Source organism: Spermophilus citellus, assembly GCF_964194105.1.
Source record: "Spermophilus citellus genome assembly, chromosome: 4".
In the NCBI taxonomy this organism is placed as follows: domain Eukaryota; kingdom Metazoa; phylum Chordata; class Mammalia; order Rodentia; family Sciuridae; genus Spermophilus; species Spermophilus citellus.
Window position 1 is genome coordinate 171,721,681 of NC_138185.1, and position 144,179 is coordinate 171,865,859.

The 144,179-nt window shown below is 35.8% G+C and overlaps 2 protein-coding genes across 2 annotated transcripts in view; one reads left to right on the forward strand and one right to left on the reverse strand.

Annotated features, from left to right (window-relative positions):
- Positions 1–47,187: 47,187 nt before the first annotated feature.
- On the forward strand, positions 47,188–83,949 carry MIS18BP1 (MIS18 binding protein 1). The gene is made up of 17 exons (XM_081291840.1): positions 47,188–47,719; positions 54,205–54,838; positions 58,498–58,602; positions 58,875–59,356; positions 61,625–61,698; positions 64,104–64,234; positions 67,304–67,391; positions 68,105–68,262; positions 68,449–68,588; positions 69,498–69,594; positions 71,957–72,827; positions 75,643–75,815; positions 76,496–76,656; positions 79,767–79,915; positions 81,265–81,352; positions 83,063–83,114; positions 83,234–83,949. The coding sequence occupies exons 2-17, from the start codon at positions 54,298–54,300 to the stop codon at positions 83,335–83,337; spliced, it is 3,414 nt and encodes a 1,137-aa protein (XP_081147966.1). The 5' UTR covers positions 47,188–47,719; positions 54,205–54,297; the 3' UTR covers positions 83,338–83,949.
- A 1,894-nt stretch (positions 83,950–85,843) lies between these two features.
- The window catches only part of FANCM (FA complementation group M), a 71,635-nt gene continuing 13,299 nt past the window's right edge, over positions 85,844–144,179 (reverse strand). The window contains exons 6-25 of the mRNA XM_081292173.1: positions 135,838–135,970; positions 135,039–135,164; positions 134,255–134,341; positions 131,329–131,513; positions 124,721–124,927; positions 121,353–121,566; positions 117,408–117,562; positions 116,253–116,405; positions 113,181–115,074; positions 110,514–110,605; positions 110,341–110,403; positions 108,757–108,885; positions 108,045–108,201; positions 105,584–105,690; positions 103,941–104,498; positions 90,026–90,395; positions 88,086–88,377; positions 86,481–86,686; positions 86,244–86,300; positions 85,844–86,039 (exon numbers count right to left, since the gene is read on the reverse strand). Coding sequence (XP_081148299.1) covers positions 86,551–86,686; positions 88,086–88,377; positions 90,026–90,395; positions 103,941–104,498; positions 105,584–105,690; positions 108,045–108,201; positions 108,757–108,885; positions 110,341–110,403; positions 110,514–110,605; positions 113,181–115,074; positions 116,253–116,405; positions 117,408–117,562; positions 121,353–121,566; positions 124,721–124,927; positions 131,329–131,513; positions 134,255–134,341; positions 135,039–135,164; positions 135,838–135,970 — 5,058 coding nt within the window. The 3' untranslated portion in view covers positions 85,844–86,039; positions 86,244–86,300; positions 86,481–86,550. The remainder of the gene's footprint in view (positions 86,040–86,243; positions 86,301–86,480; positions 86,687–88,085; positions 88,378–90,025; positions 90,396–103,940; positions 104,499–105,583; positions 105,691–108,044; positions 108,202–108,756; positions 108,886–110,340; positions 110,404–110,513; positions 110,606–113,180; positions 115,075–116,252; positions 116,406–117,407; positions 117,563–121,352; positions 121,567–124,720; positions 124,928–131,328; positions 131,514–134,254; positions 134,342–135,038; positions 135,165–135,837; positions 135,971–144,179) is intronic.

Here is a 144,179-nt window from a genome sequence, read left to right on the forward strand (position 1 = left end):
CAAATAATGATGAAAGTGAAAAATATATTGATAGTTAACAGTTTTATTTGAAGAATATATATTCACTCATTTGTTCATTTGATAAACACTAAATACCTATGTTATTACACTTTGTTTAATTCAGTTTCCCCACCAGTGAAGATGTTTTTATTACTCTCATTTTAGAGATTGCAAAACAGGTTTACATAAATTAAATAATTTATTCACCCAATATAAACAGGTAAAAACTACACAGGTTGTCCCAGAGCCCTTTCTCCTTCCCTCTACGTTTTGCTACTTATCATAAATAAATTATAATAAATCAGTTTAAGGGCTGGGGATATAGCTCAGTTGATGGAGGGCTTGCCTAGTATGCACAAGGTGCACAAGACCCTGGGTTCAATCCCCAGCACCACCAAAAAAAAAATCAACTTTTTAGAAGTTTTTATCACAGTATATTAAATAATAGTATTTAAGAGTTATCAGTTGATTTCTTCTTGTTGCAGGTTTGTTTTTGTTTTTTTTGTTTGTTTGTTTGTTTGTTTTTTACCAGGGATTGAACTCAGGGGCACTTGACCACTGAGCCACATTCACAGCCTTATTTTGTATTTTATTTAGAGACAGGGTCTCACTGAGTTGCTTAGCTCCTCACCATTGCTGAGGCTGTCTTTGAATTTCTGATCCTCCTGTCCTATCCTCCTGAGCCTGGGATTACAGTTGTGTGCCACTGCAGATCTTAACAGGGTTAAATGTTCTTGCATTACCTTTGTGAAAGTCTGTGTATAAAGAAATAAAAATGAGGGCTGGGGTTGTTGCTCAGTGGCAGAGTGCTTGCCTCGCACATATCCTCAGCACCACAAAAAATAAATAAACAAAATAAAGATATTGTGTCCACATATAACTAAAAAAAATTGAAAAAAAAAGAAATAAAAATGATTGCAAAATGCACTTTTATTAGAGCCCATAGTATCTGTAAAATGTTGTCTCTCCAGCATATGAAAGATGAGAAGAAATGGCATAAAACTCTGCAAATGTACTACAGAGGAAGCAAATGTATAAACAAGAGAATAAGAGAAATGTACATAAGAAGACACATTTCTTACTTTCTGTAAGAAATCATAATTCAAGTAACAAAAACTTTCTCTGGGAGTGCTTCCTTCTGTGGAAAACTTTTGTACAAATACAAATTCAATAAAATGAAAGTTTAAACGCAAGAGTATAAAACAAAAGATGGAGGAGAAAAGGTAAATGCAGTCAAGGAAACACCCTCAGATGTAAAACAGTCTCTTTTTTTTAATTTTTGTTTTAGCTATATAAATGGACCCAATACCTCTATTTTATTTATTTATTTTTATGTGGTGCTGGAGATTAAACTCAGTGCCTCACACATGCTAGGCAAACGCTCTGCCAGTGAGCCACAACCCCAGCCCCAAACAGTCTTTTAAATCTAATAAATATGTTAAAGAAAAAGGAACAGAAGAGTCAATGAAAATTCAAATTAATGTGATTGAAGAAAATCATAGTTAAATGAAAACAAGAGGGAGATGAAAGCAACCAGGAAGAAACAGATAGAGATGGAAGATTGACAAAACAAATGTTATCTCCAAAGTATGGTGAGGAAAAGTGTTCAGAGATATAGTACTGGAAGATTTTTTTTTAATAATTTTTTTTCTTTTCTTTTCTTTTTTTTTTTATTGGTTGTTCACAACATTACAACGCTCTTGACATATCATATTTCATACATTAGATTGAAGTGGGTTATGAACCCCCAATTTTACCCCAAATGCAGATTGCAGAATCACGTCGGTTACACATCCACAATTTTACATAATGCCCTATTAGTAATTGTTGTATTCTGCTACCTTTCCTATCCCCTACTATCCCCCATCCCCTCCCCTCCCATCTTCTCTCTCTACCCCATCTACTGTAATTCATTTCTCTCCTTGTTTATTTTCCCATTCCCCTCACAACCTCTTATATGTAATTTTGTATAGCAATGAGGGTCTCCCTTCATTTCCATGCAATTTCCATTTTCTCTCCCTTTCCCTCCCATCTCATGTGTCTGTTTAATGTTAATCTTTTCTTCCTGCTCTTCCTCCCTGCTCTGTTCATAGTTGCTCTCATTATATCAAAGAAGACATTTGGTATTTGTTTTTTAGGGATTGGCTAGCTTCACTAAACATAATCTGCTCTAGTGCCATCCATTTCCCTGCAAATTCTATGATTTTGTCATTTTTTATTGCTGCATAGTACTCCATTGTGTATAGATGCCACATTTTTTTTATCCATTCATCTATTGAAGGGCATCTGGGTTGGTTCCACAGTCTAGCTATTGTGAATTGTGCTGCTATGAACATCGATGTGGCAGTATCCCTGTAGCATGCTCTTTTAAGGTCTTCAGGGAATAGTCCAAGAAGGGCAATAGCAGGGTCAAATGGTGGTTCCATTCCCATCTTTCCCAGGAATCTCCAAACTGCTTTCCAAATTGGCCACACCAATTTGCAGTCCCACCAGCAATGTACAAGTGTACCCTTTCTCCACATCCTCGCCAGCACTTGTTGTTGTTTGACTTCATAGTGGCTGCCAATCTTACTGGAGTGAGATGGTATCTTAGGGTGGTTTTGATTTGCATTTCTCTGACTGCTAGAGATGGTGAGCATTTTTTCATGTACTTGTTGATTGATTGTATATCCTCCTCTGAGAAGAGTCTGTTCAGGTCCTTGGCCCATTTGTTGATTGGGTTATTTGTTATCTTATTGTCTAATTTTTTGAGTTCTTTGTATACCCTGGATATTAGGGCTCTATCTGAAGTGTGAGGAGTAAAAATTTGTTCCCATGATGCAGGCTCCCTATTTACCTCTCTTATTGTTTCTCTTGCTGAGGAAAAACTTTTTAGTTTAAGTAAGTCCCATTTGTTGATTCTTGTTATTAACTCTTGGGCTATGGGTGTCCTATTAAGGAATTTGGAGCCCGACCCCACAATATGTAGATTGGAGCCAACTTTTTCTTCTATCAGATGCAGAGTCTCTGATTTGATATCAAGCTCCTTGATCCATTTTGAGTTAACTTTTGTGCATGGCGAGAGGAGGGGATTCAGTTTCATTTTGTTGCATATGGATTTCCAGTTTTCCCAACACCATTTGTTGAAGATGCTATCCTTCCTCCATTGCATGCTTTTAGCCCCTTTATCAAATATAAGATAGTTGTAACTTTGTGGATTAGTCTCTGTGTCCTCTATTCTACACCATTGGTCCACCCGCCTGTTTTGGTACCAGTACCATGCTGTTTTTGTCACTATTGCTCTGTAATATAGTTTGAAATCTGGTAGCGCTATACCACCTGATTCACACTTCCTGTTTAGAAATGCTTTTGCTATTCTGGGTCTTTTATTTTTCCATATGAATTTCATGATTGCTTTCTCTATTTCTACAAGAAATGTCGTTGGGATTTTGATTGGCATTGCATTAAACCTATAGAGAACTTTTGGTAATATCGCCATTTTGATGATGTTAGTTCTGCCTATCCATGAACAGGGTATATTTTTCCATCTTCTAAGATCTTCTTCTACTTCTCTCTTTAGGGTTCTGTAGTTTTCATTGTATAAATCTTTCACCTCTTTTGTTAGGTTGATTCCCAAGTATTTTATTTTTTTTTTTTTGAGGATATTGTGAATGGAGTGTTTTTCCTCATTTCCATTTCAGAAGTTTTGTCGCTGATATACAGAAATGCTTTTGATTTATGTGTGTTGATTTTATATCCTGCCACTTTGCTGAATTCATTTATTAGTTCTAGTAGTTTCTTTGTAGACCCTTTTGGGTCTTCTAGGTATAGAATCATGTCATCTGCAAATAGTGATAATTTAAGTTCTTCTTTTCCTATTTTTGTGCCTTTAATTTCTTTCGTCTGTCTAATTGCTCTGGCCAGTGTTTCGAGAACTATATTGAATAGAAGTGGTGATAGAGGGCATCCCTGTCTTGTTCCAGATTTTAGAGGGAATGCCTTTAACTTTTGTCCATTCAGAACTGGAAGATTTTTTTTAATAAGAAAGTGCATACATTTAACAGGAAAAATTGATACTGAATTATCAACATTGAAAAATGGCTTCTTTGTTATTATGAATTTAAAAAATTCTTTAGAGACAAAGCAGGGAAAAAATGCTATTTAAAGGGAGGGAAATTCAAGCTTGTATCAGACTTAAAAAAAAACATTTTATTTTAGTTGTGGATGGACACAATATCTTTATTTTATTTATTTTTTATGTGGTGCTGAGGATCGAACCCAGTGCCTCACACATGCGAGGCAAGCGCTCAACCACTGAGCCACAACCCCAGTCCTTGAATCAGACTTTTTACAGACACATGCAGTGCTGGAAGAAATAGAAATAGTTACCATATTCTTAGACAAAATATTATATCCACCCATGTTATCGTTCAAATAAAAGGATTCAGGGAATAAACATTTAAGAGTTGTTTTTAAGAGAAAAGAGGAAAAACAAATCCCATCAAGCTCTTAACAAATAAAGTTCAGCTAATCAAGAAATTAATTAAAAATCAGAGAATCCAGAAATGGAGACACATATCTAGTGAGAATAGTGATAAGTCCTTGACTGTGTACTAGAAGCTGCAGTTAAAGAGATAAGTAAGGCACTTCAATCCTCCGGGAACTTAGCATGGAAAATTCAGAGATATCTCTCAGTCTGAATACACTGATGTAAGTGCTACTACAACGGTAGTACAGAGGAAAGAGTGATTCTACATAAGGTACTTAAAACCTGAGATTTTTTTTTTCTCGGTCTAATTATGCTTCTTGTTTATTTAGTTATACATTTATTCAATACAAATTTAGAAAGACAATATGATACTTAAGGAATCTTACTAAACACTGGGGAAAACCTAGTCTCAGTCCAAGCAAATATGGCTATTTTCTGTAGTGACTTCTTTGTTTTTTGTTTGTTTGCTCCAGATTAATTTATTTGATCTTTTCATAGTTTATTTTCCAAATATCAAACAGAGGTGATTCATTTAAAAAAATTATGTCTCTCCTAAGAATCAAAATAATTCCATGATTTTAAATCTTACTAGAGGAAATTCAGTATTCTTACAATATTGCATCATAACGTACCTCATTTTAATTCTAACTTCACGCTTTTAGCTCTCCCATTTTTCTTTTTTTTTTTAAATTTTTTATTGATTATTTAAAGCATTACATAGCTCATGATATATCATCTTTCATACATTAGACTCAAATTGTGTTTTGAACTCCCATTTTCACCCCAAATATAGATTGCAGAATCACATCTGTTACATATTCACATTTTTACATAATGCCATATTAGTGTCTGTTGTATTCTGCTACCTTTCCTAACCCCTACTATCCCCCCTCCCCTCCCCTCCCCTCCCATCTTCCCTCTCTATCTCCCCTGCTGTTGTTCAATTATCTCCCTTTTTTTTCCCTCCCCCTTGCCCCTCATAGCCTCTTATAATTTTATGTATCCTTGAAGGTCTCCTACCATTTCCATATGCTTTCCCTTCTCTCTCCGTTTCTCTCCCCCCATTCGTCTTTGTTTACTGTAGTCTTTTCCACATGCTCTTCCTTCCTGTTCTGTTCTTAGTTGTTCTCTTTATATCAAAGCAGACATTTGGCATTTGTTTTTTAGGGCTTGGCTAGCTTCACTTAGCATAATCTGCTCTAATGCCATCCATTTCCCTGCAAATTCTATGATTTTGTCATTTCTTAATGCTGCATAATATTCCATTGTGTATAGATGCCACATTTTTTTTATCCATTCATCTATTGAAGGGCATCTAGGTTGGTTCCACAGTCTAGCTATTGTGAATTGTGCCGCTATAATCATTGATGCAGCCGTATCCCTATAGTGCGCTCTTTTAAGGTCCTCAGGGAATAGTCCGAGAAGTGCAATAGCTGGGTCAAATGGTGGTTCCATTCCCAGCTTTCCCAGGAATCTCCATACTGCTTTCCAAATTGGCCTCACCATTTTGCAGTCCCACCAGCAGTGTACAAGTGTACCTTTTTCTCCACATCCCCGCCAACACTTGTTGTTGTTTGACTTCATAATGGCTGCCAATCTTACTGGAGTGAGATGGTATCTTAGGGTGGTTTTGATTTGCATTTCTCTGATTGCTAGAGATGGTGAGCATTTTTTCATGAACTTGTTGATTGATTGTATGTCCTCCTCTGAGAAGTGTCTGTTGAGGTCCTTGGCCCATTTGTTAATTGGGTTATTTGTTATCTTATTGTTTAATTTTTTGAGTTCTTTGTACATTCTGGATATTAGGGCTCTATCGGAGGTGTGGGGGGTAAAGATTTGTTCCCAGGATGTAGGCTCCTGAGATTTGAAAGGAAAGCACCCAAAAGATAGGAGGGAGCTAACAGGACCAAAGGAGGAGCAACGTGCAAAGGTTTTGGGATTTGACTTGGCAGGGTAGAATGACTGTGGTAGGGCACGTGGAAGTGGCAGGAGAAGAGCATGGAAAATCTTAAGCGGCTCATGAAAGGAATTTGTCTTAATCCTATTTGAAGGGTTTAATCTGGGAAATAACTAATTTATGCATTAAAAATTGGTTGCTGGGGGCTGGAGTGAAGGAGGAGGAAATAGGGAGTTATTGCTCTGTTGGTATAAAGTTTCCAATTATGCAAGATGAATAAATTCTAGTGATTCTATAGGTAATACAGTATCATGCACATAAAATTCTTTTAGGAGGGAAGATCTCAAAGTAAGTATTCTTATTATGAACCACAGCACAGAAAAGGACACAAACTTTTGGAGGTCATAGATGTGTTTATACTGTGATTATGACAAGGGAATCATGAGTACATGCATATATTGGAACTCATAGATTTTATAAATTACACAGATATACATTTTTATTTTTGCTTATTTGGTATTTCAGTTTTACCTCATTAAAACTTAAAAATCCCCCCTGGTAATAGCTTAAGAAGATTCAAGAAATTGACACAAAATTATTATGTGGTCAGTTGTGTGAGGTTGTTTAGCGATAATTTTGCCCAGAGATAGGACTTAGGCTTTCCTCCTCAACCTACAAATAGGGTGGGCCATAAAGTCCAAAGGGAGGGAGAGACCTGTCTCATTGTGCTCTTTGACACTGTCGTGCCTGTATGTTCTCCCAAATGACAGTTCTGTTTCTTATTCAAGTGATTCTTTGCTTTGGCACTATGATTTCTTTCTTGCTTTTATCTTGGATGCTCTTCTTTGATTTCTGTAGAGCTGCTTCATTTTGTCTTAAGTAGTGGTATCTTTTTCAACTGTTAAAGAGGTAAACACACTGAAAGGATGTGTTATACCCACCAGATTTGTTTTCCTGATTAATTATAATTTTCATGTAATCTTCATTCATGCCACCGCATTCAGTTATTTGTTCTCAAGTAAAGATGTAAGTTTTAAAGAGTAGCAATATTTTAGCATGATGACACAAAGAAATTGAAAGATGATGCTTGCCACCTAGTGGAAATCTGTGAATTCCAATAACTCTTCTGAGTTCTGGCAAACTCCTGAATTAAAGTTAACTATTCACTTTATAAAATTTTTTTTAATTTTTTTATGAAATCTTATTTAAAAACTACATACCTTTTTGTGTACATTTATAAGGGGTACATGTTCTGTAGTACAACAAAATAACAATAATAGTAAAGTTGAATTATCCTCTGAGCAAACAAAATTTACTTTACAGGATAACATATATCATGGTATCTTCAAGTCTGGTTTAAGAGAGAATTTCAAAAGTAAATAAATAAATAAATAACATTCCAAAAGACACATACTTAGCTAGGCACGGTGGAGCATTTTTGTAATCTCAGCAACAGGGGAGGCTGAGGCAGGAGGACCACAAGTTTGAAGGGAGCCTCAGCAACTTAGTGAGACCCACGCAACTTAGTAAGATACTGTCTCAAAATAAAAAGTAAGGGGCTGCAGTTGTATCTCAGTGTTAGAGTGCTTGCCTAGCACCAGTGGGACACTGGTTTCAATCCTTAGCATCACCTAAAAACAAATAAATAAAAATAAATAAAGGAGCTGGGCACAGTGCTCATGCCTGTAATCTCAGGAGGCTGAGGCAGGAGGATTGTGAGTTCAAAGCCAGCCTCAGCAACAGTGAGGCACTAAGCAACTCAGTGAGACCCTGTCTCTAAATAAAATACAAAAAAAAAAAAAAAGAGCTGGGGATGTGGCTCAGTGGTCAAGTGTCCCTGAGTTCAATCCCTAGTACCAAAATACATAAATAAATATTAAATTCTTAAAAATAAATAAATAAAAAGTATAAAAGCAAACTAAAAAGGTTCTTCTCAGCAAAGGAAACAATCAATAACATGATGAGAGAATCTACAGAATAAGAAAGAAATCTTTACCACATGCACCTCAGGTAGAACACTAATCTACAGGATATATAAAGATCTTAGAAAACTTAAACCAAAAAAACAAATAAACCCAATCAATAAATGGGCTAAGGAACTGAACAGACAATCCACAGAAGAAAAAATATGATCAATCAACAAACATAGGAAAAAAGGTTCATCATCTTTAGCAATCAGAGAAATGCAAATCAAAATTACTCTAAGATTTCATCTCACTCCAGTCAAAATGGCAATTATCAAGAATACAAACATTATAAGTGTTAGCCAGGATGCAGGGTAAAGGTACACTCATACATTAAAAGTTAATGCAACCACTATTGAAAGCAGCATGGAAATACCTGAGAAAACTTGGAATAGATCCACCATTTGACCCAGCTATCCTAAAGAACTTAAAATCAACATACTACAATGAGGCAGTCACATCAATGTTTATAGCAGTTCAATTCATAATAGCTAAACTGTGAAACCAAACTAGATGCCCTTCAACAGATGAATGGATAAAGAAAATGTGGTACATATACACAGTGAAATATTACTCAGGCTTAAATAAGAAAGAAATTATGGCATTTGCAGGTAAATGGATGGAACTAGAGAATATCATGCAAAATAAAATAAGCCAATCCTCCCAAAAAGCTGAACGTTTTCTCTGATAAGTAGATACTGATCCATAGTGGGGCTGGGGGACAGAAAAAATGAAGGAACTTTGGTTTGTGTAGAGGGGAGTGAGTGGAGGGTGGGGCTATAGAGATGAGAAGGATGGTAGAATGAGACAGACATTATTACTCTATATACATGTATGATTACACCATCGGAGTAACTCTGCACCATGTACAGCCAGAGGAATGAGAAGCTGTGCTCCATTTGTATACAATACATCAAAATGCATTGTATTATAAAATAAATAAATAGTAAAAAGGGCCAGAGATGTAGCTCAGCGATACGGTGCCCCAGGATTAAAAAAAAAAAAAAAAAAAAAAAAAAAGAACCCTAAAGAATTTTCTTTTTTTCTTATCAGATTATCATATTTGACAAGTCTTGCTTGGTTTTGGTTTAATATTCCTTTAATCACCATAGATCTAAAAACTCTGAAGTAGACAGAGAAACAAATTATATCCATATCTCAAGAAACAAATTATATTGATAGAGTCATGATCTGTGGCAGTGATGGACAAAATTCTTGGGTCAAAAGGTTAACAAATCTACATTCTTCATGTTGAAGAAGGTCCCTGCTCTAAATGGGAGGAAACTTGACAAAGTTATGGGTAATAATTCTTAAGATAGTAAGTGGATTTTATAAAATTATTTGAAAGGATAATGGTTTTAATATAATGGAATAAGAGCTGTGGTTAGGAGTGGAAAAAATGTGCCAGTGAGACAAAGGAGAAATATTTGTGCAAAGAACGTAGGAGACAGCGCTTCCCAGGACACTGTGTCTTTCAAGGCAAAACCTCTGAATGAAGCTAGTTTTAATTTTCATTGAGCTGATCTATAACAAAGCTTGCTTTTTTTTTTTCCTTTATCTTTCAGGTAGAATCCTTCATAAAACCACAGACATTAAATGAGAAAAGGGTGTGATTAAACAGTTAAAAGTGCCACGGTTGGTCTATGATACCTATTCATGAAGACTGTTTTTGTCATACTCGTACTTGCTCCTAGAGGTACCACTCCAATTTTGCAGTGCACAGTGGCTGGGCGTGTCTAACCCTATCATTTGGTGACTCTGACAGGACTCAGCTCATGAGAGATATTTCTATATTCATAGTCATTTGTTGCTTCATGGCCAGGCATCCTCTCTCCATCAGGACCCAGGAACACATCAAAAAATATATAATCTCTACTGAACCTAAGGGGCTAACATGATTTGCCTGCTGACACTTGCCACAAACTCCCCACAGCATCTTATCTCACAAGTACCTTTAATATCATAGATTCTACAAATTGTAGGACTCAAGTGGGAAACTTCTTATGCCACATCATATACCTATTGCTGAGTTCTTCCTACTCTGGATCCCACTTAAAGGTGGAAGCCTTCTGTGTCACCCAGTATAAAGGCTAGAGAAGTATCCCTGCTTATTGTGCTATGCTGCCAGTACAACTCTAATCCCCACCAGGTATTGCACTTCTTTTTAACGTCTTTTACTTTGAGGTTATATTTAAACACATCCCTGATCGATGGACCTTTAAACTATTTATAGTTGTGGCGAGCACTTAAATCTTCATAAGGTTTACTTTCTGTCAGGAACAGCGGATATATCATTGCTTTGAACTCCCTAGCCCTGGACGGTGAGACACCACTTCTGGGAATATTTCAGGGCAATGGTGCTGAGAGAAATGCTCATTTGCAGGTGGCCATGTTAATGGGGTACATTCCATGTTTGGCATGGAATTTATGAGTTCCATCGCTTTGAGTTCAAACACCAGCTACCTGGGGGTAGAAGAAATAAAGGTACACTCAATAGCCTTCTCTAGCTGCCTGAAGCTGGAGAAGATATTGTGCAAGCAATTCCTGCTCAATCTCACTTTTGTTTACCTTGAAGAAGCTTTCTCACAGTTAATCCTTTTGATGTTTTTGCCTATATAATAAAATACGTAGAGTCTCACTTCTTGTTAGAGATCAGACCCCACCAGGGCTGGTTCACCCACCAAGTCCTGCTTCCACTTATAATTGAGTCTTTGTATTTATTTCTTATATCTCTTATTTCCAATCCCCTCATCAGCCCTAGTCCAGGAAACTAAGGAAATGTCACATGGGTAGTGATAATTTTCCACACTCTGGAGGACATGTCTTACCAGTACCTGCATTGTGCTAGCTATTCCTTGCAGATTCAACCTAATCAATAAAATGTCATCAAAGTAACAGAACCAGTGTAATACCAAATTTCAAAATGGTCCAAATATCTTCAGACAATATTATAACAGAAAGAAGGAGAGCTAAAACAGCCCTGGCACATACCTGCAGGTGAATATTATTCTCCATCCCATGTGAATATAAGATGTTTCCTATCTAATTGGATAGAATAGAATATATTTTATGACTCAATAGCCCCATACCACATACTTGAAGCCAACGTAATTTATACAAGCAAATATTTCTCATCAGATACAGTAAGTGCTATCACGGATATTGTTTTGCTGTGCTTGTGATAGTTGATAGCCATTCCCCAAAATCCATTGGATTCTACAGAAACCAAGTAAATAATAAGATATGATAGGAACAACCACTCCAGCATCAAACCAGGAGTTGACATACTTGTACTATAAATGACAAAACAGCATCTATTTTTGACTTTTTAGGCCATACAGTCTCTGTGGCAACTACTCATCTCTGCCATTGTAGCACAAAAGCATAGGAATACATAAATAAATGGGCATGGCTGTGTTCCAAAATAATTTTTATTTACAAAGATAGATATTAAACTAGAACATTGGATTATGCCATTAGATGGCAAAAGCTATCCAATCTTGTTATTTGAATGTACCCACTCTATCCTCCATAAGTCTCAAATGTCTAATACTTTTTACCTACTAGTGCATTCCCCTCTACTCGTTTACCCTCCCAAATCACTAAGAGTAAAATCTTACCAATGAGTCACCAACTTTTTCAGCAGCTTTTGGGATCATCATTGTCTGCTTAGACAGTGAAGGATTCAGTTTGGGTTAGTTTTTGTTGTTGTTGTTGTTTTTTCCCTAGTACTAACGATCAAACTAGGCAAGCCCTCTACCACTGAGTTACACTTCCAGCCTTTTTATTTTACTTTAGACAGGATCTCACTAAATTGTTCAAGAAGCCTCAAACTTGTGGTCCTGCTGCCTAAACCTCACAAGCAGCTAAGAATAGAAACGTGTGCCACCATGCCCATTTGAATGATCCAGTTTGAATGATCCATCTAATCAACTCCTTGTTCAGCCAACTCCAAGTACCAACTGTCACAAGTCTGGATTCTCTAGAAGCAGATGAAGATAGTGAGTTTGACGTACAAAACATTTATTAGGGATCAACACCTATGAAAGAAAAGGAAAGCAAAGTAGGACAGAGGGGGGAAAATGGAACTGTGATGTGGGTCCAAAAGGCCTTGGTCTATATAGCAGAAAGCTCTGGAGTAAGCATTGTCCATTAAAATGTACTGGGCTGGGCCCAGATGACTAGGCCTTTATGCCTTTGCTTCATTCAGTCACCTGCCCAGAGAGGGTGTGTTATGGTTGAGATATTAGTTGTCCCCCAAAAGCTCATGCGTGAGACAATGCAAGAAAGTTCAGAGAGGAAATGATCAGGTTATAAGAGCTTTAACCTAATCAGTGTGTGAATCTGCTGATAGGGATTAACTGGGTGGTAACTGTAGGCAGGTAGGGTGTGCCTGAAAGAATTAGGTTGTTGTGGGCTCGCCTTTGGTGTATATAATTTGTTCCTGGTCTGAAGAGCTCTGTCCCTGTTCCTGGTGCCACATTCTGATCTGCTTTCCTCCATCATGCTCTTCTACCCCAATGTTCTGCCTCATTTCTGGCACACAGCAATGGAGTTAGCTGACCTAGACGGAGACCACTGAAACTGAGCACCAAATAAACTCTTCCTCCTTTGCACTGTTTTTGTCATGCTTTTGGTCTCAGAAATGAAAAAAAAAAAAAAAAAAAAAAACTGAGTAAAACAGGGTGAGATTCCAGGTGTAGAGGTTCTCTACAGCGGAGGCAAACTCTGGAAAGTCCTTACTGAAAGACCTAAGCAATCTCATTCTGCTTGGGACCTCATTTTGCTCTGAAACTTAACCTCTGACTTATTGTAGTCCTAAAGTCAGGAAAAAACTACAGAAAAGCTCTGTGGAAACAGTTCTCAGAAAAGCCGGAAAAGCCACAGATAGGCCAAGATAACCACATATCTGAAATTCCAGATGGCCTCCACCTAGGTGTGGTGACCAGTATCTAAACTAGAAGCCCTGCAGTTTGGCACGTACTCCCCTTGCGACATCCTCACGGTTTAAACCAATCAGTTCAAATGAATCCCCCTCTTGTAGTAACCAATCACCCCTACCCAACTTGTTCCCGCCAGTGAATGTGCTAATCATGTTTTAGAATTGTTATTTGATTTTCCCGCGGTGTGTGATGATTTGCTAAGAGATGCTATGATGTATGTGGGGGTCCCTGCCTTCTCCAAAAAGTGTATAAAACTGCTGCAAACCCTGGGCTCAGGGCCTCTCAGCGTCACCTGTTGCTGTGTGTGCACCGAGCTAAACACCTCTTTGCTGCTTACATCGATCTTGGGTCTCTGGTGGTCTTTTGGGGGTCCCGAATTCAAGCATAACACTTACCACCCTCATTTCTGGAACCTGTAAATGTTAGCCTATGTAGAAAATAAAAGCTTTTCAGATAAGATTAACTTAAAATCTTAAAGGGGGTGAATATCTTGGGTTATTAGGAAAGAGGATAAATCAGAATTAAAGGAGAAGGCAATACGATGATGGAAGCAAAGACTGGAGTGATGTACTTTGAAGATGGAGTGAGGGACCACAAGCCAGGGAACACACACAGCCACTAGAAACTGAAAAAGCAAGGAATAAGAATCTTCCTTCAGAGCCTCCAGAAGGAACCAGTCCTGCTAATATCCTACTTTTAGCCCAGAGAAACTGATCTTGAACTTCCATGCTCCACACCTATAAAAAGAAACAAATTTTTGTTCCTTTAAATTAAAAAGTTTGTGGTAATTTGTTACAGAAGTCATTGGAAATTATTATAACCATAAATCTGGCTGATATATGTCCTTGTTCACTACACCACATTTAGCCATAAAGTCTCTGCCTCTGGGTCTTACAGGAGACAGATAAGCTCCACTATGACACTTGTGCCCCAGAACTCACTTTATTGAAAAAAAGAAAAGGAAAGATGAGGAAATATGATTCCATGAGATTAAATACACTAAGTCATGAAGAATCTGATTCACACTTATTGGCAAGGGGTACTAGTGATTACCTGGAGACTGAGGACAATGTTGGTCTTGGCAGTACTTGATAGATTCAAATATCAGGAACTCCACTTGAAACCAGATTAGACACTAGAGTCTAAGCTATTACGGGGAGATGAAAGACTAGGTGACATTCGTAAATATCACCTATTGATGAAATAATCTAAAGATCCTTTGCCTTATGCTTCAAGGAACACTAAACCAGGAAATAGCTGCCAAAGATTTGTATAATCCTGAGAAGGAGGTATTCTGTAAAATGGCAGCTGTACAAGATCATCAATGGAATTCCTCAAGGCTCATTCTGCCACGCCCTATGTATTTAGGAGACATTGGTCTAAAAAATAAAACACAGAGATTTTATCAATAGGTTGGTAACCAAGTTTAATGAAGTCCTGGTTCCCTGAGAAAAACTAGTATCAAATCACATTAAAGTTACGAATGTGGATGAGGCCAAAGAACATATTCTTTTTTTTTTTTTAAAGAGAGAGAGAGAGAGAGAGAATTTTTTAATATTTATTTTTTAGTTATCGGCAGATACAACATCTTTGTTTGTATGTGGTGCTGAGGATCAAACCCGGGCCACATGCATGCCAGGCGAGCGCAGTACCGCTTGAGCCACATCCCCAGCCCAACCAAAGAACATATTCTATAGAATTTCCTTCTTTTAATACTGCTGAGACATATTTGAATGTTCTATATGAATTTAGAAAAGTTTACATTCTATTGTTTAGAAATGTTTATATTAGCTCCCTCTCTAAATTTATTTTTTAAATAGTTTTGTATTCCTTTACTAATAAAAAATGAGAAACTCCTGTTGAAATTCATTTTTAGGTTCTTTTCTATATGGTTTTACTCCATATAATTTGAGCCTTTCATACTATTTGCAAGCAACATTTTAATTTTTTGTATCTCCTTGAATATTTGATCCTTTTATAATTATAATATATCCCCTTTTATCTCTGGTGATTTTTCTCTTTCCAACATTTATTTTATTTAATATTAATTTAGCCTGTCCAGAATTTTCTCAATTAGTCTTTGTAAAATAAATTATTTTTCCAGTCTTTTATTTTAAACTTGAATATATCTTTATGTTTCAAATGTATTTCTTGTGTGCAATATATAGTTGACAATATACAACTGATAATAGGTGTGTTTACTTTGCTTTTAATGGAATTATTAGCTATACTTGAGTTTAAACATGCCACCTTTCTATTTGTTTTGTGTTTGTCTAGTATGTTCTTATGTTCTTTGTTTTTAGTGAATTCTTTCTCTGCTTTATTTTAAGTTAAATGTGCTTATAGATTAAACCTATTTGAGTGTGTGTATGAGTGTGTGTGTGTGTGTGTGTGTGTGTGTACATTTGTGTGTGATTGCTGAGGGCTTATAATATGTATCTTTAGCTGAATGCAATATGTTTTCAAATAACATTTTTTATACCTGTTACATTTAAGGTAAGACCCTCATCACTACACACCATTTTCCATCCTTCAACATTTGTGATTCCTCAAGGATTCCCCTCTCCATTTAGATTAATGTTCTAGAAGGGTTTAAGATAGTCAATGTATTTTCTCAGCCTTTGAAAATACAGTTTTTCCATCATTTTGTATTTTTTTAATTATTTTATGTTTGTTGTTGTTAGGAAAGTCTGGAACTTGATCTTTTTTCATAGTCCACATATGTTAATTAGTTTATCTTTGTTAGAAATCAATAAGCACAGTCATTCAAAAATTAATTCAAACCAACTAAATAAGAATTCAACCACCAAGTGTATTTTTTGAATTATTATTTCCCTGATTTGGGGGACCTTCTATAGCATTACTTTCTCTTAAGACATTACAAGATATTGAATATATGTGATGTAATAAAAATATACCACAATTACAGTTTTCTTGTGTGAGTTTTTATCATTAATCATAAATGATAATATATAAATTGGAATAAAGTCAATTGGTCTTCATGTTCTATTTTAAAAATGTATTCAATGACTGATTTTATCATCAAACCTAGATAAAAACACTTTTATCACCAAAAAAAAGTTGCAAATGTAGAAAGAAAAGACCAAAAAAACTCTTCTAAGTAGCAAATACTCATGTTCCTTCTCTTATTCTGCTAATTCTCATCTTTTTCATCCTCAAAAGAACTTCGGAAAAAAAATAGGTTTGGCTCTGGGGAAGTCAACCTAAGAGAATAGCTATCATGCCAATTATAAAAACCCCAGACTATGATACAAATTTTGAGCTTTTCATTACTTACCACCTAACTCATGCCAAAGGAGGAGAAAACGTTTAAGACTATTTCATCAGAGGCAAAGGGATCATCTCTCACTTCATCTTCTAAGATAGAGGCAGAAATGTGAGATAAAACTAATATTGGTTCAATTGCCAGTTTAATATATCAGTACATTTATCTCTGGTTCATGTCAAGAAGAATGAAATTATCTTTATGATACACTTGGAACCAAAACATTCTCAATGTTTGAACCCTGGTCATCAGTATGATCTAGGTTTCTGTTTTTCAAGGGAAGACAAATGTCTGCAGAAGAAAAATTTCAAAGCCCAAGTAAATAAGTTTTACTTTTTTAAAATTCTATCTCAGGGCCCAGTGAGATGATGCACACCTGTAATCACAGCAACTCAGGAGGCTGAGGCAATAGGATCACAAATTCAAAGCCAGCCTCAGCAATTTAGCAAAGCCCTCAGCAACTTAGTAAGACCTTGTCTCAAATTTAAAAAAAAAAAAAAAAGAAAAGAAAGGGCTGGGTGGTTAAGCACCCCTGAGTTTAATACCCAGTATGAAAAAATAAAATTTTATTTCCAGCTCCCAAGATTAGATAATTATGAAGAAAACCTAAACAAACACTCTTCTAAAGACTCTTCTTTAAGATGACTCAGGTGGGAAAAATAAATGGAGGAGGGGAGGAAAGGAAGGATGTTAGAGGAGCCTAAAAAATAAAACAGCAAAAGACAAACTGAGTTGTAATATTTTTAACTGCACAGAGCAGAACTATGCTAACCAGCTATTTGATCATGCAGAAACATGACACTGATTAATACTCTAACTCGTCTATTAAACAGGCATAAATCAATCAAAAGAAAAGGTATTTCATACACACACAAAAAAAAAAAAAAAAAAAAAAACAACAGATGCTTCATGTCATCTGTTAAAAGCTTTCTTTTTTAAGAAGAGTATCCACTCCTGCCACTAGGAAAGGTATACTCTCCTGCCTTAGTCCATTCCCAGAATACGGGTCTCAGCAGGATAAAGAAAGAACATTCAGCTGAGGTTTGAAGATAATGACATCATCTACAAATGTGTGAATAGGTTTATGAGACCCAGAAGGGAGTTTGAGCACTCTGGGACTGTATGACCCATATCCCTGAAGAGACAAGTTCAAGCTGGAGTGATGGTGGGGCAGGGGAAATGTAAACCAGTTGTATAGCTGCAGCTACAGCCAGAACACAGCCCCATAACAGGGAAGGAGAAAAGAAATTCCCTGATGCCTCCTTACACCCTCTTCACACACCTCAAACGCCTTTCTGGTTTCTCCCATTGCCTGAACCAACAGGAAGCCAGAGGACAAAGTAATACAGTTTACCAGGATCTCTCTCCAGGGGAAAATAGTGGAGCAGAGAAGGGTGGAAAATATATCTGGAGAAGTTAGGTGGAATCAGAATAATCAGGCATGGAATTCAAATACCTTACCCATTGATGATTAATAACAACAAGTGTAAAGCAACCTATATCCTGTTTACCTGAGCCTCCTAAGATATATGTCCCTGGAGAGTGTCATCTCCCAGATTCAACGGTGTTGGCCAGACATGAGACATGGCTCGGGACTGAGCTGCCAGAACGTTTTTGTACCCTTACTTTAGTCAACTACCAATGCCCTATCTATTCTGCTTCATTTAAGTAGCAAGCCACAAACAACTATTCTCTGAATTTCCACATTACTTTGAATATTACATTTTAACTTGATACTTTGTTGTATGTCATAATATTTTCTAGTAATTATGAGTTTTGGAAAAGATCCATTAAATGTATTAGGATATTAGGAAGGAAACTAACTCACATGTGATCACATATTAACCAGAGATAAATATACACATGTGCTACAAAATTATGAGTTTAAAAATATAATCAGTTTTTTAAAAATCAGTTTTACCAAATATAAACATCTCATGTCACTTGAAACAAAAGAGTAAACAAGGGCTGGAGTTGTGGCTCAGTGGTAGAGCGCTTGCCTAGCATGTATGAGGTACTGGGTTCAGTCCTCAGCACCACATAAAAGTAAATAAAATACAGGTCTATCAACAACAACAACAAAAAAATAAACAGTAAACAAAGGCTGGAAATGTTGCTTAGAGTTAGAGCACTTGATTAATGTGTAATATCCTGGGTTCCATCTCTGAGAAAGAAAGAAAGAAAGAAAGAAAGAAAGAAAGAAAGAAAGAAAGAAAGAAAGAAAGAAAGAAAGAAAGAAAGAAAGAAAGAAAGAAAGGAGGGAGGGAGGGAGGGAGGGAGGGAGAAGAGCTCTTTGATAGGAAAATGAAGTAAATATATTTGATGGCATACACATTATAAAAAATAACATTTTTATAATATGCAAAAGATGATAAAAATGTAAAGTCAATGAATTCAATGCCATTTAAGAAACACCAAACATTGGTATTGTTTTACTCTTCATGTAATAATCACTGAAATTGTACATTCTGGGGCATACATTTATTAACAACTCAAATTTTTTATCTTTAATTTGTCTACAACATAGAACACATATTAGCTATTGTTATTCTGGTTCTCTTTCCCTCAAGCCACAGACTATTCCCTATGAGCAAGTTAAGAGCACTCAAGAGGATCTCTTGTGCCAAATTCTCATTCCTTCACTCTAAATCCCCCTTACTCTCAATACTATCATTGGTTTCAGAGGAGATCACAAATGATGCTGAACAGAAACACTCACTGCATCAGGACCTGCATAGTGGCTCCACAGAAGCACCAGGGACCCTGCTCATTCTATCCTCTCAACTTAATAAGTGGCTTTCATTCTCAAAGTCATCTCATAAACCAGGATAACTGCTGAGCTCTAGGTATCATATTCACATTCCAAATAGCAGAAAATGAGTTCTCTCTCAACCAAATCGGTTCCCATTAATAATCTTTCCACACAATAAGAATGGCTATTATCAAAAGGACCAAAGGTAACGAGTGCTAGTGAAAATGCAGAGAAAAGGGAGCCCTGTACACTATTATGGGAATGTAAATTAGTAAAACCTTTAGGGAAAACACTATGGAGATTCCTCAAAAAATTAATATATCCAGAGGGAATGAAACCAGTATGTCAAAATGACACCTGCACTCCCGTATTCATTTCAGAACTCTGCGCAATATCCAGGAAATGGAAACAACCTAAATAACCATCAGCTGATGACTGGACCAACCAAAAGGTGGTATGCATACACAATGGCATACTATTCAACTATAAAGTTTCTGCAAATGACAGCAACTTTGACTGAAGTAGAGATCATTATGGCAAATGAAATAAGCCAGGTACAGAAAGACAAGCACTACATCTCATTCAGACTTGGAATCCAAAAATTTTGATGTCACAAAAATTCAGAATAAAATGGTATTACCAAAGGAAGGGGAGAGAAGGTGGTATGGGAAAGGTTGATCAATGGAAACTAAGCTGCAATTCAATAGGAGTAAGAAGTTTAGAGTGCTATATTGCACAGTAAGGTGACTATAGACAACAATAATGTGCTGCCAGTTTTAAGAAGCTAAAAGAAAGGATTTGGGAAGTTTCTAATAAAAAAAAGATAAATGTTTGAGGAGTTAAACATGCTTAACCTGATTTAAACATTACACAATCTACACACATATGAAAACATTACATGGTACCCTATTAATTTCTATGTTTTTGAGTATCAGTTAAAAATAAAATATTTTTAAAATATCTTCCCAGAAATCCTATACTACAATTCAATTAAACTGAGTCAGCTGATCACATATGCTTGTAAATAGAGTTGGAAAATAAAATATTTTAGCTGGCTGTCTTGTTACTCAAAAAGAAAAAAAAAAGGGCTGGGGATGTGGCTCAAGTGGTAGCGCACTCGCCTGGCATGCGTGTGGCCCGGGTTCGATCCTCAGCACCACATACAAACAAAGATGTTGTGTCAGCCGAAAACTAAAAAATAAATATTAAAAATTCTCTCTGTCTCTCTCTCTCTCTCACCTCTCTCTTTAAAAAAAAAGAAAAGAAAAAAAAGAAAAAAGAAAAAAAAAACTTGAGTTCCATTTCTTTGCTTCAAGAATTAAGAGTTATGAGATTCCATTTCTCTAATCAAAAAGGCTAGTGGACAGCAAGAAATAGCACTCAAAATTATAATGATGATAAATCTATATACATAATAAAGAGGCAACTACAGTAAAGCTTATTTGATGTTTAGGCATATGCCAAAGGAACAAAAAGGGAGAATAAAATGCAAATAAGAACATTTTTCTCATGCTGGGGCTGTGGCTCAGTGGTAGAGTGCTCGCCTAGCATGCATGAGGCACTGGGGTTCGATTCTCAGCACCACATAAATATAAAATAAAGAGATTGTGTCCACCTAAAATGTAAAAATATTTTTTAAAAAAGAACATTTTTTCTCTTGATTTCATGTATATTTTAAGCAAAAGATATTTTCTGGCCTAAAAAAGTAAATACTGTCCTTTTGATAATCCATAAACCAAACAAACCTAAAAACCCATTTACCCTTTAAAATATGATAGAAAAAGATCTGGGTATGATGGTGCATGACTGTAATTCCAGCTACTCAGGAGGCTGAGGCGGGAGGATTGCAAATTGAAGGCCAGCCTCAGCAACCTAGCAAGACCCAGTCTCAAAATAAAAAATGGTATAGCACAAGACTAGGTAGGTGCTTTACCACTGAGCTACATCCCTAGCCCCCTAGCCTTTTTTTTAATCTATGTGAAATTTTTTAGTATTTCCTTGAGATTGCATGCTTCATCCTTAGAAAATTCTGACTTTAAAAGCTCAAATTTTCAGCCAACATCCCTCTATAGCTTCCATTCACTAGTTTCAATTCTAACCCAGAGTCATGCATAACCTTGGGTCTGAACAAACACTTTTCTACAAAGTAGCCAGTAAATATTTAATTAGAACTACGATGTTCCTCTGAATCTTCTTTTCTGTAGACTTTAATAATAAGATTTCATCCTTTTTTTGTCTCAAAATAGGAATAACTTTATTTTACTCAATATAAAGTAAGTTTGGGAGCTGGGTTGTGGCCCAGTAGTAGAGTTCTCGCCTAGCATGCATGGGGCACTGGGTTTGATCCTCAGTGTCCACCTAAAACTTAAAAATAAATTTAAAAATTAATAAATTAATTAATTAAATAAAAATAAATAAATAAAGTAAGTCTTGCTGTAAATTTTTTTTAAAATACAACGTATATAAAAATATAAATTAAAAGCCTCTCATCTACTCTCATTTCCTTAACACACCACAGTTAACATTTTAATGTACACAGTAGACACCACTGGGATGGCCATCCACTTCAGTACTATGCCTCAATAGCCATATCTATACTGCCCTCTTAAGGACATAGTCCACTCACTTGACAACACCCAGGACCAATCACAGAATCTCAACCTCCTATTAACAGAGATTGGTCAAAAGTGTGAGCGTTTAACACAAGGCTAATCAGAATCTCGCCCTGAGAGTTTCAGAATGAGAAGCTAAAAGAGAGAAAAATGTTTCCACCCTGGTTTTGGTGTAATAGAATGTGTATCTGTAGAAGTATCTGGCCATATTCCTCACAATATGGAGAAATCCCATCTGCAGTAAAGGAAGATGAAGCTGAAATAAGATAAAGACAGAGTGGGGGAAAAAAAATGTTGACAGTGTTCATATTTTATACTATAATCACTGAAATTTTGTAAAACTCTGGTTCATGAATTTATTTCATTTTATAGTAGTAGGTATGTAAACTAATTTGAGTTGGATTTGCCATCAAAGGAGTTCTTAACCAAGTCAACCAATACTTGTTCAGGCTTTTAAAATGCATCAAAAATCCATTCAAATAAGAGGAAATATTTATTTCACAAAGGAAAGATACATGATTACCATTTTTTTAACTCGTTTTGCTTCTTGAAATAATAACAGACTTCTTTCTATGGCAAAGGCTTCACATCTCTCTGATCAGTTTTAATGACTGCATAGCATTCATTTGAATAAGGTACTATTTTTTACTTATAATCTTACCCTATTGGTAATGATTTAGATCATTTTTTCGTTTCTTTAGTAGAAACAATAGTAACTGCACTTATCCTTGTGCATATATCATTCTATATTTGTGCATTTATTAGAATAGATTTCTAAAAGTGGAATTGTTAGATTCAAAGATATGCCCACTTAAAATTTTGAGAGTTACTATCAAATTTCCCTCTAGGGAGGTTGTAAACATTTATATTTGCAGCAACTGCATGGGAAAGAGTCTGCCACTTTACACTCCCCACCACTGGACATTTGTATAGTTTAACTTTGCCAATATAGTATTCAATGTGCTGTCTCATTGCTGTTTTCATTTTCACTTATTTAATTGAAAGATTGATCATCACTTCACTTCAATTAACATTCACATTCATGTTCCTTTCTTTTCTCCTTTTCTTCATCCTCTTCTATTCTCCCTTCTTTTTCTGAGAATTGCATAATATTCTAGGACCTATATACCAGAGCAGAGTAGGGATATTGACCACCTCATGTATTCTGAATATTTCTGGGATGCTGTCAGATATTATAAGTGTTTTCAATGTCCTGACAATTGAAACTTTTTTGATATTAGTGACAAAAACCCAACCTGAGCTGACTTGAGCAGAAAAAGAACACTTAGTTTACATAACTAAAAAGCTATGAGTTATTATTAGGTTCAGATACAGCCTGATCCAGTACCTGGTTTGTCTTCATATCTTTGGGGCTACCTCTTTATTCTGTGTTGATTCTCTTCTCATTCGATGGCACAAAAAACACAGAAACTGCCCATATGCTCTCATTCTAGACCATAACAAAAAAAGAAATCCTACTTTTCTGGTAATAAATTGCCCAGTATCATCTTTGAGTGGACTCACCTCAATCATTCACCCATCCTGAATCAAACACTGTTAGCAAGTAGTGTCATGTGCTAACTGATTAAAGCCTGGGTCATCTATTCCATTCCTAGGGCCAGAAGTGAAGCACCATCAAAACCATCTAGGACTAAGGCTAGGAGAGGATGGATTCTAGATACAATATCTGATACTGTTACCAAAAAGAGGGTGAAAAGATCCTAGAGAACAATCAGCAAATGACAACTACAGATGGTCACATTTACTACTGACTAAATGAAATGTCCATCAAACCAGCATTTGTGGCAATTATCAAGAATACAAGCAATAGTAAGTGTTGGCCAGGATGCTGGGTAAAGGTACACTCCATACATTGCTGGTGGGACTGAAAATTGGTGCAACCACTATGGAAAGCAGTATGGAGATTCCTCAGAAAACTTAGAATGGAACCACCATTTGACCCAGTTATCCCACTTCTCGGTTTATACCCAAAGAACTTAAAGTCAGCATACTACAGTGATGCAGCCACATCAATGTTTATAGCAGTTCAATTCACAATAGCTAAATTATGGAACCCACCTAGACACTCTTCAACAGATGAATGGATAAAAAATGTGGTACATATACACAGTGGAATTTTACTCAGCCTTAGAGAAGAAATTATGGCATTTGCAGGTAATTGGATGGAGCTGGAGACTATCATGCTAAGTGAAATAAGCCAACCCCAAAAAAACAAAGTCCAGTTTTCTCTGATAAATGGATGATGATCCATAATGGGGGGCTAGGGTAGGGAGTGCAGGTAATAATGAAGAAACTTTGGATTGGGCAAAGGGCAGTGAGGGAAGGGGAGGCTTGAGGGTGGGAAGTACAATGGAAAGAGACAGACATTATTATCCTGTATACAGGTATGACAACACTAGTGTTGTGACTCAGCACTGTGTACAGCCAGAGGAATGAGAAGTTGTGTTCCATTTGTGTACAATGTGTCATAATGCATTCTGTTGTCATGTATAACTAATGAGAACAATTTTTTAAAAAAAAAAAAACAGTATTCTTTTTCACAAAGGAAATAAAGCCATGGCCTCCAAGTCTCTTCCCAGAAATATGACAGAACTGTCTATTTTCTCTTCAGGTTACTATTGGTGGAGGATAGAGAACATAAATACTTCGATCTAGAGCCCTAATTGAGAATTTAAGAATCAATGAGATCTAGGTAAGTGTCAGCATATATGATATTCATGTATTGGAAGCAATGTTGTCAATTCACTCCAAATTGATCTATAGATTGATTGAGAGCAATATATAAATATATCCATCACCCCCAAAAGTTTTTACATCCCCTGTTGCAAACTTTCTCTCTTTCCTCTTCCTCTTCTCTTTCCCTCCCTTCTCTTTTATATTAGCCTGCTTGGCTGCCATATCAAAGTACCACATACTGGGTGGCTTAAACAACAGAAATTTATTTTCTCACAGTTCTAGAGACTAGATGTTCCAGATCAAGGTACTAGCCAATTCAGTTCCTGATAGGGGCTTTTTTGCCTTGTAGCTCTCTTGCTGTAGCCACAAATGGACTTTCCTCTGTTGGGCTCCAAGAAGGTAGGGCAGAGAGAAAAAGAGGGAGGGAGGTAAGAAAGGTAAGGAGGTAGGGTAAAAGGGGAAGAAAAAGAGAGGTCTTCCTCTTGTTATAAGGCTACCAATCCTATTAGGATCCCACTCTTATTAAATCATTTAACCTAATTATCTCCTTTGAGGCCAACCCCACCAAAATTTTCATGTGTTTTTTATATGCAAGACATATTTATTTTAATCTAAAAATCTCAAAGTACTTAATTTATCCCAGCATCAAGTTTAAAGTCTAAAATCCAAAGTCTCATCTAAATACCATCTAAATCAGGTATGGGTGAAATTCTAGGTATAATTTATCCTGAAACAAACTTCCTGACCAGCTATGAAACTGTGAAAACTGACAAGTTACATACATGCTTTCAAAATATAATATTGGAACCAGGCAAAGTGGCACGTCTGTAATTCTAGCTGCTCAAAAGCTGAGGCAGGAGGATGGCAAGTTTGAGGCCAGCCTGGGCAACTTAGTAAGACTATGTCTCAGAAAGAAATTAAAAAGAGCTGGGGGTATAGCTTAGTGATGGAGCACCCTTGAGTTCAATAGCCAGTATTGAAAAAAAAAAAAACTATGACTATGCCAGGCACAATGGCACACAAAATTAGGGTCTGAAATTAGAGGGGAATAATTAACATATCAATGTAAATTTTCTGGTTTTCATGATTATTTTGAAGTTACATAGGAGAATGCTTTCATTTGTAGTAATGTATACTAAAGTATTAAGGTATATAGCATTCAAATAGCTGGTTTTTGGTATTTTTTTTAAAAGGGTTTTGTATTGTACTTGCAACTTCTCTATAACCTTAAGATTATTTTAAAATAAAAAGAGGCAGGAGCACCAAGTGAGCCCAGAGAAGCAAATTGGAGAAAAAGCAATCAAAACAAGCTAAACTCTTTTATCATAATAAGATAACAGGAATTTTAATTTTTCTATTTTCTGGTTTTTGCATTTCTTTGTGATAAATCTCCCCATATTTTGAAGGAATATCCATGTCTCAAGAACACTTATGTATATTGCAGCAGTAATGCAAATGAAAGGAAAGGCTAATAATCAGCTTCTGGGAATCAAAATAAGATTTTCAAGCCAGTTTTGAAGTCAAGGTTTAGTAATTTCTAAATTGATTCACTCTCAAGAGCATTTCAGGACAAAACTAGATATATAAGGACAATTTGGCAGAGAGATCAGAGGATGGCATCCTTTTGGCAAAAATGCGTAGACTTGAGTCTTGCTGTATTAAACACAGAATAGCAATTCTCAAAATGTGAACCAGAAACCCCCTAGAGATCCCCAAGATCAATTTGTGAGTTCTCTTAGGTTGAAATTATTTTAATAATACATTAAAACATTATGCACTTTTTTTTTGCTCATTATCTCCAGAGAGTAGAGAGGTTTTCCAATGGCTATATCAACAAATTGCAACAAATTGAATGCAGAAGCAGATATGAGCTTCTAGTAAACCATTCTCTACTTTATCAGACATCAAAGGGGATTGCAAAAATATAAAATGAAGCCATTCTTCTTTTTAATTGTATTTTACTTTGGAAAATAGTTACATTTTACAGAGTATTTATATAATACATATAATTAACGAATAAATAAATCTCATTAAAAATCATTTTAATGTCTAACTTGGCAAATATTGATGGATATAACCCAAACAAACCAGAGCTTTTTGGAGTCCCCAATATTTCTTAAAAGTATGAACGGGTCACATAATCAAGAGGTTTGAGAGTCATTAATATGACTATCATTAATGATTATCATAATCATTATTATGATAGACATGGAAAGTGTATCCCTTCCAGACCAAAGTTTTATAGAAGGAAGAAAGAAGACAAAGTTAGAGCCAACAAGTTGGATACTTGGATTCTAATATCTGTCTCTCCCTATGCCCTAGTGTTTCTGTACAAACATTGAGCTTAGAAATATCTAGATAGGTATGGGAAATTCAAGAATATCGAAACCCGTATTAGAAACCAACTGAAAACAAGAATTTTTACAGTTTTTGTGCCATGGATCAATTTGGGAATTCTGATAAAATTTGTAGATCTGTTCTCAGAATACTTTTAATTCACAAAATAAAATTTTAAAAACTTATTTGGGATACATTTCTACCAACATGCCCAAATGAATTTCTGCATATGACTACTTTCAACATGGCACTGGGGAGAGTGTAACAGCAACTGTAACAGCAACTGTATCCATTTACACTGCAGGTGTGAATGGATAATTAACCTGGGGCAACACCCTGGTTTCTTTTGGCCAGTCATTTTTACACACAGGATCCATATATTCCTCAATGAATGGATAAGGAAGGTTGAGAGACTTACAATTTAAAAAAAAGAAAGTAGCTCAGGCCATGCACTCTGCATCAGAAAATTTATCATATTACCCCTGGTGGCAGATGCTGATAATGAGAGACTATTGCATGTGTGAAAGCAGGCAGCATATGAGACATTACTGTCTCTTTCTCTCAAGTTTGTAGTGAACATGAAAATGCTCTAAAACTAATGTCTATTTTTTTGATGCTCAGCCATATTCCTGTTGCTCATCTCTAAGTCATCTAACTGTTTAAAGTCATAATACCAGATAGCAGGCCCAGAATCAGACAGATGTCAACTCAAATGATACTTTGTAAGCCACTGCAAGAATCTTGGATTTACCCTGAAGGCTCTGCAGAGGCACTGAAGGATTTAAATTTGAGCTTCAGATCAATCATGCTGAAACAAAAATGAAAATAAAATTTATATAGATATGATGAGATGATGAAAGACATGAATACATAATAGAATAAAACAACTGCAATGGTTTCAGTAAGAAATTCTGAAGGTCATGACTCAGACAGTAACAGAGGAATAAAAAAATTACTGATTATTTGGAATTGAGGAGGAGAACAGGGGAAAGGAGAAAGAGGAAAAAATGCAGAATGGCTCTTCAGGCTCTGACTTGGCCTTTCACAGACATAAAGAATAGAAAGAATTAAGCCAGGTGCAGTGGTGCACACCTGTAATCCCAGCAGCTCGGGAGACTGAGACAGTAGGATTGCCGAGTTCAAAGCCAGCCTTAGCAAAAGTGAGGTGAATAAAATACAAAAAAAAAAAAAAAAAAAAAAAAAACGGGCTAGGGATGTGGCTCAGTGGTCCAGTGCCCCTGAGTTCAGTTTCTGGTTCACCCCAAAAATTGTTCCTGGGATGAATCTTCTCAGTGTGGTGGACATTAAACTCTTGGATTTTCTTCTCTCCACAAGAAGGCCAACCAGATCCAGATTCACAGGGGGTAAAAAAAATACAGAGCAAAACTGCTATATAAGTCTTCTTAGTGCAGGTATCCATTCAACCACAAGGTGGCATGAGAGCTAAGCTACAGAACAGCCTCAATCAACCTCAGGGCCACAAAGCCATCAACTGAGGTTGTGGATTTTGTTAGCAAGGAAGGCTATTCACCATTGCAGTTGTTTTATTCTATCATGTATTCATGTCTTTCATCATCTCATCATATCTATATAAATTTTATTTTCATTTTTGTTTCAGTATGATTGATTTGAAGCTCAAATTTACATCATTTAAATCCTTCAGTGCCTCTGCAGAGCCTGAAACTTAACTTCAGTGGGGATTCTCCCACACTCAACAGAGTGAAACACTGATTCATGCTGCAATGTATATGAACCTCAAAAAATTACATTACAGGAGGAAGCTAAACAAATATTTTATATGAAATATGTTTAAATATATTCATAGAAACATAAAACAAATTGGTCTTTGCCAAGGGCTGTGGGAGGAGAGACTGGGCAATGACTACTTGAAGGGAAAATGAGGAACGAGAGACGGGTAAGTGAGAAATGAAGTATGGAGACCAGGCAGAGATACACAACAGAGTTTATTTGTCAGAGCTGACAAATAAAGGCCATCTCTCTATAGGAAAGAGAGGCCCCGAGATGTTCCGCTGTTGAACTTCTGTGGGGTAGGGGTTTGAAGTTGTAGCTGTGGTGCTGGGTGATAGGCTCTGGGATGCTTGCGTCAGAGCTAGGCAGGTGGGAATAGCATGAATTGACTTAGGTTGATGGCACCATGGGGCTTTCCAGAGCAAAGGGATCCTGTTCTTCTGGATTTGGCTTAGGGTTATGGTATCATGAGGTAGATCTCTAATGGGGGTGGGAGGATTTCTGGTAAGAGGAAGTACAGGAAAGCAAAACTTGTAAGATGGTGGTTAGCATTTAAGATGGCTTCTCAGATGTTAAATCAAGACCCTATACTACTTAATGGGTATAAGATTTTCTTTTAAGTAATAAAAATGTTTTATTACCGGGTGTGATGGCTTATGCCTGTAATCCCAGCAGCTCGGGAAGCTAAAACAGGAAGATTGTGAGTTCAAAGCCAGCCTCAGCAAAAGTGAGGCACTAAACAACTCAGTGAGACCCTGTCTCTAAATAAAATACAAAATAGGGCTGGGGAAGTGGCTCAGTGGTCAAGTACAATCCCTGAGTACCAGGAATTGTCCTGGTACCCCCCCCCCAAAAAAAAAAAAAAGTTTTGTAGTTGATGGTATAGAACATTGCAAATATACTAAATGTCACTGAATTGAATATTCCTAAATGGTTATTTTATGTCATGTGAATTTTAATTTTTTTTAAATGAAAAGCTAACCAGGCACAGTGGTACATACCTGTAATCCCAGGAACCTGGAAGGTTGAAGCAAGAGAATTGCGAGTTTCAAGACATCCTCAGCAATTTAGCAAGACTATCTCAAAAAAAAAAAAAAAAAAAAAAAGAAAGAAAGAAAGAAAAAAGAAGCCATAAATAAGGACTGGGATGTGGCTTAGTGGTAAAGCATCCATGGGTTCAATCCCAATAACAAAAAATAAAAAATCAAATAAAAAATGAGAAGCTGACCATGTAGATTAAAATACGCAGTATTTTAATACAGTAGTGTACAACATGCATTTTTTAAAAATAAATGTTAGAAAATAACAACATGCATTGCATAGAATAATGGTAAGTAATGTTTTTTTAAAATTCTTTGCTAAGTGAATTTTTGTTTTACTTACTAGATTAAAATGTACAACATATTTCTTCTGTGAGTTGCAAAAAATATGATAAAATTCACATGATATATAACAACCATTTAGAAATGTACAATTCAGTGACATTTAGTACATTTACAATGTTCTGTACCACCACCTACAAAACATTTCTATTACTTAAAAGGAAATTACATACACACTAAGCAGTCATTCCCTATTCTTAACTCCCACAGTCCTTGGCAAAGGTATTATACCTACCTGCACTTTTCACAGTAACTGTAAGGGACTAGCAAAACGTCGGAGGAAGAGACCACAAGAGACTGGCTTCATGCAATAAGCAGAAGGGGATTTTTATTGAGGATCCGATTCAGCGTGCTGAGGCTCTAGGCTCACCTCAGGAAGGGAGGGCAGCCCAGAGCCCAGAGCAGGGGTTGAACAATGCTGAAGTACACTTTTTGGGGAGGGCGGGGACTTTACATACATCACAGTCTCCTTTAACAAATCACTTGATTAATACATTCATTGGCGGGAACAGGGATGGCTGGAGTGATAGGTCTTTCCTAAGGAGGGGGTTACATTTAAACTGATTTGTTCGGGCCCTGAATGTCTACGTGACAAGCAGCACAGGGTCTTGAATGCTTACGTGAGGAGTTACACAGGATCCCAGGCCATAAATCAACTAAATGGCCAGTAGGGCCTTGTCTTAACTGCCTCAGGAGTTTAACCCATGCTTTGCAGTTTAGAAGCAGGTTTACAATGCCTGGTCCTTTGCATTTTAACTCAGGCTTTGCAGCTTAGAAACTTTACCCTTTCATAACTACTAGAAATAAAGTCCTTCTCCTGTGATCTTTTAATTAACCTTTTATGGCAGCATATGGAAGTGTGCAATGGTGATCTCCTCTTGTAGAAGAATGTTATTGAGCTGTGAGGAATGCAGATAACCTCAATACCTTTGAGTATGTAAAAGCCTTTGAATTGAGGCCTTGTTCTTCCCAGGAAACCTCCAGCAGGCAGATACCGTTGAACCCACAATGCAAAGAAAAGACCACAGACTCCAATTTTAAATCAAATTAAAGCAAGTTTATATAGTGTACACAAGAGAGCTGGTCAGAAGCTGTCTCACCCAAAGCCAGGCTAGAGAACAGCCACAGCTCTCTGGGAAAAAAAAAAAAAAGTTTTTATAACACAAAAAGTTACAAAGGGGGGTGTCTTGGGAACTTTCAGCTAACAGGGTCCTGGCAAGTGTAATACAAAGGCAGATAGCAGGTTAACGATCTACATGATTTGACATTTCAAGGTAGGGAATAAATTGAGATTCCAACATCAGAATTTATGAGGGGCTGCTAAGGTTTTGGTGAGGGTTGTATCTGGTCAAGGAGAGCCAGGTATGGGTGAGTTCAGAGCATGGGCAGGAATTTCAAACAAGTTTTTAGAACATCAAATTATGGTCAGACCAAATAAAAATCTTAGTATTTTATAGCAAAACGGAAATGAACTTTTCATGACTTTGTGATGAGATGACTCCCAATCTTAAGATGGAATTAGACTGAGTTCGTCAATACTGGGGTCTGGGCCATTTCTGCCCTCTGCAAGATCCCTCTGATGGACTTCCACAAATCTCCCTATTCAGCTTCTTTCAATCATTCCTATTAAAAATGTCAGATCTTCATTAAGACATGAAAATTGACAAGGCCCAGTGCTCTCTCCCCTTTAATCTTTTTCAGTACTTATCCCACAGTAAATTGCTTGTACTCCTAACTCTGCCTTAGCTTCCTGGAGAATCTGAAGTGATATATATTTTTTAAAATATTTATTTATTTATTTATTTTAGTTTTAGGTGGACATAATATCTTTATTTTACATTTATGTGTTGCTGAGGATTGAACCCAGCACCTCCTGTATGCTAGGCAAGTGCTCTCATGCTCTACCACTGAGCCACAACCCCAGCTCCTGAAGTGATATATCTTAATAGCACTTTTCACCATTTATAATGTTTATATGATTGTGTGTATATCATCTCATCACACAGCAATCTCTGAAGTCCTTTTCCAAAGAAAGAACCTGTTGACTTTGTCTTCATCCCTCCTCTAGGGATAAACACTACAGGGCAGTAGTGGTTATACAGTTGTGCCTTAACTAAGGGCACCTAGTTGAGAGAGGGTGAAGAAGCTAAAATCCTATTTCAGGGCTACATATGCCAATAGTAGGATTTCTCGACCTTGGCACTGCTGATGTTTTAAACTGAATAATTGTGTATAGTGGAGGAGCTATCCTGTGCATTCTAGGATGTTTATAGGATGTCTTCCATCCACTAGATGCCAATAGCACTTTCCTTAGTTGTGACAATCATAAATGTCTCTGAATATTGTCAACTGTCCCTTAGGGGAGATTGTTCCTGGTTGATAATCACTGGTCTTGAAGGAAGAACATATTTCTAATGAAAGACTCCAGCCCCATAACCTGAGGCCTTGTTGCGAAAGTAAAAGTATGCAATAAATAGGCACAAGTACCGGATGAGCTTACCATATAAGCGGTTGAGAAAGAGCACTGCACCCATATCTCAGGACATGCTTGAGAATGGAATGTAACCCTGTAGGTTTTCCAAGAACATATAGTGAAAAGCAAGTTTACCCTAATGCTGGATTCAAAAGAACCAATGAGATACCTGTTAGTGTGCTAGGCGGGAAACAGCTCCCCTCTCCCTATAAAAGAACTGTACCCCAAAGCCTGGTGTGCCAGTTCACCAAAGCTTCGGCTGAGGTTTTGCTGTGCACTCGCAGGTGCCTGTGTATTAATAAACTTGCCTCTTGCTTTTGCAGCCAGTGTGACGCGTAGTTCTCTTTTGGACGGGGGATTTGAGGGTCTTTCACTAATTCCCCTAAAAGTGTACATCAGTGGTAGAACATGAACTTAACCACATCCAGTGCAAAAATTAATCAATAAAAGTGTCATATTCAGTCCTACTAGTGAAAGACCCCAGCCCCATAACCTAAGGCTTGATTATAAAAAGTAGAAAGTGTGGGGAGCCATTCTGACACGTGATTGGGTGACTCCCGTTAAGGGCCTGAGGCACTCTGGCTGTGTCGGAGTTATCCCGACCCTTTCCTGATGAGAGAGCCCATCCGTGTGGGGGTGTGCGTAACCACTGACCCTGGAGACCCAATCACTGACCCTGACCTTGGAGTACAGCCCCCCCTCAACCTTCATTGGATGGAATTCTCCCCTGAATCTCTTGTTTCCCCCAAATAAAAGGCTGATCCCCGGCGTGTTCGCTCTCTCTCTCTCCTGCTAGCCCAGAGTAATCCTCGCTGCCCTGCTGGGCGGCTGGAGGCAGGGAAACAGGGAGACCGAGCCGTCTCGGACCTAGCATTAAAATAAGGTACTGTCTGTGTGTTTTATTTTGATCTCTTCTAACTAACTGAATGCCAGAACCTCATTAATGAAACCACTGCGCAGGCCGCGTGGTAGAATTGGCGCCCAAGAGGGGGACATTCTGAATTAGTTAGATTGAGTGGGAGCGCGCGCTAAAAAGATTAAGGGAAAGAAATAAAGAGGAAATAAGGAAGATAAAGAAATAAGAGAAAGGAAGAAGTGACATTTGGGTCACAAAAGTAATAAAGAGAATAAAGAAAATAAGAAATAAGAGAAAGGAAGAAGTGACATTTGAGTCACAAAAGTACCAGGAACTATTGAAGGAAAGAGACGTTAATTTACTTAAAATGGGAAATTCTACTTCTTCGGATAAGGAAATGTATCTAACTATTTTAGACAGTATAATTAATCAGAAAGGAAAACAGATAAAGAAAACTCAGTTATTGCAATTCTTAAAGATTGTAGGTGAATATTGTCCTTGGTTTTGTGACCAAGAGTCTCCAAATTTACTTACTTGGGAGAAATTAGGAAGAAAGTTACAGAGAGTTTGTCTTTCTACTGAAATACCTGGAGGCATAGAGAATATACAGAAAACTTGGACGGCCCTAGAAATTTGTCTCTTTGAATACATGGACCAGAGTCCGTGGCCACCAGAAGAGCTTCTGAGAGGTATTCAAAGAGCCATTAGGTCTATTCAAATGGAAAATCAGCCTGAGGCTAAGTTAATTTCCTTTCCTTTGAGCCGTTTTAAAACAAAAGCGCTAGGAGCTAAAACAAAGGTTAGAAATGTGCAAGCTAGCCCGCAGACAGATTATACAGAACAGCATGATAAAGAAGAAGCATCTCTAATCTTGGAGAGCCCTCCAGAAGTGGTAACCAATCTTCCTGGAGAGGAAAATACAAAGGAAACTCCTAGCGGGGCTCAGGTTTCTTCTCAGCCACGTGAGTTAGAAACCCAAATTCCAAATGGCGATAGTACAGAGTCTGATAGCAGCTCGCAGTCTGAGGAAGAAGAATTAGACATAGAAACTCAGGACTTAGAGAGAAATTTTAATAGATTGCATTTAGCACCACCTGCCCAAGCCTTTAAAATTCAGCCGATACCTGCTAGAAGAACCAAATTTAACAGGTGTGCTGAATTAAAGATGACTTTTCTTACCCCAGTTCAGCAAGGTATTAAGAAGGCTCAAGAAATGGGGGAGGATACTACTGGTTTTCACCTCTTTCCAGTTTTTGAGCAAACTGATGAGCAAAATCAGAGAGTTAGAATTCATGCTGTAATTCCATTTAAAACTATCAAGGAATTAAAAAATGCATGTGAAACGTACGGCCCAAATTCGCCTTTTGTTCAGAGTCTGATAGAAAATATCTGCTCACAACCCCTTCCTCCTAGTGACTGGGTTTTTTTAGCCAGATCTTGTCTGAGCGGGGGAAATTACTTACTTTGGAAAACTTACTGGACTGATTTTTGTAATGAACAGGCAGAAAGAAACAGAAGACAGGGCATAGAAACGCCAGTAACGATGTTTTTAGGGACTGAAGATTTTGCTGATTTAGAAAGACAGTTAAATTATGATTTTGTAGTGTACAATCAAATAACTGATTGTGCAAAACGTGCCTGGAGGCAAATTGTCCCCAAGGACCAGTCCAATTTAGTTCTTACCAAAATCAGACAAGGTGCCAGTGAGACTTATTCAGATTTCGTAGCCCGACTATATCAGGCTGCGAACAGGTCCATCGGAGACCCAGGAGCTAGCGAATTTATTGTTAGACAATTGGCTTTTGAGAACGCAAACAAAATTTGCCAAGATGTTCTCCGCCCCCATCGTAAGAAAGGAACAATTTCTGAGTATATTCACTTGTGTTCTGACTTAGATTCCACTCAGTTGCAAACGGTAGCCTTAGCAACAGTATTAAAGGAAACTTTGGGGCCACAAAATTCAGTTCAGAAGTCCCGCAGCAAGTGTTACGTTTGCGGAAAACCCGGTCATTTCGCCTACGAATGTCGCCAACGCAAATTTAGGTTTAGGGCTCCATCTACTGGCGATAATAGATATTGCAGGACTCGGCGCCACATGGTTGATTCGGGTGGCGCGGATGAGCCCGCCTTCTCGCCACAAGTATTTCCTCCTAGCGAGGGGACAAAAAACTTCCGTTCGGCCCCTCCCCGGGCCCAGAAACAATATGGGGAGACGTCGCACAGTGTGACGTCACTAGCGGCGCCGACCAGGACAGTCCGCGATTTTTACCGGAACAGAGACATGGATCACAGACAGTTTTCTTAGGACCTTCAGAGACAGTTGAATTAGATCCTGAAACGGGACCAACACAAATCCCTACTGGGATTTTCGGGCCGCTTCCTGAAAATACTGTAGGTTTAATTTTGGGGCGTAATAATTTAAAGGGAGCTATTGAAGTAATACCTGGTGTGATAGATTCAGAATTTAAAGGGCAATTATATGTTACTGTAAGATCCAATTATGCCCTAAGACTCACCCCAAAGGATATTTTTGCTCAATTAATATTATTGCCTTGTGTCTCAGAAAGGCACCTGCCGGCAGATTCAGTTTCTAAACCGCCGGACAGAGTATATTGGTCCCAGTTAGTGCGACAAGAACGCCCTTTATTAAAACTTAGAATTAATAATAAAAATTTCCTAGGAATAATTGACACAGGGGCTGATAGCTCCGTGTTGTCCAGCCGGTTTTGGCCCAGACAATGGCCTCTGCATACAGCCTCAGCTAATCTAGAAGGAATAGGAAAAATTTCACAGCCTGCTCAAAGTGCCAACTATCTCCGTTGGGAAGATTCTGATGGGAACAGTGGAATATTTAAGCCTTATGTGTTAGAGTCTTTACCAGCTAATCTATGGGGAAGAGATATACTAGCCAAAATGGGACTGCTACTAGTCACCCCAAATTCTATAAGGTCAGTTGAAGAAATTAATCAGAGGTATTTTCCTGGAGATGATAGGGAAAACTTTCAGGAAGAATATCTGTTTACAAGCCAGTCTACACGGCAAGGATTAGTAAATACTTCAGGACAAAATTTTTATTAGGGGCACTGAGTACTTCCCCGATCCTTAAAACAGCTGAAAAAATTACATGGCTCACAGAAGAGCCTATTTGGATTTCTCAGTGGCCCATCTCAGGGGAAAAGCTTAAAATAATTCATAGATTAGTTGAAGAACAACTTCAGGCTGGTCATATTGAACCAACACTTAGCCCTTGGAATACACCTATTTTTGTTATTAAGAAAAAGTCAGGAAATTGGAGATTACTGCAGGATTTAAGAGCAATAAACCAGATAATTCGGCCTATGGGATCATTACAGCCAGGACTTCCCTCCCCCACAGCCATTCCTTTAGATTATAGCTTGATGGTAATAGATTTAAAAGACTGTTTTTTCTCTATAAGGTTACATCCTGAAGATTGTGAAAAATTTGCTTTCACTGTCCCAGCAGTTAATTTTAAGGAACCTGTTAAAAGATACTGCTGGAAAGTCCTCCCTCAGGGAATGCGTAATAGCCCTACCCTGTGTCAAAAATATGTTGATCAGGCAATAGATCCCATTAGAAATAGCTTCCCTGATGCATACATTATTCATTTTATGGATGATATATTATTGGCCCATGCTAATTCAGAAGTACTTTCAGAAATTTTTACTCAGTTAGAGACCTCACTTACAACTATGGGTTTAAGTGTAGCTCCTCAAAAAATTCAAAAGGTATCTCCTTTTCAATATCTAGGTCAGATAATTCAAGGGAGTACAATCCGTCCTCAAAATCTTCAGATAAGAGTTAAGGAGTTACGTACCCTTAATGATTTTCAAAAACTATTAGGAGATATTAACTGGCTAAGACCATCCTTAAAGTTAACTACTTCTGAGTTAAGTCCTTTATTTCAGATATTACAAGAAAATCCTTCTCCAACCTCTCCACGTCAACTAACTTTGGAGGCCAAAGCAGCCTTGAGGAAAGTGGAAATTGCAATTAAAAATGCACAGCTTACTAGAATAGATCCTAAAGAAATAATATATTTACTAATATTTCCAACTGAACATACCCCAACAGGAGCCATATGGCAAAAATTAGGAGTTATTGAATGGATTTACTTATCTCATTCCCCTCAAAAGACATTAACACTTTTTCATGATTCTACAGCTCAATTAGTGATTAAGGGTAGAACTAGGATTTTACAATTAATTGGATCTGAGCCTGATATCATAATTATTCCATTTTCTGTTCAACAGACTAATTGGCTTTTTCAAACTTCTACTTCATGGCAGATAGCTTTTGCAGATTTCCCTGGCCAGATAGATAGCCATTATCCTCGTGATAAGATTGTACAATTTGCATCATTAACATCACTTATTTTTCCAAAGATTGTACTTTCCCATCCAATAGAGGGAGCTTTATCGGTGTTCACAGATGGTTCCAGCTCTGGTAAGGCAGGTTTCTTCAGCCGTGTTCATACAGAGGTAATACAAACTTCTTATACTTCAGCTCAAAGGGCAGAACTTCAAGCCCTGATTTTGGCCTTAGATTATTTTTCAAATGAGCCTATTAATATCTATTCTGACAGCTTATATGCAGTCAGAGTTACCAAAAATATTGAAACCTCAGTTATTGGGTTTACTTCATCACAGGAGTTATTTGAATTATTTCATAATTTACAAAAGACAGTGCTAATGAGGAAGTACCCATATTTTATTGGACATATCCGAGCACATTCTAGCCTCCCTGGACCTTTGGTTGCAGGTAATGATAATATTGATAAATTAGTAGCTTTTTGTCAACAGATGTCTTCATATGACTGTGCCCTAGCTTCCCATTCCTTACATCATCAAAATGCTTCTAGCTTACGTAAAAAATTCAGTATTACCAGAGAACAGGCTCGTCAGATTGTAAGCCAATGCCCTAAGTGTGTTATTCACACTCCATCTCTGCCATCAGGGGTAAATCCCCGTGGTTTGAAACCAAATCAAATATGGCAAATGGATGTAACTCATATTCCTCAATTTGGTAAGCAATGTTATGTGCATGTCATAGTGGACACTTATTCTAGATTTATTTTTGCCACAGGACGTACTAAGGAAAATACTCAACATGTAATTTCTCATTGCTTAGCAGCTTTTTCTGTTTTAGGGTGTCCTATGCAGATTAAAACAGATAATGCTCCAGCTTATGTAAGCTCTGCTTTTCAACAATTTTGCCAAGAGTTTCAAATTAATCATAAAACAGGAATTCCTTATAACCCCCAAGGTCAAGCCATTGTAGAACGAGCTCATTTATCTATTAAACTTCAATTACAAAAATTAAAAAGGGGGAATAAGATAATGACTCCCCAAAATAGCCTTAATTATGCCTTATTTGTTTTAAATTTTTTAAACTGTGACACAGAAGGTCACACTGCTGCTGAGAGGCAAATGTCTCCCTCGGTGACAGGCCCATTAGGCAGAGTTCTGTGGAAAGATTTACAGACTGGTCAGTGGAAGGGCCCAGATCCGGTAATATCATGGGGCCGAGGGCATGCTTGTGTTTTTCCAGAAGGTGCTTTTCGTCCTATCTGGGTGCCTGAACGTGCTATCAGACATGGAGGAGATAGAACCCAGACTCAAGCGACTGAGGATAGACACGGAGGAGCCACAACCCAGAAGGAGGAGATATCGGAAAAAGATGAAGAAAGACCAGATTGAACCAGCCGAGAAGCTGATTTCGTGGAAAGATGTGAAGAAATTGACAACCCAGGCTTCCCAAATACTTCGACGCCTAGGAAAGAACAGGACACCAGTCTTGATGGTAGCGACAGTAATTGCCCTACTGGGCTGTCAGGTAAAAGGGAATCAAGTAGACACTTATTGGACTTATTTCCCAGATCCACCCCTGGTACACCCAGCTGTGTGGACTGGAGAATCTATTCCAGTATTTACTAATGACTCATTCATGATGGGAGGATTTACAGATGCTCATATTACTCCCAATCATGTGACTAGATTTAATTATTCTGGCTACAGTGCCCAATTACCTTTATGTTGGTCACATGATAAACATGCTGGCTGTCTGAAAGTATCATTTGAAGAAAAGACAGCAATTGGTAAACCTAGACTGACAAATAATTCTATTTATGGAGACTTAAAACCTAATACTAGATCAGTAATTAAGATGGGACTTTCCCATAACAAGCCAGTCATTTCTGCAAAACCTCCACCGGTACCCCACTGTCCAAATAGTTCTATAATTGAAATTGGCACCTTTCCTAAATGGATGGATTGTGTAAATACCTTTCCTGTACAACATAAGGTGTCTAAAGCTAGTGGGTATATTTTAGATTGGTCTCCAAAAATTGATAAGAGACAATTACGAAGAAATTCTGCTATGACACCTGCAGGATTTGTTAGTAATATTTTGACTTATAGTGAAGGAGGCATTCAAAGAGATATTTGGCGTTTAATTGCTGCCTCAGAATATTTACATTTTACAGACAAACCTTTACCAAAATTTGTTGGCAAGAACTGTAAAGAGAAATCTTGCTATGGCTTAAGAGCCTGTGTCCAATCTCCTTATGTTTTAATTATTGGAAATGTAAAAGTTAGATGGATAGATGATAGGTATTTTGTTACTTGTAATAAGTACAACCTAACCAATTGTATTTCTAGGTATAATGGAGGAAAAGGAGTGCTGATACTTCATCAGCCCTCTTTTGTTTTGTTACCTGCTAATATTTCAGAGCCATGGTATGCTGATGCTGGTTTACAAGTTTTACAGCAAATTCATGCCCAGCTAACAAGACCTAAACGTGCTATTGGAGTCATAATTGTTGGTGTCTTAGCACTGGTCTCATTTATTGCCTCAACCGTCTCTGCATCTCTGACATTGTCTCAAAATATTCAGCATGCAAAATTTCTTAATAATTTAGCTCAAAATACTTCCAAGGCTCTGCGTAATCAAGTAAATATTGATGAAAGGATTGAAACTAAATTAAACGCCTTAGAGGCGACTGTTATTAACATTGGTAATGAACTTTCAGCCTTAAAATTTAAGGAAAGGCTTAAATGCCATGCTAATTATAAGTATGTATGTGTTACAGCTGCCAAGTACAATGCTTCTCTCTGGGATTGGGAGAAGGTTAAAAACCATTTATTAGGCATTTGGCAAAGTAGTAATAATAGCTTGGATATTCTGGAACTTCATCACCATATCCAAGACATTCAAAATAATAGAGCTGATTTTTCAGATCCTTCTTCTTTGGCTAATCAAATATTGAAGGAGTTAAATGGATTCAACCCTGGAAATATTCTTAAACACTCCGCTTGGTACATTATTGGATTATTCTCTTTGCTGTTAATTCTCTTTTGTATTGTAACTATAGGATGGCGAGTCCTCCAATCAAGAATCCGGGGACTCCAGAGAGTGAACCGCCGCCTCATTGTTAAGAATAAAAAGGGGGAATATGTGGGGAGCCATTCTGACACGTGATTGGGTGACTCCCGTTAAGGGCCTGAGGCACTCTGGCTGTGTCGGAGTTATCCCGACCCTTTCCTGATGAGAGAGCCCATCCGTGTGGGGGTGTGCGTAACCACTGACCCTGGAGACCCAATCACTGACCCTGACCTTGGAGTACAGCCCCCCCTCAACCTTCATTGGATGGAATTCTCCCCTGAATCTCTTGTTTCCCCCAAATAAAAGGCTGATCCCCGGCGTGTTCGCTCTCTCTCTCTCCTGCTAGCCCAGAGTAATCCTCGCTGCCCTGCTGGGCGGCTGGAGGCAGGGAAACAGGGAGACCGAGCCGTCTCGGACCTAGCATTAAAATAAGGTACTGTCTGTGTGTTTTATTTTGATCTCTTCTAACTAACTGAATGCCAGAACCTCATTAATGAAACCACTGCGCAGGCCGCGTGGTAGAAGAAAGTATGTAGTAAACAGGTGAGCTCACCACATGACCTGTTAGAAAGGGCACCCTGCCCACATCACAGGACATGCTTGAGCAGACTGGGATCATAAGCGGGAATAGGGAGGAAACACAATGTAAACCTGTAAGATTGATGAGTTTTTCGGGAACCTATAGTGAAAAACAAGTTTATCATAGTGAAAAACAAGTTTACCCTTTAAGTGACGTGTATGCTGGATTCAAAAACACCTGTTACTGTGCTAGGTGGAAAACAACTCCTTTTTTCCCTATAAAAGATCTGTACCCCAAAGCCCGGTGTGCCAGTTCACCAAAGCTTCGGCTGAGGTTTTGCTGTGCACCCGCAGGCGCCTGTGTATTAATAAACTTGCCTCTTGCTTTTGCAGCCAGTGTGACGCTAGTTCTTTTGGACGGGGGATTTGAGGGTCCGGGGGTCTTTCACTAGAACTCATTATGGTCCTGGGAATATTCCTCCAGGTTAACAATCCCAGATGACTCAGCAGCAACTCTGACACAATGTGAAGCTTCCAGTGTCTTCCTCTTGTCTTTTCTTTGAACCTTAGTAAGGTCTGTATGTGTTCCCATGAGTAACAGGCCTAAGATGGGACAGATTATTCCAGGAGGCTATGAGCTAGGAGATGCTCTTTCCTGCAGGCAGACAGAAATGTAAGAGGGCCCACCCAGGGCCAGCTTCCTGACATTCCAATGGACCTGTAAACATTGGCCCTTAGCCTCTATGCCTTCTTATCAAACTTTGTTATTCAGAGTTGTTTTATCTACTTTCTCTTGGAAAATCATTAGGCATCACTGATGTAAGTTCTTATTGCTGTTTGCACTGGAGTATGCTACATACTTATTTTTTCACATAAGTAACTCATTAAAAAAATAAAAGTCTGAAATTCTGAGTGTTTGCTCTTAATATTTCAGGAATTCCTATTTTTCCCAATTGTGTGAGCCATGACTATTTCCATTGCAGATTTAAAAACCTCTCATACCTAAATTGCAGACACTTTGGCAGTTAAATGTCTACCTCTTTAAAGTCCCTCTATCCCACAAAATGTGTTTCATAGGTTTCGCTTAATCTACAATTTTAATCTGGTGTTTCCCAAATTTGGTGCAAATCCATGACCAACAATTTTCTTTCTCTTTTCTAAACATTTAATTTTTATTTTTAGGTGGACACATATCTTTATTATTATTATTTTTTAAATGTGGTGCTGAGGATCAAACCCAGTGCCTCATGCATGCTAGGCAAGTGCTCTACCACTGAGCCGCAACCCCAGCCCCAACCATTTTTTGATTATTCTGTAAAGACAAGAAACTTCATTTTATTCCTTAGATTTGTTTCCCTATCCCCTGTAACAATGGTCCACTTTACCTTTTTTTTTTCAATGTATATTTTTTAGTTGTAGATGGATACAATACCTTTACTTTGTTTACTTAATTGTTTTATGTGGCGCTAGGGATGGAATCTAGTGCCTCACCTGTGCTAGGCAAGCGCTCTATCACTGAGCCATGACTTTATCTTTTGAATATAGCCCTCCTGTCTCTGAGGCTTATTTTTAAAAGGACTTGTTCTTTTCTTTCTTCTTCCCCTATTTAATTGTCCTTGAAAGGACCCACCACAGGAGGTGGATATCTGTCCAGAGGCTCTAAGAGGTGACCTTCCGAGGGCACACCTGGAATGTAGTCCTTAATAGGCTTTCTGTGTGTGGTACTGAGGATGAAACCCTTGTGTATGCAAGGCAAGCAGTCTACCAACTGAACTATATCCCCAGCTTCAAACAACTTCCTTAAAAGCCCTCTGTTTTCCTTAATGGGCAGAATCACATCCTTAGGAGTCCCCAGTGTTTCTCCTTTGCTAGCAAAGCAATAAAACTTCTTTTTCCTTTTTCTCAAAACTGTGTCCTCATTATTAAATTGGCATTAATTGTCACTGGGGACTAGGACTGAGATTTCAGTTACACCCCCACTGTCAGATTAGGCGAGGCGGGCAGCAACCAAAGGAGGCAGATTTAAAAAGGGCCGCGGAACTTTATTGAGATATCACTCCCAGGAGGAACTCAGACCGACAGAGTGGACAGGAGAAGGGTGTGAGGAGAAACCACATGGAAGCTCAACTGGACTTTTATGGGACTTACAGCAGAAAGGGAAGGGCTTGGGACAGGAAAAGGTGTTTTTAGGGTCCCTTGTCCCTTTGGAGTTGGTCAGGGGAGTTGGCTGAACTCCAGGATTGGCCAGGGGGTCCTGCTGATTGACAGGCATTAGTCAGGAGATCTTGCTAATTGACAGGCGTTTCCACCGGCACCTGATTGATTTTTCTTTCCCTCTCGGGGCTGCTTTGTTCTAAGTCGCCACCATTGACCTAACACCCACCTAGTTTATTTTCCTTACTTGCTTTCATTTGTATGTTTTAAATTTATATTTTAGGGGCTGGGGATTGTGGCTCAGTGGTAGAGCTTGCCTAGCACCTGCAAGGCGCTGGGTTTGATCCTTAGCACTACATAAAAATAAATAAATAAAATAAAGGTATTGTGTCCAACTACAACTGAAAACAATTTTTTTTTTAATTTTATATTTTAGATTCAAAGTACTTGGTGTTGAAGCCAGATTTAAAGTTAGGTAGTCAGTGTAGTTAGATAAATCGGGTCTAATACTGAGTAAAATCTAAAATAGAGACCATGCTGAGAATGATTCCAGGAAATGCAGGACAACTCATGGAATGTTAATGAGGTCCTGAAAAGGCCCTAGGCCAAAGTCCATCCCAAAGGAATGTTAAGAAGCCCTGGAAACAGCCACCAACAGATTTGGAGATAGCCCATCCCAGAGAAGTGATAATCCCATCCCAAAAGGTGATAATTAAGCTCACCTGTGTCCCACCCCTCGGGCCTTCCAACCTACATTCCATCACCAAAACTATAAAAAGGGGAGACAACCTCACTTCCACGGATTCCACCTCTTGGGTCCCTTTCTTCCTCCGGGAGAAGTCTTTTCTGCTGTCCTTTAATAAACTTCTAATTTCTACTCTGACCTTGCCTAGGCGTGTGCTTTTCTGGTGTTATTCTTCAACATTGGGGAAGCAAGTCACCGGTCAACAGCGATAACAGTGTGCACAAAATTTAGCAGACACAGAATAGGGTCTTTTTTTTTTTTTTCAAAGAGAGAGTGAGAGAGGAGAGAGAATTTTTAATATTTATTTTTTAATTCTCGGCAGACACAACATCTTTGTTTGTATGTGGTGCTGAGGATCGAACCCGGGCCACACGCATGCCAGGCGAGCGCGCTACCACTTGAGCCACATCCCCAGCCCCAGAATAGGGTCTTGATTTAACATCTGAGCAGCCATCTTAAATGTTAACCACCATCTTATGAGATAAGTTTTGTTTTCCTGTACTTCCTCTTACCGGAACTCCCTCCACCCCCATTAGTGACCTACCCCATGGTACCATAACCCTAGGCCAATCCCAGAAGGACACAACCCTTTGACTCTGGAAGCCCCTGGTGTGATGGGCCTAAACCAATCCCATGCTATTATCCACCTGCCTATCTCTGATGCAAGCCCCCCCCCCCACCAAGCCTATCCCCTAGCGTCACAGCTACAAATCCAAACCCCTACCCCACAAAAGCTGAACACCCAAATATTATTTCGCGCTCCTTTCTCCACTTTATAGAGAGATGGCCTGGGGCCTGGGGTCGTGGCTCAGTGGTAGAGCGCTTGCCTAGCTTGCATGAGGTACTGAGTTCAATCCCTGGCACCACATAAAAAGAAATAAAATAAAGGTATTGTGTTCATCTACAACTAAAAAATAAAAGAAAAATTTAAAAAAAAAAAAACAAATATAGAGAGATGGCCTTTGTCACCTTTGACCAAAAAAAAAAAAAAAACCTTTGTGTGTATCTCTGCCTGGTCTCCGATCTTTATTTCCCGGGAGCAGTTCATGGAGCGATGATACAGGTTTGGAGTTAAATGGCTTTAGGACCGAAACTAGGGGTCCTACAAAACGCTTCCAGCCAGGGAAGACGTCTTGCACAGTTGACAGCAGACTGTAACAGGCTGCAATATAAGGCGGGGTACATTCTACAGAACACTGTTGAAACCAGATTTAAAGATAGTTAGTGTAGTTAGGTCTAAAATTGAGTAAAATCGAAAATGAAGGCCATGTTGAGAATGGAGCCCGCAAAAGCAGAGCAGCACTTGGGGAAATTGAAATGTTAATGTTCCCTGCTGCAGTCTGGCTAGACACAAATAACCGGGAGGTCGAGCCACTTGTAGATTCAAGCAGGAACGAACTTTATTTTCGAACTCACGAAAAGGTCACCCACCCGACCCTCCAGGAACTCAACCAACCCACATGAACTCTCTAGGAACTCCGCCAGAGCTCAAAAATGGCAGGAACCCACCAGGCACCAGCTTGACGTGGCCATGGCTCTCAACAGTTCCCAAGGCCCAGAGCCCATTCTAAAGAAATGTTAATGAAGCAGCTCCCAGGAAACAGGGAGGTGCTAATCAAAAGCGGGCCCCAGGCCCTTCCTGCCCAGATTACTCCTATAGCCCACCTGCCCCTCACCTTTTGGGTCTTCCTACCTACATTCTCTCACTACAAGATGACAGAACCGGAATGGACCGGAATGCCAACAGAAATGTGGGAAAGCTAACAAAAGACCTTAGATATAAAAGAGGGAAGATCTTGCCCTTCCATGGATTCCACCTGTTGGGTCCCCTTCTTCCTGGGGGGGGGGGGGGGAAGAAGTCTTTTTCTGCTGTCCTTTAATAAAGCTTCTAGTTTCTACTCTAAACTTGCCTGGGCTGCTTCTCTGGTGTTATACTTCAGCATTGGGGAAGCAAGGACTCATCACCGGTAAACAAGGGTAACACTGTCACAAAATGCATCGCAACCTACAGCTGCCAAAATTAATGCTTTTACTACATCTCCAGCCCAAACCGAGGAAATCTGAAATATGAATGAACTAAGCCTTTTAATTACCAATAACTCATTGATATTGGTTCTTTAACTGTAACAAATGTACCACTTGAGTGCAAGATGTTAATAAGGGAAATTGCCTGGCAATGGTGGCGCTGACACCTGATGCCAGAGAATCCTGAGGATGGGAAGTCTGAGGCCAGCCTCAGGAATTAATCAAGGGCCTCTATAATTTAGTAAGAACGTGTCTCAAAATGAAAAATAAAAAAGGACTGAGGATGTAGCGCAATGGTAAACCACTTCTGGGTTATATTCCAGAAGTGCTTTACCAATAAGTAAATTGATGAACAAACAAACAAATAAATATTAGGGGAAGCTGTAGGGGTGGGGGTGGAGAAGGGATGTTGAGTGACAATCTCCGTGCTTCCTTTAAAATTTATGTAAATCTGAAACACCTTTAAAAGCAAATTTGCGAGACCCTAAACAACTTACTGAGACCCTGTCTTAAAATTAAAAAAAAACAAAAATTGTGAAACAGGGCTAGGGATGTGGCTCAGTAGTAAAGTTAAAATACTACTTTTAAAAGGTAGCATTTTTTCCAAAGCAATATTAAAAACGAAGCTTAAAAATACAATCAAGATTTTTAAGTCTATAAAACAAGAGAACACAAGATAAACAAAATGATTCAGTTAAAAAAAATAATGCTTTTAGAATCTGAGATGCTTGAGTTAAAAAAAAAAACAACAACAAAACAGCCCAAACTAAAAAAATTATGCATGCGATTTTGAATTCGGTCTACCATGCCCCAAGAACAAAACGTTCTTTCTCGGCCTCAAATATGTGGTGCACTGAGGAAAATTAAGTTATCCCAAATGCACTCAGCAACCCGTGCTCCTCAGAGATGGAAGGAAAGGATAACAAATGCCACCTAGCGAGTGGGGCTGGTACAGGAGCAGGTAGGCGGTGGCCGGGAAGGGCCAAACTTAGTCAGGCCTTCGTGGAGCACGCCGGCAGGGTCGGTAGTGTGCCTCTCCAACGAGAAGCTTTATGGGGGTGCAGCGGAATAGGAGATGAGCGCGCTTCCTATAAAGAGGGACCTAACTCTGCGCAGAGGACGCGCCCGCCCTACGCAGCGGCAGCCTGGAGTTACACAAATTTTATAAACACAGCGTTGTCCTCGCGGGATCCGGTTAAGTCCCCGTGAGACGCACCGTGACGCAATTCCTGAATGTGCCAATCCCCTGCTAGTTTGAGGGCGGGCCTTTCAGATTTGAAATCCCAGACTGTTTTGGGTGAGAAGGAAGCTCGAGAGACAGGTGAGCGTCGCTCTGCGCAGCGTGCTGCCGCCCGGGGCCGTCGTGCTCCTGAGGCGCGAGCTCTGTGCTCCGGGTGCCCTCGGCGAGGAGCGGAGCTGGGGCTGCCGCACTCTCGCCCTGCCGGGCCCTTCACCCAAGGTAGGAGCGCCTCTGCCCTCCTGTCCAGCCGCGCGGGCGCCCCCTCCCTATACTGCCGGCCCTTCCGCGTTCTGGACTCACGGGGGCTTTTATAGGCTTCTGGTGGTGGCAGTGGTTTCACGACTGCGCACTCACTCGGTGTTGCCTGTCCATGCGGTTGTCGATGGTAGAATCCTCACGCATTGATTTGGATGGCGAGCGCACCACGCCTTTGCTCAAGAGTCAATTCTAGGGAGAGAATCTTTAGTTAGAATAATTATCAGGAAAATTGTTTGCCGCGGTACCCCACTCTTCACCGCGGGGCCCAGGACTCACAGGGATATATAGATAATGGACCCCTCCAGTTTTTTGGTTTGTGTGTTGGCGAGGACGGTAGAGGGGACTTTAGCCAGGGAAATTTTACCACTGAGCCACATCTCCAGCCCCTTTTTACTTTTTTTTTTTCAATTTTAAGACAGGGTCTCACTAACTTGCTTAGGGTCTCGCAAATTTGCTGAAGTTGGCCTTAAGATTACAGGAGTGCGCCACCCCGCCATATGTGTTTATTTTTTTACAGAAATGAAACCATACATCCTTTTTCCTTTTTTTAATTTCGTATTTCCTGGAAGCTTTCGTGTTTTTATATATATATATATATTGTTGTTGGGTACATAGAATTAAATTTCTTATATTTTATTTTGAAATTTATTTTGACCCTTATTGGTGGATGTCTAGTCTAGGTTGTTTTTTAATTTCCCTGGTACTGCAGTGAAGGTCATTGTGTGGTGGTAGCTTTTGTTGCTTGTTGCTGGAGAACTTTGGCTTTGAAGTCCAGTAGACTTGGTTCCTGCTCTTTCTCACTTACTGTAAAGTGTGACCTGGGGCACATCACTTAACCAACTAGTCACAATAACAGTACTTATCTCTGTGTGTGTGTGTGTGTGTGTGTGTGTGTGTGTGTCTCTCTCTCTCTCTTTCTCTCTCTCTTTTTTTGTAGTTGTAGATGGACAGAATGCCTTTATTTTATTTGTTTTATTTTTATGTGCTGAGGATCCAACCCAGTGCCTCAAGTATGCTAAGCAAGTGCTCTGCCACTGAGCTACAGCCCCAGCCCCTGTAACAGTACTTAGTTGTAGTAAGACTAATTAGAACAAATTTTTAAAAAATTAAATAAAAAGAGTTGCAGTAAGATTATATAGTGGCTGGCATGATGTTAATACTATTCAGTAGATGTTGGCTATTATTAATATATATTAGTAGTATTAACACTAATATGAATTTGCATTCTTATGGTTCTGTAGAGAAAATAATTTAGAAGAATTTTGGTGTCAGTGGTATAGAGATACATATATTTTGAAATTAGTCTTTACCAATCTGATAAGTAAAACGTTTTAATTTGCATCTCTTCATTTATTAGTAAAATAGAGTGTTAGATGAATCATTTATTGGCCTTTTGTATTTCTTCTGTCAATTGCCTTTCGTGTACTTTGGCCATTTTCCATGTTGATTATTTAAAATTGGTTCATTGTTCTCATTGAGTGTCATGTATATTAGCCCTTTGTCTTATATGCCAAGTCCCCTGCCACATCCACACACATTTATTTGCCCATTAACTTAGAATTTTGTTTCTCTTAACTCCACCTACCAGTTTTGGTTAGCATACTCAAGATTTTCAACCCATTCCATTATGGTAATTATTACTACAGCTTCCACTGCAGAAAGTCCCCAGAAGAATTTATTTTGGGGAAGAGTAGCATTCAGTATCATACACAATAACAGTTGTTTAGATAACTCTTTACATATACTATGTTTATAGCCCACCTTTTCATAAATGTTTTTTCAGCTACTGAGTCTTTGTGATGAATAAAGGGCATTTTTCCCCTAGTTTATCAGCATTTGCCAGTTTTTAAAGTAGATTTTCTAAACAGCCATAAGCAATTAAAGAAAACAGAAGTATACCATTTTAGAATTCACCGTCTCTAATATGAGAAGATTTCAGAGATGTCCCTCAGAGTAACAGGCTTAAGTTTTATTGAAGGGATAGGAAAAGGGAAAGGGGATACTCTAAAGAGAGAAAGTGGGTCGGTCCTTTCAGAGAGGAGAGAGACAATATACCTCTCTTGCACTCAAGTTTTATTGTGAATCCTAGAGAAGTTTCCATAGTTCCCCCACATCTACCTCTTGACTTTTGACTGACAGCACAGTGACATCATGACTTTCATGTACCTATTGCCAGTTTTTTGGTTTGCTTGTGTGTATGTGTTGGCAGTGAGGGTAGAGGGGACTTTACCCAGGGGAATTTTACTACTGAGCCACATCCCCCGCCCTTTTTTACAATTTTTTTTTTTTTTCCAATTTTAACACAGGGTCTCACTAAGTTGCTTAGGGCCTCGCAAATTTGCTGAGGTTGGCCTCATTGCTATTTCATGTATCCTTGACCCATGCTGAGCAGTTCTAATTGGATTCTTAATAATTTTAATGATTCTTAATAATTACAGGTTTTATGGTTAGGAGGAATTATCCTTCCGGAATCTGGTCTGTGAAAAGGGTCACAAAAATCTCTACTTTCAACTTGGGTTGAAATGTGGGTTCCTGTTATCAAGGTTATTTCTTGTTTGCATTTCCTTGCAAATAACAGGTAGTTTGCTGAAGAATGTGACAAAACCTCTCTACTTAGGCCAGGCCGGGCTGCATGTAAATTGCTTTTTAGCAAAGAGTGTGGGGAATCGGCACAGTGGCCCATTTTATAGAATGTCAATTAACCTTGTAGTCACACCATCCTCATCTGTCTGTCCCCTAACAACTTCCATCTATTAGATCCAGTCTGCTTGACCTTCAGTATGTTCTATTCTTTCTTCAACTTGAAGAATACAATTATTTTTGAAGAAATATTATTTTTACTTATAATAACTTCACATATATGTCTAGGCAGTGAACTTTTTTTGTCATTTTTTACTGCTAAAAAGTGTCAAGTTGCTTTTTATTTCAGGAATATTTGCTTGCACTGTTTGTTCAGTTCCATTGTTTTGCTTTTCTTTAGGGATTCCATTTATGTGCTGTTGGATCACCACTGTCCATCTTCAGTTTCTTTATAACTTACTTTAAAACTATAATTTCATCTTCTTGTTTCATTTCTATTGTTCATAGTTGTTATTATTTTCCACCATATTTATACTCCCTTATGCTACTCTACTTTTATTTTCATATCTGTGATTCTTTTTCTTGTGTATATTTATGGGCTACAATATTTTAAAATATTTATTTTTTAGCTTTAAGTGGACACAGTAACTTTATTTATTTTTAAAAATTATTTTTAGTTGTTGATGGGCCTTTATTTAATTTATCTATATGCAGTTCTGAGAGTTGAACCCAGTACCTCGCACATGCTAGGCACATGCTCTACCACTGAGCTACAATCCCAGCCCTTCATTTTTATATGGTGCTGAGAATCAAATCCAGTGCCTCATGCATGCTAGGCAAGCGCTCTACCACTGAGTCACAACCTCAGCCCTTATGAGCTATAATTTGATGTTTCAATACATGTATACATTGTGTATCAGGATAGTTAGCATATCTGTCACCTCATCAGTTTTATCATTTCTTTGTGGTGAGAACAGAAACTTTCTTCTTGCTATTTTGAAAAATATAATACCTTAGCACTAAAACTTTAGAACTTATTCCTCCTATCTTGTGCCACGTGACCACCATTTCTTCCCATTGTCCTCATATTCCCTCTTCCTGATTCCTTTTTCATCTCCTCTTTTCCAACCCTCTCCTCATTCTCTGGTAGCTACCTTTCTATCCTTTTTTTTTTTTTGCAGGGTATTTGGGGCACTCAACCACTGACCCATATTCCCAGCCCTATTTTATATTTTACTTAGAGACAGGGTCTCACTGAGTTGCTTAACACCTCGCCATTGCTGAGGCTGGCTTTGAACTTGGGATCCCCCTGCCTTAGCCTCCAAAGCTGCTGGGATTACAGGTAGGAGCCACTGCGCCCAGCTCTACTTTTATAATGTCAGCTTTTTACAAATTTTACATGTGTGAGATCATGCAGTGTTTGTCTTTCTGTGTGGGGCTTGTTTCACTTAACATGATTTCCTCCAGCTTCATCCATGTTGTCTCAGATGACAAGATATATCATTCTTTTATAGCTGAGTAGTATTCTATTATTATATAGATATACCACATTTCTTTATTCATCTGTAATTGGACATTTGGGTTGTTTCCCTCTTGGCTATTGTGAATAGTCTTCAGTGAACATGAGTGTACAGATTACTCTGACATAGGGATTACTGGATCATATGATAACTCTTTTAATTTTTTGAGGAAATTTCATACTGTTTTCAACAATGGCTGTACTAATTTACATTACAACAACGTGTAGAAGGATTTCGTTTTCTCCACATCCTTGCCAACAGTTGTTTTCTTTTGTATTTTATAGATAATAACCATTCTAACTAGAGTGAGTGGGTATCTCAATGTACTTTTGATGTGGGGGGGTACCAGGGATTGAACTCCGGGGCACTCAACCACTGACCCTATTTTCCCATTTTATAACCTGTTTCATCAAAGGTTGAACATTGATAATGATCTGTTTTCTTTGTTCTGCTCTTTTAACTAGGGAATGGGGCTTCAGATCTTTCTTGGGTGACTATCCAGGTTTGTTTTTCTTCTTTAAGTATTCTGCAGAGACTCTATGGTCAGAAAATCCTAGGTAATTTTTTTTTTTTTCCACTGCATCTTCTCTTCCACTAACTACATCAAAACTGTTAGCATATGTTTAACTTCTTTAGAGTTGCTGTTTATCACATAGTGGGAAAGAATAACTCTAGAGGAACTTATTGTGTCTTTTGGAGAGAGAATAGAATTTGAGGATTTTTTCAGAGTCTTGAATGTTCACCTTCATCCTGCTACTTGTTTGAATTGGTTGGAGAAAGGGTAGGTTGTTGGAAGAAGCTCTGTGCTACTGATTATTGGAGCCTTTCAATGTACCCATAAATATCTGCCTTTAAATTAAAGCAGTTCTTTATGTCAGTACAGAATGGGCCTGTTTTCAGTGCTACTAGTGTGTTTGCAATTTCTGTTAAGTGTTTGATAAGGGTTTGAGGAACTGAGACTGGGAAATTTTGAACATACTCTAACATTTCCCCTGTATTTGTCCATGAACATTTTTGGTTATGAGAAATAGTATAGCATTATTAATACCCTTTAAAATGAACAATAGTAATTATCATAACTCCCAGTACTTCTGACACTTAGCACAATGACAGACATACAAATAAATGCATTAACATGTATTTTATGAAAGAATTACAATGGTTTTCCTGTCACAGGATCAAACTTCCAAGACCCCCCTCCTCATTAGCTGTTATTATTGAGTAATACTCTTTTGTTTCCCTTTTCAGTTATAAATTATTGTATAAAATACTTTATATGAATTTTTAGGTTGCTTATTTATTTAACATAGAAGTTATGTAGATAATATGCTTGATGTCTTTTTTGATCTTGATTAGTCAGTTCCAGGCCTCTTGGATTGAAATGTTTTGTTTATTTTCCCAAGAATTACTTTACGCGACTTGTGGTTCCTTACCTAGAATCTTAATTTCTAGGTATGGGAAATAAAATTCATACGTAAGAATCAAGTTAAAAAAGTCTAAGGGGTGGGGTAAGTAGCTCAGTGGTAGAGCATTTGCCTCGCACATATGAGGCACTGGGTTCAATCCCCAGCACCACATAAAAATGAATAAGTAAATGAAATAAAGATATTTTTTAAAAAAGAAACTGCTTCTTGGCCTTTTGGCTAAGATCAAGTGTAAGACAAGTCTAAGAACTGGTATGTTCAAGTATATGATTTTCTCCAAAAATTCTAAATAGCATTCCTTTTTTCAAAAAAATTTTGAATAAATATAATTTACTTTCTATTTGAAGGTTTTCAATTAGGACCTCATAATCTAAGTGTTCTGGAGCATAAAAGTCAGCATTGGAGATTATTTAAATAATTGAATAGAATTTTCAGCCCTTGTTTTTGGACATTTTAGGTGCTGCCTTAAAATTTAAGTGCATAAAGGGAAATGCCACATTTGTGAAACTTAATCTTTTTTTTTAATATGTTTTGAGTTGTAGTTGGACACAATATAATTAATACTGACTGCCTATGTCATTGCTTTTTGATGCAGATATTGGATTGAAACATCTAAAACTTAATATTCAAATAAATTTCAAAAACAGATATTCAAAACTCAGTAGAGCTATTGGACATATTATTTGGTGAATATTGTTTTTTGTAAAGAAGTTAAATTAAAGACCAAGTTGCTCATCTATTAAAAATAATAAAAATGAGACTTTAAATAAATAAAATCCTAGTCAGATTTGTGAGCTGTATAGAATATCTAGTGTTTTTATAAGTAGTTGAACCTTTTAATTGAGATATTGTTATGGAAAGCAAATAAATAAAACTTTCTGCACTAACCCATGATGATGATTGGTTTCCCATCGAACTGCAGGTTTCTCTGGACCGCTGCGGACACACTATCCTGAAAATTGTGCTTGACTGGATTTTCTGTTAGAGGGATTTTGTTGCTACTGTCCTTATCAAGATGATTACAACACCTTTAAAACATCCAAGAATTCATTTGTCTTCAGAGACCTCTTCTCAAAAAAGAAATATGTCCATGGATGCAATCTTTTTTGACAACATTCCTTCAGGCACACTTACTCCTATAAAAGATTTGGTCAAATATCAGAATTCCTCTTTAAAATCTAATGACCACAAAAAGAATCAGTCTTTAGAAATGACAACTCCTAAGAATAAAAACATATTTCAATCTACTATGCTAACAGAGGTTACTACATCTAACAGTTGTCTTGATATCAGTGCTATCAAGTCCAACATGGATGCATTAAAAAGTAAAGCAAACTATGAATCACCAGGAAAAATATTTCAAAGAATGAAAGAAAAAGTACTGCGTGATAAGCAAGAACAAGCATCAAGAAACAATAGTTTGTTGGAACCACTGAAAAGTGAAAATCATAAAATCTTTACTCCTAACAAAAATGAGAAAAGACCATTGCAGCATACCTGCTTCTATGAAGAAAAGGAAAACAACTCATTCTTATCAGATAACAATTCACTAAGAGGTTAGTTTTATCATGTGTTGGCTAAACAGCTGTAAAGTCGTAAGTGTTTTAGTGAGTCAGATATCTTAGGCGCTTGGGATACAGCTATGAACAGAATGCTTCAAAATCTCTGCCTCTGTGAGTATAGGTCACATTCAGGTAAATTAAAAGAGTATTTTTTTATGGTATAGTTGAAGAGGAAAAGCAGAAAGAAGCAAAGAAAGGAAAGGCAGAATAAGGATGATGGGGAGAGTTGGAGGGTGTTGTAATTTTCCGTGGAATGGTGAGGGTAAACATCAGTGAGGTGGCAGTTGAGCCCAAAAATTTGAAGGAAGTGATAGACACAGGTATTTTGAGAAATGTAGTATGATCCAGACACCTAAGTAACAGCTGAACATGCCTGGAAAATTCAAGGATTAACTATGAAGTTATTGTGCCATGGAGTAATAGACTGCCCAAAGAGGTGGGGATAAGAGAGGGTCAGATAATATAGAACCTTATTGGTTTAAAAAAAAAAACAAAACAGGGGCTTGTTTTTTACTGTAAGCAAAATAAGAAGCCATTGGAAGGCTTTGAGCAGAGGAATGGCAAGATCTAATTACGTTTTTGAAATATCACTCTGGCTGTTGATTTGAAATAGAGACACTACAATTATGCATGTGACAATACTAACTTGGTCCAGGAGGTAGGTGTGATTGAATTAAAAAGTGGTTAGAGTCTGGGTATATTTTGAAGGTGGAATCAATAGACTTGATTCATAGGCTGGGTGTGGGATATAAAAGAGAAAAAGCAATATAAAGAATAATTCCAGGTTAGTTAGTTGATTGGTTGGTTTGGGGTTTTAGCCTGACCAATTGGAAGGATAATTTAACTGAACTGGTGTAGATTGAAGGAAGAATGGTGTGAGGACCTTGTTAATTTTTCATCAGGTTAATTTTGGTATGACTATTAGAAATTAGCATATAAGTCAGTTAGACTGTTGGGAATTTTTAGTTGGGATTTAAGGAAATTATAAAGGGCAGAGAAGGACATTTGGGAATTATTAGCACCAAATAATATTTAAAGCTGAGATTAGATGGGATCATCAAGGAGTGAAGTGTAGAAAGAGAAAATGTTCAAGGTCTGAGCCTGTAGTACTCTAACATTTAGAAGTTAGAATGAAGGGTAGAAGGCCACTGAGAAAGGTGATTAGGAAGAAGGAGAACCAGGAGAATGAAGCCGAAGAAGCTGAAAGAACAAAATGCTTAAAAATGGAAGGAATCAGGCCTGGGGCTGTGGCTCACTGGCAGAGCACTTGCCTAGCACGTGTGAGGCACTGGGTTTGATCCTCAGCATGACACACAAAAATAAGCAAATAAATTAAAAGCATGCTATCCATCTACAACTACAAAGAAAATTTTAAAAAAATGGAAGGAGACATCAACGATGTCTGATTCTGCTAGTAGGTCAAATAGCTAAGATTTGATCCTTGGACTTAGTGATTTAGAGGTCACTGATGACTTGAATGAGGGCAGTTTTGGTGGAATGGTAGGAATAAAAATGTTACGAAAGGGTTCAAGAGAGAATGTAAGTAGAGAAATTGGCATGGTGACCATAGATAAAGTGTTTCTGAGGGAACAAAGAGGTAATGAGAATTGTTAAAGAGTATATTGTAGTTTTTAATATTTGGTGAAATAATAATATTTTTATATGCTTTTGGGAATAATTCAGTGGGAAGAGATGAATGGATTGCTTGTATGATGTCCTTGAATAGTTGAAAGGAAATAGAATCTAATGCATAAGTAGAGATTTGACCTTAGCTAGAACACAAAATTGTTAACAAAAACGAAGGCAGTATGTAAATACAGATACTGGTGGGTCATTGTAAAATTTCACACATAGTCTGAAATATGAAATAAGATCATCAACTGAGTGAGGATCACTTGGATTTAGTGATTTAGAGGTCACTGACTTGAATGAGGGCAGTTTGGGTGGAATGTTCAAGGCTCAGACCTTGAACATTTTCTCTTTCTAGACTTAACTCCTTGATGATCCCATCTAATCTCACAGCTTTAAAATTATACAGTATTGAAATTTGAGGAGGTGGAGGCTTGAATAGTATAGGAGAGGAGAATAGTTAATTATCTAGGCTTAAATTTGAGTTTCTAGGTGACATTAAAGAGCTACTTGAGATTTGTGGGCATGAATTTAAAGGGGGACCAATAAATATGGTTGTAAGTTTTCCTCTAGCCCTGTTTAACTGCATAAATGCTGGTGTGGAATAGGCAGGGAGTTAAATATTATCTGAGTTTTAATTTTGCCAAGTAAGATGTAGTGACAGAAGGACAAAAGAGTTAAGGAGGAGTACAAGAGTATAACAATTAGCCATGAAATTTAAGCTTCTTTTTATGACATCATTATAATAAAATCTTTATATTAAGATTTATAAGTCCAAAGTGGTATACATATTAAAGCATAGTCATTTCTTATTTTTTTTCAAGTATAATATTTGTCATTAAATAAACCCAGTTTTTCTTTCTCTAGCACAAATTTAAATCTATAATCATCCCGTTCATGAGTGAAAGAATCTCATTTCTATACACAAGAAACATTCAAGACCTAGGTTGTATGGTGGGTGCGGTGGCGCACAACTCCAATCCCAGTGGCTTGGGAGACTGAGGCAGGAGGATCACACATTCAAAGCCAGCCTCAGTAAAAGCAAGGCACTAAGTAACTCAGTGAGACCCTGACTCTAAATAAAATACAAAATAGGGCTAGGATGTGGCTCAGTGGTCGAGTGCCCCTGAGTTCAATTCCTGGTATCCAAAAAAAAAAAAAAAAAAAGATCTAGTATGTAAATCAGAAGTGTATAAAATGCAAGCAATACCAGAAGTCCTTATTTATCGTAGATGTCAATAGACTTCTGTGCCTTTGAAAGCCTACAAAAGAGATTTCAAAGCCATATAAATTATGGTTAAGTCTGCTATTAGATTCTCAACATAAAATTTTTAAAGAATAAGTAACCGCTCTTCAACTGTTCTTTCATGTTTTAGAAATTTATAGAAAACAGAAGCAGAAATTTCAAGCCTGGGTGGTATTTCATGCGTAATCTTAGCATACCCAGTTTGTGGCAGCACCAGAATTTTATTCCATATTTTAGGTTTCTAAGTCTAGTAGTATATTATTTGGTCCCCTTCTCCTTCACTCCCAGAGTTCTTGGCTGGAAGTGTGAATCAGCCTGTAGGCCACTGTGTGAGACTGTCCATCTGTCCTTTAGTCAGGTTCTCAAGCAGGGCTTATGCCCAGCTACATGGGGCCTTGGTATCCAGTGCAGATGGTTGGTGTGTGTTGCTATATGGAGGTCAAGCCTGTCGTAGGTGCCTGAACCAGGAGCCTTGTTACCCCTTGCATGAGGTAGGGCCAGGGCCAAAGATACTGAAAGAAATAGTAAGTATAGTTTTGTCTATATTGGGCAGATTAGACCTTAGAGAAATTTATATATGTATTTATACATATATAATGGAGTAAAGGCATGAAAAAATAATAAAGGGAAAATTTATATGACGGTCATGTTTTGCAAAAGTGCACCATACTAGTTTGATCATTATTAAACCTAAATGTCTTTATTTCAAGAATATAAATAGGCATTTTTTTCTTAAGCATAACTAATACAATTCAACTTGTTTTTTAAAAAAACTCAGCCTCAGTTCAAGAAGTTCCTCTAGAATCATCAAATATTCTTCCCATTAAACAAAAGATTCAAGACCAGAAGGAAAAGAAAGCACAACTGCACAATTTAACTTATGGTAAACTGTTTTCTTATTTTGTTTCTTTTTTAGTTTGTTAGTTCAATGTATTGTTAAATGTTGTAGATAATTATTTTCCTATTGTAGGCAATAAATGTAGACTATGGACAAAAGGTTGGATTATAAAACCCAGAGGTACTCAGAGAAATACTGGGTAGAAGGGAGGTACATTCCTAATGTGAAGTCTTTTTTTTAATATAAGAGTTTTAAATTGTTATTTCTTTTAATTTCATGTGATTCTTCTGTAAATTTTATTTTGTGTTTTTTTGCAGAACTTCCAGTTCTAAACCAAGAAAATGTTTCAGTTGCAGAAGTATCAAATAAGGCATTAATTAGAGCTCAACTAACTAAACAAATTCTGCACTCAAAAGAGAATACAACTGGAACCATCAATTCCAAAAAGGACACGTTTGTTTTAGAAGGCAATGATTCTGCTTATGAAAAATTCCAAGATACTAATGTTGAGATTGTTAATACTAATTGTGTTCCTATTAAAAATGGTAATCAATTAATGGTTTCTGATAGTGAAGTGATAAAAGATGGGACTTCACAAGAAGAAATTAAGGAACAAAATGAAAAGTCAGTGTCTATAATGACTTGCCTTCCAGGTTCAATGAATGATACATGTAAAATTATACTTGCAAGTCCAAGATTACATTTAACACTACCTCGGAATTCAAAAAGAAATATTTCAGAGCTTTCTCCTCAAAGTGTAATTCATACTATTACAAATGAAGTTAAAAAAAAAAGTCAGGTAGGAAATTTTTTAAGGCACATATTTATTTCTGTTTGTACCACTTGTTCTTAGCTGTGTTTTTTTGTTTGTTTTTGTGATTCTAGGGATGGAACCCAGGGCCTTGCGCATGCTAAGCAAGCACACTACAACTGAGCTACCCCCAGAATTGTTATTCCTCTTTCTTTAAGAGGTTGAACTCTAATGCACATTTCATGTTATATTATTATTTACTGTAGCAATAGTGTGGCATGATAAAAAGAACAGTGAACTGAAAGTAAGAAGACACAGGTGTTAATGTTTATATTTCTCTATTTCTAGTTGCACATCCTTCAACAATTTACTTATGGACTTTAAGGATGAACATTGAATTCATTCCTGCTCTGAAATTTTCTTGCCTTGTTTTGGGGTACAAAGAGAATAATTGAAAAAAAAAAGGAATTATAGCATCTAAGGATTTGAAGATTTACAATGTAGAGTGATTCATAAAAGAGTTTTTTAGAACATCAAACTCTGTTACATTAGGATAAATTCTCTGAAGGAGTTGGAATGGAAATACAGGTTTAAGAAGAAGGGTATATGGGGCTGGGGTTGCGGCTCAGCGGTAGAGCACTTACCTCGCATGTGCGAGACCCTGGGTTCGATCCACATACAAAAATAAACAAGTGAAATAAAGGTGTTGTGTCAACTAAAAAATTTTAAAAATATAAAAAAAAAAGAAGGGTATAAGTTTACTTATTTATTTCAAAATAGATGTATTCAGATTTCATCTGAATTTTATTTATTTTCTGGGGTACCAGTAATTGACCCCCAGGGGTGCTTAACCACTGAGATACATCCCTAGCCTTTTGTGATTGCTGCTGTTTTAATGTGTTTTAGTTGTAGTTGGACACAATACCTTTGTTTTCTTTGTTTTTATGTGGTGTTAAGGGTCAAACCCAGGGCCTCGAATATGCTATGCTATGCAAGCACTCTATAGCTGAGCCACATCCCAGTGCCTCCAGCCTTTTTTGTTCATATAGCTCATCTGTCAACTTTGTTCAATTCCATGCTCCAAGACTTTCCCTAACTATCATATCTAAAGAATCATTCCAATTATCTCACATCTTAAACTTATTTCTATTAGTAATTATTGTCTGCTGACATCTTAATCTTTATCTTTTTGGATACTACCACATTACTTGCCTCCTGCTTCCACCAAACCCCTCCCCTCCCCCCCACCAGCCTTCCTGCCTCCCACCCCACGAGGGCAGCCATTTTGGTTTTTGCTGCATCCCAATTGTCTAGAACAGTGTATAGAACTCAACAAATATTTACTGAATAAACAATGAATGGATTCTAGAGGCAGCAGAATTCCACAGTTTGTGACCCTTTTGTGCCATTAATTAGATGTGTTTGACATGAACAAGTTATTTAACTAGATTTTACAGTTTCTTTATCTGTAAAATGAAGGTTATAGTACCTACCTCCAAGTGTTGTGAAGATAGCATGTGTTAATACAGCTAAGGTACTTGGAACAGTGTTAATATTAGTTTTTACTGTAATATTATCTTCATCTGACCAATGCTTTGATGTATCTCAGGTAGTTGCAAATGTGGGGAGTAGGGGAAAAAAAGAAATGTTTTTTATTTTACTTTGCCCAAGTCTTACCTATAATATTTAAAATGAACATAATTGAGCGGTAACAAAGACTATCTTCCCATTTGAACATTTTCTGATGCAGTATAAAACCACCACTGGAGAATTTGTCTTTATATGTAAATGTATAATATCATATAATGTAAATGACAATTCAAATTAGTTATCTTATAAATTTTGGGTTTTGTTCTCATCAGAGAGAGTTCAATCTTAAATTACTATGAAATATAAAGTTTTTTTTTGCACAGATGTTCATAGAAATTTTTCCACTTGGATGGGATTTTACTCGCACTAAAAAATTAGTTTTCTGAGCTATTCAAATACTTTCACTTTGAAATAAAATGCTACTAAATGTATATTACCATCAGTCACCAGAGTTTATAGAAAATTGAAATGCACCTGTACATCAGCTTTATAAAAAAAAATGGTCTAATTGTTTAAGGGACAAAGCTGATGGTATGTAACTCTTTTTTCTTCTAAATTATTAGGTCCCTTATGATAATTGGTGTTTTAATAGATTAACATTCTTATATAGATGAGTATAAGGAATTGCTAGGATTACTTAGATCTAAGTTTTTTCTTTATAATTTAATTTGTAATGTCTATCCTGGAAGTAGTATAAGACATGTTCTTTCCTTAATGCTTGATTAGGTAATCCAGCTTCAAGAATGGATGATTAAAGTCATCAATAATAATACTGCTATATGTGTAGAAGGAAAACTGATGTAAGTATAACATTTAAATATTCTTGTAATAAAATTTAAGAGGACATTTGTCTAAAAGCTTATAAGTAATACAAGAGGGCTGGTGTTGTGACCTAGTGACCTAGTGGTAGCCTGGCATGTGTGAGGCCCTGGGTTCAATCCTCAGCACCGCATATAAATAAATAAAAGACCCATTTGCAACTTAAAAATTATTTTAAATAAATAAATAATAGTGAAACCAAGCACAGTGATACATGCCTGTAATCCCAGTGATTTGGGAGGTTGATGCAGGAGGATTGCAAGTTCCAGGCCAACTTCAGCAATTTAGAACCAATATAACTTAGTGACAAAGCATCCTTGAGTTCAATCCCCAGTACAAAAAAAAAAAAAAAAAGTAAGAGAAATAGTATCTTTCTATAAAGCTATAAAAACTTTGTCATAAGGTTATAAAGGCAAAAATGTACAATGGTTATGCAGATACTCACCATATTGATTGCTACCAGCTTTCTTAGTTTTTGCCTGTTTTCTCCAATTGTTCTTTAAATAGTGAGAGCTCAATTTTATATGGTGCTTTATTTTTTTTTTCTGAGGTGCTAATAAGTAGACTGGTATTATCTGCTAATTATGTATGATCACTTAATATTTACTACTTGGCATTTTAGTCCAGATTCTCAAATCTAAATTGGGACAACCAGATATAAATTACTGATCCAGAAAATAAATTTAAATTATTGAAAACTTTGCCATCTAGCTACATATTAAGTAATTGTCGCTTTCTGGTTCACCCTAAAATAATAGATTCATCTAGGTACGTGGGCTTTGCCTAATTCTGCCACTCTGTCAGCACCAATTTTTATTTTCAAAACCTATTCTTGGTGGTAAAACAAATTTTGTAATAAAATAGTATAGGATTTCAGTATTTAAGGTTTGTACATGGAAGTTTATAAAGTATGTGTTATTCACTTTGCTTGCCTTGTGCCCATTTTCTTAATATCCAAGATGTAGTATAGATTGTCTTTAGGAATTCTATTATTCATGCTTACACCAGAATGACTTGGGTTATTTATTTACCCTCTTTCAGGCTCAAATTTCTTTATCTGTACAATAAGTATATAGTATTACATACTTTTTTTTGCAGTACAGAGACTGTACCCTAGGGGCACTCTACCACTGAGATATATCCCTAGCCCTTTTCATTTTTTATTTTGAGACAGGCTCTTACTGTCATTTCATTTTTATTTTTAAGATGTGGTCTTGCTGTGTTGCCCCGGCTAGCCTTGAACATACTATCCTCCTGCCTCAGCCTCCAAAGTTTCTGGGATTACAGGTGTGAGCCATCACACCCAGCCCTGTAGATCGATTTAAGAATTAAGTGAGTTAATATTTGTAATACAAAAGAAGAGTGCTTTTAGAGTATCGTTTAAATGTTAAATAAAGCAAAAAAGAATGCAAGGAGAGAATAGTGTATTTAAGTATAATATATGAGTTTTATCCCATTGGCTGAGTTAAAATAACTTCCTTATTATGTTTGTAAATAGCATGTTATTATCTAATGAGTGAGAATGTTCAGTATTCATCTAACATATCTTAATTTTTTCTGTTTTACATTTATTCTTAGCTTATTTTTTTCTCTTTTTTTTAAATTGGTTGTTCACAACATTACAAAGCTCTTGACATATCATATTATTCTTAGCTTATTTAAAGAATATGCAGATTTATGGGCCAGTGATTTGCTACTATAGTTTGTTTTTTCCAAACTGACATTTCTTTTTAGTACTTTTCCAAAATGGAAGATAAAAACATCTGGCTATGTACTGTGGGAAAACACACACATACACAGAAGATTAGATGGTTCTGATCTGTTTTTGTTGTGATTCATAGTTTATTATGAATAAAACTAAAGCAATTGATTAGATTTTGTAAAATTTAATTATGTTTCTATAATAATCCTAGCTACTTGGAAGACCAAGGAGGAGGATCACCAGTTCAGGATAGCCTAGACAACATAGCAAGACCACATCTTTTTTAAAAAAAAAAAAAAAACTACATTTCTGCACAAAATTCGAAACATTAAAATCTGAGGGAAAGGGTCACAGAAAATGTTCTTTGGAAGCTTAGTATCAGTTAAGCTGAAGTTGCAAATATTGCCAGCACAAGATAGAGAAAGCTCTGCCTCCATCCTAATGATGTATTTTATATCAGGGACATGGTTTAGCCACAGTAAGTTTCTTAGCACATACTCTGAGGACCACATTAGTGAAGCAGTTAAGTTCTACTGTAGTGTTTGTCACTCAAATATTAACAATATTGGTATTGTTACTGTAGCTAGAATGTAGACGTATATATGTACTTTGTGACTCCTGATAAAATGGGACTAATTTGGCCTTCACTAAGTTTTTTTGTTTTTTTTTGTTTTTTGTTTTTAGAGACATGACTAACATATATTGGCACAGTAATGTAATTATAGAGCGGATTAAGCACAATGAACTTAGGACTGTATCAGGCAACATTTATATATTAAAAGGATTGATAGACAAGATTTCCATGAAAGAAGCAGGTAAATAAGTATTATTGTTAATTGATAAGTTATTTTAGTAAGTGAAGCAATTAACCATGTTTATAATAGTAATATATATGTGTGTATATGTGCTTTTTTAAAATTATGAATAAATTAAAGCAATTGATTAGATTTTGTAAAATTTACATAAGAATTTTACAAAATCATTTTCTTGAATTTCATAATTGTTACAGTTTAAGTTTTTGTGATTTAAAAATTCAAAATTTCCTATTTATAAGGAACTGCTTTATAAGAATATAATTGAGCTCCTTGGTTTCTGTCTCTATTAAACCTCGATGACATAACCCTCTCCGGGTATAATCTAATTTGCATATTCCTTGCATACAGCCGAATGTAAGTCAAAAAACATACCCAAATATTCTACTTTAAATTTTTGATTACCAGCAACAAGTTATAGTCCAGTTCTTTAGTGGTCCCCTGGTGATGCTTGGCAACCTACTATATTTCCCTAATTTATTTACTTTCCCATCCTTCCTGATTACTATTTCACGTTTTTTTAAATCTCCACTCCCTTCTCCCTCATACATTCTCAGGTAAAGAGGATAGAAGGAGAGGGGAGTACCTGAACAATAGGAACATTCAGAAGAGAATTTCCCCACTGCATTTACTTACCTGTTTACATCCATACCTGCTTTCATTGTGAATGTACTATCCATGTTCCTATGTATTAGTCTTTCCATTTAAATACTAGCTCCATTTTTCTTCTTTTACTTGAGGACATCACTCCAGTAATTTTCTCTTCTCCTGTTTCAAAAGCAAAACATTGCTCTTTTAAGCATACCTCTTTCAGCCACTGCTCTCATTTACATAAAAATAACTCTCAGAAGATTTACTACATCAGATTTTTCTTGAGTTCTCTCCTCCTTTTTTCTAGAATTCTCTTTAATCATGCCTTAACCCCCATTTCTTAAGCGAAACATCCTATATGAAAGTCACCAGTGGCCTCTACATTGATAGATCCAGTACACACTTATACTGGATTTAATCTACCTACTTCCTTGAGATACTTTTTTTTTTTAAATAAATTATTTATTTTTTTAGTATTTGGCGGACACAATATCTTTGTTGGTATGTGGTGCTGAGGATCAAACCCGGCCGCACGCATGCCAGGCGAGCGCGCTACCGCTTGAGCCACATCCCCAGCCCCCTTGAGATACTTTTTAAATTTGACTTCTGGAATACCATATCTCAATTTTCATGCTTCTTCACTGCCTGTTTTTTTTTTTTAATTTATTTGTGTATTTCTCTCTTCTTTACCTCCAAGTAATGGGGTAACTTAGGGCTCTTTGTACACTCATTTATGTGCTGAATCGTTTTAGGTTTGAAGTGCCAAATGCCAATGTTATAATAATTTTTTTTTTTAGTTGTCAATGGGCTCTTATTTTATTTATATTCAGTGCTGAGAATTGAATCACACATACATGCAGGTGCTCTACCACTGAGCTACAACCCCAACCCCCAATGTTATTTTTCAAACCAAGACCTCCTCTAAGTATCCAGTTCATTTTCTATCTATTTGACATCTCCATTGAGATGTTTATAATTATCTCAGATTTAATATCTGATCTTCCTTAAATCTGCTTGGCCAATACTCTTCCCCACTTTTCCATGCTTCTACTGAATAGCCTAAATCCTTAGAGACATTTTGGGATGGCAGAGAACTAGGGATTCAACCCTGGGGTACTATAGTACTGAGCTATATCTCTGGCACTTTTTAATTTTTTTTTTTTTTTGTTGTTTTGAGATGGGGTCTATCTGAGTTACTGAAGCTGACTTGAACCTGCAATCCTTCCATTTCAGCCTCCTGAGTCACTGGGATTATAGACATATGCCATCATGCCTACCTCCTTAGAGGCATTTTTAAACCTTTTAGTTTCTCTCATACCCACGTCTAGTTTATCAGTACAACTTGTTGGCAGTATCTCCCAAAACACCTTTAAAACACTGATCTCTATTGCACCACTGTAATCTAGACCTACCTCATATTTTGTTTCAGTTTTTTGTTTGTTTAATACTGGGATTGAATCCAAGGGTTCTCACTAGATTGTTTAGATCCTCGCTAAGTTCTGAGACGGGTCTTGTACTTGCAATCCTTGTATCTTAGCTTCCTAAGTCACTGGATTATAGGTGTGTACCACCACACCCAGCCTTTTGTCTCAATTAATATAATAATTGTCTCTTAATTAGTCTCTCTTAATTAGTCTCCTTCTTTTTCCACTCACTTACCCAGACTTTTCTCAGAATAGCAGCTAATACAGTTCTATTAAAGTAAGTCAGATCTTGTAGTTTCTTTGCTCAAAATCTTTCCATAGCTGCCCATCTTGCCCTAAATAAATATCCAGGTCCATAAAATGACCACAAAACTTCAAATTATAATCTCCTGTGCACTGCATCTGTTATCCATTTGTGTAACCTTCTAATACTAACCCCTCACATCACTGGAACTACACTGATTTTTTTATTTTTTAAGTATTTATCTTTTAGTTGTAGATGGACACAATCCTTTATTTATTTACCTTTATGTGGTGCTGAGGATTGAACCCAGGGCCTCATACATGCTAGGCTCTATTCCACTGAGCCACAACCCTAGCAACTACACTGATTTTATTATTTCACAGTCAGACCAGGTATCCTCTTGCCTCATGGCTTTTTACTTTTCTCTGCCCTTCTTACATTCTAATTCCACATTGCTACATGGATCATTCCCTCTAATTCTTTAGGACTTTTGCTTAGCATTTCAGTGAGGTCTTCCCTGACTATCCATTTTTAAAATTGCTGTTCTCCCATGAACATCTTTATCCCCCTTCCCTGCAGAACATCTAGCAAACAGGACATTTTACTTGTTAGTGTGCTTAACTGTATATACTAGAAGACCAGTTCTACGAGGTCAGAGATTTTTATTTACCTTATTAACTGCTGAATCCTCACTAAAAATGCTGCACATAATAAACAAAAGTACATGCTTCTTGACTGATTTAGTAAATTAATGATATCTCTTTAAAATTCTAGGCTTTTAGATAATTGTTTTTGTCATTTGTCCTTAAACAGGATATCCATATTATCTCATAAGGAAATTTATGTTTGGATTTCCAGAAAATTGGAAAGAATACATTGATAATTTTCTAGAGCAATTAAGGTAAAGTATTTCTGCCATGTTGAATAAATCTAAAAGGGAAATAAAACTTTCAGCATATTTCTAGAAATATTCTTCATTCACCTACCCTTTGAAGGACATAATGCTGTTTAATACCTTTTTTCTTTTCATTAATTCTCAGTAGTTATTCACTGTCAGCTACTTAACAGACACTGTAGTTAGCATTGAAAAAAATAAAGAGTTTAAATAATTCTTGTCCTTAAGGAGCCCATAGGGGATACAGAGCTTAAAGTTAATCATAGTACAAATAACTTATAGGGACTAGCAGTTTTTTCTGTAAGGGACCAGATGGTAAGTATTTCTGTGAATATGTTGTGTCTGTTCCAGAAACTCTACCTTGGCAGAAAAGTAACCATAGGTTGTATGAAAATGAATTAACCTGTCTGTGTTTCAATGAACTTTATTTACAAAACAGTCAATTGGCAGGACTTGCCCCATTAAGTTTTCTGCTTAAGTAGGAATTAAGAGCATACAGTAGGAATCAGTTATGTTTTTATGAATCCTCTGATTCAATATGTTGAACCTGAGTTCTTTGTGGAATAGGGATGGAAATCTGGAAAAAAATCAAAATGTAACATTAAAAAGTACAGTTAGCTGGGGGAGGGGAACTTTATCTGAGGGGTTTCCTTTATTTTTAGGTTTAGTTGTTTTTTGAGAAATAATATTAGAGAAAAAAATAATATAATTGTCTTTAGGGCTAATGAAAAGAACAGGGAAGAGGCCAGAGAAGAACAGAAAACTGCAGGGTTTGACTCTGACATACGAAAATCAAAGAAAAATGATGCAGAAGAAAACCAAACATATGTCGTCCAAAAGGCCAGCACCACTTATGACCTTGATTGTGATAATTTGGGTACGTTTGGTCTTTTCTCTTGGTTTAGAGGTAGCTGACAAACTTCTGTTTCATCCTTTTGCCAAACTATAATAGTCTGCCTTATATGCACCACCACCAACAAAAAAGTATGAACATTAATTTATAGCCCTTTCTAAGTAAGTTTTTTTAGGCTCTTTATTGAACTGTCCATTATTGTACTTACAGAAATGAAGAATATTAAGTGTAGTGGATCGCCAGGACCTACAGAAATAAACAATGGCTATAATAATTGCCAAAATAAACCACCAATTGACCAAGTAAATAATACTAGTCAAAATAGAGGAGGATCTTACTTTTCTAAGCAGGTAAGTTATTTACTGTACACTGCTTGTTTAGAGGGGTAATGTTGTACTTGAAAAGGTTTAAAAGACACAAGTGTTGTAAGTACCAGTATCAGTTTTGTGGGTCAGTCCAACCTCAGAAACTAAAAGTAAAAGGGACTTTATTTGGATCTTAAAAAATGTGTTCCATAGAAGGCTGGGAAAAGTGAGAACTTATATTGGACAAATGGTGTTAATCTACTATAAGACAATAACAAATTTTTTTTGTGAAGAAACTGCTTTTAGTGTTGAACAGGTACTAGCAGTAGGGCCATGTAACCAAGAGAAAAAAGAAAAAAAAAAACATATATATGTAGTAAAAATATCTGTAAAATAAGAATCCACTAACTTAACTCTCTGGGCACAGTGTAATTATCCATTCTAGCTGCCTGAAGTCAGAAGGCAACCAAAATCCACAATCCTAGGTCATAGTTGGAATCTTCTTGTACAAGTCTTCACTTGAAAGCCTCCTGAATCCATTTTGAAAAGCTCTTTTAATATTGTTTTTATTGTGACTTTGCTATAATTCTCATAATTTTTCATTAACTTTGGAACTCTAGGTAAATGTATTGATATTTATTTTCCCCAGTCTTTAGTTGAAAAGTGAAATTTAGAGCTGGGTGTGGAGGTGCATGCCTATAATCCCAGTGACTTGGGAGGCTAAGGCAGGAGGATCTCAAGTTTGAGGCCTGCCTCAGCAACTTATCTAGGCCCTAAGCAATTTAGTGAGATCCTATCTCAAAATAAAAAACAAAAAGGCTTGGGGATTGGCTCAGTGGTTAAACACCCTCTGAGTTCAATCCCTGGTACCCCCCTCCCCCAAAAAAATATGCTTAAAATCCTGTTTAAATGGTAGTTGTTGAAATAAAAGCAAATTATCTCCTTTTTTTGAAGGAATTGATTGGAAATAAAAAATATAAAAAATTGTCTTCAAAGAAACATAAAAATTGTGAAGAGATAAATAAAAGGATAATTAAAAATCAGAAGCAAGGTAATATATTTTTAATGATTTTGTAATTATAAGAAGCTACTGTTAAAATGTTTTTAATATGTTAAACGTGATCTTATAAAATTTTTTAAAAAATTTGTTTGTTTAGTGTTTTGTGATGCTGAGGATCAAACCCAGGGCTTTGCACGTGCTAGGCAGGTGCTCCACCGCTGAGCCACAACCCAGCCCCAAAATTTTTTAATTGAAAACAATAAACTGGGGGCTGGGGTTGTGGCTCAGTAGTAGAGTGCTTGCCTAGCATTCCCAAGGCACTGGGTTCTATCCTCAGCACCAAATAAATGTAAAATAAAGTTATTTTTAAAAAAAGAAAAAGAAAACAATAAACTGTTTTAATGGCTTTACATTTTTTTTTACATGAAATGATTTATATAATAAAATAATCAGTTACTTTAAATACGACGTTATGCACAGGCCTACCTTCTCAAGTCTTGGTACTAAATAATTTTATTTAGATTACAAAATTATACATAATATTAAGTATACTTATAGAAATGTTCAAAGAATGAATCCTTTCATTAATTGAATACTATAAATTAGTTTTGTGTTGTATGCATTTTTTAGAGTGATTTAATTAAAATCCTATGTATCAAAATTTAAAGAGCCTTTCTCTAAATATTATTGAGTTCAAAATTGAACATTTATTTAAATCCATCAGCCTAATAGCATTTTTTTTCTTTTTATGTTTTTTTATTCCTGTATATGAAAATGAAGAACATTTATAAATGTGGTGAGGAAAGCAATACTGCTTAGATTGCCAAGTTCATACATATTAGGTTAAAGTATTCAAAATAGGCAGAATCTTTGTCAAGATTATTTAATAAAATGATTTAAAATATTCTGAATAGAAATGTTTTTTTCAAAATTATAATTTCAAAATTTTCCAATTTTCAGTTGAACACTTGAATTATATGAGGAATTAGGAGAAAATAATTTCTTCATGATTTGAAGATCTATGATGCCAGTGAAAAATCTTAGAAGTTTTTTGGGTTAGTTTGAATTAGTACTACTTCTTCACAAATTATATTTTAGAGGCTTTTCTTCCCATATTCAATATTATTATTATTTTAAATTTTTTTTAGTTGTAGATGGACACCGCATCTTTATTTATGCATTTATTTTTATGTGGTGCTAAGGATCAAACCCAGTGTCTTTCACATGTGAGGCAAGTGCTCTACCACTGAGCTACAACCCCAGCCCACAGATTCAGTATTATGTATTAGTCTTTCATTTTGTTGTTGATCTTGTAAACAGTAGCATATAAAATGTATAGTCTGTTGTTTTATGATTGGTATGCTGATTTGAAATTTATATGTATTTATAATTATAATGGGAAATTTAAATTTCAAATTTCACTTAGTTTAGCTTCTGGTTTCTCAAGTTTCAAATTAGAGCACTGCACTCAACATATTTTCTTTAGTGACATGATGTGGTAAAGAATTTTCGGTTATTTAATTTTGGTTACTTTCCCATGATAATTCATGGAGTTGGCAGAGATTCAGTGAAGGTTTGTCTCTGACTACCTTCAGGGTTGAGGTAGAGCTATAAAGATTAGAGTTCCATGTTCTCCTAATTCCATCCTTAACTAGCACAACTATTATTTCATATTTTACATGTCTAGTCAGGTTTAGTGACCTTAGTGGTTTTCTTAATATCTTCTAAATATTTTAGTCCAGAGAGTTAATGTAACAAATATTTGTTTAGTGTCTACAGTATACATACACATTGGTACTAACAATAGCAAAAATGTCTGAACATGAAAATAAAGTTCTTATCATTAATTTTTTTTCCCAGTCTAATTAAAAGAAAATTATAATGCAGGACTCATTTTCAAACATAGCATGACTTTAAGTATATGCTGGAAGCTTAAAAGAATAGCTTTCATTCAAAAGAAAGTTTGTAGATTAACTGGGTTAGAGAATAAAACCAAAACAGGTATTAATTTGGTTTAAAGAAGAGTGAGGAAACTTTACATGTAGAGTGAAAAGCATTAAAGCCAAGAACCAAGCAGATGCGAGAAATAGCCAATGGTCTGATAGAATATGGTTCAGATTTGAGGACAGTGAAAGACTGGAACTTTATTGAAGGCCTCTCAGAGGAGCTTGTATGTGTACCAGTAGACTGAGAAGTCATTGGTAGGTTTGTATAAATAATCTGGTATGCTTAAATTGAAAGAGGAATGATTTAAATTTACCTGTGCTTCAGGAAGATTAATAGGACAGTAGGATATACAATGGAACTTGGTAAAAAATATTGTATATTTTATGTTAAAATTTTTTTCTATACTAAAATTTATTCAGACCTAATTTGAGATTTTTGTTTCTGTTTTTGTCTTGTGAAATTAAAGAGAGAACTGAAGAGTTGGATGTACCCATTGATATTCTAACCTCAAGAGAACAGTTTTTCTTAGATAAAGAAAGAAAATCCATGGCTGTCAAGCAGAAGAAAGCTTATGTTTTAGTAACACCACTGAAAACTAAAACATTGATAAAGCAAAGATGCATGAAGTATAATCTGTCCTTTGGAACTATTAAAGCAATAACAAATTCTGCAGTGCCAAAGCATCAAGAAGAAACTTACAAGTCAGACTTAAACAAAACTGTAAGTCCCATGAGTATATCCACTGAGACTCTGGAAAATACATTTGAGTGTAGTGAGCGTCATAATAGTGAAAACAAGGAAAATTGTGGTGAATGTCTTTTACTCACTGTCAACCAGAAAATAAAAACGCCTAGCCCTAAAAATGAACAAATGGTCACCTATGACTTTAAGAAAAATGCCGGGTCACTATCAAAATTGAAGGAATCTGAAAATCAAGAAGCTATGTGTTTTTACAATCATCAATCATCACTGAATTTGTCAAGTGAAGAGAGTAAAATAAAAAAGGAAATTAGAAGGAAAGTAGAGGTCGAGAAAACCAGAGCAAGAAATACCAAAGAAACAATGGTTCAGCTGAGAAAAAGCACAAGAAATTCCACAAGGACTATCTCAGTGATTTCAGAATCTGAAACTGAGGAAAGTGAAAATGAATTTCATATTAAACAAAAGAAAGCTAAATCTTCTGCTAAAGAAACACTTCTGAAATCCGGTGTTAGGAATAAGCTTCCAATTATTGAGGGAATGGGATCCGATGAAACTAACAGGCATCCCTTAGAATGTTTACCTTCGTTAATTCTGGATGATGAATGGAATGAAAAGGAATCAGAGAAACTTCATTGGTAAGTAGTGGCTACACAAGTGTTAAAGACATAAAATACATCAGTAAGGGGCTGCTTTAGTGACTTGTAACCATTATTACTTTAAGATGCCAATAGTGAGTTTTCAACAGAGTGAAATTGATCTGTTGTGTCTGTTGCTGGTAATTCAGGTATGATAAGAATTGGATTTGTCTACATAAATTTCACAGTTTGGGTAATGTGGTAGTACAGAAACCAGGTAACTGAGTAATCAAGAATGAATAGGAGGGTAAAGACATAAAGACAACCTAGATGGACAACCCAAGAAATTTGGCAATGATGGGGAATAGAAAAATTTGGGACCAAAAGCAAGTGTGAAGATAAGGGAAGCTATTTGGTTGCTAACCTGCTTATTTGTAAGATGGCTGATGCCAGGGTATAATGGTATGCTGATGGAAATGATCTAGTGGAAAAAAGGAAAAAGTGATTGATTAAAGGAGAGAAGGATAACGGGAACATTCTGTTTCCTTTGGTTTTTTTTTTTTGTTGTTGTTGTTTGTTTGTTTGTTTTTTAAAGGGGGGGGATTTTTTAATGTTTATTTTCTAGTTTTCGGCGAACACAACATCTTTGTATGTGGTGCTGAGGATCGAACCCAGGCTGCACGCATGCCAGGCGAGCACGCTACTGCTTGAGCCACATCCCCAGCCCATTCTGTTTCCTTTGTATCCCTCCAACCTTATAACATTTGGTCAAATCTGCTTTCTTGAAATATTTTTCCTTAGGCACTTCCATGGCATTGTACTCTTCCAATTCCTGAATATTCCTCCTCTAACTTATTTTATTCACTAATTTACTTATTCATTATCCCTGGGGATTGAACCCAGGGGTGCTTTACCACTGAGCTACATCACCAACCCTTTTTTATTTTTGAGATAGGGTCTTACTAAGTTTAGGTCCAGCTGAGGCTGGACTCAAATTTGCAGTCCTCCTGCCTCGGCCTCCCGAGTTGCTTGGATTATAGGTATGCACTTCCATGCATGGCCTCTGCTTATTTTCAGACAGAGAAGGTAATTTTCCTTCTTACTCTTCAGATTCTTATTCTAGGCTGCTTTTGTGATATGGTATCCCCCTTAGTGATCTTATGTCCTCTCAAATTCCAACTCTCTTTTTAATATAGTGATTTTCAAATCTATCTATCTGGCCCTGAATTCTTGTATTTAATGTTGCCTGGATATCACTTTATAAGGTTTGACTTAATACAATTAAGGTTGAAAGGTTTATTTTCCATTGATAAAACAGACTTCCCAAATCCTCTAACCACTTTGCCTGCCCATTTCAACTTCTGGAAATGTAATTCTTCCAAAGCTAGGTTTAAATTCTTTGTCATTATTTCTTTAAAATCTCATGCCCATAAGGATTGGTTCCACGACCCCTCGGGATAAAGAATGAGAAGAAAAAAGTGTATGTGTTCAGTAGAGATGTATTTTATTTTTCCTGAATATTCTGATCATGTCTGTACACATTCAGATTTTTTTTCCTGAATATTTTAGTCAAATCTACAGAGGTGGAACCACAGAGATAGAGGGCTGCTGCAAATTTTGTCAAAGAAACAATATTTGAAGTAAAGACATGATATAGTTGCTATAACACTAGCATCCCTAATCTGAAATGTTCCAAAATCTAAAACTTGTTGAGTGCTGACAAATGCTACAAGTGGGAAATTCCATACCTAATCTTACATGATTGATCATAGTCAAAACACAAGCACACTAAAAATGTTGTACAAAATTACCTTCAGGCAAGGGATATAGCTCAGTGGTGGAATGCTTGCCTAGCATATAGGAGGCCCTGGGCTCAAAAACCTAACATTTCCAAAAAATAATGATTACTGGGGCTGGGGTTGTGGCTCAGTGGTAGAGCGCTTACCTAGCATGTGCGAGGCTCTGGGTTAGATCCTCAGCACCCCATAAAAATAAATAAATAAAATGAAGCTATTGTCCAGTTACAACTAAAAATATACATATATTTAAAAAACAATAATTACTACTTTGGTTTTATATGTATATATGTGGTTTATAAAACAAATTTCACGTTCAGACTTGGGTTCCATCCTCATTACATACAAATACTCCAAAGTCTTCAAAGACAGTGAAAATCTGAAGCACTTCTGATCCTATCCCAAACATTTTGGATAAGGGATACTCATCCTACACCATTTTTAAACTAATTGGTGAGATAAATAAGATAAATTTTCTGCCTGAATGGTCAGCCTAAGTACAATATATAAAGTCTTTTTATTGTGGGAGGTAATATGTATACCAGGTTCTAAACAAATTTACAAAGGAACTTTTAGAATGAGTTAGGAATTACCTTATGTTTCTACTTTTTTTTTTTTTTTTTCAAATTTTGGTTCCCTCAATTAAAAGGGCATTTTGTTCTAAAATACGAAGTTCTTCAAATTACAGTGGAATGAAACTAAGCATAAGACTTTTATAGGGGACGGGCCTGCGAATATAGTTAGGTAATAGAACAACCCCAGGTTCAATCTCTAATACCACCAAAATAAAAACAACAAAAAAAGGTTTATCTTGTGGCATAGTCAGCATTAATAAGATTTACAAAACAGTATATAGGAGTCATTTATGCCAAAGTTTTCCCAAATCATTGATTAGATGAACTTTGGGGGGGAAAATTTATTTATTTATTTTTTTAAGTTTTCGGCAGACACAACATCTTTGTATGTGGTGCTGAGGATCGAACCCGGGCCGCACGGATGGCAGGCGAGCATGCTACCACTTGAGCCACATCCCCAGCCTTTGACTTTCTTCTTGTTTAACTGGTTTTGGTCTTCCACAGTGCTTTTGCATCTCTACCAAAGTACAAACCTGGTTTCTGGTCAGATGTAGCTAAGGCAGTAGGTTCTCGAACTGCTAAGGAATGCCAGAAGAAATACCTGGAAGATCCTCGAGGAAAAGGACCCCAGAAACATGTGATTAAGAAAAAGCAAGCCAATCCCAAAGGCCAAAATGGTAACCTTTGTAATTTTTCCTAGTGCTCAGTGTAGACTTCTAATCACTCACCAATTATATTATATATTTATCCATAGTCTTATTACAGGCATTTTTTTAAAAGTGTTATCCTATATACCTAGTAGGTATATAGGATAACACTTTTATATATATCCTATATACCTACTTCTGTCAGTAGTAGCTTTGAATTTTTTCTAGGAAATCATAAATTAGATACAGAGATTCGGCACCCAAATTATTATTCTGATTATCTAATTTGATTTGAGGCCGCTTGATTAGGGCTCACTAGTGATTCACAAACAAGAAAATGATGAGAATAAATTTAATTTTCATAGTCCCAGGATTACATGCTTAGGTCCGTGATTGCTAATAAAAGGTGTTTTATTCGAGAGAAATTCTATAAGATTTAGAGACATAATTCATTAAGGTTTTACATTTTAGCTAAATAACTAAATCAGGCATTTAGCAGCAGGGGTATGGGACATAGCCTTTCTCACAGAGTAACAATCTCTTAAACCTCACCTTGCCTAATTTTAGTTTAATGAGTTTATGTAGGCTAATCATACTGCATAGATGTCAATGTAGAAAGAATCATTTGTTAAAATAATAGAAGTTGTTAACTATATAAAGCAGTTAATATATAACTAAATCTTTATCAAAATGTCTTGATGACTCTTAAGGTGAGAGAAAGAATGATAAAAAGCAGAATATTAAGATAACTGCCAAAGTGGGAACTCTTAAAAGGAAACAACAAATGAGGGATTTTCTGGAACAGTTGCCAAAAGATGACCATGACGATTTTTTCAGTACAACACCTTTACAAAATCAAAAAAGAGTATTGGTAAGAGTCTCAAATATATGAAATCATTGTTTTCTTAACCTATACTGACCTTTTTTGGGGGGCGGGGGTACCAGGGATTGAATACAGGGGCACTTTACCACTGAATCCCTAGTCCTTTTATTTTTTATTTTGGAAGAGAGTCTTGCTAAGTTGCTGAGGCTGGCTTTGAATTTTGATCCTCCTGCTTCTGCCCTCCAAATCACTGGGATTAGAAGTATGTGCCACCACACCCAGCTTCTTATATTGACTATATTTTATATCTTTCATTTTTATTTATGGTAGTGTTCATTACTAATATTTCAGCCCAAGGATGGATAGCTTTTATAGATATGACCAAAGAGTAGGATAGGAAATAATCTGTATGCCATTTTCACCAGTTTCCAGAGTCTGCCCCTCAGTGGTTCAAACTTAATATTGTAAAACCAAATAGGAAACAAATAGTCAAACATATATGTTTAAAATGTAAGGAGATTTCAAGATGACCAAAAAGAGGTTCTGGGTGCTCACCTTCTCCTTCTCCACAAAGAAGACCAGAGCAACAGGTGGATGGAAAACTGCATTCCAAGAGTCTAGACTGTTGTAGCTTGACATCATCTTGAGAACAGTCACAGTTGGAATTCAGACTTCCCTAGGGGCCATAAGCTTCTGTATATCCCCATCTCCTAGGCCCTATAGATATTCTGCCGTACTAGGACAGAGGGCTTCAATCTCACAAACACAATTAGACCCAGAGTGAAATTGACTGCACCATGCAGGCCTGCACAATGCCTTATGTTACAGTAGGTGGCTAAGCTCAGCAGTATAGGACACCCCCAGGACCCAAGATACCAAGGCACTTCCCCTCTGGAACTGCACCCCTGCCTTTTCACTTCCCAATAGAACTAGCTACCCCATTGGCTACCTGTCATACCATTTCCAGCACCAGGCCTGAGAGCGCATATCCCAGACTGCCTCTGCTAAGTATACATACTCAATACGCCAGCATTGCTAAAGCTGGCACTACTCTACACCCCTCCAACAGTGGAATTCACACCAGTGGTGGCGAAGAATTCAACAAGAGGAACTTGGCAATTATACATGAAAACTAAACATACTCTTGAATTACCATTGGCCAATGAGGAAATATAAAAGTAAATTAAACAATTTCTTGGAACAAACTAATAAAAACACAACATGCCAAAACCTATGGAATACAGCAAAATTCATACTATGGAGAAAATTAGCAATAAGCACCTATATTGAAAATGAGAAAGCTACCAAATAAATAGTCTAACACTATAACTCAAGAAACTAGAAAAATAAGAGCAAACCAAACCCAAAATTAATAGGAAAATAATAGTAAATATCAGAGCAAAATTTACTGAAGTAGAGACTAAAAAAGAAATGCAAAAGATCAATGTAATGAACAGCTGAGTAGATTTTTGTTTTGTTTTGTTTTTCTAGGTACTGTGGCACACACCTATAATCCCAGCAAACTCAGAAGGCTGAGGAAGGAAGATCCCAAGTTTTGAGGCCAGCCTGGGAAACTTAGTGAGATCTGGTCTCAAATTTTTAAAAAAATAAGGGGCTAGGCTAAGTGATAAAGCGCCACCTCCCCACCCACCCCCTACCCCCGCCGCCCAGTTCAGTCCCCAGCAATGCAGAAATAAATAAATAAGCAAATAAGTAAGTAAATAAATAAGTATAAAATATGTATAGATATATAGATGTGTATATCTATATACCTTCTGTGTTATAGTCTTTTTTAAAAAATAAGTTAAAATGTTCACTGCTAACAAAAGGAAGTCTGATATTAATTAACAGTCATATATCAGTAGATACATCAATGGATTCATAGCTTTCAAAAAGCATACTGTGGTAATATATTACAAAAGCTATAAAGATAAATTCTATTCTTCAGAATTCATCCTAAGAAATTCAGAAGCTTAAAATCTTTGGAAAGGGGCTGGGGATGTGGCTCAAGCGGTAGCGCGCTCACCTGGCATGCGTGCGGCCCGGGTTCGATCTCAGCACCACATACCAACAAAGATGTTGTGTCCGCCCATAACTAAAATAAATAAATTAAAAAAAAAAATCTTTGGAAATACTCATTCCAAGTTTAACTGTATAGCAAAAACCTGGAAATGAATATACAGTAAATGTTTTTCATAAGCAATGAAATACAGTACAAATATGAAGTGCTAGAGTATTTTAGAATCTAAATGTTAAGTATATAAAGATTAATGTACAAATACGTGGATATGGACAATTGAATTGAATAATATCATAACTAATTTTTTCAGCTACCAGTTTCTTCATATTGTTTTCAAATCATCTAAAATTTAACAAGACTAGTACTCAGTGCTTTGCAGAATCTAGTTAAAACATTATTTCGCCTCCTTTTTGCTTATACAAATTATAGGATACATTTTAAGGGTGCCATCTGAAGCCAATACTATGTTCCCTTCACAATATCATGGTCCAATAGAGGTTGTACCCTTTGTTATCCCACCATCATTTCATGCTCTAAATACATATGTTTAGGACTAAATACAAGAGTAACAACATTAAAAAGATAGAAATGGAAAGTGAATTAGCTCATTTTCCATGGCATCGGTCTACTTTTTCTACAATTTCAGTATAAAGATCTTTAACACTGCATGAGTCCCTACTAAGAGCCAAGCACAGTTCATTTTCATTTTGTTTTTTCTACACCTGAAGTCAGCAAGCTGTGGGCCTTTTGGTCAAATTCAGTTTATCATCTGTTTCACAGAGGTGCCGATTTGTTTGCATATTATGTGCATCTGCTTTCATAGTAGTGACACATTTTGAGTAGGTGGGACAAAGACTGTGTAGGCCATAAATCCTAAAGTATTTACCATCTGACTCTACAGAAATCATTTGCATACTTCTAGTCTGCACAGCCTTTAGAAATAGGTGTTACTGAATCCATTTTACATGCAAACAATTTCTTTTGTCTTTAGTGATTCTGGCATCAATCTACTACTGTTTTTAATTATCTAATTTGGAAAATTATGAGGAGAAAAACACCAGTTCACTAAAAATCATCTTACGATAACGAAAAAAATATTTATTTTTATGTGTGCCTGCTGAAAATATTTGTTTTCTAGTTACCAAGTTTCCAGGACAGTCAAGATGCTGATGATATTCTGCCAAATATGGACAGAAATCCAACAACTCCATCATCTGTTATCTTTCCACTGGCAGAAACTCCTCAGTGTCGGCATGTCACTCCTGGCATGCTGAACTCTATAAACAGGTGAATAATTTTGCATGTGCTATTTTAATATTCTGCATTATTAAGGAACATTTAAATATTTCATGAGTTGAGAAACAAAGATGTAGTAATGGGAAGAATTATTATTTAAAGAATGATGGGCCAAGCATGATGCACACATGTAATTCCTGCCACTCAGGAAGCTAAGGTAGGACGATGGTATGGAAGAAGGTCTTTCTAAGTGTGATGCAAAAATCCAGAAGCCACAAATGATAAATAAAGTCAGCCATATGAAAAAATTGTATACATTTCACCTGGTATTAACTACTGCAAACATTGAAAAGATAAGTTCTCACAAAAGAACTTACTGCAATTTGTCACAGGCAAAGGCTAATAATTTCCCTAATGTTTCCTACAAATAAAACAACATATAGCATGATCCCAATTTTATACAACATGAATTCATAGAGAAAGGAAATTTTTTAAATTAAAACATCAATAGCTAGTATTTATAGGCTGTGTGGGATAACACTGATATGAGTCTGTTTCTGTTTGGTCTTCAAGGGGAGGATATTTTCTGTTTATACTGCGTTTATAATAATACAGGACTTCTTTTTTTCTTATAGCGTAAATACCCAATAGATTTTCTATCCTAAAATCTTTTTTACTTTAAGAAATTGAGTTTTCTAAACCTTCACTGTCTCTTGACTTCACCAGCTCTAAAAGTTGGCTTAACTTTGTTGTTGTGCTAAGAATTGAACCCATGGCCTTGAGCATGTGAAGCGAGATAGGGAATTGAAAACAACCATTATGTTTGGCTTCAGTTTTCATCTGTAAATTGTAGGGCAGTCCTATTTTCTGAGAATGAGCTGGAGTAGAGATGAGGTAAAAAGAAATGAAAAAACAAAACCTTCATCACTGGTATGGGGAATACAAGAAACATATAATTATGGAGAAATAAAAGCTGAGCTGATTGAAAACCAAACATAATTGGAAGATAAAAATACAGAGTATGCATTGCCAGACATAGCCTTAAAGAGGTGTACATTCTCAGTAGTGAACTACTGATTTTTTTTTTTTTTTTTTTTTTTTTTTTGGTACTTGGGACTGAACACAGGGGCTCTGAACCATCCACTGAGCCACATTCCCAACCTTTTTTTTTGAGACAGGGTCTCCCCAAGTTGCCAAGGCTGGCTTTGAACTTGCAAATCCACCTTGCCTCAGCTTCTCAAGCTTCTAGGATTAACAGTTGTGTGCCAACACACCTGGTGAAAATCTACTTTTTTTTTTTTTAAGATTGAATAGATTTTAGATTTTAACAATTACTTTTCAGCCTGAAGGTAAAAGTATTATAGTTAATTTTGACTTGAAATTATTTTGTATTTAAACAGGAATGATTGTGATAAGTATGTTTATCGTATGCAAAAAAATCATAAACGTAATGGTGGCATTGTCTGGGGCAATGTTAAGAAAAAAAGGGTAAGTATTTTTATTATTTTATCCAACATTTATCTATAGAACCCTGTAAGATGTGACATATTATAATAGCTATATAATAGTCCATGCCCTACAGATACTTAAAATCTAATATGTGGCCATGATAACTAAATAACTACTATAAGATTACAGATGGAAGCTCGTAGATCAAACATTTGAGCAAGGTAAGAATGAGTAAAAAGAGTGTCTATTCAGTTACCAGGGAATAATTAGACTAATTAAATCATGATTTTTTTTTTTTTAAAAAGAGAGAGTGAGAGAGGAGAGAGAGAGAGAGAGAGAGAGAGAGAGAGAGAGAGAGAATTTTTAATATTTATTTCTTAGTTCTCGGCGGACACAACATCTTTGTTGGTATGTGGTGCTGAGGATCGAACCCGGGCCGCACGCATGCCAGGCAAGCACGCTACCGCCTGAGCCACATCCCCAGCCCCTAAATCATGATTTTTATAGAAGACATTTCATCAGCTTCTAAGCAGCTTTAAAATAATTTTCAGATGGTTTTCAGATTCATCTATTTAATGATAACCAGACATAAGTAGCAAGATTTTAGAAAAGCTAATTCACCTCAAATTTCCTCAAAGCTAATCTTGCAGAATAATTTATGGGGACAGGAAATTCATACCCTAAAAGTACTCCTTTTCTTCCCTAACTTAACTTGAAATGTTTATGCTGCATACTGGCTAGAATATAATTCCTCTCTGAGAGTCTCTAAATATTGGCATTACATAATCACATCCATGTTCCTGGCCTTCACTTATACACAGGAAATAGTAAGTATTTCACTGGGACCTTGCTTTAAAATCAGTCTGGAGACTCTTGTTCTTTCAAAGAAATTTGAACTCCATAAATGAACTAGATAGATAGACTCCTTAGTGATCCTTAAGATTCCCTTTCTACAGTCCCACAGTTCTTAGGGGGAGAAAGCCATGGAATGAATGGGAGTCTAAAGATTTGACTCAACCAGGCATTGTGGCACACACCTGTGATTCCAGTGGCTTACGAGGATCATGAGTTCAAAGCCAGCCTCAGCAACTTAGTGAGTTGCTAAGCAACTCAATGAGACCCTCTCTAAATAAAATACAAAATAGGGCTGGGATGTGGCTCAATGGTTAAGTGTAAGATTTGTCTTTTTTTCCAGTAAACTGGTTCTTGCTAAGTTCCCCAATCCAGTGCTTCTCATATGTGTGCACAAAGAGTGCCAATTGTAGCTAGTACTTTGAAAAACCTTGTATATGAAAATGCACTTAAAATTTTGCATGTTACCACCTTTTAAGCCAAGACTTTGAGGTAGGGGAACTAATACTTTGATAATAATGTTTTCCAAATATGGACTTTTTTTTTTACTATAGTCAGTTATTTGATTATGATAAAATATATTTTTACTAGCCAAGGATTTTAATTATTTAAATGAAATAAATACTTCAATATTGGCTTTTAGAAGCATATAGACTATCCTTTAGCCATTGTAGCATTAGTTTGTAATGTTTTCTTACAGTAATGTTTGCCAACAGAAACAACATCGAACAAGTTGTGATTTTTGCCCTGGATGAATGAAATAAAATTAGGCTTTTGACAAATAACTATCAAGCATTTTAACTGTTATACTGTGTATTAAGCATACTTAATTTTGTCTAGGCTTGCGGAGGCATCAAAGTAGGTACCACTTACCTATAAATGTGAACTCTTTTATAGGTTGAAACTAATTTCTCAACTCCACCATCAAGAAAAACCCTGTTTAACCAAGGTAATTTATTTATTTAAACAATCCTGAAATTGTTGTTTGTTAGTTCCTTACACTTTTTCAATTTTCACTAAAATTACTTGGATATGTATTAATCCTTTTTATTAAATATCTCCTTACAGACTTAGGAGACACATCTGGTATTGGAAAACTTTTAACTAATGCTATGGAACCTTCAGATGAAGAAGAGAAAGATGATTATTTTTCAAATTCTGATTCTGAATAGTAAAAATGAGAATGATTTAATGATTTTTATCATAAAGCAGACAGTATATTTGTATCTCCATTGGGTGAATAAGCATTTTTTTGTAATGTAGCTTCATATGAAAATATGGATTTTTTTCCCAAAGGTTTCATGTTTGTATTAAAATATCCTGTCGAATATTCCTCATTGCTGCAGCTTGTTTACACAGCTATATATTTGTGTTTTGTAATATTAAAATGTAGTTTTAAGTTTCTTATAAGCATCTAAGTCTGTTTACTTTAATGATTTAATAAAATCATGTCCCAAATAACACTTTTTAAAGTCTTGCTACCCTAAAAAGGGGAGGTGGGGATATGAAAGAAGTTGGATTAATGACTTCTGAATTCATGAAAAATTGCAGCATTTGTCACCACCAAAGTTAATTTAATGTTTAAATTATGCATTGTTGAAACTATTTAACGTTTCTCTCATTTCTCATGATCTCCCTATGAAACCAATGTAACTTTAATTTATTGATTTTTAAATATTTTACTAGAGAACAGATACTGCTGCATTCTACCACCCTGCTTTCATTTGCAGACATACAAGTTAATAAATCCACCATTATAAGGAGCCAAGTTAATGAATATTATGTCATAGTAAACATCCTTTCTTTTACTTACAGCTCTTTAGAAATAACATTTTAGCGTAATTCTGTCATTATGTTTCAGAATTTGACATAAAAATATTTTCTTTCTGGTTATAGTACACATTCATTCCTAACTGCTCAAATAAAGTTAGTCTTTATAGTATTTGTTTCCAGGTTGTTTTTATTTTTGTTTTATTGACCGATCAGAGAAAGAAAACAAATACACATTTTGTTAAGGGTGCTGATTAAGTTTCTTAGTAGAAATTTTTCTACTTGAGCATTTCTAAAAAGTTTACTTAGGGGCTGGGGTTGTGGCTCAGTGGTAGAGCACTTCCCTAGCATGCATGAGGCAACTGGGTTCGACTCTCGGCACCACATATAAATAAATGAATAAAATAAAGGCCCATCAACGTCTAAAAAAAAATTTAAAAAGATTACTTAAAAATAGCATGATTAGACTACCCTTCTTCTTTAAACTACTATGATTATTTCCATTCCCACAACCCTTCCTAAGTAGATGTAGGATGGAATAAAGGAAAGGAAAGATATAAAAGGTTTATTTTAGAGTGGCCCTAAAAAAATACCATTTACAAGTTAGGTGCCAATATTTGACATTACATTCTGCTGCTTAAATTTACGGTAGTATATTAGAAGTTAAGAAATCCATGACACAAAAGTATTTTATAACATTAAGTCAAATCTAATAACAAAAAATTTTGGAATGGCATACACTTGACCCAGAACACAAGTCTTACTCTCAGTGCTCATATTCCCTATGTCCAGTCTATAAACTCCTTCAGTGTCCTTTTCTACTTTGGTGGTCTTTTTTCTTTTTCTTTCTTTCTTTTTTTTTTTTTTTTTTGGTTTCCTACCCTGCCAGGTTCCTGGTAGTCCCATTTCTATTAGGTCATAAAGTAAATTAATAATGTTTAAGGTAAGATAAGTAACCTCTGAAGAAAACAAAGCAAAAATGCAAAAGACTTTAAAAGGGCCAAGGATTAAAATAATAAGATAGATTAGTAATCAAAAAGATGAATAGTAAAGGGACACAAATGAGGCTGCTGCTTATTAGTTCTTCTAGACTTGACTTTTTAAGAGTCTAATTTATATTCAAAATAAAAACAAAGTCATGTTAAGTTAATAACATCACAAACATAATGGGTGAAAACCAAATACATTCAATAACTTGTTCAAAAAAATTTTTCCAGCCAGGTACTATGACATACACCTGTATGGGAGGGGAGGCTGAATCAGGAGAATTGCAAGTTTGAGATACTGTCTCTAAATAAAAAGGACAAGGATGTAGCTCAGTGGTTGAATGTTCCTAAGTTCAATCCCGAGTACCATACATACATGGGGAAAAAAAGTGTCGCTTTTTTCTATTCTATATAAATAAATCTACTTTGATTAAAGATAAACCTCCCTAAGCAATTTGGTGAAAACTTGTCTCAAAATAACGGGGGTAGGGGATTTAGCTCAGTGGTAAAGTAGCTAGCCTTGGGTTCAATCCCTAGGGAAATCCACCCCCCTCACACACACAAGAAATACTAATTTCAAGCTTTTATGCCACTTAGAATATATTTCAACAACAAAAGTAATAGTTTGGAGTCCATATTATTAGGACTTGAATATACTTATACCTTTGGTGGGTGGAGGTGACATTCAGTTAAAAATTTTTAAATTTATTCTAATTTGTTATATATATATGACAGAAGAATGTGATTCAATTCATGGTACACATATAGACACAATTTTTCATGTCTGATTATACACAAAGTAGAGCCACACCATTTGTGTCTTCATACATTTAGTTAACATAATGATGTCCATCTCATCCCACTGTCTTTCCTACCCCAATTCCCCTTCCCTTCCCCTCCATCCCCTTGCCCTATCTAAATTTTCTACTTTCCTAGTGACTGGGTCATTGATCTGACAAGACACCTACCACTTAAACCTTATCAATATATATGTTTAGATTCAGTACATTTAAAATATTGGCAATATTATAGTTAATATATAGGAATAATGGTTTGTGACCACTAAGTTGGCAGTAGGCATGGATACTATTCATGCTAAGAAATAACAATGACAGGGGCTGGGGATGTGGCTCAAGCGGTAGCGCGCTTGCCTGGCATGCGTGCGGCCTGGGTTCAATCCTCAGCACCACATACCAACAAAGATGTTGTGTCCTCTGAGAACTTAAAAAAAAAATAAATAAATATTAAAAATTCTCTCTCTCTCTCCCCCTCTCTCTCTTTAAAAAAAAAAAAAAAAAAGAAAGAAATAACAATGACAATACATCTTGCAGGGAAAATCCCAGAACACATCTCAGCTTTTATTTTCTCCTCAATAGTACCTGTAACAAAACATTGATTTATTAAATAAAGAAATTAATTTCATAATCTAGTCAAAATGTTTACTAAGCATTAAAGAATTTCTTTTAAAATAATTTGTATAATCTATATAAATAAAAATGTATACAAAATATCTAAGTGATAAGGAAATATTCTGTTACATATTTTGAACTGGCACAAACCATAGCAATGATTACTGAAGTGCATTTAGAATTGTGAGAGTACAATAACTGCATCTTGAGTAGTCTCTGATCATGTATCAGATTTCAATCTATCTTTAAGATCATTTGGTGACATTTCCGTATCAAATATGTAGTGAACATATCTATAGATCTCCTCAGCTTTTTGATGAGTCACTTGTGCACAGGTGGAGATTTCTTGAGGTGAGCTGAAAAATAAATGGGACAAAAACATTATACTATAACTTTTGGTTTTTATAAAATTTAATATTCTTACCTAAAGAACACCAAATAGCATTTAAGAAAAAAATCACATCTTCCTGAGCATTACACATGCAGCTGATAAGTCTTTAGCATTAGTTAAATAAAACAAAAACATTTCATTTATATAAAATCATCTGCTTTAATGATTTCAATATGTGTAATCAACTGAATATTTGTTATCTCCCCAAAATGCATGTGATGGAACTCTGATCCCAAATTGATGGTGCTGGTTTCTGTCTCCTCCTACTACTACCACCCCCAAAAAAGGTTCATGTGTAGAGAACTTGGTCCTCCAGGCAGCAGTTGTGGAAGATGGTAAGGACCTTTAAGAGGTGGGCCTAGTGGGAGAAGTTTAGATTCCTGGAGGCAGCACTGCCTTTGGCAGGGATTGTAGGATCCCTGTTTCTCTCCCTGTACCTGGTTTGATAAAATCAAGTGCTCCTGCCTTTGCTATCCACTCCATGAGGTAACACAGAATCACTACAGAGCCTTTGCTGTGCTTGTTGAACTTTCAATCTCCAAAATGGGCTAAACAAACCTTTCTGTGCCAGTTACTTCATTAGCATAACAGTGGGATGACTTAACACAGATGATATTTGGAGGTGGGGACTATGGGAGGTAAGTTGATCATAAGGGTAAGAGTCCTCAGCACCCTTTTAAAAGAGGCCCCAGCTAACTCTGCTTCTACCCCGAGAGAATACAGGAAGTCAGTAGACTGCAACCCAGAAGAGAGGGCCTTTGCCAAAACCCAACCATGTTGCCACCTAGACTTCAGACTTCTAGCCTCTAGAACTCTTTATAAGTCAGCCAACCAGTGTATGGAATTATAGCAGCCCAAATTAACTAAGACACCATACCTTTTATGGACCTTTAATTAAAATAAACTTACGTTCTAATATATCCTTCTGCAAGCAATATAATAATCAAAAACCAGGCTAGGGGTATGGTTCAATGAAAAAGTACTTGTCTAGCATGCACAAAGTCCTGGGATTGATCCTTGGCACTTTAAAACAAGCAAAACTAGTATAATTCTCAACTTGAATGTTCTAGTTACAAAACTGAATGACCCAGAAATGTTACAATGCAAGGTCAAACTGTTGTCTATCTCCCCATAGAGCTCTAAGCACCTGAAGGCAAGGCCTACCCCCCCCCCCAATTAGTGTCTCATCTTCATGAATTAACCAATACTTGGTACCAGTTAACAGGCAAAAACAAAATAAACAAACAAACAAAAAAGTTTATTAATGGTCACTGAGTCTTTTTTGAAAATATTAAAAGTCTATGAAATGCTTCTAAGAATCATTTAAAAGTAATCATTATAAAATGTTACAAAAATAGACATACCTATTAGCCATCTCTTGCACAGATGTAAATTGGTGACACATATTTAATGCAGTTATATAACTTATATTGGGAATACTTAAATAAAATTGAAGTGCCTCACATTTACTCCTGTTTACCACTGTTGGAACATGAATACCAACATTCTTTCTTTGTTCCACTAAAGACAATTCCTTTAGCAAATCTGCAGTTTCTTCTTGGCAGGAACTGAAAAGAATTCGAATTCCAGCACCAATTAAGGTGGTCAGCAGACTGTCATAACTCTTTGTTCTCTTGAACATCCTTGATGTGTCTCCTAAATATTTCATGTTTAGGAAAATATAAACTTTAGTAACTAACACTAAGTAGAATCATTAATTTATATTTTTTAAATACCAAGATCTATAGCATTGAACAAACTAGTGCTACATTCTACTAATGAGAAACTGACAGCAAACGTTTTAAAGTGACTCTCTAAGAGATATTAAGGAGAACTTCAACTGAAATCAACATAGGAAGGTGAAAACATAAGGGAGAATTTATATTTCTAGATAATTCACTTTTGAAGACCAAGGCTATATTATTAATTTCTTATTGCTGGCATAGATGAAGGGCTCCTTAATTATTGGTTTAACTAATATAAAAAAATTATCTCATGTACTTATTCCAAAGGTAAACTACAGAAATATCCTGCATGCCCATTTTAATGTTACTTCACCATTAATTTATTAGCCTAACATTCCTGTTCATTTTCCTTTCCATATTCTAGTTACAACCTGTTTTTGGCATTCCCCACTTATGCCCACCCCATTTATACCATTTTGTAACTGGCCAGTTAACCAAGAAGCTGGTTATGTAATTTTTTTCTATGCTACTTTCTCTCTGTTCTAAATCTAATTCCTTTATCCCTCACTTGTTGAATTAAAAAGGCAAAAAAAAAAACCTTAATTTAACTGAAAGATAAAATTTACTTATCACTGGTCACATGGTTCACCAGTGATAGTATGGGGGATGAAAAAGTTGCCTAATTCTCAAATCAATGTTTTACCTAAATTATACTATTTCGTTTTATGTGTAAGTCTTCAATTTGTCCATAATGGCTTTTGCCTACATGATTTCACTTAATGCTCATAATATGATAAAATGAGTGTTACAAGTATATGGTTAATACTTACTCATCAGAGGGAGTGATCTATCAAGGTAACAAACATCACATAGCTATAAAGAAGCTGGATTTCGTTTGTTTGTTCTGTTTTTTTTTTTTTTTTTTTAGCAGTGCTGGTGATCAAATCCAGTGCCTCAGGAATGCCAAGCAAATGCTCCACTACTGAGCCACATCCCCATCAAGAAACTTGAAATCAATACATCTAGATTCCATTTCCTTTGATCTTTTCACTATTCTCTGGAACTCCCCATACATACAATTAAATAATAACCAAAGAAATTCCCTAATTTGTAACTCCAATTTGACATTTCCAAATTTATCTTAGCACCCATTTCAATGACCAATTGCAAAGTTAATCTTCATGTTCATTCAAAGTTGAGTTCTTGAGCAGTTAAATCTGCTGCTTTTCTTATAATCATATTGCAATAAACAGCACCATTACCTAACTGGCCAGTAACCAAGAAGTTGGTCAAGAAAGAGTAATTCTCAACTCTTCCAACCAACTCCTACAAATCCTGACTCTTAAGCATCTCTTTGATCCTACTTCTGTTCTCCATTGCTGCTTTATTTAAGGCCCTCCTCTCTCGGATTCTTGAAGTCATGATTGACTTTACTTGCCTTCAGTTCTCATAGGTTTCATTTAATTACAACAACTGATGATAAACATAATGGCATTAAAATGGGAAATGACATTCATCCAGTTAAGTATATTTTAAGAGTTTTCTATTGCTTGACAGTAGAATAATAAAATAGTCAAGTTCCTATTCAGGCTCCTAAACAAATATTTTAAAATACAAACCTGTTTTTTCTCTGTCTTTTTCCACAATCACACATATTCTTTCAAACATGTTCTGTAGGTGCTGGATCTGCTCGATGAGCTTGTTCTTATTGACAGTATTTACCATCTCAGATTGAGACTTCCTTTCCACCACCATGCGATTACTCACAATGTAATCACAGCCATTAAGAGGACATACCTCTACTTGAAACCCATGGATTGCTCTTAAGGAAGAAATAACTTCTACACCAGAAGTGATTTCACGACTGTCTACAAGAATACAGGTTCTTTTTCCTTCCTGTGGAATTTTAAGAGAACTATGAATCTCAGTCAAATGTGGTCTTGAACTGAAACCATATGAAATTCTAGAATCCTGCAAAGCACTACAAACCTGAAAGAAGAGAAAACACTGATCACAATCTGGTTAAATATGTTTTAGTGTCACAGACTTTTCACACCTCATGCTGATTCTTCTTACTGATAATGTTCAGGTCTTTTCCTTCAACAAGTCTAATGTGACTGTAATTAAAGAACAAGTCCCCATTTTTACAACTCAAAAAATATCGTAAGACTATAATTAAAAACAAAAGCCAAGAGCAATAAGATGTAATTAAAGTAGGAGGAAGTCTAAACAATGAATAGGAAAGGAAAATAAGTTTTTAAAAGTAAAGTTGTTCTAAATTTTAGCCTAGCTAGAGATTTAAAAAAAAAATGATTAAATAATAACCTGAAAGCAGATTTGAGTTTATCTCAAATAATAAGAAAATTAGACAAGATATCATTGAAAAATAACTGGGAGATTTTGATAACCAAAAAGTGTCTTCATCTGAAAACAATTAAATCTCCTAAATAACATTGTTTTGTTATAGTGCTGTGCTGGGTAAAGAACCCAAGGCTTCATGTATTGCTAGGCAAGTACAATGCCACTGAGCTAAATTCTAAATAACATATTTTAAAAGATAATTAAGGGCTAGAGATGAAGGCTCATTGGTAGAGCACATGCATAGCATGCTTGAGGTCCTGGGTTCAATCCCCAGCACGGGGGAAAAAAATTAAAATGCTTAACTGGCTGAAAAGCAAGTAAGGAACGCACAGAAGTCAAAAACAAAAGTTAGGCTGGGCACAGTGGCACACATCTGTAATCCCAGCAGCTGGGGATGCTGAGGCAGGAGGATCCCAAGTTCTTTTTTTTTTTTTTTTTTTTTTTAAGAGAGAGAGAATTTTAATATTTATTTTTTAGTTATCGGCGGACACAACATCTTTGTTGGTATGTGGTGCTGAGGATCGAACCCGGACCTCACGCATGCCAGACGAGCGCGCTACAGCTTGAGCCACATCCCCAGCCCGGATCCTAAGTTCAAAGCCAGTCTCAGCAATGGTGAGGTGCTAAGCAACTCAGTGAGACCTTGTCTTTAAATAAAATACAAAACAGGACTGCGGACGTGGTTCAGTGGTGGAATGCCCAAGTTCAACCCCCAATACCAAAAAAAAAAAAAGAGTTCTACAAGTTGATTAAGGCAGAACAAACCCAGATTCCCTTAGAAAAATTCTACCAAATCCTGTGGACCATTACCTTTTCTTTTCAGAGACACTACATGAAAAAGATGCATAGTACTAGCTGTCCAAACACCTACCCAAAACACAGTTAAACTGTATAAATGCTTAATAAGAAATAAAATCTATTCCACAAAAGCAGAAAGAAAAAAACAGTCAATCTTGACATCTGAAAAGGAGGGGAAAATCCTATCCTATCAGAATCAGTAGTTACAAACTAGCCCTTCAGTCCTGTGAGCCTGTACCAAAATCCTGTACACAATACACACAAACCTCAAACAATTTAAAACGCGCTCAGAAAAGAAATGCAGGAGCTGAGGTTGTAGCTCAGTGGTATGTCACTTGCCTAGCACTGGTGAGGCTCTGGTTCTATCCTTAGCACCATATAAAAATAAATAAAATAAAGGGCTGGGCATAGTGATGCATGCCTGTAATCCCAGAAACTCGGGAGACTGAGACAGGAAAGATTGCAAGTTCACGGGGCTGGGGATGTGGCTCAAGCGGTAGCGCGCTCGCCTGGCATGCGTGCGGCCCAGGTTCGATCCTCAGCACCACATACCAACAAAGATGTTGTGTCCGCCGAGAACTAAAAAATAAATATTAAAAATTCTAAAAAAAAAAAAAAAAAAAAGATTGCAAGTTCAAAGCCTTTAGCAATTTAGCAAGCACCCAGCTAATTTACCAAGACCCTGTCTCAAATTTAAAAAAAAAAAATGAAAAATGAGGGCTGGGGTGGTAACAGTACTTGCCTAGCACATGAGAGGCACTGGGTTTGATCCTCAGCACCACATCAAATAAATAAATACACATACTATGAAAATGGTGCTATAATAAGAAAAATGACAACTTGAAATGACACATGAAAACACCATTTCTCACTATATTGATAACATTCTCTATTAATGAGGATCTGGAAGAATCAGGAATTCTTTTACATTGCTGGTGGAAAGGAAAAAAAAAAAAAAAACAGTAAAACCCCAATGGAGAAGTTAGCAATATCTGGCACCATTATATCTGCATTTACCTTTTCAGAAACCTCATTTCCAAGAATCCACCCCAAAGCAGTACTGTCAGAATACAAGAAGATATACACACAGCTATTTGATACAGGAGTATTTACAAGAGTGAAAGATTAGAAACAACCTAAAAATGAGCTGCTAAATAATAAAGGACTATGCAAGTATATAGAGTAATAAGGAAATATATCTATATATTACTATAAAGTAAATCCTAGGATATATATATTTAAGTGAAAAAACAAGGTGGGGAAAAATGAATGCTATCATCTATTTAAAGGAGATTCATATATAATATTTCAAAAAATGGAAAAACAAATACATATATTTATAATATTACATATTATGTATGTGTGTGTATATATATATATATATTTATTTATAAAATAAAAAATATTTATGTTCGAGGTGGGGTTGTGGCTCAATGGTGGAATGCTTACCTGGCATGTGTAAGGCACTGGGTTTGATCCTTAGCACCACATAATAATTAAAATAAATGTAGTATGTCCATCTACAACTAAAAAATTTTTAAAATATGTATATTTAATATACATACTTAAATATTACAGTTGTACAAGGGAGAAAACAAGGTGAAAGGCATACAAGCACAAGCAAGACTTCTTTGTATATGCTTTCTCAAAATAAAAAATGACTAGTGATGGAACTCTGCAATAAAATGCCCCTGGGGTTCAACTCCCAAATACAAAAAAAAAAAAAAAGATTAAAGACTACCAGGGCCCTATCAAAGCACTTAGGAGATATGTGGAAGAAGGGTCTCAATGGCCAAATTTGGGACATCAAAACAACCTGTAATGGTTGAAAGTTCATGAGTCTATAATGTTAAAAAAATACATAAACTACTGAGAGATGCTGGTAAACAAACTATTGTTCTAACACTGAAGGGGAAGTATCTAGTACTGAGCCTTCCTTTCCTTTACAAACTATACTACAAGGCCAAACAGAAGACTCAAATTACTAAAAGTAGCAACAAACGGGGATATTACTTCAAGTTTTATAGAACTAAAAAGGATTATAAAAGAATACAATGAAAATAACATATGCCAACTGGAGCTAGGGATGTAGCTCAAGTGGTAGTGCGCTCGCCCAGTATGCATAAGGCACTGGGTTCAATTCTCAGCACCATGTAAAAATAAAGATATTGTGTCCACCTAAAACTAAAAAAATAAAATATTTTTAAAAAGAAAATAACATATGCCAACAAATTGGATGATTTATATGATAATGGACAAACTCCTAGAAACACATACATTGATGGAACTGATGCAAGAACAAACGGGGCGGGGGGGAGAATAAACAGAGCATCTGATTGGATCAATAGAAGGAGAGATTAAATTAGAAATTTAAAAAACTTCTCAACAAAGAAAAGTCTAGAAGCAGATGGCTTTGTTGATTAATTCTACCAAACATTTAAAGAAGAATTAACACCAACCTTTTTAAACCTTTCCCAAGAAATAAGAGAAAGGACTTCTTAATTTATTCTATTAAGTCAGCACGATCCTAATACGGAAGCCAGACAAAGATACTATATGAAACCACAGATCAGAATCTCTTCAGAATATTAATGCAAAATCCTCATCAAAATACTATCAAATCAAATTCAGAAGCTTTTTAAAAGAATTATACTCCATGACCAAGGAAGATTTATACTAGGAAGGCAATGGTAGTTCAATATATGAAAATCAATACACCACATTAATAGAATGAAGGACACACCCACAATCATCTCAATTGATACATTACAAGTCTTTGGCAATATCTAACATCTTTTCATGATAAAAACACTCGAAACCAGGAATAGAAGGTAACTTCCACACATACATATTATGGCCACTTATGATAAGCCCACACCAAACGTCATGCAGCTTTTCTCTTATAGCTAACAAGACAAGGATGCCCACTCTTGACATTTCTATTAACATGGAACTGGAAGTTCTAGCCAAAGCAATCAAGCAAGGGGGAAAAAAAATCCAAATTGGAAAATAACATGTAAACTACCTCAAATCACATGACTTTAGGTAGTGACATCATCTTATGTATAGAAAACCCCAAAGAGTATCCCCCAGTGGCTTAAAGTTTGGTTTGGTTTGGTGCCTCTTCCACAGTAACTGCTGCTCACTTCCCAAAGGCCTGCACCATCTCAACTGATAAGTCTATGGAATTAAAAAGTGGTTGCAAATCCTCCTTGTGTTTACACCTCACAGAAATTCTAAATGCTAATGCAAATGCATTGCCTTTTGCAATCCATTAATTTGTTAGCTGAGTTCTTACTAGATTTAATGGTATTCCATAATTGTCCCAAACCTGCAAGTCTTTCTTTAGGTCTACCTGCCCTTCCTCATATATCAGCCTAAAATGGTTGTCTTACAGCTTTGTACTGGTTTCAAGAAAAATTATGATTTTGTAGTTCATATGGCTTTTTGTTGTCAGTATAAGGGTGGGAGAGCAACACTCTTTCTGGCTTTTTATATCCTCAAATAAGATAGACATATTAATCACTCAGAAATAATCTTTAAAATATGTTTAATATTTAATTTCTTAAAGTATAAAAATAAATGTAATGAAGAATTGGCCTCTAGAGAACTGAAAGAAAATATTGGAAGTATTTAATTATCTTAGAGTAAGTATGGTTTTCTAAAAATGACTGTGAAGACATGAAGTATAAAGAAAAAAAATAGGAACTACAAAAAAAAGTGTTTTCATATGGCAAAAAAACACTAAAAACAAAAGGCAAATGCAGACAAGGATTACTGTTTGCAATATGTAAGAAAGCAAATGTTAATATTTTAATATCTGAAGGTATTTGCCATTTTCTCAAATTTACCTTGAATTCCTTCCCCTCCTAATTTCAATTTTAATAAGCATCCTACTATATGCATCTCTATTAAATAATAGAAAAGAATTTAAAACAAGTTTCTGTCAAAATCTACTTTTACTTTTTCATAGTCCTTAAGGTTTTACTAGCCTACATCTAATTTTCAGTTAGGATATAACAAAGTTGAAATGTTTTCTAAAATGACAGTGCTTCCTGGTTCCTAAAGTATTGTGAACACATTACCCAATCTGTTCCTATATTATTACTACAGATGAAGACATTGAAGCTCAAAGAAGCTAAGCACTTTCTTGTTCCCCAGTCTAGTCCAAGGATTTAATCTAGTCAATTTAATCTTAATTATGTCTTCAAGAAATAATTTTGTTAAAAAAAAAAAAGCAGGGCACAACTGGAACTGGAAACAATTATGGATTGGGAACAATTATTTAGACACTATGGGACATGTTGCTGCGAAGGCCTAGAGTGGACTAGAACATCCTGGTAAGAAGTACGGAGTACAATGTTATTTACCAGGGCAGTGGGGCAAGGATGTAGATCCTGATGTAGATCAAATAATACAAAATTTTAGCTAGCTAGGAAGACATATTCAAGACACCTATTACACAAGATGGTGACTATAGTAAATAACAATATGTTGTATATCTATTCTCACTACAAACATTATAAATAATTTTAAGTAGTTTAATCTGGCCATTCCACAATGTATACATATTTCTAAACACATTATATACAATGAATATAAACTATTTATGCCAATTAAAAATTTAATTTTTAAAAAAGTCAACATTCAATCTCATTCCTAGGTGATACAGAAATAAATAAATACTTAGTTAAGGGATTCCTATTACTATGATCAACCCCTATTTAGCAAAATTACTGTAACTATAAACTCTAAAAAACTGAAAATGATTTTAGTATTTCTTTTAGTAAAGAAAGATGGGGAAAAGGTAAAACTGGACTATTTATCAACAATCTATAAAGAAACATAAACGGGGAGATCAAACATGGCGGTGGGAGCAGAGAGATCAAGTCTCTGACCTCTTCAGCTGCAGGGGCACATGGAGTCTTAAACCGTCAAAATGCTGTTTGCTCAGGAGTGCTAGGCAATGCTGAGCTGGCGTGGATCTGGGGTGAACAATCTGCGCCTCTCAGAACACACACCGAGCCTGGAGGCTGAATTCAGGCTCCAGTTCCCCTGCGTCTTGCAGACAAACCGCTATGACTCAGCACTAAACTCCCGATCCTGCTGAGCCAACTTGAGCCAACTTGTCGGCTTTTCCTGATCCTGCGGAGGTTATTACCAACCGAGCCTCCATAGGCAGTGGCCACAGGATTGAGACGGGGCTTGGGAGAGCCGGTCAGGACCCATCCGTTGCATCGGTCACTGGCAAAGGGAACGAACTGTCTCCATTCGCATGGGATATCACCATGGCAGAGAACTGACTTCACCAGAATGCGGCGGAGGAGATAACTTCATTGAAACCAGCGGCGGCAGGTGTGTAACACCCTAGCACCCCCCTCCACACAGCGGGGAAACCTCAAGGGCCCCTCCCAACTCTCCCGTGAGCGCTATAGTCAGACTGAGGGAACAGCGGCGCGGGACCCGCAGCACGGGACCCCTGGCTACCGCTCCCACCAGTGCTGACAACTGAGGTCTCTTGCACCACCTACCGGGGGCGTGGTTACCGGAGGGCAAGCAAAATACGCTGAGGGTTCTCAGCCCCAAGCTCCACAACCTTAGGGTCTGAGGGACTGGCAAACAAGGAGAGTGTGCCCAGTCGTTCAAGAAAATAGGGCTACGGGGAGCAGCAGACCTGGTGTGTAGCCAGTATTGTGGTGAGCATCACCAATGAGCGGGGCCTGGCTGGAGAAAAAGTGGGGAAGTGTCTAGACACAAGAAAGGGCCCTAGGCACTCAGAATTGGAGACCCGCCCACTCGGGGAGGAGGAGCTGCTGCACAGTGATTGATCCCTGTGTATTGAGAGGAGAAACTTGGCCCGGTGGGCACAGCTCCACCTACTGGAAGAGAAGTTAACTGAACTCTAAGACTGCACTTTTTAAATTTTTTTTTTATTATTATTTGGTTTTTTTAATTGTCTTTTATTTTTATTTTTTATTTTATTATTATTTTTTTCTATTTTTTTGATTATTTAAAAAAAATTTTTTTTATTTTATATTTTTTCTTTTGTCTTTTCCTTTCTTTTCAATTTCCTTATTCCCCTTTCCTTGAATTCTACCTGTTTACTCTCATTCTCTTTAGTGACTTCTTCCCTTCCCTTCTAATAGCTTTCCTCCCAAGCATCATGCTGTTTATGTGTAATTTACTAAATATGTATAGGTAAATGTTCCGAGGCGTTATATAGTGCTACCAAGTCCCTAGCTACCCCCAAATACTCCAGACCATTCTCCTGTTAATATCCCTCGTCAGTACAGCAACTTTCCAAGGTTGCCAAGAGATACCAACCTCAATACCATCACATCATTCAACCTAAATATAAGTCCCAAGACCAAATCGCAGACTGCTATATGCCATCAGAATCCATACACAGTTTAGGAAACGAATGAATCTGCATTAAAGTGCAACAAAACTCATCATCTCTAGTCATAGTCTCCCATCACAAAAGAGAGACTAGAGAGACACACAAAACCAAATAAATTTATAAGAGTAAACAGTAACTCAGCAGTCAAACAAAGCAAGAAGTAACATGAGCAGCACGAAAAAGCAAGGAAGAAAAGAAGTACAAACAATTCAGGACAGCCTAAATATACAGGAGGACCTAGAGGCATCAGAAAAAAGGTCAAATAAAGAACTCAAGGAATACCTTAGACAGATGGAATGGAATCTTAAAGACGACATAAGACAGCAAATTCAAACAATGAAAAAACACATTGAAAACGAATTACATAAACAGATAAAAGAAGCAAATAAGCATGTTTATCAGGAGATAGAGATTATTAAAAAAATCAATCAATAATTCTAGAAATGAAGGAAACTACAAACCAAATTAAAAACTCAAATGAGAGTATCACTAACAGAGTGGAGCAAGTAGAAGCCAGAACGTCAGATAATGAAGACAAAATATATCATCTTAAAAAGAGTCTAGCTAACTCAGAAAGGCTAGTAAAAAATCACGAGAAAAACATCCAAGAGATATGGGATAACAAAGAAAACAAACTTAACAGTCATCGGGATAGAAGAAAGTATAGAGGTTCAAACCAAGGGAATGAGCAACCTGTTGAATGAAATAATTATAGAAAATTTTCCAGATATAAAAAAGGAAATGGATGTACAAATTGTAGATGCATACAGGACACCGAGCATACAAAATCATAGTAGACCAACACCAAGACACATTGTTATAAAGATGTCCAATATACAGAAAAAAGAGAAAATATTAAAAGCTACAAGAGAAAAGAGGCAGATTACATTCAGGGGTAAACCAATAAGGTTAACAACGGATTTTTCATCACAGACGCTGAAAGCGAGAAGATCCTGGAACAAAGTATTCCAAACACTGAAAGAAAATGGATGCCAACCAAGAACTTTGTATCCAGCAAAATTAAGCTTCAGGTACGACAACGAAATAAAAATCTTTCATGATAAACAGAAGTTAAAAGCATTTGCAGCCAGAAAACCAGCATTGCAAAGAACCTTGAGCAAAACATTACACGAGGAAATGAAAAACAATAACCAAAACCGACAGTGGGAAGTACCTCCGTAGAGCGAGAGGGCGGGGGGAAAGCTAATCATGGAGAAAACAAACCAAATTAAAATTTAAAAAAAAAAGATAAATAATCAAACATGGCTGGAAGTACAAACCATATATCAATAGTAACTCTAAACGTTAATGGCTTAAACTCACCAACAAAGCGACATAGGCTGGTAACATGGATTAAAAAAACAAACCCAACAATATGCTGCCTCCAGGAGACACATCTGATTGGAAAAGACATACACAGGCTGAAGGTGAAAGGTTGGGAAAAAACATACCACGCACATGGTCCTCGTAAGCAAGCAGGGATGGCCATCCTCATATCGAATAAAATCGACTTCAAGACTAAGTTAATCAAAAGGGATAAAGAAGGACATTATATACTGTTAAAAGGAACCATTCACCAACAAGACATAACAATTATCAATATTTATGCACCAAATAATGGTGCTGCGACGTTCATAAAACAAACTCTCCTCAAGTTCAAGAATCAAATAGACCACAACACAATAATTATGGGTAACTTCAACACACCTCTCTCACCATTGGACAGATCCTCCAAACAAAAGTTGAATAAAGAAACTATAGAACTCAATATCACAATCAATAACCTAGACTTAACTGACATATATAGAATATATCAATCATCATCAAGTGGATATACTTTTTTCTCAGCAGCACATGGATCCTTCTCAAAAATAGACCATATATTATGCCATAGGGTAACCCTCAGTAAATATAAAGGGGTGGAGATAATACCATGCATTTTATCTGATCATAATGGAATGAAACAGGAAATCAATGATAAAAGAAGGAAGGAAAAATCCTACATCATATGGAAAATAAACAATATGTTACTGAATGATCAATGGGTTACAGAAGACATAAAGGAGGAAATCAAAAAATTCTTAGAGATAAATGAAAATACAGACACAACATATCGGAATCTATGGGACACAATGAAAGCAGTTTTAAGAGGAAAATTCATCGCCTGGTGGTCATTCCTCAAAAAAAGAAAAAACCAACAAATAAATGATCTCACACTTCATCTCAAAGCCCTAGAAAAGGAAGAGCAAAACAACAGCAAATGTAGCAGAATGCAAGAAATAATTAAAATCAGAGTGGAAATCAACAAAATGGAAACAAAAGAAACTATTGAAAAAATTAACAAAACTAAAAGTTGGTTCTTCGAAAAAATAAATAAGATTGACAGACCCTTAGCCATGCTAACGAAGAGAAGAAGAGAGAGAACTCAAATTACTAACATACGGGATGAAAAAGGCAACATCACAACAGATACTACAGAAATACAGAAGATAATTAGGAATTATTTTGAAAACCTAGATTCCAATAAAATAGAAGATAGTGAAGAAATCGATAAATTTCTTAAGTCATATGATTTACCCAGACTGAGTCAGGAGGATACACACAATTTGAACAGACCAATATCAATGGATGAAATTGAAGAAGCCATCAAAAGACTACCAACCAAGAAAAGCCCAGGACCGGATGGGTATACAGTGGAGTTTTACAAAACCTTTAAAGAGGAACTAATACCAATACTTTTCAAGTTATTTCAGGAAATAGAAAAAGAGGGAGCTCTTCCAAATTCATTCTATGAGGCCAACATCACCCTGATTCCGAAACTAGACAAAGACACTTCAAAGAAAGAAAACTACAGATCAATATCTCTAATGAAACTAGATGCAAAAATCCTCAATAAAATTCTGGTGAATCGGATACAAAAACACATCAAAAAAATTGTGCACCATGATCAAGTAGGATTCATTCCTGGGATGCAAGGATGTTTGAATATACGGAAATCAATAAATGTTATTCACCACATCAATAGACTTAAAAATAAGAACCATATGATCATCTCGATAGATGCAGAAAAAGCATTCGACAAAGTACAGCATCCTTTGATGTTCAAAACACTAGAAAAACTAGGGATAACAGGAACTTACCTTAACATTGTAAAAGCTATCTATGCTAAGCCTCAGGCTAGCATCATTCTGAATGGAGAAAAATTGAAGGTATTCCCTCTAAAATCTGGAATAAGACAGGGATGCCCTCTATCACCACTTCTATTCAATATAGTTCTCGAAACACTGGCCAGAGCAATTAGACAGACGAAAGAAATTAAAGGCATAAAAATAGGAAAAGAAGAACTTATATTATCACTATTTGTGGCTGATGAGATTCTATACCTAGAAGACCCAAAAGGGTCTACAAAGAAACTACTAGAACTAATAAATGAATTCAGCAAAGTGGCAGGATATAAAATCAACACACATAAATCAAAGGCATTCCTGTATATCAGCCACAAAACTTCTGAAGTGGAAATGAGAAAAAACACTCCATTCACAATACCCTAAAAAAAAATAAAATACTTGGGAATCAACCTAACAAAAGAGGTGAAAGACCTATACAATGAAAACTACAGAACCCTAAAGAGAGAAATAGAAGAAGATCTTAGAAGATGGAAAAATATACCCTGTTCATGGATAGGCAGAACTAACATCAACAAAATGGCGTTATTACACAAAGTTCTCTATAGATTTAATGCAATGCCAATCCAAATCCCAATGGCATTTCTTGTAGAAATAGATAAAGCAATCATGAAATTCATATGGAAAAATAAAAGACCCAGAATAGCAAAAGCAATTCTAAACAGGAAGTGTGAATGAGGCGGCATAGCGATACCAGATTTCAAACTATATTACAGAGAAATAGTGACAAAAACAGCATGGTACTGGTACCAAAACAGGCGGGTGGACCAATGGTATAGAATAGAGGACACAGAGACTAATCCACAAAGTTACAACTATCTTATATTTGATAAAGGGGCTAAAAGCATGCAATGGAGGAAGGATAGCATCTTCAACAAATGGTGTTGGGAAAACTGGAAATCCATATGCAACAAAATGAAACTGAATCCCCTTCTGTCACCATGCACAAAAGTTAACTCAAAATGGATCAAGGAGCTTGATATCAAATCAGAGACTCTGCATCTGAAAGAAGAAAAAGTTGGCTCCAATCTACATATTGTGGGGTCGGACTCCAAATTCCTTAATAGGACACCCATAGCACAAGAGTTAATAACAAGAATCAACAAATGGGACTTACTTAAATGAAAAGTTTTTTCTCAGCAAGGGAAACAATAAGAGAGGTAAACAGGGAGCCTACATCCTGGGAACAAATTTTTACTCCTCACACTTCAGATAGAGCCCTAATATCCAGAGTATACAAAGGACTCAAAAAATTAGACAATAAGATAACAAATAACCCAATCAACAAATGGGCCAAGGACCTGAACAGACACTTCTCAGAGGAGGACATACAATCAATCAACAAGTACATGAAAAAATGCTCACCATCTCTAGCAGTCAGAGAAATGCAAATCAAAACCACCCTAAGATACCATCTCACTCCAGTAAGATTGGCAGCCATTCTGAAGTCAAACAACAAGTGCTGGCGAGGATGTGGGGAAAAGGGTACACTTGTACATTGCTGGTGGGACTGCAAATTGGTGCAGCCAATTTGGAAAGCAGTATGGAGATTCCTGGGAAAGCTGGGAATGGAACCACCATTTGACCCAGCTATTGCCCTTTTCGGACTATTCCCTGAAAACCTTAAAATAGCGTACTATAGGGATACTGCTACATCGATGTTCATAGCAGCACAATTCACAATAGCTAAACTGTTCAACCAACCCAGATGCCCTTCAATAGATGAATGGATAAAAAAAATGTGGCATTTATACACAATGGAGTATTACTCTGCACTAAAAAATGACAAATCATGGAATTTGCAGGGAAATGGATGGCACTAGAGCAGATTATTCTAAGTGAAGTTAGCCAATCCCTAAAAAACAAATGCCAAATGTCATCTTTGATATAAGGAGAGCAACTAAGAACAGAATAGGGAGGAAGAGCATGAGAAGAAGATCACCATTAAACAGGGTCGAGAGGCAGGAGGGAAAGATTGAGAGAAGGGAAATTGCATGGTAAAGGTAGGAGACCCTCATTGTTAAACAAAATTACATATAAGAGGAAGTGAGGGGAAAGGGGGAAAAAAACGAGAGAGAGAAATGAATTACAGCAGATGGGGTAGAGAGAGAAGATGGAAGGAGAGGGGAGGGGGGATAGTAGAGGATAGGATGGGCAGCAGAATACAACAGACACTAGTATGGCAGTATGTAAAAAAGTGGATGTGTAACCGATGTGTATCTGCAATATGTATACAGGGTAAAAATGGGAGTTCATAATCCGTTTGAATCAAATGTATGAAATATGTCAAGAATTTTGTAATGTTTTGAACAATTAAAAAAAAAAAAAAAAAAAGAAACATAAAGGGGAGAAACCAGGTACTGACTGTACACCCCTTTGCTTAATAAAAAGTTCTGTACCCACAGTCTTTTGGGGAAAAGTTAAACTTGTAACAAGTTCTGAACACATAATTTCTATTCATTTCACCTTATAGGAAGCCCTATTTTTCTACATGTTTTTTAATAAAATTATCACATTTTCTGGCAGAGTACTATTAAGAAAACTATTAATATGTTTAAAAATTAAAACTTAAGCATTCTCTGAATTATTAATATAATTTAATATCTGATTTGCTAATTTGAAATTTTTTTCTTCAAAATATTGTTGCTAATTTTTCTTGACCTAATTATTTTAAATAAAATAAACATAGAAAAAGAAAAAAAAAAAAACAGAAAAACAAAACTAAGATAAACCCAAGAAAAACATTTCTGGCAAACATATGAAGGTTTTTTCCTTTAATTTGATCCATACCTTTAACTGAGTTGGAAATGATCTACATTGTTTCTGTGATGCAACAGTAGTGCATGGTGGTGAGGTAAATTTGATTTGATTTTGGCTCTGAGGTCTGAAGTCCAATGTTTCAGAAACTGTATCCTTTGAATTAAGTGATGTCCGTTGTTTCTGCTTTGGTGATTGATTTACTATAGTATTATGAAGAACTTGGAGCTGCAATGAAGATCCAGAAGGCTCTAAATTCAAATCCTGTTTATTCTTGTTAACAGTGCTTGGGTTACCCACAACACTAGATTCTCTTTTATCATTTACATTGTTTTCCTCTTCACTTGAATCGTCTGGTAAAATGATTCTGGATAATTTCTTTTCTGAGCGTGCACAATTTTGTTTCATCTTCATTTGCTTTAGCATTACTGCACGTCTGGTTTTATATTTTTTAGTCCCATTTGCAAAACAATCATCAGTTATTAAGTTAAAATCAACACAAACTTCTTCTCCACTTGACTGGCTTTTAGAAGACTCTTCTTCATCAACACAAAAACTGTCCTCTAAATAGGTTTCATCTTGCTCAGGAATCTACAAGAAAAACACAAATAAAAATAAAATTTATTTCATATAATCAGTATGTATTTACATATTCTTTTAAACATGAATGTTCATTTCACATATTAACTCAGTAATTTATTCAACTAACACATACTCGTACATTCTTTATGAAGGAAAATAAGAACTTGGGGTATAAAGAACTGATGTACCCTCTAGAAATTTATAGTCTAGGGAGGGTGGCCAGAAAAGTAACCAATAATAAAAATGTAATGAGTGCTATACCATAAATGTGTGCATAGAGATAAATGTATGTATACTTACATGGTAAGTATAGAGATATGAATAATCATATTATCATACCAAATATGACAATTTATGAATACAGAAATGTTATCCATAAGTCAAAGATGACCTATAGATTTTAGAATATATTTTATGAAAAAAATTAAAATTTTAAGAGAAACATGATATATGAGAATCAAAATTTTAAATAGCAGATGATACAGTTCTACTCACTTCCCTTAAACAATCTCCTAATTAGAAAAAATTTTCATAGTATGTTCTTTGGGTTTTTTTTCTTTGTACCAAGGATTGAATTCAGGGGCACTTGACCACTGAGCCGCATCCTCAGCCCTATTTTATATTTTATTTAGAGACAGGGCCTCACTGAGTTGCTTAGCACCTTGCTAAGTTGCTGAGGCTGACTTCGAACTTATGATCCTCCTGCATCAGCCTCCTGAGCCGCTAGGATTACAGTGTGCACCACCACAATCAGCTTGTTTTTTTTGTTTGTTTGTTTTGTTTTATTTTATTTAATGGTGCAGGAGATTGAACCCAGGGCCTTGTGCATGCGAGGCAAGCATTCTACCAACTGAGCTATATCCCCAGGCCCCTTCAAAGTATATTCTAATTGGATCAAATTAAAGAGTAATTTGATCCAAATGGGCCTAAAAGGGACCTCAAGAACTAATTTAGTCCACCTTCCTGTCTCTAAGCAGAAATCTTGAATAGCCTTAATAGCCCAGCTTTAGGAACAAAATTAAGGGATCATTAACAGGAATTTATTTCAACATCAGCATCAAGAAATTCTCCATTATTATTTCTATAGTTCATACCTGTGAGAAAATGTTTACATTACTATGTTTCTTATGGATCATTTTGTACTTATTGCTCATCAATGGACTACGCAAAGATTTCACATAAATAGCTCTCATTTCAGAATCTGTAAAAGGTAAGAATTAAAATAGAATTATTTTAAATAAAAACTGATATTTAACTTTGACTTCAAATTTAATGATTCAAACAATGTGAAAACATTTTATTCAAATGATAGTAATACATAACAAAATATGTTGAAAAACAGTTATTCAAAAATGCAAATTCAGGACTTTTGCTTCTGAAATCAGGCATCTAGTTGGTGAACATGATTTAGACAGTGCTTTTCTATTCAAAACAAATGGATACAAAGACTTTAGGACTGTATCTGACTTATAAAATTATTCTAAAAAACACAAGAAATTCAGGTAGAAAAGAAAACTTGGATTTAGAAACATTAAAAGCTACAGCCAATTTTCATGATCTACAGTTAAGTAAAAATTAGGAAATACAAGTTTTTTTGCTCATCAGTTTTAAAAGTTATAGCAATGGATACCTTTTTTTTAAAGTTTTGAAATCACATATATTTAAAATGTACTGGGCTGGGGATGTAGCTTAAGCGGTAATGCGCTCACCTGGCATGCGCAGGGCGCTGGGTTCAATCCTCAGCACCACATAAAAATAAAATTAAGATGTTGTGTCCACCGAAAACTGAAAAATAAATATTAAAAAATTCTCTCTCTCATCTTTAAAAAAATAAATAAAATAAAATGTACTATGTCTAAAATGGAGATTCTTCCCATTCTCCATTCAAATTTCTCCATCTGCACTCTTCTCAATATCAAATAACAACTATACCCATGCTGTTGCTCTAGCCCACTGACTCTTCTCTTTCTAACCCATCAGAAAATCCTGTCAGCTTTACCTATCCAAAATCTAATCTTTCTCAACTTCCTTAATACTATCTTTGCAGAAGTCACTATTATTCTTCAGTTGGGCTTGGTTTACTACAACAGCATCCTAGATGGTCCCCTACTTTACTGCCCTATAGGCCATTCTCAATATAGAAACTAGAGAGATTTTAACTCATATATGTCAGATGATGATCTCACTGCTACTTCTTGCCTTCCACCTAATACCAGTCACAATGCTAGGCATACACATGCCTCAGGGAATTGGCTTCTTATCTTTGAATCAACATTCTACCACCAAGATTATGGTGTAAACCTACAAAAACCACATTGGTTAAGATTAATGAGCATGAAAGGCATAAAATCTTATTTTGTAAATCATATTAGTATTAAGGATAATCAGAACTTTATACTTCTTTCTCTTTAAACTTGGGAAACTTTGCTGTTGTAAACCATTAGCAAAGACTGCATGAGCAGAATAAAGGACAACATCTGTGAAAGACCAGAATACTGAAGAGCGTATCAGAGTATTTCTCACTTCTGTTATAGCCAGTTTTAATCGTTAACTCAAAATGTCTGATATACAAAATATGCTCAAGGCACTGCTTGAAGACATGTTTTCTGAAACCAAATCTCCCTTACTTGGCAAATTCAGTGAAGTTTAGCTTTTTTTCTCAGATGGTTTTATTAATCCACATTGCTAAATCCTTCTTTTTTTTTTTTTTTTTTGGTGGTGCTGGGGATTGAACCCATGGATTTGTGCATACTAGGCAAGCCCTCTACCAAATGAGCTATATTCTCCAGACCCAATCCCTCTTCTTCTAGTCACTAACCGAATGTCATCTTCTCAATAAGGCCTACTCCTCATCACTTTATTTTAAATGGCAACTTGTCCATTATTAACACCTTCAACCCCAGCCAGTCCAATTTCCTATATTTTTATTTTTATGTAAATATTTCATCTTATAATACACTGAGTAATTTAGTTGTTATGTATATTGTATCTCCTTCCATTCAAATACGTTTAATACAGAAAACTTTTTGTCCCCTTGTTCACTGCCATCTTTCCCAAGTGCCTCATATTACCAAACATTAAATATTAGCTAAATAAACCTTTGACACACAGGCCATCGAGATCAATCGGGAGAGAATTATTCTAAATAGGCAGAAGCCTATAAACAAACAAGTCTAAAATAAAGCAAGTACTAACAGAATTTAAATTAAAATGACCAATACTACGCACATACCAAATTTAATTCCCTTTAATGTCTAGTTTCTTTGAAAATGAATTAAAATATTTAAATGATATTAGGAACATTGAAAGATTTTTTTTTTTTTTGGTACTGGGAATTGCACTCAGGGGCACTCAACCGCTAAGTCACATACCCAGCCCTATTATGTATTTAATTTAGTGTCTCACTGAGTTGTTTAGTGCCTCACTGTTGCTGAGGTTGGCTTTGAACTCTCCATCCTCCTGTCTTGGCCTCCCAAGCCGCTGGGATTACAGGTATGCACCACGCTACCCCTGGCTGAAAGACCATTTTTTAAAAAGCATCATTATAACACTTACCATTTATAGCCTGTGAAAGTTGAGTTTCATCATTTAAGAAGCCTAGTAATGAGGAATCTTGTTCATTTTCTGACTCATCATTTTCATCTGATGAAACACATTCTGCATCTTCTTCGGAAAGTTCTGCTTCATCATCGAAAAACTTCCTAGCTATATGCTAAAATAAATTAGAAAACACCCTTGAGAAAATAGTTTCTTTTCATGGTTTAATTTCTGAAAAATAGATTTTTAATTTGGAGGGGTTTTCTGGGGATCAAACCCAGGGCCTTGTACTAAATTTAAAGTAATGCAACACTGGAAGACAAAGTACCAACACAAAGGAGAAAAAATATATCACATTTGGAGATTTTAATTCCAGGGAAAAAAACAAGATTGGTAGCAAAATACTTTTTAAAAGAATTGTGCGATTTTTCTGTGGGGCATGTTGGTATGCGCCTGTAACCCCAGTGACTCAGAAAGCTGAGGCACCAGCAAGTGCAACTTAATTAGATATTGTCAAAATGTGAAACAATGAAAAATAAAAAGGACTGGGGGGTGTAGCTCAGTGGTCGAATTCCCCTGGTTTAATCCCTAGTACAAAAAAAAAAAAAAAAAAAAAAGAAACTGTGGCATCTTTCTATAAAAAAAAGTATAAATAATTTACTTACTTTGATATAGAAGCCAATGATCCTTACTAATAAAATATGCATATGTAAAATAAAGAAAAGATTACCTTTAGGTGACTCTGTGTCTTTTGGACTTTGGTGCCTCTTCTGGCATTCCTGTTACAGTCCTTGAAATCTTCTAATTGTGAATGTGGTCTGTGAAAATTCTCACCCTCATCACTAGATGATAATTCTGACTATAAAAATGCAACAAAATTTTGACATAAGCAAAAATATTTGAATTGTTTTATCTTGCATTTTTCAAGGACTGTTGCTTTCATTTTCATATTTTTCTTTTTAAGTAGTTGGCCCAATATTCTCTTAGGAAAATAAAACTGATCTCACAACTCAGATTATTGTTATAAACACATAATACTGAAGAATTTTAAAACCAATAAGTTAAATAATACTACATGCTAATTACCAAATCAGGTTATGTAAATAATACTAGCATATATATTTATTCAATTTAGTATCACATCAAATTATTTAATAAACTCTTATTTTCAGTTTAATTTCCTTTAAATATCCTTGAGAGTTTCCCCAAAACTAATCAAATCTGTTAGAAAATACAAGAATCCTTTGAAACCAAGAAATCAATATAACAATAACAAAGTTTGACTCCAAGACCTACCACTACATCTCTTATAATATAAAGCCCATCAAAAGAATTAATAGTTTATCAAAATAATTTCAATTCACAGAAACAATTTTTAACTTAAAACAGATTGATTGGGCTGGGGATGTGGCTCAAGCGGTAGTGCGCTCGCCTGGCGTGCGTGCGGCCCGGGTTCGATCCTCAGCACCACATACAAAGAAAGATATTGTGTCCGCCGAGAACTAAGAAAAAATAAATAAATATTAAAAAATTCTCTCTCTCTCTCTCTGTCCCCCTCTCTGTCACTCTCTCTTAAAAAAAAAAAAAAAAAAAAAAAACAGATTGATCATTAGCATTCAGTACTTAGCTTTTTTTTTTTTTTTTTTTTTTTTGGTACCAGGGATTGAACCCATGGATGTTCACCCAGAGCCACATCCCCAGCATTTTTCTGTATTTTATTTAGAAACAGGGTCTCACTGAGTTACTTAGGGCCTCACTAAATTGCTGAGGCTGGTTTTGAACTTGGGATCCTCCTACCTCAGCCTCCCATGCCACCGGAATTATAGGCACGTGCTATCATGCCTAACAGAATATATTCTTGATAATATCCCTAGCATCTTAACATAGTACTATGCTTAGAAAAGTCTACAATAAATACAGCTCTGAAAACTAAAAGGTAGAAATTCTTCTTCTTCTTCTTTTTTTTTTTTTTTTTGGTATAGGGGATTGAACTCAGGGGCACTCAACCACTGAGCCACATCCCCAGCCCTATTTTGTATTTTATTTAGAGATAGGGTCTCACTGAGTGCACCCCGCTTTTGCTGAGGCTGGCTTTGAACTCGTGATCCTCCTGTCTCAGCCTCCCAAGCCACTGGGATTACAGGCATGTACCACCGCACCCAACAAAGGTAGAAATTCTAATCACATCAGATATAGTATCAATTTTCCTGTTACCCATATACCTATAGATAAAATATAACTATATTTACCTATACATACATTTAAGATTTATTCTAAAAGAATCTAAATTATTATACATTATCTATTTACTTACTCTAAGAAACCTGCGCTTTTTGGCAGCATGAATTGGAGAATCAACTTCACTATTTTTCTGATCCTAGGTAAAGTAAGCAAATGGATAAACAGACTGAGAAAGGTTATACAAAATCCTCAAGGAAAGAAAATATTCTTTAATGATTACATTATTGTAATTACTGAATGACTCACTTCAGGTGATTCTAAAACATTTCCTTTTCGTTTTTTACTTCTTAGGAAAATCTCATCATCTTCACTTTCACTGCTTACTAGTAATGGTTCATCTGTAATTTATTAAAAAAAAATCCAGTCAGAGATTTGAGTTTACCCAATCATAACTACCTACCTTACAAATGGTTACAATAATGAATATTTCTGGCAATCTCAACATTTATTTACTTTTTAAAAAAGTTTTTCAAAAGTTTGGCTAAAAAAAATCAGCCTGGAAAGAGAGAGAAAAATAAAACAGTGCCAACGGGGAAAAGAGAGACAATAACTTTGATAATAAATCCTGAATGAGATTCAGCTTTATACATTGCATGAAATGAGAACAAGAGAAAGCAAGATGTAATTTTAGTCTAGAATTCATCTCCAAACCTATTATGGTCTTTCTGCCCCTTGCACTTATTATCCTCTTTCTTAAATGAATGAAATCATTAAAATACAGTCTACAAAATTATGTATTAAAGGATTCTTTTTTATTTCTCTGTATACATATGTGTACATGAACATGTACGTTTAAGCATAAGATTTAAAAAATGCAGGCTGGGGTTGTGGCTCAGTAGTAGAGCACTTGTCTAGCATGTGTGAGGCACTGAGTTTGATTCTTAGCACCACATATAAATAAATGAATAAAATAAAGGTCCCTCAACATCTTAATTAAAAAAAAAAAAGGTAAGATATTCATCTTGGAAGCAGATTCTCCATGCCTATTCAAGCCTTCAGATGACTGCAACCAGAAAAAATCCTGACTATTAACAATTTAATGAGAAATCCTATGCCAGAAAGTCACCTAGCTAAGCACCTCTTGAATTCCTGACCTATGAAAACTGAGATAAATGTTATTCTAACATTTACCCCACAGAATTTTGTGGTATTCTGTAACACAGCAATAGATAATACAAATGCACAAAATAAGCTTCTCCTCACATTCTGTGCTAGGGAACATCTACCCAGACAGATTAACCTGAATGATTCCTTTTTGCAAAGAAGCACTAAAAAAGAAAAACAAACAAAAAAACTTCTATGAACGAACCACATATTTGTGACCAAAATATAGAAAATGATTTAATAAACTAATGATGAAATTACTGGGGGAAGGGCACTACATAATCTAACTGTTTTTTTTTTTTCCTTTTTTCATTACCTTGTAAGGAAGCCAGAGTTAAATGAAGGGCTAGGCTACAGTAAAGAACTAATTATAGAAGGATTCCTTTTTAACTGCCTTAGTATCGTTTAAATGAGCTATTTTTTAATATATATATATAATATGGTAAGTGATCTTAAATCCTTCAATAGATGAAATGAAAAGTATATATTTGGAAATAAAGTATATTAGGGAATAAAGACATAGTCCCTAATAAATTATATATATACACGCAAGATTATATTGCTCATCATTGTAGTTAAGTACAATGCTAAAAAATATTTTAGCATAAATCTAACACAGAAACAGTAAAATAACCTCACCCATTAACAAAGACTTAATACAGTCACATTAAAGCAAATATCGAAAGCTCAGAGGCAAGATACACTTAGTGAAAATACATATGTCAGGACACACCTCAAACTATGCAGAACAGTCATGTTTTGAAAATTAAACCTATTTCCAGAACTCACCTTAAAAATGCTTTCCTCCTACATAGAATATTCATGAATGATGCCTTCAATACTAATGAGAATAACATAAGGAAAATATTTTACAGAGGAAACTCTCATTTTATCCTACAACTATTCTTTTTCTTTAGTTATAAGGAATAAAATTCATAAGTGGCAAAATAATTTGTAAATAAATTACAGTTGTGATCTATAGAATTTAAAAAATACTTAAGTTATTTTAATACCAAATATTTCTAGTTTTTCTGTAGCTATTAACTCAGATCACAGAAATTTTCTGGATATGCTGTGGTCTACTCTCAATCCTCTAAATATGGTCTTATGTCTCAAATATTTTTGTATAAATCCTTTTACTTCAAACTATCCCACAAAATTCTTTACCTTCCTTCTTTTCCTTTGTTTCATCATCTTATTGCACATAAATTTTTTATTATTTTCAATATATCTAAATTTAAAAAGTTCTGAGGAGATAAAATGACAATCGACATATATGAAGGCTTTCCAATATAACTCAAAAGTATGTCATCTCCTGAACCTCCTAAACAGCCACTATCTTATTATGGTAATTTCCACATTTTACTGACATCATCAAACGTATGCTATATAAATGTGTTTTACAAACAAAACTTTATATTTATTTATGTATTTTACAGTATCTAGCATAATACTTTTCCCATGGCATGCATATAAAAATCTTATATTAGTAAAAGCATCATCTTAAGAAAAATATAATTTGACAAATATACATGTATACACACACACACACACACACACACACACACACATATATACCCTTTATACTGAAAAGTTACATGTGGAAAAATTACAGGCATATTTCTAGACTATTCTAGAGTCATGGGTTTTTATAAAGATGGAATCTTTTTTTATTTTTCAGTTGTAGATGGACACAATACCTTTATTTATTTTTATGTGGTACTGAGGATTGAACTCAGTGCCTCACACGTGCTACACAAGTGCTCTACCACTGAGCCACAATTGCAGTCCCTAAATATAGAATCTTACCTTCAGCAGAATAATCACAGAATTGATGCAGAGAAATTTGATCACTGCTTTTAGCCTTTTCTGGAGAAAATTCTGAACCATCAAAAACTGAATCCAATGTTTCTTTGAAACGTTGTAGATTTACTTCTTCCTTATTAGAATCTGGCATCTTAAGCATATCCTCTCTTATCTTAGAAAGTGAGCTCAATGTGTTTTTAGAAAGTGGTGTACTCATAATTTTTTCTCGTACTGGCAAAGAAAACTCAGAAAATCCAGGAGATACAAATTCTTTACCCTTTGCTGCAGTCAGTGGAAAATGTACAAAATTTGGACTGTGTATATCTTCACTTGATGGGATAGGTATGGCTCCACTGGTAAATTTTCCAACATGATCTCTTGGTTGATTTGAGACATAATGTGTATCCTTTGCCTCCTTAATACATACATTTCTTCCAGACATATCATCTTGAAGTCTACTGTTATTTGTATCTGATGGCTGTTCTGATACTTCATCATCAGAATCTGAACTACAAAATCCTAAATCAAAGGTAATGGAAAATAAATCCCCAGAGCAATCAAAAGCATACTGATCACTCTTCCGTTTTTCCTCATGGATATCTTTCAAATCTTCATGAGATTTCCAGCTATTAGTACCACTAATAATTTGATCTTGGGATTGAGAATTATCACATAAATGTTCATCAGAAATTAAAAACTGCGAGATAGGAGCCATTTCACTTATAACAGTTTTTTTTGACACACATAAAGATTTGCAATCACTCTTCAAAGGAGAAAGGCTCACGTCATTAAACTCTTCATTACCTTCTTCAAATAGTGATAAACTCTCATCCTGATTAGTTAACAACACTGGAAGGTCATTTTTAACAATATCACAGTTATTTCCGTCAACTAAGTTCTTCGCAGGATCTATGTATATTTGAACATGGTTGTTAGTCACTATATTTTCATTTTTAATATTTTTATGTACTTTATCATCAAAGCCACTGAAGCATGACTCATCAGAAATCTTATCATTAGATGCATCAAAGAGACAACTTTTTTCTGAAGAATGATTGATAAGTTTAAGTAAATCCAATCCTACTTTTTGTTGAGAATTCATAGCTGAACATGACATCAAAGAGGTGGACTTACAATTTAGTATGTGCTCTGCATTGGGTAGGGAAAGCAAATTCTCAAATGTAAAACCCTTAGCAGTTTCACATTCCAAGTCTGAGAATCCACTGAGAGGTGGAGGAGAATGAGATAAAAATCTCTCTACATTAGCAAGTACCTCTTTTGTCAATGAGTGACAATTATAAAATTGATCATCTGTTCTATCTATATAAAGCTCTTTTTCAAATGGAAGAAACAAATTAGATGAAAGAGATTTATCATCACTAAAACTATTATAACCAGAATCTAAAAAATTTCCAGCAAAAGAACTAGATTTATTTGTAAACTGACCCTCTGTTACTAAGACACCTGGCTCATTAACACCATTTTTATTAACAGTACATGTGGCAGAAATTCCATCTGTCTTTTTACCATTTATTAAGTCTACCTGAAAAATAGTTTCAACAGTAGAATTTCTGTCAGTATCTAAAGAATTAATATCATCACAATTTTCTTTATTAGGCCAGTCTTTCTTCGTTTCTTTAGAAGTTTTTTTATTTGCAGAAACAATTTTAGTAGGTTTGATGTGAGTTTTTTTAAAAATTTCAGCATATTTCTCATCAGATTCTGTCATTAAAAGTGAACTGCCTTGATTTATATTCTTTATAAATGAAGATTTCTTGTGAGTAGTTAAGGTATCATTGGCAAGATTATTACAGTCATTCCTGGGAATGCTAAATGCCAAGCTAACATCTTCCATTTGTAAATAAGATTTCATTTCCAATTCATAGCTGCATTCATCCTGTAAATAAGGAACATAAGAAAGTCACAGGAAAACAAAACAAAATTATAATTCTAAGAAATGTTTCACTCTATATTAAATACATTGTAAACAATACTTCATTATTTAAATGATTATCTTAAGTCTTAAAAATTACTCTTATAAATCAAAACAATAAATGACATGACTGAAATAATCAAATTATCTTTAGTCATTTTATTCTTTTATTCCTCACATTTAATAAACAAAGGACCCATGATAGCTAGTTATACAAATAACAAATTTAATAAATATATAAAAATAAAAATATTGACTTTTTCCACTTCTAACATTTAATTTAATAATGTTCTAACTTCCTAAAAGTTAAGAAATTAATATAGATTAATGAAAATCACATACATATGTTAAATTTATTCTCTCAACAATAGTAAATTAAGGACAGCGTTTAGAAACTCTTAAAACAATGGTACATGTGTGTCTATCAAGCTATAGCTTTGAATATATTTCTATTTTTAACAAAGTCCTCAAACAAGAACTTGTAAAGTGAATTTAGGAAGGAGCTTTACTTCTCTCTCAGCCATTAAGCTAAAATTACAATGTTCACCATCCCTCTTCTTTTCCCAAAATGCTATTTACTCAGGATTCCTCCCCTACTCACAGATTTCAGCAGTTAACGCCCCACTTTTTTGAATAATAAATACAATAAATACTAAAATAAGCAGTCTGTTTCCCTGCCAATAGATATGCTCCACACAGACAGAATGTTTTATTTAGTTTATTCACTGATGTGGCCACAAGGCCTGGAACAGAATTTGGCATATGGCTGGAACTCCGTAAACACATGTTAATTTGATGACATTGTTTTTCTGGAATAAACAACTAATTACTTTATTTACAAATATTCTCAAACAATAACTATAATAAAAATAGCAGCCACAATTTATTGAGTGCCTATTATATGCCAATTACTATTTTAAGTATCTTACATGTATTGTCATTTAATCTTCACAATAACCCTATGAAGTATCCATTATCATTATTCCTATTACATAGATGAAACTGAGGCAGATAAAATGATAATACTTATTACTCAATAAATATAAATAATACTTTTTCTTATCATTATAACTTCAAATTAAGAAAAATAAAGGGTACTTTATTTTATCAAAGCAACAAAAGAAAGTTATATAAAACACTACCTCTTCATGTCTCATTCCTTCTATCATTTGCATAATGCTTACAAAATGGTGGCATCGATCTGAATGGTCAACTTGATGTGTAGGAAAAGGATGATCCTGCCACACTCTCCATTCAGAGAGAGAGAGCTGATGAATCCCAAGAGTTGGTAGAGTCTTGATTAATGATTCAAATAATAATAAAAATGATAAAAACAGACACACAGTGAGATTTCAAACTAATTTAAAAAAACACACTTAATATGCAAAAAAGCCTAACATAAATAATTTGAATTCATTTAGTCTTTGTCGACTAAAATCTCAAGGAAAATGATTTAATATAAATTTGCTCCTTTAAGCATATTTTTAAATAATTGTTATATGAGTTACAATTTGACCATATTCCTATTTATATAGTTTCATGTTAAGAGCAAATATTTAAGCAAATATTTTTGGCTTCAAAATTATTATTTTGCTCGGTCTATATTATAATCTAACAAGGAAACATTTATAATCTTTTGGTGATACTGATCCCAACTTTTCATGCCTGCTTCCATTCCTTACTCTTCCTTTTAATGAATAAAATAAATTCTAACAGCTGTATCTTATAGGCTTTATAAATCTTCTGAAAGAAATCATTTCTGAGGTTGTTTTTCCAGCTATAGCAATTACATATATGCAAACTTTGATCAGTTCTTTTGACTTTCATTAAGCTTATCAATGTGTTCATAATACATAAAAAAAACAAGTAACACCCAATTTAAAGTTTTAACTATACTTTAAAAACAAAAATCAAAATAGTTTGTAAAAATAAAAATGCACATGAAAACAAAACTTATGTTAAATATTAAAAAAATCCCAAAACACAAAAGGAAACAATAGCAGAGCAAACTACATGTATTACAGAGTAAAATGACAAATATGTGCCCATTTTGAAACAATTATATGGTGGGGTAAAAAAATGGAAGAAAAAGCAGAACTTATGCAAAAATATCAGTTACATTTACATATAATAAATAGGAAAATTAGTAATTTTTAAAAGACAGTCTAGGTTTTCTTTTTAAACTGATTGCATTCTTACTTTTTAAAGTAAGTTGATAACTCCAATCACATCACTCATTACTCACAAGTCTACTGCATAATCATTATAAGGAATATCTGAAACCATGATCAACTTACTGATGTGTTTTCTCCATCCTGTAAAGATACAAACTGTACTTCAGGTAGTGTTATTTCCTTAATTTCATCGCTGTCTCTTAATCTATAGACCCTGTTCCATAACTTAAATTCTTCCTCTGATAAAAACCAGTTATTTGAATTACTTTGCCTTATTCCTGTAAGTGAAAAAATTATTGAAAAACAGTTTTTAAAAATCTGCAAAGGCAAACACAAAATATATAAATATCAACTTAAACTGTTTTGTCTACTCATATCCTCTAAGTAATTCAATTCCTTTTTTTTTTTTTTAATTTATTTTTCAGTTTTCAGCGGACACAACATCTTTTGTTTGTATGTGGTGCTGAAAATAGAACCCGGGTCACATGCATGCCAGGCGAGCGCACTACCGCTTGAGCCACATCCCCAGCCCTCAATTTCTTAAAACTATAATTTGTTATAGGAATGCAATCTGTTTATCACTTTCTGCTTCTACGTATCTTCTAAACTTCTCTCATCTCTTTTAAAGTACTCCTCTGTCTAGGAACTAACCTTTAGCAATGACTTCATTATTTTCCTTTAGAGATTACAGAAGCCAAAAACAATTAATTTTCTATGCAGCAATTCCTTATTTATTTTAGTCCTAGGGATTGACCCAGGGGCACTCTACCCTGAGCTATATGCCTAGCCCTTTTATTTTTTATTTTGAAACAGGGTTTTATTAAGTTGCCCAAACCAGCCTCAAACTTGTGATCCTCCTGCCTCAGCCTCCCAAATCACAGGGAACCAGGAATGCACCCAGCTCAACTCTGTTTTTATGCTCAAAACCTATTGCATCTTGGTAAATTGCTGAGACTGACCTGGAACTGCCTCAGTTTCCTGAGTTTCTGGGATTACAGGCCTTGCTACCTGCCCAACCTATTATGCAGCTTTTTAAAAGCTTTTTATTTTTTGTAATGTCAGTTTTTCATTTTTGTTGTTGTTTTCTGGTATGGGGATTGAATACTTTACTGCTAAACCACATCCCATGCCCTTTTATTTCTTGTTTTGAGACAGGGTCTCCCTAAATTGTTGAGGGTGATCTAACTTGCAATTCTCCTGCCACAGCCTCCAAGTTGCTGAAATTACAAGTGTGCACCACGCCCAACTTATCATGTCATTTTTTTTCTTTTTATTGGTTCTTTTTAGTTATACATATCATTAGAATTCATTTTGACATAATTATAAAAGCATGAAATTTGCTAATTCAGTACCCAGTACTTCCCCTTTCCCTCCCTCCCTTCCCCTCTCCATACTCCCTTCCTTCTACCCTCCTGATCTTTCTATTATAGGGTTGGTTTTTTTTAATTTTAGTTAGTGTTATTATGTCATTTTTGGAAGTACCAGGCCTATTCCCCCTGCACTTTACTTCTCTTTTCCCACTGCCTATTTAAAAGTTTAAGCCTACAACCTTTTTAGTTTTAGCTTTTATCCCCACCGCAAATTTCAAACTTTCCAAAACTGCTACAATACAATCACACTAGTTTTCACTTGTAAGTTTTCATACTATATTTCATCCAGACTTTAGATAACAAAAAAGTCCAAAAGAAGCTATGCATGAGAATGCATCTGTAGATTCAAACAACCTCAGACTGGAAATATTCGGGGTAAGGGGGATTATACCTGTACAAACATGCAGACTTTATTTTCTTGCTATTATTCTCTAAACAATACAATATGACAACTATTACCATAACATTTATATTGTATTAAGTACTATAAGCAAAGTAGAAATGATTTAAGGTATACGAAAGGGGTCTGAGGTTGTGGCTCAGTGGTAGAGTGCTTGCCTAGCACGTGTGAAACACTAGGTTCTATCCTCAGCACCACATAAAAATTAATAAAGAAATAAATAAAATAGAGGTGTTGTGTCCATCTACAACTAAAAATGTTTTTGTTTTTTTTTAAAAAAAGTATATGAAAGGATGTCCCTAAGATATACACATATGTTATGTCATTGTATTTAAGGAACTTGAACATACCTGGTAGGGTCCTGAGACCAATCCCCAAAAAACACAAAGAGATGATTATACATTTTTGTTACCTATCTTATCATGCAATAGTTGTCCAAAATTTATTCTTCCTAACTGCAACTTTTTACCCACTGACCAACCTCTTCCCATCCACATCCCTCCTCAAGCTTCTGGTAACCACTATTGTACCTTCTACATCTGAGATACATAAAACTTTTTTAGTTTCCATGTATGATTGAGATCTCGAAACATCTATTCTCTCTGTGAAAAGTTATACTTTTTATCTAGAAGACAAAATCAAGTCATCTGGAAAAACATACAGAGACAGATTTTTCAACATAAGGTATAATATTCTATAATTACATACAGTTGTTCAACAATGAAAAGAATCCTCATTAGAATACAATATATTCCATGTTTGTTTAAATACATCAAACTAGATTCTGCTGTAATGTATAAAATAAATTTTTTTTAAAAAAGAACTCTCATAAAGGAATAAAAATCTATTTTTCTTTTTTTCTTAAAGAGATAGGATCTATATTACAAAGGCTAGCCTCAAATTCCTGGGCTCAAGGAATCTTCCTAACCCAGACTCCTGAATAGTGGGACTATAGGCACAGGCTACCATGCACAGGGAAGAAGTAAAATTTCTATTAACAGAAATATTCAAGTTAAGGCAGGGTATGCATTTTAAAAAGATGTTGTAATAAACATTCCTACCTTGATAATAATGATGATCCCTAAGATTCCTTCCAAATCTTAAATTACTATTATGTATTTATGATTCTTTAAAAGCCCCTTTAAGATTAAGTAAAATCCAAGAAATAAATTTTTTATTTCTAATTTTCATAGTGCAAATATTTCAAGATATTTTTGGGGGATGCTGGGGATATGGCTCAGTAGTAGAGCACTTGCCTAGCATGTGGAAGGCCCTAACTTCAATCCCTAGGGTGGGGGCGGGTAATTTTCTTGGTATCAGCAAAGTCTCTACAGTTTCTAAGCTAGTGATTCTCATTACTGTGTTCTTGGCAAAAATATTTTTTTCAAAACATTATTTGTTTTTTACTCTCTCAATATTACCAGTAACTGTCTAAATTTAACCACTATTTGTTCTAAGGGTAAATATTTAGGTTTCTTCCCTCTGAATAAAGGAAAGGTGTTCCCTCCCCCTTTCTTAGAACATTTCCAGAGGCACTTAATGTTTCCAAGTCCTTCTTTAACCCTTTGACATATATGGAAATCTTTATAAAGGATAAAGGAGCTGCTACACAGCTTTTCAAATAAAAAATGTTCATCTTAAGAATTGAGGCGCTATCTCTTTAAAATGCAAACATCAAGGAACAGTGTCCCTACCTTTTAATCACCATAAGAGTTTAGCTTAGGCACCTTTCTGGAAGTTGTCTACCTCTCATTGTTATAGAAGTAAGAGAAGTTTTATTATTCCTCTGAATAAAGGCAATTACTAACACAAACAGTTATCTCAATTACCAGGTAAATTTAGGATAAACTAGGAAAGAATGTATAGTATATGAGGACAAGTTACTGTTAATCTTAAGAACATATGTAAAGGATTATAATCACTCAGTGATATACACAGGGAGAATTTCTGTCTTTGTATTATCTTAGTAGATGCCCATAATGCACACTGTAATCTAACTTAATGCTTATTCAATATAAAAAATGATTTTCTTTTTAATACTTTGTGGAGAGGATTCTCTGAGTCGGTGATATTGTTTTCAATTTTCCCCATCGCTGCGTTTCTATCACTCTGTGAGGACAATATGTCTTTCCCCTCGCCACATGAACAATTTCTTATTCTTCCAAAGAGAACACCCAAAACATCTTAGAAGATATACTGAGATTTTCAAAGAAATATTATATTAAGATATGACCTATCTTATCAAGATAAAAATAAGGGGGTGAATGAAGCATGTGTCAAATGGGAAACTTCATTTACCATTTCTACAGGAAAACAGAGATGAGTTCCGCTGTACATTCCGAGAGGGCTTCTTTGGTTTATACACCCCATGTGTGATGAACATTTTATGTAATTCTGGATTGATTCCATCAGGAACCATTCGTGGACTTCCTTGGTAAAAATGAAGGACATGTCTATTACCTGAAATAGCTTTATAAATATTTCTTTTGTTGGACTGACTCTGGTTGTAAGTCTGAAAAAAAATATATATATATAAAATGTCAAATCATATTATTTTTATTATAACCTCTCAGCCAAAATAAGCAATTATTCTATTAGTTGGGGCTTATTATAAATGTTAAACTAAATCCTGATTCACTTAAATGTGTAAAGAATAAAATTTCTATTGCCCCAAATTTTAAAACATAGCAGAATAATCATTGATGAGGTATTAATTTCCAGAATATACAAAGAACTCAAAAAGCTTAACACCATAAAAACAAATAACCCAACCAATAAATGGGGAAAGGAACTAAACAGACACTTCACAGAAGAAGAAATACAATCAATCAACAAATATATGGAAAAATGTTCAATATCTTTAGCAATTAGAGAAACTCAAATTAAAACTACACTGAGATTTCACCTCACTCCAGTCAGAATGGTAATTATCAACAATACAAGTAACGTTTGGGCCCAGTGGCATAAGCCTGTAATACCAGCATCTCGGAGGCTGAGGTAGGAAGATGGCAAGTTCAAAGCCAGTCTCAGCAACTTAGTAGGACCCTGTCTCAAAACATAAAAAGGGCTGGGAACTAGCTCAGTGGTTAAGTGCCTCTGGGTTCAATCATGGTACCACACTCCACTCCACACCCACCTCCCCCACAAAAAAAAAAAAAAAAAAAAAAGAATACAAGTAACAATAAATGTTGGTGAGGATGTAGAAAAAAAGATACATTCATACATTGTAGATGGGAATGCAAATTGGTACAACCACAATGGAAAGTATGGAGATTAATTAAAAAACTAGGAATGCTACTACCATTTGACCTAGTTATACCACTCCTCAGTATATACACAAAGGAGTTAAAAATCAGCATACTACAGTAACGCAGCCACATCAATGTTTATAGCAGCTCAATTCACAACAGCTAAGCCAACTCAGGTGCCTTAAACAGATGTTATATAATTTATATATATAAAACATTACTCAGCCATAAAGAATAATGACGACCTTGGGGCTTGGGATGTGGCATGCGTGAGGCACTGGGTTCGATCCTCAGCACCACATAAAAAAAATAAAGATATTGTAAAAAAAAAAAAAAAAAAAAAAAAGAATAATGACCTAATGATATTTGATGGTAAACTGAAAGATCTGGAGACTACCATTCTAAATGAAATAAGCCAATCCCCCAAAACCAAAGGTCAAAAGATCCCTCTGATATGCAAATGCTAACACACAACAAGGGGGAGGGAGTGAATAGAAATTCATTGTATTATACAAAAGGGAATGAAAGGGAACATCAAAAAAAGTTTGTTAACACTTTAGCCTTTTTTATGTTTTATTTTGAGATAGGGTCCTGCTAAGTTGTTTAGGGCCTCACCAAGTTGTTGAGGCTGGCTTTGAATTTGCCATCTTCCTGCATTAGCCTCAACTGGGATTATTAGGAATAGGAAAGGCAGTGGAATGAATCTGACATCACTTTCCTATGAATATACCAGTGAATCTCAATATCACATACCTCCACAAGACTGGGATACTAATTAGAATAAGATATACTCCATGTTTGTACAATATGTCAAAATAGACTCTACTGTTATGTATAACTAAAAAGGACACATTTTAAAAAAGAATCTTTGATGAAAATCATTTCAAAAGCTATTATTACAGCCGAGTGCGTGGACCATGCCTGTAATCCCAGCAGCTTGGGAGGCTGAGGCAGGAGGATTGCAAGTTCAAAGCCAGCCTCAACAATTTAGTGAGACCCTAAGTAACTTCTCGTGAGACCCTGTCTCAAAACAAAAATTAAAAGGGCTGGGGATATGGATCAGTGGTTAAGCATCCCTGTGTTCAACACCTGGTACACACCTCCCCCCCAAAAAAACTGTTATTATAAAAGCCTATCTTAGCAACAATCTTACACAAAGGAAATCTATTTTTTGTTTGTTTGTTTGTTTTTGAATAAGGCAGATAATTATAAAAAAATGTAAGGTCACATAAGTGTAAGGTGACAAAATTAAAACTCAGTTCCATTTGTTAATAATATCTGACCTTTTACAAGCTACCAAACATTTAATTTATAAGGGTCATTTTAAAGATAAACTGACAAAGGTGTTATAATCACAAGGAAAGTTTAAGGGAAAAGAATTAACTGTTAAGGCTGATTTTAAAGAAAATATAAAACACTTCAATTCAATTTTTATCTGGGAACAGAGAAACACATGTGTAATCCCAGCGACTCAGGAGGCTGAGACAAGAATAGCAAGTGTGAGGCCACTCTCAACAACGTAGTGAGACTCAATTTGGGAAAAAAACAAGGGGGGGGGGTTAGAATTGTAGCTAAGTGGTAAAGTACCCCTGGTTAAATCTCCAGTACTAAAATAATAAAATAAAATAAAATCATATTTAAAAAACTATCATAACTGAGAATATCTTTAATAGGAAACCAAATACTTGACATTGAACTTGCCCCAATAAAATGAAAGTTTGTTAACACTTTAGTGTAACAAATGCAATATATCATATATAACATTTAGGAAATTCTATCCAACATTACAGCAAAGTATGAATATAACTCAAGTTCTTTATCACTTAGAATACACGTCAACAAATTTTGATAAAAGGCCAGGTTTTGCAGATCATACATACTGTCTCTGGTGCATATTCTTTGGTATTTATTTTATCAAAAACCATTCTGTTTTTTAAGTTTAAAAAAAAGAACTAAGATAAACTAATTCAAACAAATCTTAGAAATACAGGGAAATAGTAAAACAAAGTAGTATATCCTGGTTATTACATCTAGCTGTCTCTGAATTAATGCTGAAATACTAAAATGTGGGAGGCTGGCTGGTTTGTTCTGCAGTACTGAGGATTGAACCCAAGGATCCTCCACAGCCCCAGTACTTTTTGATTTTGAGACAGGGTCTTGCTAAGTTGCCCAGGCTGGCCTCAAAGGCCCTGGGTTCAATCCCCAGCACCACACACACAAAAAAAGTGGGAAACTGAATCTAGTTAGAAATTCTTATCATAAGAAAAGAACATTTCAAACCCAACACAAAGGGAAAAAAAATAAACTACAATTACCTACAGATTATTTGGACCTAGAATGCTAAATTATTGGCAGTAGTCTTTCAACTGTATTTATCAAATTTCTAATGTCAAATCATGTTTTTATATGTCTACTTACACGTTCCTCTCGTCCTTCAGCAAGAATAACAACAATCCTGCCTTGACGTTTACGGCCAGTTCTACCCATTCGTTGTATAAGACGAATTGGGCTCTTCTGCGCATCAAAACATATTATAAGATCAACTTCTCCTATATCCAAACCTTCTTCACCAACACAGGTAGAAACCAATGTGTTGTAACCACCATCACGAAACCGCTTCACTACCTAAAATAAAAATGACTTAAAAACTGCTAGATACAAATGAAAGAGAATTGCAGATCAAGGCATATTGTTCTTACTCATTACAAAATGGTGAATTCAGATTAAAAATCAACTTTAATGATATCACAGAACATGAAAAAATGCATAAAATGGCAATCTAAGCAAAAGAAATTTTCATAAAATAGAAAGAGCAGTCCCAATTATGATTCTATAAGGAATTGTCAACAATTTTAACAGTTTCTCACTCAAGGAGAAGGTTCTGATTTTTTAAAAACATTTATTTTTTAGGTGTAAATGGACACAACACAATGCCTTTATTTTTATGTGGTGCTGAGGATCAAACCCAGGTCCCACCCATGCTAGGTGAGCACTCCACCGCTGAGCCACAATCCCAGCCCCCTGATTTTATTTTTTAGCATAACTAAAAGGGGCATAGAAGTAAATAGCCTACAGAAATTACCTCTACTTGTTACAACTTAGACCTAAATGTATGATTAGGTAAATTAAGAACGCTTTATTACTCCCAGAATTCATATCATACCTTTTCATAATGTCATTTCAGGTTTTCTCTCTGATTATTTTATGAAATCACAATAGTATAAGAATGAATTAATGAAAAAATCAGCAAACCTTTTTGAAAAACTTTCTAAAGACTTATAAGCTTAGTCTCAACTGTGTGAGCCCCAGTTTTTCCATACATATCAACACCACCGCTGGCAGGTTTGTATATGGTTGAGTAATAATGGTGGTAATTAAAAGAGAAATGCAACATCAAAAGCTGAATTGGCTGATGATAGTTACTATAATGAAGGGCATACTATGTACCAAGTACTAAACTTGAGCACTAGATACTGTTCCCAACAATCCTAAGAGGTAGATATCATCAACCCATTTTATTAAAGAAACTGAAGATCTGAATGGTAAGATTAAGATGTTTGTCTAAACTCTCATAAGTACTTATTAGCATTTGAATTTAGATATCTGACTCCAAAAATTTATTATTTTAATCCTTAAAAATAACCACCTGAAAAGTGAGATAATAAAATATAAACATAAAGTTATAAGGTTAATTCCTCTTATAAACCTTTACAGTATCATTGATCAAATGATTTTCCTTCAATATGGAAAACCGAAGTACAGGGAGAACTAATTATCAGAACTGGAATCTGTAATGGATTAAGATAAGGGAAGATTTGGATTAAGACAAGGGAAGATTTAATATTATGTGTATCTAACATAGTAACACAGGTGTCCTTTTTTACCAGAGAAGGGAAAAAATGGGCCACAGTGCAAGAGGTAGAAAAATGAAAGTGTTTAATATAGTCAATAGATTAATAAAGGATGTTAACGGTCAAAATTTAAAGTGTTACTTAATTGCCTAGGATTGATCTGTCATTGAATATTCACTTCTGTGAACTTTTCCCATGCATTCAAGACATATATTTAATTGTATATTCAACATCATTACTGGATATTTAAAACAATGCTACTCAAAGTGTGGTCAATGATCTGTTTATACTGTGCCAGCCTATGAACTATTTATTACTGGTTGGCAACAAGTACAAAAATTGAAAGTAATGGTTTAGAAATTTGACAGAATAAGTTTTATATTTGCTGACTCTAATGAAAAAAGTAAAACAGACTAGAGCTTTGGTTTTCATCAGTTTTACTTACCTAGCAATTCATTTTTATTATATTCTTCAAAAGTATCAGTTTGTGAAGCAAGTGGAAGGAAATAAAGTGGTCATTATCAGTTTTGGAAAAACATTAATCTAACAGGCCTGACACAATTAACATATCCAAAACTAAGCTCCAGATACTCTCTCCAAAACTTGTTTTTACTGCACTCTATCCATCTAAGTTGATAGTTATCTCAGCTGCTCAGACAAAAAAATCTGGAATCATCCTAGGAGTTACACTTAATATTCCTTTATCTCACATACTATTCTAATTTGTGGATAAATATTGTCAGTTTGACTTCTGAAATATACCTCAATTATTTCTCACAAGCTTTCCTACTACGACTCTAGTTCAAGCTATCATATCTTCGGTTTGAATAGTAGTAAGCCTCAACTGTTCTCCCCGTGTCTACCAAGGTGATTCTTTCAAAATATAAATAAAATCATTAACTTCCTCTGCTCCAAACCCTCCAATGATTTCTTCTCATCTCATTTAGGGTAAAAACAGAAATCATTAAAATGGAAATGACCAGGCGGGGGATACAGCTCAGTTGGTAGAGTGCTGGCCTCGCATACACAAGACCCTAGGTTCAAACCCCAGCACCACAAAAAGATAAATAAATAAAATAAATAAAATGGAAATGACCAACAGAGCCCTAAATGATCTGCCTCTGCTGTTCCTCCTTGACCTAATCAGTTTTTAAATAAATGGATAATTTAATCACAACTATTTGCATAAAAGCCCATTTCAGAATAAAATGGCTGTAATGAAAGTAATTATATAAAGAAATAATAAAAAGAGCTGTTACCTTGGCCTACATAAAAAGATTATTGATATAAATAAATAAATCCTAACTCACTCAAATTAAACTCAGCGGCACTTGACTACTGAGCCACATCTTTAGCCCTATTTTGTATTTTATTACAGAGAGAGTCTCACTGAGTTGCTTAGTGCCTTACTAAATTGCTGAGCCTGGCTTTGAACTTGCAATCCTCCTGCCTCCACCTCCCAAGCCCCTGGGATTACAGGTGTGCACCACCACACTCGGCCCAGTTAAGTTTCTTACAGGGCCTAACAAGATCAGGAAATAGTGACTTCAGGTAATACTGACACCGGCAAAGACCAGATTGGATATTTCCAATAGACATTGTATTTCAAATATTGAAAATGCTTAAATGGTGCTGGGAAAATTGGAAATCCATTTGCATCAAAATGAAACTGAATCCCTTTCTCTCGCCATGCACAAAAGTTAAATCAAAATGGATCAAGGAGCTTGATATCAAATCAGAGACTCTGCGTCTGATAGAAGAAAAAGTTGGCTATGATCTACATACTGTGGGGTCGGGCTCCAAATTCCTCAATAGGACACCCATAGCGCAAGAGTTAACAACTAGAATGAACAATTGGGACTTACTCAAACTAAAAAGTTTTTTCTCAGCAAAAGAAACAATAAGAGAGGTAAACAGGGAGCCTACATCCTGGGAACAAATCTTTACTCCACACACTTCAGATAGAGCCCTAATAACCAGAGTATACAAAGAACTCAAAAAATTAGACAATAAGATAACAAATAACCCAATCAACAAATGGGCCAAGGACCTGAACAGACACTTCTCAGAGGAGGACATACAATCAATCAATAAGTACATGAAAAAATGCTCACCATCGCTAGCAGTCAGAGAAATGCAAATCAAAACCACCCTAAGATACCATCTCACTCCAGTAAGATTGGCAGCCATTATGAAATCCAACAACAACAAGTGCTGGAGAGGATTCGGGGAAAAGGGTACACTTGTTCATTGTTGGTGGGACTGCAAATTGGTGCAGCCAATTTGGAAAGCAGTATGGAGATTTCTTGGAAAGCTGGGAATGGAACCACCATTTGACCCAGCTATTCCCCTTCTCGGTCTATTCCCTAATAAGAGCATGCTACAGTATGGAGATTCCTGGGAAAGCTGGGAATGGATCCACCATTTGACCCAGCTATCGCACTTCTCGGACTATTCCCTGAGGATCTTAAAAGAGCGCACTATAGGGATACGGCTGCATCAATGATTATAGCGGCACAATTCACAATAGCTAGACTGTGGAACCAACCTAGATGCCCCTCAATAGATGAATGGACAAAAAAAAATGTGGCATCTATACACAATGGAGTATTATGCAGCACTAAGAAATGACAAAATCATAGAATTTGCAGGGAAATGGATGGCATTAGAGCAGATTATGCTAAGTGAAGCTAGCCAAGCCCTAAAAAACAAATGCCAAATGTCTGCTTTGATATAAAGAGAGCAACTAAGAACAGAACAGGAAGGAAGAGCATGAGGAAAAGACTACAGTAAACAAAGACGAATGGGGGGAGAGAAAGGGAGAGAGAAGGGAAAGCATATGGAAATGGTAGGAGACCTTCAATGATACATAAAATTATAAGAGGTTATGAGGGGCAAGGGGGAGGGAAAGAAAAGGGAGAGAATTGAACAACAGCAGAGGAGGTAGAGAGGGAAGATGGGAGGGGAGGGGAGGGGAGGGGGATAGTAGGGGATAGGAAAGGTAGCAGAATACAACAGTCACTAATATGCCATTATATAAAAATGTGAATATGTAACAGATGTGATTCTGCAATCTGTATTTGGGGTGAAAATGGGAGTTCAAAACCCAATTTGAGTCAAATGTATGAAAGATGATATATCATGAGCTCTGTAATGTTTTAAATAATCAAAAAAAAAAAAAAAGAGCATGCTACAGGGACACTGCTACATCGATGTTCATAGCAGCACAATTCACGATAGCAAGATTGTGGAACCAACCTAGATGCCCTTCAATAGATGAATGGATAAAAAAATGTGGCATTTATATACAATGGAGTATTACTCTGCATTAAAAAATGACAAAATCATAGAATTTGGAGGGAAATGGATGGCATTAGAGCAGATTATGCTAAGTGAAGCTAGCCAATCCTTAAAAAACAAATGCCAAATGACTGCATTGATATAAGGGGAGTAACCAAGGACAGGGTAAGGACGAAGAGCTTGAGAAGAAGATTAACATTAAACAGGGATGAGAGGTGGGAGGGAAAGGGAGTGACAAGGGAAATCACATGGAAATGGAAGGTGATCCTCAGGGTTTTACAAAATTACATATAAGAGGAAATGAGGGGTAAGAGAAGAATAATACAAGTGGAAGAAATTATTTACAGTAGAGGGGGTAGAGAGAGAAATGGGGAGGGGAGGGGAGGGGAGGGGAGGGGGGATAGTAGAGAATAGGATAGACAGCAGAATACATCAGACACTAGAATGGCAATATGTAAATCAATGGAAGTGTAACTGATGTGATACAGCAATCTGTATACGGGGTAAAAATGGGAGTTCATAACCCACTTGAATCAAACTGTGAAATATGATATATTAAGAACTATGTAATGTTTTGAACGACCAACAATAAAAAAAAAAAAAAAGAAAAAGAAAATGCTTGACCCCCCCCCAAGGCAAAAAATTTGACTTTATTTTTCATTTATATATAACTGTTAAAATTAGCAATAATCACTAGATGTCTACACCCTTTAAATTACTTATAATCTGATGTTACAACAGGTAAAGGTGTTGTTATCTTCAGACTGAAGCAATTTCCACACCATATTCAGTAAGCATAATTGGCTTCTTTAGAGTACAGTGCAGACAAGTCTAATAGTCTAATAAATTTAAAATAAGAGGAATTCCTCAACTACTATTGTAAAAAATCAAGAAAGGAACTGTTGAAATGAACTGCACGTTAAAGACACATCTATTTATATTTATAAGTAACAATTGATATATGGACTAAAAATAGCTAATCTGCAAAAACCTACAGATTTGTAACAATTGATAGTCTAAAATCCCCCTCAAAATGTCACAGCACTTCTTAAATTTATGACTTCTTATTCAGAGCACTGGTCTACCTCAAATACATTATGGTTTCCTCTAACCTAAGATTTTTAGGGCAGGGGTTGTAGCTCAGTGGTAAAGCACATGCCTAGAATGTGGGAGGCACTGGATTCGATTCTCAGAACCATATAAATAAATAAAATAAGGTCCATGGACAACTAAAAATCAATAAATAAATTTTTTTAAAAAATCCTTCTTTAGGGCTGGGGATGTGGCTCAAGCGGTAGCGGGCTTGCCTGGGATGCGTGCGGCCCGGGTTCGATCCTCAGCACCACATACCAACAAAGATGTTGTGTCTGCCGAGAACTAAAAAATAAATATTAAAAAATTCTCTCTCTCTCCTCTCTCACTCTTTCTTTAAAAAAAAAAAAAAAATCCTTCTTTAAAAAAAGATTTTTAGGTAACTGATGAAAGAGATAAGCTCATTATTGGTTTAGAAGAAATTATTAAAGTCACTTAAATAGAAAACATTTACTAAGAACTCTACAATAAGATATCACTTAATGCTTACAACAACGCTGTGAAGTATATTTAAAAATAAGTAAAAAAAGTGGTAGAATTCCAACCTAGATTGTATGGACCTAGTATAATATATTAACTATTATACTTTAGGTTATGAAAAATAATAAAACTTTCAAAACCACTAAAACACTACCTGATCTTTCAAAATAAGATAATCTTTATTCACATACTTACTATAAAATTATTTTCAGTAGTCAATTGCCAGTACGTTAAAATAAAAATAACCTTAAGTACAAAGATAATCAATTTTATTTTTATTTCATCACCTCCAAAAATACTTACCTCCAGTTGCTCCTTCTGAGTAAAACCTTTCATGCTTTTCCCTGAAGCATGGCCAACAAAAGTCATTACCCTAATAATTGGCTGATGCTGTAAAAACATTTCTGCAATTTCTTGAACACTATCTCGAAATGAAGAGAAGATCATAACTCTGGTCTCACCAAATTTCTTTTCGGAGATGTTTTGAGCTATATAACAGAAAATATTTCAATTAAAAGTTTCTGAAAAACATTTTGATAAGAACTAGTCAAAATACAAGTTTGAAACTATATACTAATAAACAATAATTCTTTAAAAATATTTAACTATATTTTAACTATTCTTTACTATATTTTCTAGTAATTTTTAATAAGGCTGGTGCCCTATTTCTCACTGACTGTCACAGTACTAAATAAATCACACAAGAATTATCAGAATCACTTTTGACCAGCCATTCTGTTTACTAAAGACTAATTTAATATAGGCCATGCATCCCGAAATCTGCTATACTTGAAATTCCTAAACATAAATGCAGAATATACTCTACAGTCAATTCCAAAGCTGTTCCCCGTGTCTCTACGCTTGGGAGACAGTAAATAAGCTAATAAGAACATGATTTTTGTGGCTGAGCCACTTCCTTTCTGGGTGATTGTAAATAAAGGTATTAAATTTCTTTGAGGTTTAGTTTCTTCTTATTTAAAAAGGATTGATGATTAACAGAAGGTAAAAAAATAGTATTTTGCACATAATAATTGATTCATAATTACAACTTGAGTGGATGTTTTGGTGATTATTTCTTTTTGTCCAATAAAGGCTAATTTTTTTTCCCCCTGGTGGAAGAGAGTATGCTGGGGATTGAACCCAGAGGCATATTACTACTGAGCCACATCCCCAAATCTTTTTATTTTTATTTTGAGACATGGTCTCATTAAGTTGCTTAAGTTCTCATTAAATTGCTGGGGCTGAACTTGAACTTGTGAGGCAAGCACTCTACCAACTGAGCTATGTCCCCAGCCCTTGAACTTGAACTTGTGATCCTCCTGCCTCAGCCTCGTAAACTGCTGGGATTATACCGCACACAGCTTATTATTATTTCTTTTGTTTATGAATTTGGTTAGGACTTTTACAATCCTTTTTTTTTTTTTTTTTTGGTGGGGAGTTACGCTCTGAAGTATATTTAAAAATAAGTAAAAAAAAACTTGTAAGTGGTAGGGATTGAACTCAGGGGCACTAAACCACTGAGCCACATCTCCAGCCCTATTTTGTACTTTCTTTAGAGACAGAGTGTCATTAAGTTGCTTAGCACTTTGCTTTTGCTGAGGCTGGCTTTGAACTCTTGATCCTCCTGCCTCAGCCTCCCAAGCTGCTGGGAATCCAGGTGTGTGCCACACGTCTGGCCCTTTTTTCTTTTTTATGACTTATATTAACCATCAGATGTGTGCCAAAGACTACAGTACGCATATTTTATATTAACTAATTTAATCTTCACTACAACCCTAAAGACTAATCTAATGCATATAAATTATAGTACTTAAGCAACAAACCAAGTTCAGAATCCATACAAGCAATAAACACAATAAGCAAAAAGTAGGACTTGCAGGAAACAGCTGTAACAAGTAAAATTATTGTAGACAAACCTCCTTTGAATTGTCATTGCGTCAAGCCTTTGTATCTGTTAACTCCTGATACACTGCTACTTTCACCACAAAGCCTAGATCCGACTTACTGGAGCTTGCCTTTCTACCCTCATTTCAATGAAGCTCCTTGTACCAAAGCTATCCACAACTTTCATATTGCCAAATTCAATGAATACTTTTCAGTTCATTTAACCACATTTCTCAGCAAAATTGAACATTATTCACGCTTTCCTACTAATATAGTCTCTTCCCTCAGCTTCTATCATACTTCACTTGGTTTCCTCCTCAAGATCCTTGGTAGCTTTCTTTCTCTGAACTCTAAATGCTGTTATTCTTCAGGACACCATTCTGGACCCTCTTCTGTCTCCAAACTATCTTCCTGGTGATCACATCCATTCCTGAAACTTTAAATATTATCTTTATGCTGATGACTCCAAAATTTATTCATATATATGCAAATACATAAAAATAGCCCAGACCATTCTTCTGAAATCCAGATTTATTTGTCCAGTGCTTACTTGACATTTCTACTTGGATGACTCAGAACCATCTTAACATGTTTGCTCTTTCCTCTCTATGTTGTTCTTGTATTTTTTAATTAACAAGTGAAAATACATTTATGATATACATTTTATATACATATGTATATATACATACACACATACATTTTTGAATGGTAAAATCAAGCTAATAAACATATGTGCTACCTTACATATTTATCCTTGCTGTTCTTTGCTGCTAGTGATGGTTTCAAAAACCATAAACAGCCATAGATTAAAAAACCAAGTTTTGAGTTGGCCTACCAGCCATGCATGCATGATCTAGCCTTTGCTACCTCTCACCTATACCACTCTCATCCTCATTCACACCACTTACTAGTCCTTAATCATCATACCAAGCACCCTACTGCCTCAAGATCTTTGAATCTGCTATGCTCTGCCTGGAATGATCCTCCCCCAGAAATTCTGAAGGTTTGCTCCACTATCACTCTAGAGGCAGGTCTTCTCTAGTTGCCCTATAAAATAACTCTCATCCATGATGTTCCCTCTCTTTCTCTATCTTCTTTCCTACTTCACATTTCCCTGCCACTATATTATACAAAGTTTCATTGCCTTCTTCCCCTGTGTTGCACCAAACTGAATTTTTTCATAGAATAATTAATTAACGTTCCCACCATTTCCCTTACTCCCACCCTTCCAAACTTTCTCAGAGCTTTTAATTAAAAATCCACCTTCTTCAAGAAAAGTTAGTACAACTTCAAATTTAGTTTTAGTTCTTTCAAAACTTTCCTTGAACCATAAATTATTACCTACCATTCCATGATCTGAAGTGTTCAACTACAACTTCTTCTAATTTCTTTAACTTTGGATGACTATAGAAAAACTTTTTATCTTTATCTCCTGTGGGAAAAAAAAAAATCAACATTCTCTTAGTATTTTTCCATATTAATTATTCTAATGTATATGAAGATATCCTTTTCAAAGTACATGCTAAAATTTTCCTTTTTTTTTTTTTTTAGTGGTACCAGAGATTGAACCCAGAGCATCAAGCATGCTATCTAAGTTCTGTACTGCTGAGCTACATCCTCATTTTAAACAGTAAGTAGCATCTACATAGCACATAAGCATATCAGAAGAAAATATTGGAATTTTTATGAAACTTATATTCTAAAAGAGAATCCAAATTGAAACAGGGGAAAGAGTACATATTTAGTCAAACTCTAAATCAATTTTTGGCAGTTCTGAGAATTTTCACTATTAGTAACCACTACTAATATCTATTATGTATACTGCTGACTACATTAATTCTAACAGAATAAAATCTTTAAACCTGTTGTAATATAAATATGTTTATATCAACAGAGCAAAATTTCAAAATTAATTTTAAATATATATTTATTAATTTATAAACTACTTTTAAACATTTTATATATATATATGAATGATTACTGGTTTTTTATACTGAGACATGGTCTTGCTGTGTTACATAACCTGGGCTAATGCAATTCTCATGCCTCAGCTTCTCAAGTAGCTGGGACTACAGGCATGTACCACCACTCCTGGTAAACCAATATATAATTTTTGTTTTAAATCAGACCTTTTTGGATAGCAGAAACGTCACTTGCTGAAGTATCACACATATGTGCAAATATGCTCTCTAGATGATTATAGAGTTTCATGAAGTCCTCATTTCGACTAAGCTCATTTTTGGCCCGTGTCATTCCTTTAAAATTTAGAAAAAAATTTACAAATAAACTTAATAGCAATCTAGTCAGATTTATTATTTATTAAAAAATTAAACTTCAACATTGAATGCAAATTTATTTATTTATTTTTAAATATTTATTTTTTAGTTGTAGTTGGACACATATCTTTTTATTTTTTATTATTTATATGTGGTGCTGAGGATCGAACCCAGGGCCTCGCACGTGCTAGGCGAGCACTTTACTGCTGAGCCACAACCCCCAGCCCCAACCTTATCAAATTTAAACATTAAAGTCAGCAACTTTTGGGCTGGGGATGTGGCTCAAGCGGTAGCGCGCTCGCCTGGCATGCATGCAGCCTGGGTTCGATCCTCAGTACCACATGTAGGCAGGGACGTTGTGTCTGCAAAAACTAAAAAAAAATATAAAATAAATATTGAAATTCTCTCTCTCTCTTTAAAAAAAAAGAAAAGAAAAAGAAAGTCAGCAACTTTTTCCAATTCCATATTCACATATATATTAATAAATTACTTTCCTTTTTCAGTAATTTTCAAAAACAAATACAGCCATTTATTACATAACTAGCCCCCTGCTTTTAAGAATAAAGCATTTTTAAGACACTCAAATTGGTTAATTTGTCTTTAACCAAAATGACACGTGCATTATTTCTTTAAATAATTTTATATAATTTACCTTTTGTTCCATCCATAATTCCACAAAGGAAGAAATATAATGATCTCATTCCCATTTGCTGCAATAATTCATAACCGTGATACAAACTAATACAAATGGCAAACTCTCCCTCAATTATGCCTTGTTGTTTTCCCTAGAAAAACAAGCACATATCACACTTAAAGAAATGAAGATATATCCTCCATGCCTAAGTTATCAGGCCAACAGGCAGTATATCATTTATAATAAAATTTAAATGATCATAATAATTATTCCATGCTAGACTAACATGTACTGGTTCTATTAAACAGCATTGTACAGAAAAGTATACTTTCCATATGAAATCTGAAGTTTCTATATAATATCTGCCCCCTTACTTTTGTCTTTAATTCAGCTGAAAACTTTACATTTTAAAGAAAAAAAGAAGAGAAAAACATTTATCGTATTATTTCTCTTTATAGGTAAATTACTAGTCCTTTATAGATTCATGTCCTTTCTATTTATTTATTTATTTTTTAAATATTGTATGCTGGGGTTGTACCGAGAGATGTTCTACATTCCCAGTCCTTTTTATTTTTTTATTTTGAAATAAATCATCCCGATAAGCTGCTGAGGCCGGTCTTGAACTTGTGATTCTCCTGTCTCAGCCTCCCAAACTGATACTGAGACCCTGTCTCAAAATAAAATATAAAAGAGTCTGGGTATAGACCAGTGATAAATCACCTCAGGGTTCAATCCCAGGACCAAAAAGTAATAATAATAACAAAGACAATTTATTAAGTACCTACAATATGCACTAAGCTGGATATATGAGATACAACAGAAATGGACATGTCAGACCTGGACCTATCCTCATGAAAGTTATCAGCAAAAGGACAAATGTTTAATCAGACTGTTGAACACCAAGGCTTAATACCAGGTATACATGTCATCATAATATCTGACACAGAGCACTAAACACTGTTCTAAGTATATTACCCAAACAAAATAATTTAATATTCAGGAAGTAGGTACTATTGTTATACTCATTTTACAGAAAAGGAAAGCTCAAAAAGGTGATAAGTAGCAGAGTTAGTACTTAAATCCAGGAAATTTGGTCAATAGGCCTTGTACTTCAATCAGTACTTACCCTTGTGGAAAAATGTAGCATACATTCCTTTCATGGGAGTGTGCAGCAGGTGTACTCACATAAGAGAGTTTTAAAAGAAGTCCACTAAGAATATATTTTAGTTATTTTACTTTATTCAAGATGAAAACTGTTTTACCTTACATTTTTAGAAATATTTAACATTAGTGACAGTCATTTTAAATGTTTCCAGGGCAGCAATAAAGCCTAAAATGGCACCCTAATTAACCTAAAAAAAGCAAATCCACCTTTCTATAAAATATAAACCCTTACCAATAAGATCAAGTTCAACAGTTATAAAAGCATTATTTAAAATTTCAATGAACTTTGAACTCCTAGCAGAAATTAAAACCTTTTTATTAAAGTTTTATATAACACTCTAAAATTTCACAGAAAATGATCCTTTATTTTTTGATACTGGAGATTGAATCCAGGAGAACTTTTTAATTTTAACTTTGAAACAGGATCTCACGAGGGAGTCCAACATGGCGGCGGGCGCGGAGAGATCAAGTCTCTGACCTCTTCAGCTGTGCGGGTATAGGGAGTCATAAACAACCTAAATCTGTTTGCTCAGGATCACTAGGCAATGCTGAGCTGACAAGGATCTGGGGCGAACAGTCTAGGCCTCTCAGAACACACACTGAGCCTGGATCGGCTGAATTCAAGCTCCCGTTCGCCTGCTTCCCGCAGACAAACAGCTGTGACTCAGCACTAATCCATCCGGCTGAAACAACTGGTCAGCCCTTCTCATCCTACGGAGGTAAATGCCTACCGAGCCTTCATAGGTAGTGGCCACAGGTTTGAAACGGGGCTTGGGAGAGACAGTAAGGACCCACCCGTTGCATTGGTCGCCCGGCAAAGGGAAACGAACTGTCACCATTTGCAAGAGACACCACCATGGCAGAGAACTGACGTCATCAGACTGCGGCGCAGGAGATAACTTCATTGAAACCTGCGGCTACAGGTGTGTAATTCCCTAGCCTTCCCTCTCCACACATCGGGGAAACCTTAAGGGCCCCTCCCAGCTCTCCCGAAAGGGCCCCTCCCAGCTCTCCCGTGAGCGCGATAGCCAGCCCGAGGGAATCAGAGATGGCGCGGGACCCGCGGCGCAGAACAACCGCTCCCACCAGGGCTGACAGCTGAGGCCTCTTGCACCAGCTACCGGGGGCGTGGCGACTGGAGGGCAAGTAAAATTCGCTGAGGATTCTCAGCCCCAAGCTCTACAAACTTAGGGTCTGAGGGAATGGCAAACTGGAAGAGTGTGCCCAGTCGTTCATGAAAACAGGGCTCCCGGGAGCAGCAGACCTGGCGTGTAGCCAGTATTGTGGTGAGCGGCACCCGTGAGAGGGGCCTGGCTAGAGGAAAACTGGGAAGTGACTAGACACAAGAGGAGGCCCTAGGCACTCAGGATTGGAGACTCGCCCAGTCTGGGAGGAGCTGCTACACAGTGATTGGTTCCTGCGTACTGACAGGAGAAACTTGGCCTGGTGGGCACAGCGCCACCTACTGGAAGAGAAGTTAATCAAACTCTAAGACTGCATTTATTAGTTTTTTTTTTCTTTTTTTTTTTTTTTTTAAATATTTTTTTTAAAGAGAGAGGGGAGAGAGAGAGAGAGAGAGAGAGAGAGAGAGAATTTTTAATATTTATTTTTTAGTTCTCGGCAGACACAACATCTTTGTTGGTATGTGGTGCTGAGGATCGAACCCGGGCCGCACGCATGCCAGGCGAGCGCGCTACCGCTTGAGCCACATCCCCAGCCCAGTTTTTTTTTTTTTTTCTTTTCTCTCTTTTTTTTTGATTTGGGTTTTTCTTTCATTTTCATTTTTCTTTCTTGCTGTTTTTTTAAATTTTTTTTCTTTTTTTATTTCCTATTTTTTTTCTTCTTTTGTCTTTTCATTTCTCTTATCCCCCCTTCCTTGAATTCTACCTGCTTATTCTCATTCTCTTTAGTGACTTCTTCCCTTCCCTTCTAATACCTTTCCTCCCAAGCATCAAATAAATTTATAGGAGTAAACAGTAACTCAGCAGTCAAACAGAACAAGAAGTAACACGAGCAGCTTCAAAAAGCAAGGAAGAAAAGGAGTACAAACAATGCAGGACAGCCTAAATATTCAGGAGGACCTAGAGGCATCAGAAAAATGGTCATATAAAGAACTCAAGGAACACCTTAGACAGATGGAATGGAACCTTAAAGAGGATATAAGACAGCAAATTCAAGCAGCAAAAGAACACATTGAGAATGTATTACATAAACAGATAAAAGAAGAAGTTAAGCATCTTTATCAAGAGATAGAGATTATAAAAAATAATCAAACAATAATTCTAGAAATGAAGGAAATGATAAACCAATTTAAAAACTCAACTGAGAGTATCACTAACAGAGTGGAGCAAGTAGAAGCCAGAACGTCAGATAAAGAAGACAAAATATATCATCTTGAAAAGAGTCTAGCCAACTCAGAAAGGCTGGTAAAAAATCACGAGAAAAACATCCAAGAGTTATGGGATAACATAAAAAAACCAAACTTACGAGTCATCGGGATAGAAGAAGGTACAGAGATTCAAACCAAGGGAATGAGTAACCTGCTGAATGAAATAATTACAGAAAACTTTCCAGAAATAAAAAAGGAAACAGATATACAAATTGAAGATGCATACAGGACACCGAGCACACAAAATCACAGTAGACCAACGCCAAGACACATTGTTATGAAGATATCCAATATACAGAACAAAGAGAAAATATTAAAAGCTACAAGAGAAAGGAGACAGATTACATTCAGGGGTAAACCAATAAGGTTAACAACGGATTTTTCATCACAGACACTGAAAGCAAGAAGGTCATGGAACAATGTATTTCAAACACTGAAAGACAATGGATGCCAACCAAGAATTCTGTATCCAGCAAAATTAAGCTTAAGGTATGACAACAAAATAAAAATCTTTCATGATAAACAAAAGTTAAAAGAATTTGCAGCTAGAAAACCAGCATTGCAAAGCATTTTGAGCAAAACACTACACCAGGAAGAAATGAAAAACAATAACCAAAACCGACAGTGGGAAGTGCCTCAGTAAAGACAGAGGGCGAGGGGAAAGATAATCATGGAGAAACAAACTAAATTTTTTAAAAAAAGGATAAATAATCAAACATGGATAGAAGTACAAACCATATATCAATAGTAACTCCGAATGTTAATGGCTTAAACTCTCCAATAAAGCGACATAGGCTGGAATCATGGATTAAAAAAACAAATCCAACAATATGCTGCCTCCAGGAGACACATCTGATTGGAAAAGACATACACAGGCTGAAGGTGAAAGGATGGGAAAAAATATACCACGCACACGGTCCTCGTAAGCAAGCAGGGGTGGCCATTCTCATATCGAATAAAATCGACTTCAAAACTAAGTCAATCAAAAGGGATAAAGAAGGACATTATATACTGTTAAAAGGAACCATTCACCAACAAGACATAACAATTATCAATATTTATGCACCAAATAATGGTGCTGCGAAATTCATAAAACAAATTCTCCTCAAGTTCAAGAATCAAATAGACCACAACACAATAATTATGGGTGACTTCAACACATCTCTCTCACCATTGGACAGATCCTCCAAACAAAAGTTGAATAAAGAAACTATAGAACTCAATATCACAATCAATAACTTAGACTTAACTGACATATATAGAATATATCAACCATCATCAAGTGGATATTCTTTTTTCTCAGCAGCACATGGATCCTTCTCAAAAATAGACCATATATTATGCCATAGGGCAACCCTCAGTAAATATAAAGGGGTGGAGATAATACCATGCATTTTATCTGATCATAATGGAATGAAACTGGAAATCAATGATAAAAGAAGGAAGGAAAAATCCTACATCACATGGAAAATGAACAATATGTTACTGAATGATCAATGGGTTACAGAAGACATAAAGGAGGAAATCAAAAAATTCTTAGAGATAAATGAAAATACAGACACAACATATCGGAATCTATGGGACACAATGAAAGCAGTTTTAAGAGGAAAAATCATCGCCTGGTGGCCATTCCTCAAAAACAGAAAAAACCAACAAATAAATGAGCTCACACTTCATCTCAAAGCCCTAGAAAAGGAAGAGCAAATCAGCAGCAAATGTAGCAGAAGGCAAGAAATAATTAAAATCAGAGCGGAAATCAATGAAATTGAAACAAAAGAAACTATTGAAAAAATTAACAAAACTAAAAGTTGGTTCTTCGAAAAAATAAATAAGATCGACAGACCTTTAGCCATGCTAACGAAGAGAAGAAGAGAGAGAACTCAAATTACTAACATACGGGATGAAAAAGGCAATATCACAACAGATGCTACAGAAATACAGAAGACAATTAGAAATTATTTTGAAAACCTGTATTCCAATAAAATAGAAGATAGTGAAGACATCGATAAATTTCTTAAGTCATATGATTTGCCCAGACTGAGTCAGAAGGATACACACAATTTGAACAGACCAATATCAATGGATGAAATTGAAGAAGCCATCAAAAGACTACCAACCAAGAAAAGCCCAGGACCGGATGGGTATACAGTGGAGTTTTACAAAACCTTTAAAGAGGAACTAATACCAATACTTTTCAAGTTATTTCAGGAAATAGAAAAAGAGGGAGCTCTTCCAAATTCATTCTATGAGGCCAACATCACCCTGATTCCGAAACCAGACAAAGACACCTCAAAGAAAGAAAACTACAGACCAATATCTCTAATGAACCTAGATGCAAAAATCCTCAATAAAATTCTGGCGAATCGAATACAAAAACACATCAAAAAAATTGTGCACCATGATCAAGTAGGATTCATCCCTGGGATGCAAGGATGTTTCAATATATGGAAATCAATAAATGTTATTCACCACATCAATAGACTTCAAGATAAGAACCATATGATCATCTCCATAGATGCAGAGAAAGCATTCGACAAAGTACAGCATCCCTTTATGTTCAAAACACTAGAAAAACTAGGGATAACAGGAACTTACCTTGACATTGTAAAAGCTATCTATGCTAAGCCTCAGGCTAGCATCATTCTGAATGGACAAAAGTTAAAGGCATTCCCTCTAAAATCCGGAACAACACAGGGATGCCCTCCATCACCACTTCTATTCAATATAGTTCTCGAAACACTGGCCAGAGCAATTAGACGAAAGAAATTAAAGGCATAAAAATTGGAAAAGAAGAACTTAAATTATCACTATTTGCAGATGACATGATTCTATACCTAGAAGACCCAAAAGGGTCTACAAAGAAACTACTAGAACTAATAAATGAATTCAGCAAAGTGGCAGGATATAAAATCAACACACATAAATCAAAGGCATTCCTGTATATCAGCCACAAAACTTCTGAAGTGGAAATGAGAAAAAACACTCCATTCACAATACCCTAAAAAAAAATAAAATACTTGGGAATCAACCTAACAAAAGAGGTGAAAGACCTATACAATGAAAACTACAGAACCCTAAAGAGAGAAATAGAAGAAGATCTTAGAAGATGGAAAAATATACCCTGTTCATGGATAGGCAGAACTAACATCAACAAAATGGCGTTATTACACAAAGTTCTCTATAGATTTAATGCAATGCCAATCCAAATCCCAATGGCATTTCTTGTAGAAATAGATAAAGCAATCATGAAATTCATATGGAAAAATAAAAGACCCAGAATAACAAAAGCAATTCTAAGCAGGAAGTGTGAATCAGGCGGTATAGCGATACCAGATTTCAAACTATATTACAGAGCAATAGTGACAAAATCAGCATGGTACTGGTACCAAAACAGGCGGGTGGACCAATGGTATAGAATAGAGGACACAGAGACTAATCCACAAAGTTACAACTATCTTATATTTGATAAAGGGGCTAAAAGCATGCAATGGAGGAAGGATAGCATCTTCAACAAATGGTGTTGGGAAAACTGGAAATCCATATGCAACAAAATGAAACTGAATCCCTTTCTCTCGCCATGCACAAAAGTTAACTCAAAATGGATCAAGGAGCTTGATATCAAATCAGAGACTCTGCGTCTGATAGAAGAAAAAGTTGGCTCCGATCTACATATTGTGGGGTCGGGCTCCAAATTCCTTAATAGGACACCCATAGCACAAGAGTTAATAACAAGAATCAACAAATGGGACTTAATTAAACTTAAAAGTTTTTTCTCAGCAAAAGAAACAATAAGAGAGGTAAACAGGGAGCCTACATCCTGGGAACAAATTTTTACTCCTCACACTTCAGATAGAGCCCTAATATCCAGAGTATACAAAGGACTCAAAAAATTAGACAATAAGATAACAAATAACCCAATCAACAAATGGGCCAAGGACCTGAACAGACACTTCTCAGAGGAGGATATACAATCAATCAACAAGTACATGAAAAAATGCTCACCATCTCTAGCAGTCAGAGAAATGCAAATCAAAACCACCCTAAGATACCATCTCACTCCAGTAAGATTGGCAGCCACTATGAAGTCAAACAACAACAAGTGCTGGCGAGGATGTGGAGAAAAGGGTACACTTGTACATTGCTGGTGGGACTGCAAATTGGTGCAGCCAATTTGGAAAGCAGTTTGGAGATTCCTGGGAAAGCTGGGAATGGAACCACCATTTGACCCTGCTATTGCCCTTCTCGGACTATTCCCTGAAGACCTTAAAAGAGCATGCTACAGGGATACTGCCACATCGATGTTCATAGCAGCACAATTCACAATAGCTAGACTGTGGAACCAACCCAGATGCCCTTCAATAGATGAATGGATAAAAAAAATGTGGCATCTATACACAATGGAGTACTATGCAGCAATAAAAAATGACAAAATCATAGAATTTGCAGGGAAATGGATGGCACTAGAACAGATTATGCTTTGTGAAGCTAGCCAATCCCTAAAAAACAAATACCAAATGTCTTCTTTGATATAATGAGAGCAACTATGAACAGAGCAGGGAGGAAGAGTAGGAAGAAAAGATTAACATTAAACAGAGACATGAGATGGGAGGGAAAGGGAGAGAAAAGGGAAATTGCATGGAAATGAAGGGAGACCCTCATTGCTATCCAAATTACATATAAGAGGTTGTGAGGGGAATGGGAAAATAAACAAGGAGAGAAATTAATTATAGTAGATGGGGTAGAGAGAGAAGATGGGAGGGGAGGGGAGGGGGGATAGGAAAGGTAGCAGAATACAACAATTACTAAT

What these genes read in the sequence shown, in the direction of transcription:
- MIS18BP1 (XM_081291840.1), top strand. Translation starts at nt 54,298, where the DNA reads ATGATTACAACACCTTTAAAACATCCAAGAATTCATTTGTCTTCAGAG. An exon ending in ATGCTGAACTCTATAAACAG is followed by an intron (nt 79,916 to 81,264) that starts GTGAATAATTTT and finishes GTATTTAAACAG; the next exon opens with GAATGATTGTGATAAGTATG. An exon ending in GCAATGTTAAGAAAAAAAGG is followed by an intron (nt 81,353 to 83,062) that starts GTAAGTATTTTT and finishes ACTCTTTTATAG; the next exon opens with GTTGAAACTAATTTCTCAAC.